Source organism: Hevea brasiliensis, chromosome 9 (assembly GCF_030052815.1).
Source record: "Hevea brasiliensis isolate MT/VB/25A 57/8 chromosome 9, ASM3005281v1, whole genome shotgun sequence".
NCBI classification, from domain to species: Eukaryota; Viridiplantae; Streptophyta; class Magnoliopsida; order Malpighiales; family Euphorbiaceae; genus Hevea; species Hevea brasiliensis.
In genome coordinates this window covers 73930397-74074575 of record NC_079501.1, presented here as the reverse complement: position 1 = coordinate 74074575, position 144179 = coordinate 73930397, and the positions used below count along the sequence as shown (strand labels likewise).

Here is a 144179-nt window from a genome sequence, read left to right as displayed (position 1 = left end):
GGCTCACTCTTTCAAAGTGTTTGATCACTCAATTTTAGGCTTTTACCCTCTTAGAGTCTCACACACTCTAGCCTTTTACCACTCAATGTTCTTGTACAACAAGTTCCACTTTTGAACCCAAATTATGCAACACAACTAGGTCACAAAATATGGTCCTAAGTTATACTCAAGTGATGATTATGGAACAATACGTATAGCAAAGAATATGCATGTGATACTAGAGCTAAAAATAAGGTTAGACACCAAATTGGAATTCAATGCAACAAAGATATAATAATATGTTTTGAGGTGCTATCCAAATTAAGTCTTATGATCCCAATCAAATTCCAATTGCATATTAGGTCTATGGTAATCCTAAGATGCTATGTCCAATAATTTAATTGTTCAAGTCCTTCAAAGGGCACAATTTGGATTGACCAATTCCTTTGTCTTTCTTTTCTTTTTTGTTTACACTACTTTTGCAATTAGGGAATTAAGTTTTTGTCCCTAACTCAAGTGTTTATTTCTTTCTATTTTTCTCAAGTCAAGGCCGAGTATGAATGTCCAAGGTCTTAACTTTTGTCCTTTGTTTAGGTGTCCCACAAATTTTACAATAATATTCAAGTCACAATTTCATCCACAGCATCAAGAACATAGGTGGTCACACAAGAAAGATGCAGATAAGTTAAAGAAAGGCACTAGGAAGAGTGAAACACAAATGAACAACAAGGAAAATGTGACAAGAGTATATTTTGACTCTTAAAAACACTAAGAACCAAGAATAAGTTACTGGCCCAAAAAAAAAATGACCAGGTTATGGTTTTTGGTTCTTTGAGTTTTTAAAGAAGTTTTGTAGGAAAAGAAAAAGAATAGCTAAATACAAAATGGTAGGTTTCTAACAACACACAAAAAAAATTCATAACACAAAAATGATATTCTAGCCAAAGCTTGAACACCAAGAACTCACAGCAAGCTGGTTAGATTTGGTTCCAAAAGAAAACCACACTTCTTTTGGGTTCCAACTTCAACAAAACACAAAGAAAGGAAGAAGAATACTTATAGATGAACACTTATTTGGTTGAGGAAGCCAAAAGCTCCAATACCACTTGATAAAAGCCTAGCTGAATCACTAAGGATGGATATGTTAGGTTCAACCAAGCATGAATGATCTATTCCAGCAATCAAGATTAACTCCAGTAACTTGTACTCACTTAAACATTAACAAACAAACTACAACACTAATTTGGAGAAGAGAAACCTTGAATATATTAACTAACAAAAATAGATTACAAAGAGTCAAAGTACTTAAAACAAAATGGAAACTTGTGCCAAGTTATCTCAAGTATATGCTTAAGACAATATAAGTGACAAACTTGTATTGAATCTAAGTTCTAGGTGGAACTTAGCAAAGAACATAACCTCACTTAAGAGTATTTAAGCTTAAGCTCTTACAAACTCTTTCAAATGGAGTTCTAAAAATATAAAACCTTATCTGAAATGACAAAATGAAGAAGAAGAAGTTTATATGGCTATTTAGCCAAGCATGGCAATGCCTAATGGTCCATGTTTGGCTGGTTATTACACAACACTTTTACTTAAATATTTGAATGACTTAACCATAAAAGGAAGGCCTCCAAAGTCAGATATCCTTCCCCAAAGTCTGCCATTGTCTTGTAACAAGATTTGGAAAATTAGCTTTTACTAAAAATGCAAAAAGGTTGGATAATGACTATTCCCACTCATCACTTGTATAATGGATAATGACTTGATCCAAAGTGGCAGGTGAGCATACCAACACATCATCCACATGTGCTGCCACCTAATCCAAGCTGCCACATCACTATACACATAGCATGTAATGTGGCATGCCAAGTCAACAAACCTCCAAATAGCTTCCTCCCAATTTGGCCAAGCTAGGATCACCTTAAATATGTAGTTGTACTATTGTAAAGCACTCTAATTGACTCTCCATAGTGTTAGCCGAATGTGTTAGGGCTTCTTGCTCTATGATTAGTGCTTGCATAACTTTGGCTCTTGACCTTGTTATGGCTTTCTTGAATTGTGGTGCTTTAAGGTCCACCATGATATCCTCATCATTTAAATTATTTGTTAAATTTACAAAATTTCATTTTTGTTTCCACAAGAAGCTTGCATATGCACAATTTTGATAGTAAGCTTGAATGTGTCTAATTTAGCACAATGTTTATATTGAAATACAAAGAAAGAAGAGAGATTGTAATAATGAGAGTTATTACAAATATTGAACTAAAAATATTCATATTATATTAAATAAAACCAACTACAATTGTCAATTATAAATCAACAACACATTACACCAGCACTCACAACAGTAATATCAATTCCCAACATAACCATAATAGCAACACATTTTTGTGTACAAGTTCCTAAACCAAATTATAACAACACATATTAGTTGCTTTACTATAACAATATAGCTAAGATCTAAAAAGTACATCTATTATAGCAAAAGTACTAGACTAAATTATAACATCCTAATGTCCTCCAAGCTGCGTATATTTATCTACAGAAGTTGCAAACCTTTGGCTACGTTCATTTGAAAGTTGATGTCTCCTTTGCATCTCTCCGATATCCCTCTGTTGTTGCAATTATCTTCTTGTAATTGCAAGTTTGTTTTGCCATTTCAGTGATGAAGGTTTAAAACCAAGGTTAATGTTGACTGCACTTGAGCTTCTTGGTTGCTTTGCTAGTTGAACAAGTCTTGGTACTCCATTTGGGTCTTACAATATATAACTTACACAGTTTAGTTAAAATGTTAAGCCTAAGTGCATTCAAAAGGAAAATGCCATATTTAATTTAAAGTTACATCAAATGTTTTTGAGCCATTTGTGTTGTTTGTGTTGAAACTCCAACCTTTATATTTTCTTTACTTCTTAGAAGGTGGAATGCTAAAACTAGTTCCCTCTGCAACACTCTTCCCTATTCTATTACAAACTCTCCCACTTTGTTTGGCAGATCCACATGGCTAAGATTGAGATACATGAACAACACTTTCCACTTAAGATTGACTCATAGTAGATGTAATTGGCTGAGATTGACTCATATCAGGAACACTCCTCACTTGAGATTGACTCACAGCAGTTGCAGATGTAGTTGGCTGAGACATACCAGCCATGGATGACTGAGTTGGATTAACATCAGCATGTTTTTTATTGGTTTTTCTACTTCCTTGTAAACTTACATTGCTCTCCTATAACATTTGGCACACATATTGAATTTCAATAAACACAATGAAATAACATATTTAAATGTAATTAAAATTATACTTATAATTTTAACCTAAATGCTAGTTCCAGCAGATTGTTGATAGCTTTTTTTGTTTTGCTTACACTTTCACAATTATTGCAGTTGATTTGTAAACTTGTTCTTACAATCTTCCCAAATTTTCTTTTCTTTGCTTCATCCTTATCCTTCCTCCTAACATATTTTGTCATGCTTAACTTCTTCTTAGGAACCTCTGATGCTTCAAGAATTCATAAATGTATTTTCATAGAATTATGATGATATTCCTAGTTTAGATCCTTAAATTATGACAAGATCCTTCTAATACTAAGAGTAGTGTTGTAAAGAAAAAGTTGAGAAGGATGGATACTAACACATTATTGAAAGTTAGGGATGAAATCAAGAAGCAGTATGATGTTATGTTCCTAGAAATAGTGAAATACCCAGAATGGACAGCTAATATAGTTCCAGTAATAAATAAAGATGGCAAGGTAAGAGTATGGGTAGATTATATGGATCTTTGTAATGCCAGTCTAAAGGACAAATTTCCACTCCCGTATATTAATGTGTTAGTTGATAATGTAGTAGGCGTCGGTAGATGTTCATGTATTAATGAAGCTTCAAGGTACAATCAAATTCAGGTAGATAAGTCGGATAAGGAGAAAACTGTTAGTAGTATGCCCTAGAGCATATCATTTAGTATGTATCTTGTACATAATTTTATTAATAAAAGGCATTTCCACTTTTCCGTTTACATAATATATTTATGTGTAATAGAAAAGGTCCATTGATATTTTGTTAGAAATATTATTCTTAAGTTGTTAAGAATATGAGTGACAATATTTCTAGCACAAAGTATCATAAATAGGTTCACAATCGAGGATACTTCATAATAAGGACATGACTTATCCAGAAAGATTGTATTCATGTTTGTTCCCAAGTTATTTATATGAGATATAAATAAGATGGAATGGTGAGTCTCATGCCATATAACAAACATGATAGGCACTTATAAATGATAAGTAGGCCGAACCAGTGACACTTATGACAAGCACATGGAGTTTACTCTTGTCAATGTTTTGTCATAAATCATATCAGTGCATATAATCTTTAGACCTGAGATAGCACAGTTATCTTGTATATAGGTAGTTTGAGTTTGATACTACTTTCATACTTGTACTATGTATGGGTATATGGGCATGTGTTGGCTCCTGCTAGTTATATATGGAGGTAGGTGTTGATCAAGATGGAATCTGTTCCTCTTAGTAAATAGAGATAAAATCCTATGTTCATTTAATTGTTCTTGATGTTTCAAGTTTCTGGCCAGGACAGATAGATTTATTCAGAAAAGAGTTTCTGATGAGAAAAATCTTTTAATCAAGAACTGGAATTAAAAGAGAACATAATATTCATAGCAAATGGAGTTTGACATAAACCATGACTCCAGCTTGAGTTGGGATTTTGTAACAGAGAGATTCTAGTGCATGGTAACATATGATTATAGGTTCATTTAAGGTAAATCTTATTACTAATTGGGTGGCCATGGCATGCTATGCTAGGTATTAACCATGGTCTATGAGGTTCATAAAATGATTTAGAGAAATCATTTATGGTAAGAAAGAGTTCTGATGATATTAAGAAGTTGATATCATGTCTCATTGCCAATTAGTGATGAGCCTAGTAAGTCACAAACATACACAAGTTATCACCTATTTAAATATGATTTAATTAATTAATTAAAGAGTTTAATTGCTTAATTAAATAGGTTTGGTTTGCAATTAAATTGCAAAGTCCCTAGCATAACTTGAAACCAAATCTAGATTATTGGATGTGTAGTATAAATTAAATTTATATTTAAAGTGTTTAAATATGAATTTAATTGATGAGAAATTAATTAATAGAGATTAATTAATTAATTTATATTTGATATAAATTAATTAGAAGAAGAAAATAATTATTTTGGGTTAAAGAACTCAAAATTAAGACACAGGGGCATTTTGGTCATTTCACAGTGTGACACGTGGCACCATGAGATGGTGACACATGGGATTACACATAAGCTTGCCAAATGTTTTTTAATCATGTAAGATGATTAAAATCAAGATTAAATATAGGTTTGACACTTGGCACAATGTGATTGGGTCACTTAAACCTGGAGCTAATCAAAAGGTGACATGTGGCTAGGGTTTAATGTGTTAACCTAGCTATTTAAGTGTGGTTATGAAAAGAAAACATAACCAGCAGCCTCTCCTCTCAATTTTCACACCACTTTGAGCCTCTCCAGCTATTTCTCTTCATCTCTCATCAATTCAAAGAGATTAGCCATCAATCTCTTGAATTAAGAACACTAGAAATTGTTTCTAGTGTCCTGTTTACATCTCTAATCTCTTAAAAGGCAGAACTTGAATTTCTAATTAATAGAAAAGGCTTTAGAAGCTGTTCAAGGGCTGCCATAGGTGTTCTTGGTGTGGACAAGCTAGAGGGACAACATCTGGTGTCCTGAAGACGAATCTCAAAGGCGCATATGCAAAGACATCAAGAGGTTAGTGTAATCGTTCTTGATTTAATCTAGGGCTCTAAAATTAATCTGATTAATTTTAAAATCTTAAATGGCAAATACAGATCCAAAAACATATTAAAAGAGTTTTAATATGTTGTTTATCATTGAAATCAAATAGATAAAAATAAATCTTGCATGGTGCATGTGACCCTAGGTGAAAATTTTTGAATTCAATGGTATAAACTTATGTTTTTCACGCTTCCGTTCCTTCAATTGGTATCAGAGCCACTATATTTGCCATTTAGATTGTTGATTATATAATTTAATTGTGTGTTTGATCATGAGATCAAGAGATTCATTGCTGGTTGGATCATGAGATGGGGCGGCACACATGGTGAAGCCACCATTGGTGGCGGCAACAATGGTTCCATGGGTGGTTTAAGGTTTGGCTTTTAATTCTGCAATTGTTGTATGATATAAGGCCTATTCTTTGACTAATTAAAGTGTTTAATTAGTTGTTTTAATCACACAATTAAATTATGATTCAAATCAGAATTTTAAAAATTGTTTGAATGTGATTCAAATCTGAATTTTAAAAGTTGTTTGAATGTGATTCAAATCTGAATTTTTAAAGTTGTTTGAATCATATTTAAATCTGATTTTTTAAAATTGATTCAATAAAATTCAGATCTGATTTTTTAAAAAATATTTGAATGTGATTCAAATCTGATTTTTTTAAAAATGTTTGAATGTGATTCAAATCTGAATTTTTGAAGTTGTTTGATTGTGATTCAAATCTGAATTTTTAAATTTGTTTGAATGAGATTCAAATATGAATTTTTAAATTTATTTGAATCATATTCAAATCTGGATTTTTAAGTTGAATATGAGATATTCAATTTAATTTAAGTATGTATGTTTTATTTAATTGTTAAATAGTGATATGCATGATGGATGATCATGGACTATAAAAGACCAATGTGATTGGATTTATTTCTTTTATGTTTCTTTGGGATTGTAAATTAATTAATTTATTTTAATTTATTTTGGGCATGTATTATTAAGTTTGTAATATTTTTGGGTTGTAATTTCATTTTTTTAAGTTCTTGTAAATTCGCCTTGGTATGCCAAGGATTACTATGTAATATTGGATTGCAAGAAGTTCAAGGAGGTCAAGAGCATTGGTGGGACCAGTGGGAGGAATTCAATATCAAGTGTTGATTATGTACTCCTTCAGCAACTCTTGTAAAATGAATGAATGAAATGCACCTAGGAATGCCTTGATTCAATTCTTGGTGGCTCGAATTGAATCCCTTAGAAAGTCCATGATCATACCATATTTCGCTTATCCATGAATGCATGAGATGTATGGGAATGTATGCAATTATATGATATATGCATGCTAAATGGATAATGTGCAAAGTGAGACCTTAATAGTAATTAGGATGGCTATAAAATCTTCCAAACAAATGATTAATTTGGAAATGCTATAATTAAAGTAATTATAACATAAGCCCTCCATTGGGGCAATTATTTTAAGAAATTTTAAATAGTTGCATGAGATGCAATTAATTTAAGAGATTTTCTTAAGAATAATTGTTAAGCATGAGATGTTGTAAATATGTAAATGGTTTGGTGGCCAATATTGGATGTACCTGAGGACATTAAAATTATTTGCATAATTACTGGCTCAATGGGATCAACTTAACTAATGCAAGATAAGTCAATAATGGATGTACCTGAGATTTTGAGCATTAGGGGATAGGTAAAGGATTGAACCTCACATGAGATGTGATGGGCAAGGAGTTGCTCACTTATAGTTTATTGTAATTCCAATAATGGATGTACCTGAGGATGATCAATAGAATTATAAGAATTCAATCACCCACTAGAAATCCATCCAACTAGGATTTCCGTTTTCTACTTTGGAAGTGTAGGATTCGCTAAGTTAGTGGGAGGACCAATTTGATTAAAAGACCATAATCCTGCTTCTACGCATTTTCCTGAAATTCAGCAGCATTAGCCCACAAAATTCAAAACTGTGCATTACACAGCTCTATAGACTCATATTTATACATAATATATGGAGCAAAAACTAGAAGCAAAGATGACAATGCAAGACGAATGTGAACCCTATTTTCCGCATGTGACTCCTAGTAGACTCTTCCCAACATTTTAGATGAACATTCCCTAAGAATCTGGAGCCTAAGCTCTGATACCACATCTGTTACGACCCAACCTCAGGGCCGGACCGGCACTAGGACCTGGGCCAGCCTAAAGCCCCCGAGGCCCGTAGTAAGCCTAACTGTTCATTAACCCAATTCTAAGGCCCATTTGGACCCAATTTCAAGAAAACAAACGGACAGAGTCCGGCCATAAAATGGACTTTCCAACGGGGAGTTTTCGACTCACCCGACCTGTAAACACAATATATAGTCAATTGGGGAGCTCAGCTCACCCTCCACATACTCATCAACATAATAATAAATGGGAGCTCAGCTCCCTCATCCAATCCATCAAACATGCATAGCATATTAAGTTTACAGGTCCCAAAATAATAATTTAGTTTACAGACCCAAATCAAATAAACATTTCTAACACATGCGGAAATTCTAAGATTTAACAAGGTTATACAAACAGTAATAATTGACCTGCGAGGGAGAAAGCAGGTTAACCTTAAAAATATCCTCCTGTGGCCTGTAAAAATTTTTGAACAGGAGTGAACGTTCGACTCAGAGAGTAAAATATCAATTTTAACCATAATCCCTATAACTATCTAAAACTAATGCACCCTGTAGAGTGAAATGCAACATCAACAACATTTTCACATCATAACATCAAAAAGGTAATTTGGAGCACTCACACACCCTGTAGTATCAATCATAACATATGGGAGCTGATCCCCTATACAGCTCTCTTAAATCCAACCTGGTGCCAGCGAAGAACTCAGCTCGGACTTCCACTTAATAACCAAATCGAGGGTCCCAAATAATTACTCAAGCCGTGACTACCCCTCGAAGGATCGGGTCCCAGCGAATTACTCAAGCCGTGACTACCCCGTCCTATCCATAGTCCACACCACATCACACGCACGCCAACGCACGCACACTGCTCCAAATTACCACAACAACATCCATGGCACCTCAACAGTTATGAATGCAACATAAATCGTGCCTAGAGTTTAACTACATAAATATATGCATATAAGTGATGCATGGGCATGCTTGAACATATAATAATATCGAAATTACAATTAAAATTAATATTCTACTCACAGACTTGACAACGGTCACTGTGGCGGCTGGGCGGAGGAAGAAGGCTGTCCCGGCTCACCTGACAATTACATTACAATTATTTAATACAATTGACTCAATACAAATCAAGAAAAGACCAAATACGTCCTAAGTCGTGCCGAAAATCCGACAGAGTCTCCCCTATACCTAGGACCTACCCAACCTGCAAAAGGGCTCATAAAATAATAAAATTTAAAATTTTGGGGTGTTACATTCTTCCCCCGTTACAGAAAATTCGTCCTCGAATTTTTCACAAGGCAGAATAAAGCACATGATTATACATTGAACAGATAAGGATACTTGCTACGCATGTCCCGTTCTGACTCCCAGGTGCACTCTTCCACTGACTGACTCCTTCACAAAACCTTAACCATAGGGGGTCTGTTTTGATCTCAGCTGTCTCACTTGGTAGTCCACTATGGCGACAGGTTGCTCCTCAAATGTCAAGTTCTCTTTTAGCTCTATTACATCCGGTTGTAGTACATGAGAAGGATCGGGAATGTATTTCCTGAGCATGGAGATGTGAAACACGGGATGAAAGTGAGAAAGGTTGGGTGGTAGCTCCAACAGGTAGGCAACTGTTCCAACTCTATCCGTAACCTCAAAAGGTCCAATATACCGAGGTGCCAACTTGCCCTTCTTTCCAAATCTCATGACTCCCTTCATTGGAGAAACCTTCAGGAATACATAGTCGCCCACTGCAAACTCCACATCCCTCCGTCTGGGGTCTGCATAACTCTTACTCTCATCGAAAAGTCCTCGATCGTTCCACGATTAAAGGAACTACCTGCAAGTGTCCTGCACCAGGTCTACATCATGCACCTTCGCTTCCCCCATTTCTGTCCAACACAGAGGAGACCTACACTTTCTTCCATATAATGCCTCATAGGGTGCCATCCCTATCTTTGGAGTGATAACTGTTGTTGTAGGCAAACTCCACCAAAGCTAGCTGCTCATCCCATTGACCTCCAAAATCCAAGACACTCATGCGAAGCATGTCTTCCAGTGTTTGGATTGTCCTTTCGGACTGTCCGTCTGTCTGAGGGTGGAAAGCCGTACTGAAGTTCAACTGTGTGCCAAGTGCCTCCTGTAACTTTCTCCAAAACCGAAGTGAATCGGCCCTCTGTCAGATATTATGGAAGCCGGAACTCCATGCAATCTGACTATTTCTCGAATGTAGAGCCGGGCATACTGTGCCACAGAGTAGGTAGTCTTTACAGGCAAGAAGTGAGCTGATTTGGTCAGACGGTCTACAATTACCCATATCGAGTCATATCCTCGCGTGGTACGAGCAACCCAGTCACAAAATCCATAGTGATCATTTCCCACTTCCATTCTGGGATAGGGAGCTCTTGCAGCTTCCCTGACGGTCTCTGGTGTTCAAACTTCACCTTCTGACAAGTCAAGCACTTGGACACAAAGTCTGCTATGTCTCTCTTCATGCCATTCCACCAATAGCTATCTTTCACATCATGGTACATCTTGGTGGAACCTGGGTGGACACTGTACAGTGTGTAGTGTGCCTCTCGCATGATTTCATTCCTGAGGTTGTCTACATCGGGCACACATATCCTAGAACCTTGTACTAGGGCACCATCATTGGCAAATCCAAACTCACCACCTTCACCTTGCTGTACTCTTTCTATAATCTTCATCAATTGTTGGTCTCTGTGCTGGAAAACTCTAACTCTGTCCCTCAAGTCTGGCCTCACTGAAAAATGAGCCAACAATACCCCCTCATCTGAAAGATCTAGGATTAAACCTTGATCCATCAACTCATGTACTTCCTGAAGCTCCATCCATCTCCTCTGTCTCAAGTTTAAATCCCTCTGTTGGAAGATATACTTCAAACTCTTGTGGTCGGTGTATATCTCGCACACTTCACCATACAGGTAGTGTCTCCAGATTTTTAGTGCAAAGACTACAGCCGCCATTTCCAAATCATGGGTGGGGTAGTTCTGCTCATGCCTCTTTAGCTGCCTTGAAGCATAAGCCACTACCTTTCCATTCTGCATCAAAACACACCCTAGGCCAACTCTGGAGGTGTCACAATACACGGTGTATCCTTCACCACTCACAGGTAGTGTCAACACAGGGGCAGTGGTTAGACACTCCTTAAGCTTCTGGAAACTCACCTCACAGTCATCTGTCCAAATGAATGGAACATTCTTCCTGGTCAACTTAGTTAGGGGAGCCGCTATCCTGAAGAAATCTTGTACAAAACGCCTATAGTAGCCAGCTAAACCCAGAAAACTTCGCACCTCAGTGACTGTTGTAGGCCTAAGACAATCGGTTACAGCTTCAATTTTCTTGGGATCCACTTGAATACCGTCACTAGAAACCACATGTCCCAAGAATGAGATGCTTTCTAGCCAAAATTCACATTTTGAAAATTTGGCATATAGCTGGTGCTCCCTTAAGGTCTGCAACACCATCCTCAAGTGCCACACATGCTCTTCCTCGGTCCGAGAGTATACCAAAATGTCATCTATGAATACGATGACAAAACGGTCCAAAAATTGCTTGAACACCCTGTTCATCAAGTCCATGAAGACTGCTGGTGCATTAGTGAGTCCAAAAGACATCACCAAGAACTCATAATGACCATATCTTGTCCTGAAAGCCGTTTTGGACACGTCCTCATTCCTGATTCTCAACTGATGGTAGCCTGATCGCAGGTCTATCTTGGAAAAGAATCTAGCCCCTTGGAGCTGATCAAATAGGTCATCGATCCGAGGAAGTGGATACTTGTTCTTCACGGTCACCTTGTTCAGCTGTCTGTAGTCAATACACAACCTCAATGACCCATCTTTCTTTCTTACAAATAGCACAGGAGCACCCCAGGGGGAAGTGCTCGGACGTATAAAACCCTTGTCCAAAAGCTCTTGTAGTTGCTCCTTCAGCTCTTTCAATTCTGCTGGTGCCATCCTGTAAGGTGGCATTGATATGGGGTTTGTACCCGGAACAACATCAATGCAGAACTCTATTCCCCTTTCTGGTGGCAGCCCTAGAAGCTCTTCAGGGAAGACATCCATGAATTCTCTGACAACAGGAACATTTTCCATGCTGACACCTTCTACAGATGTATCTCTCACCAATGCCAAATACCCTTGGCATCCACGCCTCAACATTTTTCTGGCACTAATTGCTGACACCAAATTATATGGAGCCACGCTCCTGTCACCATCAAAGCTAAACTCTTCCACACCAGGTATGTGGAAATACACCTTTTTGTTCCTGCAGTCTAAAGTGGCATAGTGAGTTGCCAACCAATCCATCCCCAAAATTACATCAAAGTCCATTACTGGTAGAGGAACCAAGTCTGCTGGGAGGATCTTTCCATCCACTACTACTGGGCTACCCGGAAAAACCATATCTACATCTATGTTGTCACTAAGTGGGGTAGCTACCGACAAAGGGCATTCTAAAGTTGTAGGGTTTCTACCCAATCTCATGGCAAACACAGGGGAGACAAATGAGTGCGTAGCACCCGGATCTATCAAAACATGAGCTTCATAGGAACAGACCAGAAGAATATCTGCCACAACTGCATTTGAAGCTTGAGCATCCTGGTGGGTCAGGGTGAAAACCCGAGCTTGACCCCTACCCTGAGTGGCGTAACTCGACATCGACTTCTACCTCTGACCGCCTCCAAATCCACGCCCCTTGTCCTCGCCCACCGAATCGATCGCCGCCATGCCGAAGCACCGGATACAATCGCCGAGGAACATTTGCAATGTAACCTTGTGACCCCATCCGTAGCTCACCAACACGGGCATTCCTAGCAAAGTGACTGTTGGCCACACCAAGCATACTCTGAACCCATCAAACAAGGTCCTGAATGTCCTCTTCCACACTGTGCACAAGGTGACAAGGAGGATCTGAACTGCACTAATCGCCAGATTTCGAATCGTGACCACCGCTGGATCCGCACTGGTCCGAATCTCGTGGTCCGTGTCTAAAACCACTTCTCTTGCTCCTACCCTTTCCTCTCAGAATTACTCTGGCTACCACTATCCGAAGTACCCATTTGGGGAACACCTGAAGAACCCTCTGCTCTGTTTTTCTTTGCTCTTCCGCTGTCATCCACAGCATAGCTAATCTCAATCTGTCTAGCTCGATCAACCACCACATCAAAAGACCGACTGCACATCATGGCCAGTTTGCATACCTCCGCCAAGCCCCTTTAGGAACCTCTTCACCTTCATAGTTTCGTAGCTACCGCAGAGGGGCATATCTGCTCAATTCCGTAAATTCTCAGAGCATATTCATCTACTGCACTGCCATTCGCCTTAGGGCCTCAAAGGCCCACTGTTTCTGATCTCTGAAACTTTCTGGCACAAACCGATTGATGAACAGTTCCACAAACTGAGCCCATGACAAACCCTCCATCCGAGGTAACACGTAGTCATTCATCCATTGTCTAGGCATAGGCCCCATGACATGCTGCATACACTCTATCAGTCTCCTATCACCAATCGTAATTGCTCTCGCCGCTTGCGAGAATCCAAAACCGATATGCATCGTCTGACACATCATAAGTTCCAAGCACCTAACTTCTTGAAATTAATTATCTGTTTATAAGGTTCCCCTCTTGGTGCGGTGGACTGCTGCTGCTGTGGAGGGTGTACCATATATTGCGCCATCATATCGATGGTTCTCTCGCATCACCAGAGCAATGCCATGGGGTCCATGGGACCTGTGCCATAAAAATCGATCTCAGATCGTGGTAGCCGCTTCTACTTGAGCAGCTCTAGGCCTCCTACCCCGCCTCCTCGGGGCAAGCGCCTCATCCTGTGCCGACACCTCGTCAGGCACATCTGCAGTTCGTGCGATGGCGGCTCTCACCTTCTATGCATTTTCCTGAAATTCAGCAGCATTAGCCCACAAAATTCAAAACTGTGCATTACACAGCTCTATAGACTCATATTTATACATAATATATGGAGCAAAAACTAGAAGCAAAGATGACAATGCAAGACGAATGTGAACCCTATTTTCCGCATGTGACTCCTAGTAGACTCTTCCCAACATTTTAGATGAACATTCCCTAAGAATCTGGAGCTTAAGCTCTGATACCACATCTGTCACGACCCAACCTCAGGGCCGGACCGGCACTAGGACCTGGGCCAGCCTAAAGCCCCCGAGGCCCGTAGTAAGCCTAACTGTTCATTAACCCAATTCTAAGGCCCATTTGGGCCCAATTTCAAGAAAACAAACGGACAGAGTCCGGCCATAAGATGGACTTTCCAACGGAGAGTTTTCGACTCACTCGACCTGTAAACACAATATATAGTCAATTGGGGAGCTCAGCTCACCCTCCACATACTCATCAACATAATAATAAATGGGAGCTCAGCTCCCTCATCCAATCCATCAAACATGCATAGCATATTAAGTTTACAGGTCCCAAAAAAATAATTTAGTTTACAGACCCAAATCAAATAAACATTTCTAACACATGCGAAAATTCTAAGATTTAACAAGGTTATACAAACAGTAATAATTGACCTGCGAGGGAGAAAGCAGGTTAACCTCAAAAATATCCTCCTGTGGCCTGTAAAAATTTTTGAACAGGAGTGAGCATTCGACTCAGAGAGTAAAATATCAATTTTAACCATAATCCCTATAACTATCTAAAACTAATGCACCCTGTAGAGTGAAATGCAACATCAACAACATTTTCACATCATAACATCAAAAAGGTAATTTGGAGCACTCACACACCCTGTAGTATCAATCATAACATATGGGAGCTGATCCCCTATACAGCTCTATTAAATCCAACCTGGTGCCAGCGAATTACTCAGCTCGGACTTCCACTTAATAACCAAATCGAGGGTCCCAGCGAATTACTCAAGCCGTGACTACCCCTCGAAGGATCGGGTCCCAGCGAATTACTCAAGCCGTGACTACCCCGTCCTATCCATAGTCCACACCACATCACACGCACGCCAACGCATGCACATTGCTCCAAATTACCACAACAACATCCATGTCACCTCAACAGTTATGAATGCAACATAAATCGTGCCTAGAGTTTAACTACATAAATATATGCATATAAGTGATGCATGGGCATGCTTGAACATATAATAATATCGAAGTTACAATTAAAATTAATATTCTACTCACAGACTTGACAACGGTCACTGTGGCGGCTGGGCGGAGGAAGAAGGCTGTCCCGGCTCACCTGACAATTACATTACAATTATTTAATACAATTGACTCAATACAAATCAAGAAAAGACCAAATACGTCCTAAGTCGTGCCGAAAATTCGACAGAGTCTCCCCTATACCTAGGACCTACCCAACCTGCAAAAGGGCTCATAAAATAATAAAATTTAAAATTTTGGGGTGTTACACATATAGTTTTGGTCATAAAACATATTTCTCAATTGCTAACAAGCCTAATTTGCCAAGAGGAAACAAAAACCCCTAAATTTAGAAGTTAGGGTTTCATGAAGAATTCTTACTCAATTAGGTGCAGAATCAAATTCCAACCACCTAATCTGGGGAGTGAAACCACCAAGTGTTGGCCTTTTAGCTTGTCCACATAAGCCCCTTGATCCAAGCAAAACCTCTTGATATTCCTTCCAAGTGGGGTGGCCAAGAATAAAAGAAAATGTTCTTAGGTTTTCTTTGGTTACAAGGGCATGGAAGTGGTGAGAAACCTTTTCTCTTCCTTTTGATTCAAGAGTTTAATACTTAAACTTCTTAAATTTAGCTAGGAAGAAGAGAGAAACTCCTTTCCATGGAAGATGAGGTTCGGCCAAAAGGAAGAAGGCAGATGACAACTTTTCTTTATTTCTTCCTTTTATATTTAAGTTAATTTCTTTTAATTAAAATTAAAATGACAAGTGTTCCATTCTCATTCAACCTTTGAATGAGGTTTCTAAATGTGATTGGTCCATTTGTCAAGTCTTAATCCTAATTAAGAAAATTAACCTTGATTAATTAGTATTCTAAATACTAATTAAACTAATTAATTAACTATTAATTAATTAGATTTTTCCTTTCATTTTTGACCAAGTAAAATGGTCAAAATTGTCAAAGTTTGAAAAGTCAAACTCTTTAAATTTTGACTAAGTCAAAATTCATTTCTTTCTTAAGCATAATCTTCCATATGCTTAATAACTCAAGTTTATATTTAACACTTTAAATATTACCTTGACCACTTCTATTGGTAAATTTAATTTTAAGTCATGCTAGGGACTTTGTAATCTAATTACAAACTAAATTTATTAATTTAATTAATTAATTAAACCATTTAAGTAATTAATCAAATTAATTTTGCTTTGATCAAGTTGCTCTTATGTGTGTGACTTACTATATTCATTATTAATTGGCAATGAGAATAATATTAATTCCTTAATATTATTGGAACCATTCCAAACTTAAATGAAATTTTCTTTTCATTCAAGTTCTCATAAGTCATAGTTGACATTTAGCGTAATGTGCTATGACTACCCAATTAGTTCTGAATTAATTCCCCAATTCATGAACCTTGATCATACATACTATGCACTAAAATCCTCTATTACAAAATTCCAATTTCAGCTAGAGTCATGATGCATGTCAAACTCTTTTTCTTAGAATTATATGTTCTCCTTTAATTCTAATTTTTTATTAATAAGAATTTCCTGTCAAAAACTCTTTTCTGACTAAATCTATCTGTCCTGGCCAGGAACTTTGATTTACCAAGAGCAATTAAATGAATATAGGATTTTATCCCTATTTGCGTAGGGTAACGGATCCCATCTTGACTAACACCCATCTCCATATATAACTAGTTAGAGCTAATACATGCCCATATACCCATACATAGTATAAGTATGAAAGCAACATCAAACTCAAACCATCAATATACAAAATAACTGTGCTATCTCAAGTCAAAGGATTATATGTACTAATATGATCTAGATGACTTTTGAAGGAGTGGAAGCGTGAATAAAGGGCATTAGAACCTTGAATTTCAAAAATTATTTCTAAGGTTACATGCACTATACTAAGTGTCTTATGATCGTAATTAATTTCCAATGCCCCATTGCATACAAAAACACATTTTAGCACGCATTAAAATTTCATTTGCCATTAAAGATTGTGAATTAACATTTAATTCAATTAAACCCTAACTAAAAGAGGGATTTTTAGGTACTAACCTCTTGATGCAGAATTAAAGCCTCTTAGGATGTTCTTAGGACCTCAAATGTTATCCCTCCAGTTTGTCCACTACAAGCACACACTAAAGATGCAATGGCAGCCCCTAGATTGGCTTCTCAAGCCTTGTCAACCAATTTTGAGATGGGGTTTATGCTTTGTGAAGGTTGTATGAATGTATTGGGTGTTAAAAACACTTTCTAATAATTTTAATTGAAGAGAAAATCATAGTTTTTCCCTTGAATCAATTGAGAAATTGAAGAGGAGAGGGAAAGACAAAGTTGCCATCCAACTTGAGAAAAGAGAGAGGAGTGTGATTTTTCTTTATAACTTTTCTTTATATACTTAGGTCAAACCCTAACTTACTCCCTTGCCACATGTCATCACAAGATCCCATCTTGTTATTATTTGATTTAATCCTATGAAGCTAAGTGTCAAGCTCCATTTAAATAATGACATGTGGTCTTCCATCATAGGAAGACAAGTGGCAAGATCATATGGTGCCATGTGTCACCATCTCATGGTGCCACATGTTACCATCTCATGGTGCCACACGTCACCATGTGAAAAGACCAATTTGCCCTTACTTTTTAATTTGAGTTCTCAACCAAAAATTATAATTTCTCCTCTTTAAATCAATTTATATCAAATATAAATTAATTAATCTCTATTAATTAATTTCTATTAATTAATTTCTCATAATTAAATTCATATTTAATCAAATTAAATATAAATCTAATTTATACTATACATCCAATAACCTAGATTTGGTTTCAAGTCATGCTAGGGACTTTGCAATCTTATTACAAACCAAACCTCTTTAATTAATTAATTAAACTCTTTAATTAATCAATTAAATCACATTTTAAATGGTGATTAGCTTGTGTAGATGTGTGACTTACTAGGCCCATTACTTATGGGCAATGAGAATGATATTAACTCTTAATATCATTAGAACTCTTTCTTACCGTAAATAATTTCTCTAAATCATTTCAGACATCTCATAGACCATGATTGACACCTAGCATAGTATGCCATGGCCACCCAATCAGTAATAAGGAATACCTTAAATGAACCTTTAATCATATGTTACCATGCACTAGAATCTCTCCATTACAAAATCCCAATTCGAGCTGGAGTCATAGTTAATGTCAAACCCCATTTGCTATGAACATTATGTTCTCTTTTAATTCCAGTTCTTGATTAATTAGATTTTCTTGTCAAAAACTCTTTTTCGACTAAATCTGTCTGTCTTGGCTAGGAACTTTGAAACATCAAGAATAATTAAATGAACATAGGATTTTATCCCTATTTACTTAGGGTAATGGATTCCATCTTGATCAACACCTATCTCCATATATAACTAGTAGGAGCAACACATGCCCATATACCCATACACAGTACAAGTATGAAAGCAGTATCAAACTCAAACCACCAATATACAAGATAACTGTATTATCTCAAGTTTAAAGATTATATGCATTGATATGATATATGACAATGCATTGACAAGAGTAAACTCCATGTGCTTGTCATAAGCGTCACTGGTTCGGCCTACTTATCATGTATAAGTGCCTATCATGTTTGTTATGTGACATGAGACTCATCACTCCATCTTATTTATATCTCATATAAATACCTTGTGAACAAACATGATTACAATCTTTCTGGATAAGTCATGTCCTTTGTGAAGTATCCTCGATTGTGAACCAATTTATGATACTTTGTGCTAGAAATACTGTCACTCATATTCTTAACAACTTAAGAATAAAATTTCTAACAAAATATCAATGGACTTTTTCTATTACACATAAATATATTATGTAAATGAAAAAGTGAAATTGCCTTTTATTAATAAGATATGTACAAGATACATACAAAATGATATGCTCTAGGGCATACTACTAACAATCTCCCACTAGCACTAGAGCCATTCATTACAATATCTTAGACCCATCTTCTCAAGATGTTGGTCTAACTGAGTTTGTGACATAGGCTTTGTGAATGGATCAGCTGGATTTTCGGCTGATACTATTTTCTGCATGGCTATATCGCCTTGCCCAACTATCTCTCTGATAATGTGGTAGCGCCTTTCTATGTATTTGGATTTCTAGTGAGACCAGGGTTCCTTAGCCTGTATGACCACTCCATTGTTGTCACAGTAGAGAGGAACTACTGACTCAATGGAAGGAACTACTGCAAGTTCTGTCATGAACTTCTTTATCCAAACAGCCTCTTTTGCAGCATCTGATGCAGCAATGTACTCGGCCTCTATAGTGGAATCAGCATTCGTATTCTATTTAGAACTCTTCCAAACTGACTACACCTCTATTACAAATATACACAAACCTAGAGGTAGACTTTCTATCATCGATATCTGATTGAAAATTAAAATCCGTATAACCATTCAATTGCAAGTCACCACCTCCATAAATCAAAAATAAATCCTTAGTTCTTCTCAAGTACTTAAGGATATTCTTAACAGCTATCCAGTGTTTCAAACCTGGATTGGAATGAAACCTGTTAGTAAAACTAACAGCATATGCGATATCCGGCCTAGTACACAATATTGCATACATTAAACTTCCAATAGCCGAAGCATATGGAATCCTAGCCATTTTATCTCTTTTTTCTGGTGGCTTTTGGAGACATCTCTTTAGAAAGGTGAATACCATGTCTTACTGGTAACAATCCTCTCTTAGAATCAAGAATGTTAAACCTCTTTAACACCTTTTCCAAGTATAGACATTGGGATAAATCAATTATTCTTTCCGCTCTATCTCTATAGATGCGAATTTTAAGAATATAGGTTGCCTCCCCTAAGTCTTTCATAGAGAATGTATTTGACAACCATACCTTGATAGTTGTCAACATACTTATGTCATTACCTATCAACAAAATGTCATCCACATATAAGACAAGGAAAGTGACAACACTATCACTAACCTTCTTATATATACATGGTTCATCCACATTTTTTATAAAACCAAATGACTTAATGGCTTCATCAAAATGAATGTTCCAACTCCTCGAAGTTTGTTTTAACCCATAAATGGATCGCTTTAGCTTGCACACCTTGGAACTATCTTGGGATTCAAAAACCCTAGGTTGTTCTATGAAAATGTTTTCATCAATGTATCCATTAAGAAAAGTTGTTTTGACATCCATCTCTTAAATATCATAATCATAGTATGCAGCTATTGCTAATAGAATCCTAATTGATTTAAGCATGGCAATAGGCGAGAAAGTCTCCTCATAGTCGATTCCTTGCCTTTATTCCCTATAGGTACAATACCTTTAGATGGGTCAACAAGGTCTCAAACTTGGTTCTTATACATGGAATCAATTTCGAATTTTATAGTTTCAATCCATTTTAAAGAGTCTATATCTGATATAGCTTCTTCATATGTAAGAGGATCATCTCCATGATCTATTTCTTCATGAGTAAACAACTCTTGTTCATCTTCATGAAGAAATCCATATCTCACTGGTGGGTGAGATATCCTAGTCGATCTGGGGGGAATTACTGTAGATGTTTCATCAATAGGTGTAGGTTGACTAGATGGATCTATATTCATTTGATCTGTTGGTTGATCAGAATTCTCCAATTCCAACTCTATTTGCCTTCCTTTGCCACTTTCTTGAATAAACTGTTGTTCAAGAAATATAGCATCTCTGCTTACCACAACCTTTTGTGATGTAGGCAAATAAAAATAATATCCAAAATTTTCTTTTGGATATCCAACAAATCGACCTTTTTCTGATCTGGTTTCTAATTTATCAATGTTCAGCTTTTTAATGTAAGCTAGACAACCCCAAATCTTAACATGCTTAAGACTTGGTTTTCTTCCATGCCATATCTCATAAGGTGTGGAAGAAAGTGATTTTGATGAAATCCTATTCATAATATGCAAAGCTGATTCTAATGCAAATCTCTAAAAGGAGATTGGCATATCAGTATAGCTCATCATACTGCGTACCATATCTAATAGGGTATGATTTCTCCTTTCAAATACACCATTCAGTTGTGGCATTCCTAGAGGAGTCAATTGGGAGACAATGCCATGCTCTTTCAAGTATTCATCAAATTCAGTACTTAAGTATTCACCTCCACGATTTGATCGAAGAATTTTGATACTTTTTCCTGTTTGATTTTCTACTTCACATTTAAATTCTTTGAAGTTTTCAAAGGATTCATGTTTGTATTTCATCAAATACAAATGCCCAAACCTTGATTTATCATCAGTAAAGGTAATAAAGAAATGAAAACCGCCTCTAGCCATTTCCTTAAATGGACCACATACATCACTATGTATCAATTCCAAAATATTTTTAGCTCTTAACCCTTGTCTAACAAAAGGTGATGTAGTCATTTTGCCTTGAAGGCAGGATTCACAAGTTGGAGTAGGTTCAGAACCCAATGAGGATAAAATCCCCATTTTCTCTAGCTTTGCAATCCTATCTTCTGCAACATAACCTAATCTTAAGTGCCAAATATATTTTGAACTTGAGTTGATTTTCATCATGGCATTACATTCATTTATATTGCTTGCATTAGATTTTTATTTAACATTATTATCTAAATAATAAAGTCTATCATGCATATAACCCGAGCCAATATATTTATTTTCAAAATAAATATTACAAACATCATTTGTGAACTGAAATTCATAGCCATTTCTGGTCAAACCAGATATAGAAATGATGTTCTTAAAAGCATCAGGTACATGCAAAACATTATTTAAATGCAAAACATGTCCATACATGTATAAAGATTTAGATCTTATAGCTAAAGCTTTAACAGTTGAGCCATTGCCAATCCAGAGTCTAATATCTCATGACCGCAAGCTGCTACTATTTGCTAGTTCCTGCATATCATAAGTAATGTGAGAACTAGCAACAGTATCTAAAACCCAAGCTATATATGAACTATGAGTATTATCAGAATCTAAATAACAAGACACAAACATACCTTCTGAAGGTCTATCCTTCTTGTCCTTTAGAGAAGTAAGATACTCTGGCAGTTTCTTTTCCAGTGCCCATCCTTCTGGCAGTGGAAACACTTTCCCTTGCCTTTGTCAGCTTTAGTCTTGCCCTTCTATTTGGCTATCTTCTTAGAAGGTCCAAGAATTTGAGGTTTCTTATTCTTATTGCCTTTCTTCTTTTTGGACTTTCCAGCAGAAGAAGAAGATGCAATCAAAGCCACCCGTGTACCTTTATTGCCTGGCATATTCTTTTAGGCAATAACCAGTATGTTAAACAACCCAGCCAAAGTACACTCTTGCTTTGTCATATGGAAATTTATCACAAAATTCCCAAATGACTCAGGCAGGGACTGAAGGCTCAAATCCGTCTGCAGTTGGAAATCCATGTGAAAATCAAGATGTTCCAGCTGCTCAATAAGCCAAATCATCTTGTGGACATGATCTCCTACATTATGTCCCTCAAACATCCTCATGCGGAATAGTTGTTTAGATATCTCATACCTAGCATTCCTACTGTGCTCACCATACAACTCTTGCAGTTGAAGGAGGATCTCACTTGCATTTTGCATATTTTCATGCTACTTCTGTAACTCGTTACTCATAGAAGCAAGCATGTAATATTTGGCTGTCATATCATGCTCCTTCCACTTGTCCAAAGTATCTAGTTCCTCTTGAGTGGCCTGTGGAGGTAAGGGACCAGGAACCTTTCAGTCTAAAACATATCCAATAAGTTCTAGGTTCAGGACATGTTTTAAATTTCTGAGCCAATCAGAAAGATTAGGTCCCGTCAACCTATTATGATCAAGTATGCTCGCAAGGATATTGGATGGTGGTGGTTATTGTGTGCTCATTATTATCAGAAAATTAACTGTAGAAAATAACTAGATTAATTAGTAAATGTATCAAGTAATTAACCAAAATGATTATGGTCTTTTAATCAAATTGGTCCTCCCATTAACTTGGCGAATCTTACACTTCCAAAGTAGGAAAATGGAAATCCTAGTTGGATGGATTTCTAGTGGGTGATTAAATTCTTATAGTCTTATTGATCATCCTCAGGCACATCCATTATTGGAATTACAATAAACTATAAGTGAGCATGTAACACCCTCACTTTAGCCTGACCGTACGTTCTACTGTTCCGGTGATCAATGTCTGACCGGACAGCTAGAATGTCTGGAACTATATTTAGATTAGAGTAAGGAGTCATAAATAATTCAAATAATGGTAAGAAATATTGAGGAAAAATTTTAGCAATGAAATATAATGAAGTTAAATGAGCCGGTGCCCCGGTGATGGGTGACCTTAACGGGAAGTTGCTGTCTTCATAGCTAGTAGCCCTAAACTTAAGGAAAATTCCGCGAAATAATTTTTGAGACTCCAGAGAAGAGTCATTGAGCCTTCGATGGAATTAGAATGCCAAGAAAATGCTCCTAGAATTTTATTCATTGGTACAGACAATTTTAGTTCTTTAAGCAAAACGAAAGGCATTTTAGTCATTTTGCCTTCAGAGACGATTTTTGATCGACTTGTCCATTTACGTAAGTGAATTATATGAAATAAAATATGAATAAATAATGCTAAAAATTTAATTGAAAATGAGTAGAGGAGAAAAGAAAAGAAAATGAAGTAAATGGGACTTATGACATCACCATGATGCAATTAAAAACTCTCCACCCAATCATAACTTGACAAACAAATTAAAAGGGATAAAAATGACATAAAAATAAGATAAATACAAAAAAAATCCGCATCTTCTTCACTATGTGCAGTCGAACCAAAGAGAAAAAGAGAGAGAGAGAAGAAAGAGACCACCATTGAAGCTTTTGTCCAAGATTTAATTTCCACCTTCAATCACCATAAAACCCCATCTAGTCTTCACAAAAATTTATCCTTACAACTAGAAGAAGCTTGGGGCAGCAATTAGAAGGAGAAATTTAGAAGATTAACAAGTTCAAGTTCGGACTCAAGTGAGGTTAGTGCTTATTTTCACATCTCTCTCTTTCTTTTCCATGTTAGAGACTTAAATGAGTAAGAAATTGCAAGAAATTTAAATAAAATGTATGTGTATGAAGACTAAGAAAATTCGGCAGCCATGGGAGAGGGTTGAAATTTTGATTTAGTTGAATTAAAATTGGTTAGAAATGGTTTTTGATGAATATGTTTAAGTTAAATTTTGATTGGTGTGTGTTTGATGTAATGATGTATTATTATGGTTAGGGTTTGTGAGAAAAAACTTAGGGTTTTGCTCATGTGTTGGTGAATGGAAGTCCTAATAGTCAATTAGTGACCATTTGGCTATATTTGATGAGGAATTGAAGTGATTTATGCCAGTGGAATTGAGGTTATGTATGCTGCCTTAGGTGACCTGCAGGGCTGGATGTGAGTCTAGCAAGTTTGGGCAGCTGTAACTTGAGAGGTGTAGGTTCAATTGGTGCAAGGCCACTTGGATATGAAACTAGACACATAATGGCACAACTTTGATGAAGAAATCTTGCCTAGAAAACAAACTTAGAATACCCTAAAAATTGACCAAATCCGGATAATCAATTCTGGACCTGGTAAAAGTGACCAAATGAACAGTGGCCATAACTCAGTGGAGAAATATCCAATTAACAGTGTAGAAATATCCAATTGATATGAATTTTATATCAATGGAAAGTTTAGACAATTTATGACAACTTTCATGAGACCATAACTCTAAATTATGACCAGAATTAAATGAAATTGTCCATCAAAGTTAGGACACCAAAACTACCAGAATTGATTCTGCCTAGAAATTCTGGAAAAATTGCAATCCGGCTAGTTATAGTAATTTGGCCATAACTTTAGCTACAAAACTTTAAATGGAGTGATTCAAAAAGGGAATTAAAGAAGATACATAAAGGAACAACTTTGATGAAGAAAAGTTTGTCAAATTCTTACTGTAGCTTAGACCAATGGAACAGTAAATATAAGACACAAAAACTGAGTTTTTGAAAATACTTATAGGAGACTTTGAATTGCAATTAGCAATCAATGCCAACAAACTTAGAACCCAAAATGTGGTATATTTATGTATCAAACATTTATATATATATTATGTATAAAAAAGTCAACAATTTGAGTGAATTGTAATATATGAATAGTAACCCCAAAAACATAAGGAATAATAAAAGAAATTAAAGAAGCTATTATGATTGATAATATATATAATGTGATTAGTGAATTGTGATTTTTGAATTTGAGTGGGCCTAAAACTCAGAAGAATGTTTTAAGTACAATGGTACATGAGAACCATTGATGAGAATTGTGATCATATGCATGATCAAATGAATGTATGAATTATGAAGAATGCATAATTTATATAGAATAGTATTTTAGAAATTTATACTTCTGCTAGTAATAAAAATTAAAACGTTATAAATTATAATTGGAATATATAATAAAATAATGATACTTATGAATCCTTAATGGTACTAATGCGCCCATGTATTGCCAAGATACGTGTGTCAGATTGGATAGATTGCCATGCTAATAGGGTATTATTTAGCAGTACTGCGTAAGGCTTTATGCCTATATTCATGGCTTTTATGCCTGCACTAATGGCTTTTATATCCGATTATTTATTATCATGGCTTTTAGCCATACTAATATGTTATTATGGCTTTTTAGCCATACTGACTGCATACGTGGTTGACGTACTGAGCTTACACGTGCCATAGTATGACGGCCCGAGACACTGCAGTGTCCAGTGCCAACGACCCGTTATCCAGTTTAGTCAGCTTGTCATAGGTTGTTTGGGCAGTGAAATTTATTGAAATAAGTTAAGAATATTAGCAATTAAAAATATTAAAAATTAAATGAATGAGTAAAAAGGCCTAAAGTAAATTAGATTAGTTATTTAGCTGAAAGAATTGAAATAAACTGGACTGATGCTAAAAATTTATCTATTATGAAATAACTCTAAGAGCCTTAGTTATTATGAAATAATCAAAGATAATTTAAAAAGTATTGAATTAAACGATACAAAAAGATTAGTAATAGAATTATAATTTAAATAAATGTTACAATGAACTATGTTTTATTTCCATCTATATTTTGTATATTATTTTCTTTTGTTATATTATCGCACCACTAAGCAGCAATGCTTAGCGTGATGGATTTGTTTCCTCGCGCAAGTACTGAAGATAAAGCCTAGTGGATATTAGACTGGGATTTTAGAGTTCTGATCTGCAGAGTGTTCAAGGTTGTCACCTCCTTAGCAATGCATATAGATAGGGCTCATATTAGTTTGGCTATTTCATATGTAATCAATTTATACATCATGTAAATTATGAGATTATGTAACTATTTTGTAAATTATGTAAATTAATGAAATTTGAAAATTTTGCTTATGTGATTTGAGCATGAATGAGATTGTATGGGTTTGAAGACAGAATTAAAATATATAGATGATGCATAAAATGATGAGATTATTATTGTAAATATATTATCGAAAACTTCAAGCAGGTAAGTAGCGAGATATGCCAAATGGTAATAGAAACAGGGGAAACTCCGCTAGTTTCTCCTTAGAAAAATAATTGATATTAAAATATAACGAGAACAAATTATTAAAAGAATAAAGTAAAATAAGATAGAGTGCTCCGGCACCGAGTGTGACATATCTTGCTCGGCTACACTGTAGACGGGTAAGGGGTGTCACAGAGCAACTCCTTGCCCATCACATCTCATGTGAGGTTCAATCATTTACTTAGCCCCTAATGCTCAAAATCTCAGGCACATCCATTATTGATTTATCTTGCAATAGTTAAGTTGATCCCATTGAGCCAGTAAATATGCAAATAATTTTAATGTCCTCAGACACATCCATTATTGGCCACCAACTATTTAGATATTTACAACATCTCATACTTAACAATTATTCTTAAGAAAATCTCTTAAATACTAATAAATGCATCACATGCAAGTATTTAAAATTTTTAAAATAATTGCCTCAATGGAGGGCCATGATATAATTATTTTAATTATACCATTTCCAACTTAATCATTTGTTTGAAAGATTTAGTGGTCGACTTAATTACTATTATGGTCTCACTTTGCACATTATCCAATTGACATGCATATATCATATACTTGCATATATTCACATACATCTCATGCATACATGGATAAACAAATAATATGGTATGATCATGGACTTTTTAAGGGATTTAATTCTGAGCCACCAAGAATTGAATCAGGGCATTCCTAGGTATATTTTATTCATTCATTTTACAAGAGTTGCTGAAAGAGTACATAATCAATACTTGATCTTGATTTCCTCCCACTGGTCCCACCAATGCTCTTGACCTCCTTAATCTTCTTGCAATCCAATTACATTGTAATCCTTGGCATACCATGGCGAATTTACAAGAATATGGACTTTAAAGTCCTCAAATAAATAAAATTACAACCCAAATTATTACAACATTTATAATACATGCCTCTAAAATAAAATTAATTATTTTACAACCCAAAGAAAAATAAAAGAAATAAATCCAATCACATTGGTCTTTTATTTTTCATGATCATCCATCATGCATATTAAAATTTAACAATTAAATAAAATATACATACTAACAATTAAATTGAATATCACATATTCAACCAAAAAATTTAGATTTGAATCTCATTCAAATAAATTTAAATTTAGAAACCCTTTCTAAATTTAATACCTTGAAAATATTTTTCAAAAATTAATTGTGTGCTTAAAATTTCTAATTAAACAATTTAATTAGGTATGGGCCTTAAGATATACAACAATTGCATAAAAAAGCCCAAAACCCAAGCCCAAAACCAAAATGCACCCTTGGGGTATGCATCTCAACCATGCCGCCACCTTTGATTACCCAAACGGCTTTGAATCAATCCAAATTTGATCCAATCAGACAATTAAACCTCATATACAATCTTAATGGCAAATATAGTGGCTCTGATACCAATTGAAGGAGTGGAGCGTGAATAAAGGGCATTAGAACCTTAAATTTCAAAAATTATTTCTAAGGTTACATGCACCATACCAAGTGTCGTATGATCCTAATCAATTTTCAATGCCCAATTGCATACCAAAACACATTTTAGCATGCATTAAAATTTCATTTGCCATTAAAGATTGTAACATTTAATTCAATTAAACCCTAACTAAAAGAGGAATTTTTAGGTACTAACCTCTTGATGCACAATTGAAGCCTCCTAGGATGTTCTTAGGACCCCAAATGTTGTCCCTCTTGTTTGTCCACCATAAGCACACACCAAAGATGCAATGGCAGCCCCTAGATTGGCTTCTCAAGCCTTGTTCTTTGATTAATTATGAAACTCTACAAAGGATTTTAGCCTATCTCTTGGTTAAATTTCCTAGGTTCAAAATCCATATTTTTAATACTAATCTTTACCTTTCAATTCTTCAATTAGTATCTTATATAATAACTAAGTGGGTACCAACACATAGCATGCATTAAGAATACAAGATATTGAATTAAAGAACAAAACTCAAATTCATTAAATAAATTTAGTGTAAATTCATAACAGAATTTGAAAAGTGCTATTCTCCTAAACCTATAATTAAACAAACTACTCACTCATGGCGAGTTTGACAAACATAATGAAATTAAAACAAAAGAACATAAAATAATATGAAAAAATGAAACCAAAGAACCCAGAACAAAGATCTGCAGCCTTGGACTTTTGGAACTTTAGCTAAGGATATTTCTCTTTGAGCTTTGATGCAAATTCTCTTCAAATTGCTCAGAAAACTAAGGTTTGAAAGTAATGGGGACTCCTTTATATATTTTGATCTTCTAGTATTTCTTATATCAAGTGCTTAAAGGTCATGTTTCAGAGTCCCAAAAGCCTTAGAAGTCTATTCAAAATGAGTGCAACAAAATCCAGGTCAAAGTAGAAGTCTTATCTAGTACAAGGTATACGGCACATGTGGCACTACATGGCCTACCCCATGTAAAATTTTGAATAACTTTATGTTTCATGTTTTAGGGAGGACAGCAAGTTACACGAGGTCTTGGATGTTATATGAGGCAAATTACATGCCCCGTGTACTTGTGTCCTTCTAGGCTTCTTTAGGTTTTGATGGCCAGAAGGTCACATGGGTCATGCTTTTGGTTTACACGAACCGTGTAAGTTGTACAACATGCTTTCTTGACTTTTCTGACTTCTCATCCTGTTCAATCAACTTCTATGTCTTGGATCTTCATTAAATCACCTGAAAAGATACAGAAAATATGAAATTAAGCGAAGATTATTAAAACTAACAAAAATTAATGAAACTAAGTAAAATTCATGAAATTAACAACCTAAATGCTATGAAATGTAATGCAAAGGTGCCTTAAAATACCTATATGACTCAAGTGCATCAAATACCTCTAAACTTGAACTTTTGCTTAGCTACTATTTGGTCTCACTTTGTACATTATCCATTTTTCATGCACATCTCATATACATTCATAAACATACATATCTCTTACATATATTCATCAACAATAATGTAAAACGCATGATCATAAACTATTCTATGGAAATCCAATCTTAGCCACAAAGATTAGATTTAAGGGCATCCTAGATTATCATCAATCTATTTGAATCTTTATTACAAATTTTCAACTCTTGAAGTCTTATACTCTTACTGATCTCCATCAATGTCTTAAACTCCTTTTCTTCTTTTAAATTCCATCAACGTCATACATTTAATTTTCTTAGCATACCAAGGCGAAATTACAAAAGAAATGAGTTCAAAAGGCCTAAATAAATAAATTACAACCTTTATGCATGAAAATAAAATTTAATTATTACATTTCCATAAAAATATATAAGAAAATAATCACATTGGTTTCCTAAGTCCATGATCATCCTTCATGCAATTTACACATCCAACTCTTGAATATGAAATTTAACTTTAAATATCTAATATTTAAAATTAATTAATTAAATTAATTTTTTCATGAATCTCATTCATAATCATGCTATATTTATTTTGGGACTTAGATTAAAAACTTTGGCTATCAATACAAATAAGAAAAGCCATAAAAAAATTTTTGATTAAACACCTTCCCAACATAGACCGAATTGTGCTCAATCAAAATTGATATTTTTTCTTAGATTTTCCTTGCTCTAATTTTCATCAAATGCAACTTTCTTGATTCTCAAACATCATATAACATGAATTAAAGTTTCCTAATGGCAATTATGGTGGCTCTGATACCAATTGAAAGATAAATACACCAAGGGGTGCAAAATTAACAATTTTAAAATTTTCAATCCTAGGGTTTCATGCAACATAAAAACTTTTTATTCTATTGCAAATACACATATTTTAGTTACAATAAATTGTAACTCAATTGTTAACATGCCTAATTGCCATTAGGAAGCTAAAGCCCTAAAATTAACAAGATCAAGTTTAAGGAATTTACCTCCAAGGTGCAGAATCACATTCAAACACCTAATCTAGGTAGTGTAGATCACCAAGTGTTGATCCTCTAGTTTGTCCACACAAACAACTTGATCAAAGCTTCCTTACTAAAGCATCCTTCTATGCTCCCTCTAGATTCAGCCAACCTTGCACAAAGTGGAGTTTAGATTTTTCTAGGTTTTAACCTTATGGAATTGTAGAGAAACACTTTCTCTATCTTTAATTCAAGAGTTATAACAACTAATCTCTCTTGAATTAAGCACACAAGGAAGGAAGAAAATGAAATTTTTGGATTTTAGGAGAGAGAGAGTGGACGGCCAAAAGGAGAGGAAGAAGAAGACTTTTTTTTTTCTTTTCTTCTACTTTTAAATATTTTAATTTCCCTAATTATAATTAATTTGACAAGTGTCCACATCTAATTCCATAGTCAAATGTGTTTTATAATTCTTATTAGGCCATTTGTCAAGTTAAGATAATTAAGAAATTAAAATTTTAATTAATTAGTAGTTTAAAAAATACTAATTAACTACCACTTTCTCTCTTCTTTAACTCAAAGTCAAATTGACCAAATTAATTTCTTACCTTATGAATAATTAATCAAGTTTATATTTAAACAATTAAATTTTAACTTGAACACTTATATTGATGAATTTAGTTTCAAGTCATGCTAGGGACTTTGCAATCTAATTGCAAACTAAAATTATTAATTTGATTAATTAAGTAAATCATTTAATCAATTAATCAAATTAATTATGCTTTGATCATGTTATTCTTTATGTGTGTAATTTCCTAAGTTCATTACTAATTGGCAATGAGAATAATATTAACTCTTTAATATTATTGGAACTATTCCATACTAAAATAAAATGCCCTTTTCATTTATAGTTCTCATAAATCATGGTTGACACCTAGCATAGTGTACCATGACTACCCAATTAGTTATGAATTAATTCTATAATTCATAACTAATGAACCTTGATCACACATACCATGCACTAAAATCTCTTCATTACAAAATCTCGATTCTAGCTAGAGTCATGGATTATATTAAACTTTTAATGCTTAGAATCACACGTCCCAGTTTTAATTTTAATTCTTGATTAATAAGACTTTCCAGTCAGAAACACTTTTCTAACTAAGTCTATCTGTCCTGGTCAGAAACTTGACTTATTAAAAATAATTTAAATGGACATAGGATTTTATTCCTGTTTACTTAGGGTAATGGATCCCATCTTGACTAAACACTTATCTCCATATATAACTAATCGGAGCTAACACATGCCCATATACTCATACCTAGTACAAGCATGAAAGCAATATCAAACTCAAACCACCTATATATAAGATAACTGTGTTATCTCAGGTCAAGGAATTATATGCACTATTATGATTTAGATTATTACGTATTAACAAGAGTAAAGTCCATGTACATATCATCTTATGTCACTGGTTTGGCCTACTTATCTTATAAATACTCATTTTGTTTGTTATATGGCATGAAACTCACCATTCCATATCATTAGTATCTCATACTAATTGATGGGAATAAATAAAATGACAGTTTATATGGATAAATCTTATCCTCTGAAGTATCCAAAACTGTAAATCATAATGTATTATACTTGTACCAGAATGTTCTGTCACTTATATTCTTAACACTTTAAGAATGAAACATCTAACAAGTTACTAAAGGATATTTTCTATTAAATTTAAACCATTTAAAGTTAAAAGAAAAAGATATATACCATTAAAAGGGAATAAATATTTATAAGATATAATTTCAAGATATGCTCTAGTGCATACTACTGACATAATGTACATCCAGGAACCACCAAAATGTATTAAGATTTGAAGAAGTAGTGGACAGGTTAACCAGTAGCCTCCAACAGACATAACTCCATATGGGTAGTACTGACTAGGACTGCTTATTCCATCCCTGTGTAGGCTAACTATTATGTGGATAAGTTAGCTCATATATATGGTGCAGAAGTGGTAAGGTTGTATGGAGCTCTAGTAACAATAGTATTAGACAAGGGATCATAGTTCACCTCAAGGTTTTATCATAGTCTTCAAAACAAGATGGGTAGTAGATTGGACTTCTACGCCTCTTTTCATCCATAAACTGATAGACAATCAGAAAGGACCATATAGACTGTTAGTAGTATGCCCTAGAGCATATCATTTAGTATGTATCTTGTATATATTTTATTAATAAAAGGCATTTCCACTTTTCCGTTTACATAATATATTTATGTGTAATAGAAAAGGTCCATTGATATTTTGTTAGAAATATTATTCTTAAGTTGTTAAGAATATGAGTGACAATATTTCTAGCACAAAGTATCATAAATAGGTTCACAATCGAGGATACTTCATAATAAGGACATGACTTATCCAGAAAGATTGTATTCATGTTTGTTCCCAAGTTATTTATATGAGATATAAATAAGATGGAATGGTGAGTCTCATGCCATATAACAAACTTGATAGGCACTTATAAATGATAAGTAGGTCAACGGTGACACTTATGACAAGCACATGGAGTTTACTCTTGTCAATGTTTTGTCATAAATCATATCGATGCATATAATCTTTAGACTGAGATAGCACAGTTATCTTGTATATAGGTAGTTTGAGTTTGATCTGCTTTCATACTTGTACTGTGTATGGGTATATGGGCATCTGTTGGCTCCTACTAGTTATATATGGAGGTAGGTGTTGATCAAGATGGAATCTGTTCCTCTAAGTAAATAGAGATAAAATCCTATGTTCATTTAATTGTTCTTGATGTTTCAAGTTCCTGGCCAGGACAGATAGATTTATTCAGAAAAGAGTTTCTGATGAGAAAAATCTTTTAATCAAGAACTGGAATTAAAAGAGAACATAATATTCATAGCAAATGGAGTTTGACATAAACCATGACTCGGCTTGAGTTGGGATTTTGTATGAGAGAGATTCTAGTGCATGGTAACATATGATTATAGGTTCATTTAAGGTAAACCTTATTACTAATTGGGTGGCCATGGCATGCTATGCTAGGTGTTAACCATGGTCTATGAGGTTCATAAAATGATTTAGAGAAATCATTTATGGTAAGAAAGAGTTCTGATGATATTAAGAGTTGATATCATTTCTCATTGCCAATTAGTGATGAGCCTAGTAAGTCACACACATACACAAGTTATCACCTATTTAAATATGATTTAATTAATTAATTAAAGAGTTTAATTGATTAATTAAATAGATTTGGTTTGCAATAAAATTGCAAAGTCCCTAGCATGACTTGAAACCAAATCTAGATTATTGGATGTGTAGTATAAATTAAATTTATATTTAAAGTGTTTAAATATGAATTTAATTGATGAGAAATTAATTAATAGAGTTTAATTAATTAATTTATATTTGATATAAATTAATTAGAAGAAGAAAATAATTATTTTGGGTTAAGAACTCAAAATTAAGACACAGGGGCATTTTGGTCATTTCACAGTGTGACACGTGGCACCATGAGATGGTGACACATGGCATAACACATAAGCTTGCCAAATGTTTTTTTTAATCATGTAAGATGATTAAAATCAAGATTAAATATAGGTTTGACACTTGGCACAATGTGATTGGGTCACTTAAACCTAGAGCTAATCAAAAGGTGACATGTAGCTAGGGTTTAATGTGTTAACCTAGCTATTTAAGTGTGGTTATGAATGGAAAACATAACCAGCAGCCTCTCCTCTCATATGTCACGCCACTTTGAGCCTCTCCAGCCATTCTTCTTCATCTCTCATCAATTCAAAGAGATTAGCCATCAATCTCTTGAATTAAGAACACTAGAAATTGTTTCTAGTGTCCTGTTTACATCTCTAATCTCTTAAAAGGCAGAACTTGAATTTCTAATTAATAGAAAAGGCTTTAGAAGCTGTTCAAGGGCTGCCATAGGTGTTCTTGGTGTGGACAAGCTAGAGGGACAACATCTGGTGTCCTGAAGACGAATCTCAAAGGCGCAGACACGCAGCACATCAAGAGGTTAGTGTAATCGTTCTTGATTTAATCTAGGGTTCTAAAATTAATCTAATTAATTTTAAAATCTTAAATGGCAAATACAGATCCAAAAACATATTAAAAGAGTTTTAATATGTTGTTTATCATTGAAATCAAATAGATAAAAATAAATCTTACATGGTGCATGTGACCCTAGGTGAAAATTTTTGAATTCAATGGTATAATCTTGTGTTTTTCACGCTTCCGTTCCTTCAATTGGTATCAGAGCCACTATATTTGCCATTTAGATTGTTGATTATATGATTTAATTGTGTGATTTGATCATGAGATGATAGATTCATTGCTGGTTGGATCATGAGGTGTGGCGGCACACATGGTGAAGCCACCATTGGTGGCGGCAACAATGGTTCCTTGGGTGGTTCAAGGTTTGGCTTTTAATTCTGCAATTGTTGTATGATCTAAGGCCTATTCTTTGACTAATTAAAGTGTTTAATTAGTTGTTTTAATCACACAATTAAATTATGATTCAAATCAGAATTTTAAAAATTGTTTGAATGTGATTCAAATCTGAATTTTAAAAGTTGTTTGAATGTGATTCAAATCTGAATTTTTAAAGTTGTTTGAATCATATTTAAATCTGATTTTTTAAAATTGATTCAATAAAATTCAGATCTGATTTTTTAAAAAATATTTGAATGTGATTCAAATCTGATTTTTTAAAAATGTTTGAATGTGATTCAAATCTGAATTTTTGAAGTTGTTTGAATGTGATTCAAATCTGAATTTTTAAATTTGTTTGAATGAGATTCAAATCTGAATTTTTAAATTTATTTGAATCATATTCAAATCTGGATTTTTAAGTTGAATATGAGATATTCAATTTAATTTAAGTATGTATGTTTTATTTAATTGTTAAATAGTGATATGCATGATGGATGATCATGGACTATAAAAGACCAATGTGATTGGATTTATTTCTTTTATGTTTCTTTGGGATTGTAAATTAATTAATTTATTTTAATTTATTTTGGGCATGTATTATTAAGTTTGTAATATTTTTGGGTTGTAATTTCATTTATTTAAGTTCTTGTAAATTCACCTTGGTATGCCAAGGATTACTATGTAATATTGGATTGCAAGAAGTTCAAGGAGGTCAAGAGCATTGGTGGGACCAGTGGGAGGAATTCAATATCAAGTGTTGATTATGTACTCCTTCAGCAACTCTTGTAAAATGAATAAATGAAATGCACCTAGGAATGCCCTGATTCAATTCTTGGTGGCTCAGAATTGAATCCCTTAGAAAGTCCATGATCATACCATATTTTCTGCTTATCCATGAATGCATGAGATGTATGGGAATGTATGCAATTATATGATATATGCATGCTAAATGGATAATGTGCAAAGTGAGACCTTAATAGTAATTAGGATGGCTATAAAATCTTCCAAACAAATGATTAAGTTGGAAATGCTATAATTAAAGTAATTATAACATAAGCCCTCCATTGGGGCAATTATTTTAAGAAATTTTAAATAGTTGCATGAGATGCAATTAATTTAAGAGATTTTCTTAAGAATAATTGTTAAGCATGAGATGTTGTAAATATGTAAATGGTTTGGTGGCCAATATTGGATGTACCTGAGGACATTAAAATTATTTGCATAATTACTGGCTCAATGGGATCAACTTAACTAATGCAAGATAAGTCAATATTGGATGTACCTGAGATTTTGAGCATTAGGGGCTAGCAAAAGGATTGAACCTCACATGAGATGTGATGGGCAAGGAGTTGCTCACTTATAGTTTATTGTAATTCCAATAATGGATGTACGAGGATGATCAATAGAATTATAAGAATTCAATCACCCACTAGAAATCCATCCAACTAGGATTTCCGTTTTCTACTTTGGAAGTGTAGGATTCGCTAAGTTAGTGGGAGGACCAATTTGATTAAAAGACCATAATCATATTTGGTTAATTACATGATACATTTACTAATTAATCTAGTTATTTCTGCAATTAATTTTCTGATAATAATGAGCACAGAACAACCACCACCATCCAATATCCTTGCAAGCATACTTGATCGCAATAGGTTGACAGGACCTAATCATGCGATTGGCTAAGAAATTTGAAACTTGTCTGAACCTTGAACATATAGGATATGTTCTAGATTCAAATGTTCCTGGTCCCTTACCTCCGAGGCCACACAAGAGGAACATGAAACTTTGGACAAGTGGAAGGAGCATAATATGAGAGCTAAGTGTTACATGCTTGCTTCCATGAGTAATGAGTTCTGAAGCGACATGGAAACATACAGAGTGCAAGAGAGATCCTCCTTCACCTACAAGAGTTGTATGGTGAGCACAGCAGAAATGCTAGGTATGAGATATCTAGGCAGCTATTCCGCATGAGGATGTCTGAGGGACAGAATGTTGGAGATCATGTCTACAAGATGATTCGACTGATTGAGCAGTTGGAACATCTTGACTTCCACATGGATTTCCAACTACTAACGGATTTGATCCTTCAGTCCCTTCCTGAGACTTTTAGGAATTTTGTGACAAATTTCCATATGACTAAACAGGAATGCACCTTAGCTGAATTACTCAACATGCTTGTTATTGCCCAAAAGAATATGCCAGGCAATAAAGGAAAAGAGGTAGCTTTGGTTGCATCTTCTTCTGCTGGAAAGTCCAACAAGAAGAAGGGCAATAAGAAAAAGAAACCTCAGATTCCTGGTCCTTCCAAGAAAATAGCTAAACAGAAAAGGAAGACTAAAGCTGATGAAGGCAAAGAAAGTGTTTCCATTGCCAATAAGAAAGTGTTTCCATTACCAGTAAGAAAGTGTTTCCACTGGCCAGAGTATAGCAATCTAAAAGAATACAATGCCATGGTGAAAACCAACTCAAGTTCAAAATATATTTGGCACTTAAGGTTATGTCATGTTGCAGAAGATAGGATTGCAAAATTGGAGAAAATGGGGATTCTATCCTCATTGGGCTCTGAGCCTACTCCAACTTGTGAATCTTGCCTTCAAGGCAAAATGACTAGATCACCCTTTGTTGGACAAGGGCTAAGAGCTGAAAATATTTTGGAACTAATACATAGTGATGTATGTGGTCCGTTTAAAGAAATGGCTAGAGGGGGCTTTCATTATTTTATTACCTTTACTGATGATAAATCAAGGTTTGGGTATTTGTATTTGATGAAATACAAACATGAATCCTTTGAAAAGTTCAAAGAATTTAAATCTGAAGTAGAAAATCAAACAGGAAAAAATATTAAAGCTCTTCGATCAGATCGTGGAGGTGAATATTTGAGTACTGAATTTGATGAATACTTGAGAGAGCATGGCATTGTTTCTCGGTGACTCCTCGAACGCCATACGGTGAATGGTGTATCTGAAAGGAGAAATCGTACCCTATTGGATATGCGTAGTATGATGAGCTATCTTGATATGCCAATCTCCTTTTGAGGATTTGCATTAGAATCGACTTTATATATTCGAATAGGATTCCATCAAAATCGGTTTCTTCCACACCTTATGAGATATGGCATGGAAGAAAAACAAGTCTTAAGCATTTTAAGTTTTGGGGTTGTCCATCTTATATCAAATATTTGATCACTGATAAATTGGAGACCAGATCAGAAAAAGGTCAATTTGTTGGATATCCAAAAGATTGTTTTGGATATTATTTTTATTTGCCTACTTCACAAAAGGTTGTGATAAGTAGAGATGCCACATTTCTTGAACAACAGTTTGTTCAAGAAGGAGGCAAAGGAAGGCAAATAGAGTTAGAATTGGGGAATTCTGACCAACCAACAGATCAGATGGATATAGATCCATCTAGTCAACCTATACCCATTGATGAAACATCTACAGCTGTTCCTCGTAGAACAACCAGGGTATCTCACCCACCAGTGAGATATGGTTTTCTTCATGAAGAAGAACAAGACTTGTCTACTCATGAAGAAGTAGATCATGGAGATGATCCACTTACCTATGAAGAAGCTATATCAGATATAGATTCTTCAAAATGGATTGATGCTATGAAATCCGAGATTGATTCCATGTATAAGAATTAAGTTTGGGATCTTGTTGACTCACCTGAAGGTATTGTACCTATAGGGAACAAATGGGTTTTCAAGAAGAAAATTGGTTCTGATGGAAAGGTAGAGACCTATAAGGCAAGGCTATTAGCGAAAGAGTTTCGCCAAAGGCAAGGAATAGACTATGAGGAGACTTTCTACTTTGTTGCCATGCTTAAATCAATTAGGATTTTATTAGCAATAGTGCATACTATGATTATGAGATTTGGCGGATGGATGTCAAAGCGACTTTTCTCAATGGATACATTGAAGAAAACATTTTCATGGAACAACCTAGGGGATTTGAATCCCAAGATGGTTCCAAAGTATGCAAGCTAAAGCGATCCATTTATGGGTTGAAACAAGCTTCGAGGAGTTGGAACATCCGTTTTGATGAAGCCATTAAATCTTTTGGTTTTATCAAAAATGAGGATGAGCCATGTGTATATAAGAAGGTTAGTGACGGTGATATCACTTTCCTTGTCTTATATGTGGATGACATCTCGTTGATGGGTAATGATACGGTATGTTGGCGACTATAAAGGTATGGTTGTCAAATACATTCTCCATGAAAGACTTAGGGAGGCAACCTATATTCTTGGGATTCGCATCTATAGAGATAGAGCGAAAGAATAATTGGTTTATCCCAAAGTCTATACTTGGAAAAGGTGTTAAAAGGTTTAACATGCTTGATTCCAAGAGAGGATTGTTACCAGTGAGACATGGTATCCACCTTTCTAAAGAGATGTCTCCAAAGACACTGAAGAAAGAGATAAGATGGCCAGATTCCATATGCTTGGCTATTGGAAGTTTAATGTATGCAATGTTGTGTACTAGGCCGGATATCGCATATCTTTGTTAGTTTGACTAGCGGTATCAATCCAATCCAGTTTGGAACATGGATAGGTATCAAGAATATCCTTAAGTACTTGAGAAGAACTAAGGATTTATTCTTGATTTATGGAGGTGGAGACTTGCAATTGGATGGTTATCTTGATTCGATTTCCAATCGGATATCGATGATAGAAAGTCTACCTCTGGATATGTGTTCATTTGTAATGGAGGTGCGATCGGTTGGAAGAGTTCCAAGCGAGCACATTGCAGATTCCACTACTGAGGTGAGTATATTCTTTGCATCGAGATCTTTGCAAAGGAAGTCGTTTGGATAAAGAAGTTCGTGTGAGAACTTACAGTAGTTCCTTCCATTGAGTCGCCGGTTCCACTACCTGTGACAACAATGGAGCGATCCATCTGAGCTAAGGAACTAAGGTCTCACCCAAAATCCAAACACATAGAAAGGCACTACCACATTATCGGACATATAGTTGGGCAAAGGCGATATAGCCATGCGGAAAAATAACATCATTTGAAAAATTCAGGTGATCCATTCACTAAGCCTTTGTCACAAGCTCGATTAGTGACATCTTGAGAAGATGGGTCTAAGGTATTGTAATGAATGGCTCTAGTGCTAGTGGGAGATTGTTAGTAGTATGCCCTAGAGCATATCATTTAGTATGTATCTTGTATATATTTTATTAATAAAAGGCATTTCCACTTTTCCGTTTACATAATATATTTATGTGTAATAGAAAAGGTCCATTGATATTTTGTTAGAAATATTATTCTTAAGTTGTTAAGAATATGAGTGACAATATTTCTAGCACAAAGTATCATAAATAGGTTCACAATCGAGGATACTTCATAATAAGGACATGACTTATCAATAAAGATTGTATTAATGTTTTTTAAAAAGTTATTTATATGAGATATAAATAAGATGTAATGGTTAGTATCATGCCATATAACAAACTTGATAGTCACTGAAAAATTATAAGTAGTACGAACCAGAGACTCTTATGACAAGCACATGGAGTTTACTCTTGTCAATGTTTTGTCATAAATCATATCGATGCATATAATCTTTAGACTGAGATAGCACAGTTATCTTGTATATAGGTAGTTTGAGTTTGATCGCTTTAATTCTTGTACTGTGTATGGGTATATGGGCATCTGTTGGCTCCTACTAGTTATATATGGAGGTAGGTGTTGATCAAGATGGAAACTGTTCCTCTAAGTAAATAGAGGTAAAATCCTATGTTCATTTAATTGTTCTTGATGTTTCAAGTTCTGGCGGAGACAGATAGATTTATTCGAGAAAGAGTTTCGATGAGAAAAATCTTTTAATCAAGAACTGGAATTAAAAGAGAACATAATATTCATAGCAAATGGAGTTTGACATAAACCATGACTCGGCTTGAGTTGGGATTTTTGTAAGAGAGATTCTAGTGCATGGTAGCATATGATTATAGGTTCATTTAAGGTAAACCTTATTACTAATTGGGTGGCCATGGCATGCTATGCTAGGTGTTAACCATGGTCTATGAGGTTCATAAAATGATTTAGAGAAATCATTTATGGTAAGAAAGAGTTACGATGATATTAAGAGTTGATATCATGTCTCATTGCCAATTAGTGATGAGCCTAGTAATTCACACACATACACAAGTTATCACCTATTTAAATATGATTTAATTAATTAATTAAAGAGTTTAAGTGATTAATTAAATAGATTTGGTTTGCAATAAAATTGCAAAGTCCTAGCATGACTTGAAACCAAATCTAGATTATTGGATGTGTAGTATAAATTAAATTTATATTTAAAGTGTTTAAATATGAATTTAATTGATGAAAATTAATTAATAGAGTTTAATTAATTAATTTATATTTGATATAAATTAATTAGAAGAAGAAAATAATTATTTTGGGTTAAGAACTCAAAATTAAGACACGAGGGCATTTTGGTCATTTCACGATTGTGACACGTGGCACCATGAGATGGTGACACATGGCATAACACATAAGCTTTCCAAATGTTTTTTAATCATGTAAGATGATTAAAATCCAGATTAAATATAGGTTTGACACTTGGCACAATGTGATTGGGTCACTTAAACCTAGAGCTAATCAAAAGGTGACATGTAGCTAGGGTTTAATGTGTTAACCTAGCTATTTAAGTGTGGTTATGAATGGAAAACATAACCAGCAGCCTCTCCTCTCATATGTCACGCCACTTTGAGCCTCTCCAGCCATTCTTCTTCATCTCTCATCAATTCAAAGAGATTAGCCATCAATCTCTTGAATTAAGAACACTAGAAATTGTTTCTAGTGTCCTGTTTACATCTCTAATCTCTTAAAAGGCAGAACTTGAATTTCTAATTAATAGAAAAGGCTTTAGAAGCTGTTCAAGGGCTTCCATAGGTGTTCTTGGTGTGGACAAGCTAGAGGGACAACATCTGGTGTCCTGAAGACGAATCTCAAAGGCGCAGACATGCTGCAGCACATCAAGAGGTTAGTGTAATCGTTCTTGATTTAATCTAGGGTTCTAAAATTAATCTAATTAATTTTAAAATCTTAAATGGCAAATACAGATCCAAAAAATATATTAAAAGAGTTTTAATATGTTGTTTATCATTGAAATCAAATAGATAAAAATAAATCTTGCATGGTGCATGTGACCCTAGGTGAAAATTTTTGAATTCAATGGTATAATCTTGTGTTTTTCACGCTTCCGTTCCTTCATAGACTCTAGAGGATATGTTAAGGATGTGTGTACTCAGCTTTGGAGGATCATGGAAGAAGTATCTTCCTTTAGTTGAGTTCACATACAATAACAGTTATCACTCTAGCATTGGAATCGCTCCATATAAAGCTTTGTATGGGAGGAAATGCAAGTCTCCAGTATGTTGGGAAGAGATTGGTGTGTGAGCACTAGTAGGCACTAAATTGGTGGAGCTCACCAATCAAGCGATGCCTTTAGTCAAGGTAAGGTTAAAGACAACAATGAGCAGATAGAAGAGTTATATGGATCTTCATAGAAAGGTAGTGGTGTTCTAGGAAGGTGACATGGTACTTTTGAAGGTATCTCCTATGAAAGGTGTAATCCGGTCTGTAAAGAAGGGTAAGCTAACTCTAAGGTACATAAGGCTGTATGAAGTGTTACAGAAGGTTAAAAATGTATCCTACAAGCTAGTCTTTCTACCAAGGATGGAAAGAATACATCTGGTTTTCCATGTTTTGATGTTATGGAAGTTTGTGTCAGATCCGAACAAGGTTATAAGAGAGCTGACATGGAAATTTTAAAAGATTTTCTTATGTTAAGCAACCTATTCAGATTGTAGATACACAGATCAGAAGGTTAAGGAACAAAGAGATATCGATGGTTAAAGTCCTCTAGAGTCATCACAACATGAAAGAATGCACGTGGGAGACTCGTGACTCTATGTTGCAACAATATCCCCACTTGTTTTAGGTATGTCTATGAATTGTTCAACATTTAGGGATGAATCTCCCTAATAGGGAGGAGGGAGGAGAGGGGAAGGATGTAACATCCACCAAGTTTCTATTGTCAAAATTCCTATTGTGCATGGGAACTTTGGCAATAACCTAGGGTTTTGGGCGTGAATGGTGTTTCTGATAAGAGTCTTAGTAGTGTTATAATATTGGTGTTGGAAGGCTTGGAGTAGTGGAGTTGAAAGTTTAAGGATAAAATCCCTATTTTGGATAGAATAACTTTCAACAGTTGAAAGTCCTTTATTTTAGGTGACGGTATAAAAGCTTTAACAGATGAAATTTTGAGAAGCTTCAAAATTTCATCTGCATAGGTGCTCGTCTCCCTCTCCTTTCTTTCTTCTCCCTTCCTTACCTTTCAAATAAGATATTAACTTAGAATAATTCCTTGTGATGGGTTTGCATGTTAGAGAGTAGAGGCTAGTTAAGGTTGGGGAAGAGATAGGAAGAATCCAAGAAACCCTTCAAGTCTTCCCTTGAAAGGGAATAGGATTTTTGAGTTTCAATAGGTAGGTTTCTTCTCCCTGCTTAAATCTCCCTCTTAGTTGCACTTAATTACAAGAATTTGATTCTTTAAGTTGCATGCACGTGGAGGAAAAGTCATGAATCTTAGGCATGAAAATTGTTTGAAAATGATTTTGAGGGATTATGGATGCATGTTCAAGTTTATTTATGAGAAGTTCAATTTGAGTTTTGGGTAAGTTAAATGACCCTTCTTTAATTGCTTGTTTTGTTTTCTAGTAGAGTAATGAGATTAAGGGTTTATGAATCAAATGAAAAGTTAAATTTTCCTTTTTGAAGTCAAGTTCTAAAAGAGATCAATTAATGAATTTTGAATGCATGTGACTTATATTTGTTGAGTGAGTCTATATGTATGATAAGTAGGTGTTTGATGGGTTGGAGTATATCTTGGGACTGTTAAGACTGAGTTTGGGTGTGTATTGATGCTTTTGAGTTATTGCAGAATTTGTGTTTGGGAATATGGAAATTCCCGAGTTCAGTAGCAGAAAGTGGGTACTTCGGCTGCTGAAGTAGCTACTGTCTCATAGAGACATTTTTAGATATGGACTTCGGCATCGAAGTCCATATCTAAAGCATCAACGTCGCTTCTGCTAGTAGCTTTTCTCTTTTTATTTCAAGGCTCCAAAACTTGTTTTCAGGTATCATAAGGACCTAGAATTGACAGTTTGAGGTACATACATAGAGTGATAGAGTTCTGGTAAACTCATAGAATCTGTCTTTTGCAGGATTGGACTTGAGAAACTGTAAAACTATAATTGAAAGAAATAGTTGTGGGATGTGTTTTGGTGTTGATATGCTATAAGAGGTGAGTAGCACTAAACCAAATAAAATGATAATGAATTTATTTAATTGTAATTGAATTTATAAGCATCCATATGCATTACTTCATGTTATTGTTAGGATATATGTATCTAGAATATGAATATAATGCATTATTGCATAAATACTTGTTAATGCTCGATAGATGTTGCATGACCTACCGATTTTCCCTATAATATGGATATGATATGATCATGCATGATATGATGTAGTAAGATTAAATGATGCCTAACTAGCCCCTGGCGCACCGTTTATGATAAAGGAAGTCCCGATGAGCTTCTTTATGAGTCGGGCATATTGGTATATATTATGTGATAAGAGGAAGTCTTGAGGAGCATATTTAAGAGTTGGGTACTTGGTTTTGAAAATCACTGGTGATAAGTCTATTTTATATGAATTGTTTGTGATCTGTAAAATCATATGCCTTGTGCATTCCATATGTATGAAATGAATGAAATTAATAATGATAAACTATTAATTTACTCACTTAGCTTTCCAAAGCTCACCCCTTCCCTTAACCCCAGGTGAAGTGTTATAGGATTAGAAATATCAACAGAAAGACGAGCAAGTTGTAGTGGTCTAGTAAATTCTTAATGTATGACTTGAGAATTTTGTAGTGGACATGCAATTGTAAACTGTTAGTTACTGTGGTTGGTTTTACTTTATCAAGAGTATGTAATATGTAAGAACAAAATAGCTTTTAAGTTTGCCTTATACTCTCAGCACTTTTTTATGATTCATGTATGAATGGATGAACTACACTCTAGCATTCATGAAGGTTATGAGAAGACTCAAAATTTAGAGTCATTTTTAAATGAAATGTTTAATGCTATAGTTGGAATGCTAAATTATAGTTGATAATGAGTTGCTTTGGGTTTTGATTTGAATGATATAAAATAATGTTTTAATAAGTTTTACGCCTGCTACGGGTTCTAGATGCCTTAAGCTTACCTGTAATTGCCTCAAGCTGAGTTGTTATATCTTGGACATTCGAAATTGAAATTGCTACATCTTCACTAGAATCTTTGCTATAAACCACCACCAGCAGTTGTGGGGTTGTGCCAGACCCTCTATCCACATTACTTTCGCTCATTATGCACAAGAAAGGAAGAGAAGTAGAAGAAGAAGTGGTCAATTACCTAGAAATGGAAGCTTGAAAACCCACCGGAGATGCAAAAGTAGCAATCGAAGAAGAAGATCATGAAAATGAGGGTGGCAGGGGCAAGGATGTATATATGGAGAAGTGAATTTAAGCATTTAATGCCCAAATTTTGAAAAGCAGTCACCAAAATCATACCACCCAAAAGGATGCACCCGATTGAGGTGAAATCAAGCATGTCATAAATCGAGGTGACCCTTGATTTGACAATGCCAAATAGTTGTGTTCTCCCGTCCATACATTATAACTCACTCAAAAACAAGTCAAAGAGTTAACGTTCGGTTAAAGAGTTAAAACTTGGTCAAATAGTCGGTGCTCAATCAAATGATCAAAGCTTAGTCAAAAAGTTAGCATAATGGTTAAAAAGTAAAATGCTCGGTCACAAGATCAACATACTCAAGAAGTCAAGAGATGACTAGCGTAAACATTTGATGGTTCGGCTTTGTTCCAACTGAGCATATCCATATGTAAGTAATCTGCGTGATGGTTGGATCCAATGCTTGTACAACAACCAAACGAGTGTCGGTAAAATGAGTCAACTTGAGAAGCGGAATTATAAGCGAAAATTATGGAAAGGAGTGACTGACTAATAGACCGCTACTTCACTTATTTCCATTGTGTTACAAGCTGGTAAAAGGAGAGCCTGGACAGTGTGAGGGAGAGTTTATTTCTTAATTAATGTTTTCATTCCTTCTCCGGAATTCCATATGAATAATTGATTGCCTGCTGTCTTTTCGGTGATAAAAATGAAATCATCCCATTATATTTAAATAATAGCCAAAGGTCATCGTTCTTTCCTTTCTCGTAAACATCGCCCGTCTTTCCTTCTCTCCTACTCTCTACTCATAAAAGCATCACTGGTTATGCTCCAGTTTCTAGTATGGGAGTTGGAGGATTGCTCAATCCGTTAACTACATTTTCTACAACTTCTGCTTCTCCAAATAGTAAGGCAATGGCTTCTGTGACAACGGCTAACCTTATCTACTCTATCTCATTTGATCGTAGACGCGCTCACGCTCCTCAATTCCTGTATAATTTCAAGAATTACAACAGAATCTTGATTAGAAGATGCAGTAGGCTCTCCTCGATTGGTCGATTTGGAGTTTCTTGCGAATCCAAGGTGATTCTCAGAATTTTTAATGCTTTCTCTTGTTGGGAATTGAAATAATTGTGTTTGATTTGGTAGATAGAGGAAAGGATGGTGAGAAGGTATTCGCCTTGCCTAGAGAAGGCATTGCTTACAAGCAAAAGCAATGGTGCCTTGGCTTCTGATGAGTGGAGAGCAGTGCCTGACATTTGGAGGACTTCAGCTGAGAAATATGGTGATCGGGTTGCGCTGGTGGATCCTTGTCATGACCCACCTACAAAAATGACTTATAAAGAGGTTAGTTCTGTTTTACATATTTGTTTACTTGCTTTTTGGTTAGATTTATTTTGATTGAGGAACATTTGTAGGAAGTAGGAACTCCTTCAGCCTGAAATACTTCATGTGTATTTGGAGATGTTATTGCTACATGGCTTTGTAATGGCTTAATATCTGTGGACATCAGTACATGACCCCACCAAAAGAAAGAAAAGAAAAAGGGATTGTGCAGACACAAACTTTGATGCGATCTTTGATGTGGATACAGCATCTTTTACCTGGCAATAACTAGGATGGCCAATTGTCTGTTTTTCTTTACTTGTCTCATATGATATATTTGAGCATGTGAAAATTTTGATTTTGTTTGGAAGATAGTGAACACAATTGGCTCTGTAAGAAACAATATAACCCTCTGGGAATCATTAACACTATTTACCATTGAATGATATGATAGTAATATGTTTTTTCCCAATCCTTTTGTAGAATCCGCTGAAGGAAAGAAAAAGAAACAAAAATTTACCAACATTTGAAACATGAGTTACTTGTAACTAACTTGTTAGATATAATACAAATGAACAATATGGAAAGAAACAAAATAAAAGCATTTGGCTATCACTTTGATGTAAGACAGACAGCTTGCAATGCAGAGTTGATTGCTAAATCGTAGTCTTGGGTTTATTTGAAGGTAGAAAGAGCAGAAACCTAGATAACCAGAATTTGTAACCAATGATAACTAGGCAGCAAAATAGCATAAGGTAAACACATAATAGGTGCATTTTGCAAAGCATTTATAAGGCACTGTGAACAGTATCAGTTAGCAGTAAACTAAAGTTTATGCTTCGCACCTTTGATTGGATTGCATCACCCAATCCAAGAGGCAACGATTGTGGGAGTTTTTTTTTTTTTTTAATTGGAGACAGAATAATTGAATATAATGAGCTTAAGTATTTAAAGACTCAAAGTTTGAGACATTGGAATTCGAAAGCTAGTCCTAAACTCCTATTCCTCCTCCAGGGATTTGAGCCCCAAAGAGAACTAGAAACGAATAATATTATCCTAAACTAGTTGATAGAGTTAGGAATGAAGCAAAACAAATGTGATAGAAATGGGAGAAGAAATTAATATTGTATTACTGAAATTATCTCAAGATTACAATAAATCTCTCAATGCAACAATATTCTCATCTCCTCTCTTTTGGACACAGAAGAAACAAATAGAAAGAAATAACCTGGAGACCTCTCCCGAACTAGCTCAAGCTAGCCCCAGCAATGCTGGAATCAAATGAGATAAAAACCAAAATGCCCATATCAGCTCAGAAGCTCTTATTTATATCTGTACCGCTGCTTTAGGGAGCGTGAGGAGTGCCATCCGAGATTCCCTCTAACTGAATAACCTTCAAATTAATCCCTTCCAACTGTCCTATTCCAGAATCTTCCTTTTTCTTAAAATTCTTCCTATAGTAGACTCTCAGTGGTTTTGGACCTCGGCTCACATTCTTTGGATTAGCATTAAGACCCATATCATTGCTCACCCCTTAAAGAACAGCCTTGCCCTCAAGGCTGAAGGAAGGAAACTGGTTGACAACATCAAAGTAGGCCATCCACGTTGCTTCTTCAATTGGTTTACCCTTCCATTTGATTAACAATTGAGAACTTGAATTGCCATTGATAGTAGAAATTCTATGCTGCAAAACATCTTCAGGTTCAATTAACTCTTCATCCACTTCCAATTCCTTAGGCAATGCTGGAACCACTTGATGCTGGCCAATGACCCTTTTAAGTTGAGAAACATGAAATACTGGGTGGATTCTTGCATGTTCAGGTAATTGCAGTTTGTAAGCAACACTTCCCACTTTCTTGTTAATAGTAAAGGGCCCAAAGTAACGAGTAGCCAGTTTAGAGTGAACAACCTGTTTGAGAGTGCTTTGACGTGAGGCCTAAGTTTCAGAAAAACTGAATCTCCGACATTAAAATGGACCTCCCGTTGGTGTTTGTTTGCAGCTTTAACCATCCTCTGTTGTGCTCTAGACAAATTATAAGCAAGCTGTCTCAAAAGTTCATCTCTTGTAGCCAATTCTTGTGCCATAGCCTCAGCTTTAGTTTCACCTAGTAAGAACTGGTGAAGAGTAGGTGATTCTCTTCCATAAACAGCCTGGAAAGGAGTAATTCCTGCGGCTGTGTGAAAGCTTGTGTTATACCAATATTCGGCCCATGCAATCCACTTACTCCAATGTTTAGGTTGCTCAGAAGTAAAGCAACGAAGATAGTCTCAAGTCCCCTATTTAAAACCTCAGTCTGACCATCGGTTTTCGGATGATAAGCAGTGCTCATCCACAATTGTGTGCCTTGCAACGGAACACTTCAGACCAGAAATGACCTAGAAAAATTGGATCACGATTACTAACAATAGACCGTGGCATCCCATGGAGTCGGACTATTTCCTTGGCAAATAGATCAGCAACACTTTTAGCAGTACAAGGATGGCGAAGGCACCAAAAATGTGCATATTAGACAAACGATCAACAACCACCAGAATAGCATCAAATCCATTTGAGCAAAGGGAGCCCCGTAATAAAATCTAAGGAAATATCCTCCCATACTCTAGTTGGAATTGGGAGTGGTTGAAGAAGTCTCGCAGGAGATGAAGCTTCGTACTTATGTTTTTGGCATGTCAAACATTCTGCTACAAAATTCTTGACAGATTTCAACATTCCAGGCCAGTAGAGATTTGAAGCCAACCTCTTATATGTACGAAATGCTCCTGAATGTCCCCCTAATGGAGAGGAATGAAATTTAGTTAATAATTTAGAAATCCAAGGAGAATTTTGAGGAATAACCAATCTGCCTTTGTAAAATAGCCTATTTTGGACCAACGAATAATGAGGAGTGAGGACAAATTGGCTTGCAAGTCATGAACAATTTTTTGAAGATGAGAGTCATTGTTAATCTCCCTCTCAATTTGATCCCAGTCCATCCATTGAGGCAAACTAATAACCTGCAATTCAAGCTCTTCTTCCCTCCTGGATAAAGCATTCGCAGCTGCATTTGAAGATCTAGGCTTGTAAATAATCTTAAAATCATACCCCAGTAGCTTGGCTCCCCATTTTTGCTTGGCAGGGGTTGTGATATGCTGCTCTAAGAGATGTCGTAAACTACTTTGGTCAGTGTAAACAAAAAATTTCCTTCCCAATAAATAAGGCCTCCAATGTTGTACTGCTAATACAAGAGCCATCATTTCTCGCTCATGAGTGGACTTAGACAAAGTTCTAGATGATAGGGCCTTGTTGAAATAAACAATCGGACAACGCTTTTACATAAGAACAGCCCCCAAACCAGCACCCGACGCGTCACATTCCACAATAAATTCCTTAGAAAAATCTGGAGTTGCCAAGACTGGAGAAGTTGCTAAAGCCTGCTTTAAATTAAGAAAAGTTTGTTGTGCCTCTGGATTCCAATCCAACTGACCATGATGCTCCTTTTTAAGTAACTGGGTCATGGGTTTAGCAATAGTACCATACCCTTGAATGAAGCGTCGGTAATATCCAATTAATCCAAGGAAGCCCCGAACAGCTTTCAAGGACTTAGGTTGAGGCCAATTAAGGACACTTGCAACCTTGGAGGGATTCATGGCTACTCCTTGAGCAGATACAATATGTCCAAGATACTCCACCATCGTCTTTCCAAAGGAGCTCTTCTTTTGATTAACTTGGAAGTGATTTTGCAGCAACAATTGCAACACCACCCGTAGATGATTCATATGATCTTCCCAAGAGCAGGTATAAACCAGTATATCATCGAAAAATACCAATACAAATCGCCGAAGATACGGCCTAAATAGATCATTCATGGTAGATTGGAATGTCGCCGGTGCATTCGTCAAACCAAAAGGCATGACAACAAACTCGTAATGGCCTGAATGAGTTCGAAATGCTGTTTTTGGTATATCTTTGTCAGCTACTCTAATTTGATGATACCCAGATTTAAGATCAAGTTTTGAAAAATATGTTGCCTCATTCAATTCATCTAACATCTCATTGATGATTGAGATCGGGTATTTATTTGGAATTGTTGCTTTATTAAGAGCTTTGTAGTCGACGCAAAACCTCCAGCTATCATCTTTCTTTTTAACTAGCAGAATTGGACTTGAAAACGGACTTGTGCTTGGCCGTATAATTCCAGCGGTTAACATTTCGGCCATCAATTTCTCTATTTCATCTTTTTGATAATGTCCGTAGCGATAGGGTTTAACATTAATTGCTGAAGTACCCTGTACCAAAGGAATAACATGATTGGTGATTCGTCGGGGAGGCAGAGCAGTTAAATCACCAAAGATAGATTGAAATTCCTGCAGCAAGGTAGATAACTCATGTTGCTGTGATAGAGTTATCTCAGCATCAAAGTTATAAGAATGCTCAAGACTTGATAATTCCCATAGCAACATAGAGAATTCCACATCTATTAATTTCGACAATTGAAAGATAGAGATTTTCGTCCTGGTATACGAAGGATTACTCGACAGAAGAATTTGTTGTCCATTTTGAAAAATCTTCATCTGTATAGTTGCCTAGTTAATCCGAACCTCACCTAACGTTGCTAACCAAGCAACTCCCAATATTAAATTAACACCACCGAGAGGAAACACATAGCAATCAACAAATATTTCCAAGTTTCCCAAGTTAATTTTAACATCATGGTAGACACCCATCGACTGGACCCTGTGACCATCACCCAAACGAACACCAAAAATAGGAGTATAAGCAATAGTTAAATTCAATTGAGAAGCAATCGTACCAGAGATAAAATTGTGACTGGCAGCACTATCTATCATCACAGTCAGTGCCATTCCTTGAATCCAGCCTTGTAATTTCAAGGTTTTAGGAGAAGAGATGCCTCCTACTGAATAAAAGGGTAATTCCATGCGATTGAAGTGGGCTTCATTAGTTATCATCACATTTGGAGTCTCAGATTCAACTAATCCCAATTCTTGTTCCAGCCCTATAGGAATTGGCTCATCATCTCCAACAATTGGAGCTCTTAGGGTTTTGTTAGGGCACTCATGCATGGGTTGAAAAGGCTGTTTACATTTATAATAGAGACCTTTAGCTCTCAAATCAAGGAACTCCTGTTGTGTATATTGCCGGGTGCCTCTGTTTCTATGAAACGATGGTTGATGAGGGCGAGCTGCTGGTGGGGAAGATGTATTTGTAGGAGTTTAGGTGGTCCCAGAAAAGCTTTATCTGGTGGCTTAGTATTTGGATATTCCAGAAGTTTTGTTGAAGGAGAAGGAAGGATGGGTTTGGACCAAGTGGAAGTGCCCTTTACATACCGACCCATATCATTCTTTGGTCCAGGCCCAATAACTAAACCCCATCTCTAGCTAGAGTCTGCATCGTGTTTTAGCGGTAGCTTTGAAGTAAGGAATTGAATCTCTAATTCAATTTCGCGAGCTAAATTCATTGTGCAAAAAATATCAACAGAGTCTTGAGAACGAATACACATGAATTCCCCCCCGCAAACCACTTAAAAAGAAACCCAAATACTGTTGGTCCGTCAATCCTTCCACCTGAGATGCAAGAGCAACAAAAACATCAATGTATTCATCAACAGACTTTTCTTGATAAACAGTGGCTAACCGTTCATAAGGATTGGCTCTCATGTCCCCCCTATATCTCTGTAATAATTCCAAGGCTAGTTGAGTCCATCAAATAGTGGGAGTGCGCTGGCATAACCAACGCATACAATGAAGGGCAGGTCCTTCCATACAGTTCAAAACTAGTTCAACTTTCATCTCATCAGTAGTTTTGTTAATTGAAAAATACTGTTATGCTCTTGCTAGCCCGTCACAATTTGGCAACTCAATTTTTTTAATAGCCATAGGGAATTCATCAACAACAAGTGCATTAGCAGCTGGTGGAATGGTTTGAAACGTGCTCCCTAGAGTTGCTTGAGAGGAAGAGTGCCCCTCCAAGAATGTTGGTTTTCCTCGAGCCAAGGAGGCAATCATACTTTCTAATTTGTTAAAACGTTGCTCTTGCTCTTGCTCTTGCTGAAAGAGGTCATGCGCTGCTCCTGTTCTAGTCGCATTGCTACCATAAACTGTTCTAGATTGGACATTACGTTCCTCTCTACCTGTTCGACACACTCTTCCATTTGTGTTTTAGTCATGGGATTCACAGATCCGGCGGGTCAGACCAAATTGATAGAGTTAGGAACGAAGCAAAACCAATGTGATAGAAATGGGAGAAGAAATTAATATTGTATTATTGAAATTATCTCAAGATTACAATAAATCTCTCAATGCAGCAATACTCTCATCTCCTCTCTTTTGGACACAGAAGAAACAAATAGAAAGAAATAACCAGGAGACCTCTCCTGAACTAGCTCAAGCTAGCCCCAACAATGCTGAATCAAATGAGATAAAAACCAGAATGCCCATATCAGCTTAGAAGCTCTTATTTATATCTGTATTGCTGCTTTAGGGAGCGTGAGGAGTGCCATCCGAGATTCCCTCTAACTGAATAACCTTCAAATTAATCCCTTCCAGCTGTCCTATTCCAGAATCTTCCTTTTTCTTAAAATTCTTCCTGTAGTAGACTCTCAATGGTTTTGGACCTCGGCTCACATTCTTTGGATTAGCATTAAGACCCATATCACTAGTAAGGACTCAAAATAAAAATAATGATTTCTAAAGGCATCCAGACAATGGTTCTAGCAAAGGTGGAAATTACAAAATTATCAATGCATCCAAAGAAAAAAATTTGCAATTTTCCTGCTTGAAGGAAGACTACTAAGGTCTTGTCATGTTTCCAGCTTAAGTTATCATTATCGGACATGCTGCCAAAAAAGTGCTTGGGTATAAGAGCCACCTCTGACATGCCTGTTGTCAACATTTTGCCATTGTGCTCCATCTTAGTTGCATGCTGGCAATGCATAAGTACTAGTGGATTCCCAAAACTGGTTGTGATCAGTCCTACATAGGGAGAGAAAGGGAGAACTAGTTGATAATTAGAACTTGAGAACACAATGGAAGATTCCTTGTATGGGGTACATGTAGAACTGGCATGAAAATTCTGTACCTAAATATATTCACTGGAAATCTCCAAGTTCATTGACGGTTTTGGCCTAAATCAAACAGAAGTACTTCAAATATCAATAGAATCTTCTAGTTTTAAATGATTTACTGTATGTTGTACACACTAGTATGCTATGCTCTTTACACTTTGATAATATGGCTATTGAAGTTACTTTTTGTTCACCCTTCTCCATTAAGCACTATAAATATTAAAAAAGAATGAAGTAAATGGGTTTTTTTTTTTTTTAATTTAATGATTGGTGGCAAGAAGTAAATGACCTTATATGATCTTACCAGTGGTCATTAGTCATGTTGTTATGAGAATAAGTTACTAAGAGTACGTTTGGTAACATATTAGTTCTTCATTTATTTTTTATAAAAAAAATGAAAAACAAACTATTTACTCTTTTCTCAAAAGCATTTTAAAAATAAAAACAAGAAAAGAAGAAACCATGAAACATGGTTTCCTTGTATGTCTTTCTTATTATCTTAATTTATTTTCTTCCTAAATACCATTCTCCTTCCCTCCCAGACACCTACTATTGCATCTGTTGCTTTCTCTGTCTCCCATGGTTGGCATCTTCCAACTGCTATCTTTCACTTGCAGTTGTTAGCCTCTCTCTCTTTCTTTCTCTCTCTCTAACACACACACAAACAACACCACCCCCCCCCCCTCAGAAAAGTGTCATTTGCATTCATCATCTTTTTCACATAATCTATATTACCATCAAACTCCATAAGCTCTTCCTTTCTTTGTTGTAGAATAAATTAGGGCAAGTATCATTTGAGGGTTATTTTCTCTAGGTTTGGGTGAATATTAAATTTTGAAGATTTAATGATGTGCCTATTGTATTTTATGGAGATTATCCACTGCAATTAATAATTGATTTTGATATATTGATGGGTTGATGGTGCGATGAATTTGAAAGCCATGGGTGCATGAAGATGAAGAGAAAAGATTGCCATCATTAGTGGTGATTTGGTGGTGAAAATAAGAATAAAAGACGGTATTTAATTAGAAAGGGGAAAAACCAAGGGAGAATAAAAAAAATAGAAAAACATTTAGCTAAAACCAAAAAATAATACTAAAAACTGTTTTATGTTTTAAAGAAAACAAAAATAGAGAAACAACCTCAATGCTGAATGCACCCTAAAATCTTTGTCATTCAAATTTTGCCAAGGGTGTAAAGAATAATCATTTTTAAATGTTGCCATTCAATTCTGTTTGGTTGACCTGTAAACAAGTTGATTTTTTTTGTAAAGTATATTGTTTAATCTATGTTCCCATTGCATAACTAGCAAACTAATTTTGAACTCATGTTAATGAGGATGGCCATTCATTTGGTTCATTTTTTTAACTATTGATTTTTACCCTTATGGATGCTGATGCATCTTTCAAAGCTTTTGTGGTTCTTTCAACATTTGAACAGAGCAAGTTACTGTGTGTTTTTCAGTACATTTCTCATCAGATCTTTCTTCTCCCATGAAAATTGCAGTTGGAGCAGGAAATTTTACATTTTTCTGAAGGTTTAAGAGTTATTGGACTGAAGCCCAATGAGAAACTTGCTCTTTTTGCTGATAATTCTTGTCGGTGGCTTGTAGCAGATCAAGGTACATGGCAATTTCAATTATCTTTGATTGTTAAGTTGTTAAGCCTTTTTCTCGTCTTGCAATATTCTGCCTCTCCCTTATGTATGTGTGTATATGTGCGAGTTCGTGAGCACAGTTACTTGAGTCTATTGGAATTGATGAGATTTTTCCTTGATGCATGGGATATGTCTCATTGAAGAATCTCATGATTATGAGAAAATTCATGATATTGATTAGCAAAATCTTAGGAGTGATTTATGACTGGTAGCATTCCATGTATATCATGTATCTTCCATTATAAATATGAAGTTCTATGTATTATAGAGGACACACAATACAAGTGAGTAAAATATTTCCCTTTTGAGCTTTTGTGCCTGTGGATATAGGCTCTTCATAACCGAACCATGTAAATGCTTCTCTTGCTACTTTTCTTTTATCTTTTTTATCCTTCTAAATTTCAACATGGTATCAGAGCCTGGGTTGAAATCTCTACTTGTTTCTTCTCCTTCATTAGAGCCAAAGGTTGAAGTTCTTACTTTGTTTTTCTTCTTTAGAGCCAAGGTTTTGATTCCTTTACTATATTTCTTCAATTTTTCTCCTTTATTTCTTAAGAAAAGAAACATACCAAAAAAAAAAAAAAGAGATAGATTTAAAGAGATAAAAGAGAGTTAAAAAAGGAGTAGCAGATTTCCAAAAAAAAAAAGGGAAAGCAAGGAAAGATTAAAAAAAAAAATGTAAAATAAAAGAGCTTGATGATGAATCCACGACTTCAGCAAAAATCTCATCAAGGGGGTATTGTTGGAATTGACACGATTTTTTCTTAATGCATGGGATATGTCATTAAAAAATCTCATGATTATGGGAAAATCATGAGATTGATTAGCAAAATCTTTGGAGTAATTTATGATTGATAGCATTCCATATATATCATGCATCTTCAATTATAAATATGGAGTTCTATGTATTATGTAATAAACACCACGCAAGTGAATAAAACGTAGCCCTATTGAGGTTTTGACGCTTTGCTACTTTTCTCCTATTTATTCTTCTAAATTTTAACGTGGTTTCAGAGCCTAGGTTGAAGTCCCGACTTTGTTCTTCTCCTTCATCAAAGCCAAAGGTTGAAGTCCCTACTGTATTTTTGTTCGTCAAAGCCAAGGTTTTGAAGTCTCTACTCTATTTCTTTATTTCTTTCTCCTTTATTTCTCTAGAAAAGAAACATACCCAAAAAAGAGACAGATTTAGAGAGAGAGAGAATTAAAAAAGAAAATCAGATTTACAAAAAAGGAACAAGAGGATAGAGTAAAAGAAAAAAAAAAAAAAAAGAGGTTGATGATTTTAGTGGAGTCTATGTTAGTTCCTTACTTATCCATAGATTGTTGTGGTCTCTACAAGATTTTTTTTTTTTGGGATAGCAGTCTCCTGTGTTGATAATATTGGAGCAAAGAATAGGCCTATGCAATATTTAGTTTAAATAAAAAAAAAAACCAAACCAATCAATTCGGTTCACTCGGTTCGGTTTTTAGGTATATATGGTTTGGTTCAGTTTATGATTTCCGAACCGACCGAAATCACAAAGCTACACTGTTTTTATTACCTGTATGTATATATATACACACTAAACATTTATCTATTTCCCTATTTGCTTTCATTCCTCTTTCTTAGCCACTTCCTTTTCATCTCTTTGCAATGGGTCTCACCCAACCCACGTTGAGAGCTGCGTCTTCCTTTCTAGTTTTCTCCCTCAATCGAGTTAGTCCCTCAGTCGAAGACCTTAAGCCGATGTTCTTGTTCATCAAATGAAAACACTAACTTCATCTCATGCCGATGAAGTTGGATCTCCTTTTGCCGTGAAGCTGATCTTCTCGCCTGGCTCCTGTATGTTCCCCTTTGAAGTTGGTTCTTCTTTGGTTTCCATTTCATATCTCATAATCAATTCTTCTTCTTATTCGTATATATTTCTATTTTTGGTTTTGTTGGATTTTGCATATGTGTGTTTTTGAGGTTTTTTGTTGGATTTTGCTTATGGAATTTTGTGGGTATGTCATTTTAGTATATTTGTATTTTTCTGTTGAGAATGTTGATGGAGAATGTTGTACACATTGTTGAGATATGGGTTTGGCCATTAGTTGATTTTTCTGTTGGAGAATACAATATTGAAAATTGATCATTTTATTTCTTCATGTTTATCTGTGAATTGTCATTTTCTTCATCTCAGATTTCTTCATCACCAATGCTTGCATAAACCCATCTTAAGTGATATGCCGTGGTGATTTTTTTATGTATGTATGATGTTGATTTTTAAAGAATTTTGGTTCTCTTTAAATAGAACCGAGCCAAACCGATATTTATCGGTTCGGTTTGATTCGATTATTACTACATTATCGGCTTTGTTCGGTTCAATTTTTTATGTAATTCAGTTTATGGCTCTATCTGTTCAGTTTTGTTTGAAACCGAACTGAACCAACCGTTTGCAGACCCTTGGCAAAGAACATAGACTAGTCATGGCCACTTCTTTTTTTTTATCTTTTCTACACATTTGGATCTCTTTACAAAGGAACATGAATTTCCAATCCCTAAATGCATTATTGCATCTAACAATCCTAAGCCCATTTTTGAGGCTATTTTGAAGGCAGGGTAATATTTTTTGTTTCAAATTTCAAAATTTCATTGTGCTTCTAGAAGGTCAAATAAGAAGGCTAAAAAAAATTTGTAATTTCTATTCTTTTATATAAATTTTATGTTTATGAAAAGTTCACAATGAAAAGGCTTTTTTTTTTATTTTTTTTTTATTGACTCTTAAGAAGTGAAAGTTTAGCCATACTTTTTGCCTATATAGCATTTGAGTCACTTCTAGTTTCTTGAACCCAATGAAACTAGGAAATGTTTTCTTTTGTGTATGTATCTTTTAGAACTTACAAATCATCAATCACACAATCAACAACAACCATGGGGCTAGCTTTCTATCTTCGATGTGGCAATCAAAGATTTTCAATTTATAAAATGTAAAGAAAATGGACTAGGCCTAACTAAAATCTAAAAGTTACCTCAAAGGAAGGAGGTTTGCCCTAGTTTTATATTCAGTACAAATTTTTTATCCTAAGCTAATGAGGGACAACACACCTGCTCATGCCTAGGCATGAATATCTAGAGCATGAAGTTTGTAAGTATGAACATTTGCGAGTGGCCAAACATTAAAGCAGGATAAGCTTTGATACCATGTAAAAATGCCTGATGAATGGACGAGGAGTATTTTAGTATCTGTTTTTAAAAATAAGAGAGACATACAAAGTTGTTCAAACTATAGGAGAATTAAACTCATGAGCCATACTATGAAGTTGTGGGAGAGAGTTGTGGAGCATCGACTACGTCATGATACTTTTATCTCTCTCAATTAATTTGGCTTCATGCCCGGTCGTTCAACTATGGAAGCGATCTTTCTCATTAGAAGCTTGATGGAGAAATATAGAGATGTGAAGAAAGATCTACACATGGTTTTTATTGATTTGGAGAAAACTTATGATAGTGTTCCAAGAGATGTCTTATGGAGTGTGTTAGAACAAAAGATGGTATCTATTAGGTACATACAAGTGTTGAAAGATATGTATGAAGGAGCAACTACTATTGTGTGCATAGTGGGAGGGGACACGAGATTTTTTGATCTCAATTGGATTACACCAAGGATCAGCTATAAGCCATTACCTTTTTACATTAGTTTTAGATGAATTGACGAAACATATACAAGAGAGTATTCATTGGTGCATGATGTTTGCAGATGATATTGTTCTGATAGATGAGACGCGAGAAGGAGTCAATAGAAAGCTAGAGCTTTGGAGAAGTACTCTAGAGTCAAAGTGATGTGAACCTTCAAGTAATTGGTAACTTGAAAACCCACATTCAAGAATTAAAGGAACAATATGGGAAGCACCAAATCAAGATGTATGAATTTGATTCTTTGAACCAGCACAATCAGATTGTTGTGTAATTCAAAGAAAATATCAGAAATGAGATTCTTGACCTAATTCATATAGAGAATGAATAAACCAAGAATATCATGCACATTAAACCTTGCAAGATAGAAATCTCAGCAAGTTAATGAGCTTCACAAGAACAAAGGCAACAGCTAATTTACTCACTAAAGGAGCAGAAACAATCTTTCATTAATATTCAAAGTGTGTCCTCCACACTCTCATTACACTTGTATTTATAGTCTCTTGGCTCCAAAGCTAAAGACAAAAATATCCCTACTTTAATAACAGCTGCAAGGAGCTTTAAGTCCAAACAAAAATTAATCTATCAAAAGACTAAAAACTCCTAACAAAAAGTAAATTTAATACAGCAGCAAATAAGGGCATTTAAGTCCAAAAGAGAGGTGGTTATAACAGCAAGGAATATTCTTTCAAAATGGTGCCAGCAGATGCATGTACATGGGTTGGATCTGGTGCATGCATGTCCACAGGTTATTCCATGTAACCTAATGCTCCACATGACACCTGGTCACTTCCAAGCTTAATTTTCACCAAATTTAATCCCTTATAATTTTCTTCATGCCATTCGAGCTTATAATCCTTGCTCCTTAAGATTTCACAAATTAAATTCTGAAGTGATTTAGCTCTAGCTCTAGTAATTGGACCTTGGATGAAATCCTTTGGCGTGGATGTAGCTTGATTCTCATCACAAAGGGCTTTAAGTTAAGTAGAAGGAAGACAGAATACATGCATTACAAGTTTAGTGAAGGCCAAACTGGTGATAGCAAAGGAGTTAGTTTGGACGGAGTGGTATTGTCCCAAAGTAATCACTTTAAAGACCTCGGCTCAGTCCTTCAAGTAGATGGGGGATGTGAGGAGGATGTTAGTCATAGGATTAAAGCCGGATGGTTGAAGTGGAGACGTGCCACGGGAATTTTTTGTGATCGCAAGATTCCCAATAAGTTGAAAGGAAAATTTTACGTCTGACCATACGGCCAGGCTATGTTATATGGTAGTGAGTGTTGGGCACTGAAGGAGTCGTATACGTCTAAGATAAGAGTTGCAGAGATGAGAATGTTAAGGTGGATGAGTGACCATACTAGACTAGATAAAGTCTGTAATGAGAGAATTAGAGAAAAGGTAGGAGTGGTGCCAATTGAGGATAAGTTGAGAGAAGGGAGATTGAGGTGGTTTGGTCATGTGAAGCGTAGACATACGGAGGCTCCAGTTAGACAAGTGGAGCACATTAGGTTAGAGGATAGAAAGAAAAAAAGGGGTAGACCTAAATTGACTTGGAGGAGAGTAGTACAACATGACCTAGAAGCATTACACATTTCTGAGGATTTAACCAAAAATCGTTTAGAGTGGAGAAAGCGAATCCATATAGCCGACTCCAAATTTTTGGGATAAAGGCTTAGTTGAGTTGAGTTGAGTTAAGTTAAGCTTTGATATCATGTGGAGAAAATGGAGCGGGTCTAACTCAATCTCAAAAGCTAGCTTAAGAGGAGGAAATCTGCTCAAGTCTTATATTTAGCACAAATTCTTTATCCCAAATCAATGTGGGACAACACTTGTACTCCCGTGTTTATCCAAGTCTTATATTTAACGCAAATTTCTTTGATACAATAGAGCAGACATGGCTTATGCATTTAGTCTGGTGAACCAATATATGCATGAGTCTCAAGAACTCCACCTGGAGGATGTGTTTCGCATTGTAAGATACCTGAAATTGGTTCTAAGGAAAGGGCTACTTTTCTCAAAGCATGGCAACTATAGATAGAAGCTTATACATATGCAAATGGGGATGGATCTCTTCATGATAGGAGGTCAACATTGGGCTTTTGTACATTTGTTGGAGGTAACCTTAGCTTGAATGAGAACGGCCGAGAAAAGGTGGTCGGAAGACGTCACACGTGCCAACACATGAAGAATGGCAAGAACCAGAGTGATGTGTGAGGCCATGTGCATATGTGGACGGCGAGGATTCTTTCGGGAAAGTGTCGATTTGCTGCAGGACTATGTTTAGAGGTTGGCGGTGATTAGTAACTCCCACTATAGGCCGATGCTTTGAAGCTTGACCCAAGAACCCTAAAAACCCTAGTCTAATTTGCAAAAGCAGTCATGCAAAAAAAAGGTTGGCAAGTTCTGATACCATGTTGAAACAGGTAATTTGGGAAAGATTTTCTGTATTTCACCGTGCAAAATATTTTGTACAATATCCTATTTATACATAAGAATCCCAACTGTACAAGGAAACCTAAATTAATGGGAAACTAATATGAATAGAAAGAAACTTATACAAAAAAAAGGAAGAAATAAGAATTCCTATAATGCAGGGATTAATGTCGGGTTCCCAATAAGTACTATTTTAGTATTTTTCTTTTCCTCTTGATTAAAGATGGCTGATGGAAAGAAGGTTGCTTCTAAAACAAAAATGGTTTGTTAATGACAACCCCACTGTACAAATAAGTCCTGTAAAGCTTGATGGAACAAATTACTTAACCTAGAAGCATTACACATTTCCGAGGATTTAACCCAAAATCGTTTAAAGTGGAGAAAGAGAATCCATATAGCTGATCCCAAATTTTTTGAGATAAAGGCTTAGTTGAGTTGAGTTGGTTTAGATCCTATCGCTTTTTTATTCAAGCTAAAGGACTACAGGGGTATCTTACTGTGGCTAAACCAAAACTGAAGAGTACCAGTTCTGCCTATAGTCAATGGGAATTCGATAACTCACTTGTGATGTCATGGCTCATCAACTTTGTGCAACCTCATATAACCTGTGGGTATTTATTGTTGAACAATGCAACTACCATCTAGAATGCTATTTCTTAAGCCTATTATCTGATGGGCAACGATGCACAGGTGTATGAGTTGAGGAATAAGGTTCATGGTACAAAAAAGGGTGAGATGACTATTGCTCAATACTTTACTGAACTGAGTGGCTTATGGCAAGAATTGGATTACTATTAGGACTTTCAAGCCACTCGTCAGTGATGCAGTTAAGTTTCAGAAGTTAGTTGAGAAAGAGGGAATCTATGACTTTCTTACTAGGCTGAATACAGAATATGACCAGATTTGGGTCGAAGCACTAGGCAAGTATCCTTCACCATCCTTAAGGCAAACTTATTCTTATGTTCAATAGGAGGAGAGCAGAAGTGTCATGATCCATGCTATGCCTATTGACAAATCAGGACTTGTTGCGGCCTTTAAGGAACACTCACATAGCTTTGGTCCATTAAACAAAGATCAATTGTACTGTGACTACTGTGGGAAATCTTGACACACCAAGGAACACTATTGGAAACTGCATGGCCACCCAACTAAGGGGCGTGGAGGAAAAAAGGATGGGCTTTTGTTGTACTTCTGTTGGCGATAACCTTGTCACTTGGTGAAGCAAAAAGCAAAATGCGATAGTTAGATCAAGTGCAAAAGCTGAATACAGAGCTATGGCTCAAGGTGTTTGTGAATTGCGTAAATTGATGGAAGAAATGAAACTGGAAGAAACAAACAATTTATATTTGTTCTATGATAATAAAATTGCTATTAGTATAGTTTATAATCTAGTTTAGCATGATCGGATCAAGCATATAGAGATTAATTGACTCTTTATAAAAGAGAAAATCTGGGATGAATCACTGAGTGTCTCTCATGTGGCTTAAAAAGATCAATTGGCATCAATTGGTTGGCATGTTCATGAAAGGTTTAAATAGCAAAATATTTCATACTCTAGTTTGCAAGTTAGGCATGTGTAATATCCTTGAGCCAACTTGAGGAGAGTGTTGGAATCATGTTAATTTAGGGCTGTACTTTTTAGTAATTATATTTAGGAGCTAATTTAAGAATAAATTATATTTATTAGCTTCCTATTCTAGAATTTTTTCTTGTATATAATCATATGTATTCTATCAATTTCATTGAGAGAAATACAAAAAACATTCTCCAAATTTGTTGAAACTAATATATTTGAGAGAAATCTCTATGTTTTTCATATATAAAATTCTTTATACATGTTAAAACTAATGTATTTGAGAGAATTTTCTGTTTTTCTTATATAAAATTCATTGTAAATGCTTCTATTTATATACAAGTTATTTATCATGACATGAAAACTAAGATAAATAGGAATAATAGTACAATAGGAAAGAATAATCAAATAAGATCCTAATAATCTATTACTACAACAAATCAGGGATTCCAACACTCCCCCTCAAGTTGGTTCATTTATATCACACATGCCCAACTTGCAAACTAGAGTATGAAAGAAATTGTTGCTTAAGCCCTTAGTAAACACATCGGCAAACTGTTCTTTTGAAGACACATGAGATACTCAAAATTTCATCCACTAGTTTCTCTTTTATGAAGTGTCGATCGATGTCTATATGTTTGGTCCGATCATATTGGATTGGATTGTGTACTATGTTGATGGCAGCCTTATTATCACACAATAAGGATAAACTATTGATCTCTGATAGTTTCATTTCTTTCATCAATTTCTGTAACCATAATAGCTGACAAATGCCCTATACCATGGCCTTGTATTCTGCTTTAGCACTGGATCTAGCTGTCACATTTTGCTTTTTACTTCTTTAAGTGACTAGGTTACCGCCAACAAAGGTACAATAACCCTGTTGTAGACCTCCTTTATCAAGAGATCTAGCCCAATCTGCATTTGTAATGGCTTTTATCTAGAGATAGCCATGCCTTGAAAAAAGAAGTCTTTTTCCAAGTGCAGATTTCAGATATCTCAAAATACGAAAAATAGCTTCTAAGTGAGGTTTTCTAGGATCATGTATATATTGGCTTACTAGACTCATCGTATAAGCTACGTTAATCTAGTATATGAGAGATAAATCAATCTCCTAACCAACTTCTGATATCTCCCTAAGTCAACTGATTCCCCAACTCTTGCTTGTAATCTGTGATTAGTTTCAATAGGTGATTTTATATAGGTTTATAGCTCAACATTCCTATTTCTTCTAGGAGGTCTAAAATATGCTTCCTTTGAGAAATGAAGATTGATCTAGCAACCTCTATCCCAAGGAAGTATCTTAATTTACCCAAATCTTTAATCTAAAACTCTTGAGCCAAGAATTTCTTCAAATGAGTAATTTCCTCTTTATTATTTCCTGTTACAACTATGTCATCCATAGAAACAATAAGCAATTATTTCATAAATAGAGTGTGATTTGCATTGCTTTGATAGTATCCAAAAGATATCATGGCCTTACTGAATCTATTAAACCATACCCTTGGTGACTACTTCGGACCATACAATGCCTTTTTCAACCTGCAATCTGTCCCTTTGGTTTTATCATCATCAAATCCTAGAGGAATCTCCATATACACTTCCTCTTCTAACTCTCCATGCAAAAAAGGATTTTTTACGTCACATTATTATAGGTTCTACTCAAGATTTCCTGCACATGATAACAAAATTCTAATGGTATTCATTTTTGCAATAGGGGTAGAAGTCTCTTAATAATCCACTCCATATGTCTGAGTGAAACCTTTAGCTACTAACCTGGCCTTGTACCTTTTAATGGAGCCATCTGCATTATGTTTGTGAACACCCACTTGCATTCCACTGGTTTTTTCCCGATGGAAGAAAAACAAGATCCTATGTCTCATTTTTTGCTAAAACTCTCATCTCCTCTAGCATAGCTATCTTCTATTTTGGATCAAGACATGTTTCCTTCCAATCCGGCGGTATAGAAAAAGAAGAAATAGATAAGACAAGGACTCAATAGGAAGGAGATAATGAATCATAGGAAATAAAATTAGAAATAGTATGCTTAGTACAAGCTGACTCCTTTTCTAAGAGCAATAGGAACATTAAAATCATCAATAATAGCATTCAACTCAGAAATAGAATTAGGATCATCAGAAAGTAAAGGAGACTCACCACATTCTTCAGGAAATGATTCCAGGGATGCTGGTTGATTAGGTATATCAAGCTCAATAGCTGTATCTATCTTATTCCGATGCATGTAGATTTTCAAATCCAATCTATTCAATTTCTCTAGGGTTTAGGAAGATGGTTGGTCCTGATTAGAGGGCTTATTACTAAGATGTTACCCAAGCCTAATAGTCTCCTTCTGAGGTGGTTGGTCATGATTAGATGTCTTATTACCAAGATGTGACCTAAGCCTAATAGCCTTATTAGGAAAAAAACACATCTTTCTTTTCCTTTTTATGCTCTCCCTGAAGAGGTGACTTGATGGGAAAATAAGGCTCAGATTCTTTAAAGATAACTACTAGAATTGATAAGATTTTACTTTAATTTATGGAATAGGCTTATGAGAATATCATGTGATTGATTAGCTTAATTAGTACTTGTATTAAGGAGTGATTTAAGGAATGCCATATATCTTGTATCTTCCATTATAAATATGGACTCTTATGTATCATGACAATTACAAGTAAATAAAAATGTAATCCTTTGATGTTGATTCCAATTCTCTCTCTTTTTCTCCCTTTTCTTCTTTCTTTTTAAAAACTCAACATGGTATCAGAGCATGCAAAAAATTCTATGGTTTCTTCTTTCTTGTTGCCCTCCTACTTCACAAAGCTGTGGGTTTTAGTCCCAAAAGCTATTTTCTTTCTTTAGGGTTTGAGTTTTTGAAGCTATGGGTTTTAGTCCCAAGCTATTCATCTTCCTCCTCTTCTCTTTCTTCATGTTTTGGGAGTCTAGGGTTGAAGTCTCTACTCTCTTCTTCTCCTTCATCAGAGTCTAGGATTTGAGTCTCAAGTTAATTTTTTCCCATATTCTCATTAGTCCCAAAGCTATTTTTCTCCCAAATTCACATTTTGTATGATGGATTCGTAACTTCAGCAAAAATCTCATCAAGGGGGAGTATTGGAATTGATGAGATTTTACTTTAATTTATGGGATATGCCTATGAGAAAATTATGTGATTGATTAGCTTAATTAGTACTTTTATCAAGGAGTGATTTAAGGAATGCCATATATCTTGTATCTTCCATTATAAATATGGACTTTTATGTATTATGCCAATTACAAGTAAATAAAAATGTAATCCTTTAATGTTCATTCTAATTCTCTCCCTTTCTCTCCCTTTTCTTCTTTCTTTCTAAAAACTCAACATTAACATCCATACTAACAAAATATCTCCTGGCAGGAGGATGATAATATATATAGCCATTTTGAGTACCAAAATAACCTATAAATACATATTTAAGAGCTCTAGGTTCTAACTTTTTAACATTTATTTTGTGGATAAAACAGACACATCCAAAAATTTTTGAAGGGACAATGTAAGAATTATGGCATTGTAAAACCTCTAAAGGACTCTTAAAATTCAGTGTTCTCAGAGGCATTCTATTGATAAGATATGTTGCAATAAGAACTGCATCCTCTTATAAGGTGTAGGAAGATTCATAATAAACGTAAGAGATTGAGCTGCCTCTAATAAATGTCTGTTTTTTTGTTTTACACACCTGATTTTGTTCACTGGCATTGACACAAATAGTTTGATGCATTATACCATTTGAATCCAAATAAACACGAAAAACACCATTAACATATTTTGTGTCATTATCAGTTCTTAAGATTTTAACCTCAGCATTAAACTGTGTGCAAATCATTTTGTGAAACTGTTGAAAGCAAGAAAACACTTCACTTTTTGTTCTAATCAAATAAACCTATGTCAACCTAGTGCAACAATCAATAAAAGTGACAAACCATCTACACCCAGACTGAAGCAATTTGGGTAGGTCCCCATGTATTAGAATCAATAATCATAAAGGGACCAAACTTCTATTATCTATTGAAGGATAAGACTGTCTTGTATGTTTAGCAAATTCACAAGCATCACAAACTAGTAAATTTGAGTTGCAACTTCTAAACAAAATAGGATATAACCTTTTTAAAGTAGGAAAAGATGGATATCCTAACCTCCTATGCCACTGGATAATCTCCTTATTAGCACTCATAGACTGTCCTAATATAGAACATCTCACAATCTACCACTACTAATCATTTTTCCTGTTTTCAAATCTTGAGTTATGTAATGAGTAGGAAAAAAATTCAATTTTACAATTAAGGGCTTGGACAATAGAACTGTTAGATAAAAGATTAATAGGAAAGCTGGAAATATGAAGAACTGAAGTGAGATTTATATTGAGAGTGCATGTAACAGAACTTGTACCAGAAATTGTTTTAGGAAACCGTTTGCTATATGGACTTTTTATTTTCTTGAGCGCGGAGAATAGGTATAGAATTTATTTGAAGAGCCTGTCATATGTTCGTTTGTACTAGAATTTATAACCCAACAAGATTTGTCAAGATTGACAAGGAAAGTATTAATTGATTTGACAAAATTTGAAGAGCTAATTATGGAAGATTTAGATTCAAGCCGAGACAGCAAACACCTTAGGGAATGAACTTTTTATTGGAAAAAATTCCAATATCATTTGTTCTTTTAGAGTAATCCATTGTTTCAGACATAACTTGTAGTCAGGTCAAGGACAAGGGCTGGGTAGAAGCGCAACACATGAGAAATAGTTGAAAAAGCTAGAAAAAATGTTCGCGTCCTGTGAGCAGGAACATGAACAGTGCCAATAAGCAATGCGCTTGAACAATGCACATAAACATTGCTAAAGCCTGCCCTAATGAATCGAAAGTTTTGATACCATGTTGAAACTAATGTATTTGAGAGAAATCTTTGTGTTTTTCATAAATAAAATTCTTTGTACGTACTTCTATTTATATACAAGTGATTTATCCTAACGAGGAAACTAAGATAAATAGGAAATAATAGTACAATAGGAAAGAATAATAAAATAGGATTCTAATAATCTGCTACTACAACAAATCAGGGATTCCAACAATGTCTCTTTCCAACAATTAGCTTGTAATTAATTTCCTATTCTAGGTTTGACTCTGTGCATAAATAGGAGCTTTGTATATATTTTAATTATCAAGAAATACAACAGATTTTCTCCCAAAATATTAGTTTTAACATATCAAAACCAAAATATCTAGTATTTTAAGAATGCAAGTGCTACGTATGCTGAATTTTTATGTATCCATGAACTACCTTCTAAATTAATATTTTTTAGTTCTCATCACATTCTTTCATTTGAAGGTAAAAATAGTGTCCCTATATGATACTCTGTTAGACTTCTCATCTATTGTATATCTTATTTGTATTTAAGCTACTAAAGTTTTGAATATGTTTAATGCCTATTTTGTCCTAGTATGATGGCTATGGGAGCAATTAATACTGTGAGGGGATCAAGATCTTCTGTTGAAGAGCTATTACAAATATATAATCACTCTGAAAGGTTCGGAATAAGGGTTCCCTTTTCAGTTTATTCCTTTTTCCTATTTACTTGTGTTTGTGTTATTCAAAACTAGATTATCAATGAGCTTGGTTTACAGTTTTTAGATAAATTATTTGTTGTTGCTATTGTTTTCTATATTAAAATGTCTTAACACAAATTTGTGTGGGGCAGATTTGAGTAATTTGCCTACTAGTCTTTTGGTGATTGCTATAACTTATGATTAGGCACTTAAGGGCTTTGATATTGTTAGAATTGATGATATTTTCTATAATTCAAGGAATAAGATTCCTCAATTTTTGGGATGAGAATTTTTCTTAATTCTTAGAAAATCTAATAATTCAAAGTAGTTTGAATTCTTTCTTAATTTATAAAATGTCTTGTGCTTTCTATTATAAATATGGATTATGTATTATGCAAACGTGTAAGAGTGAAGTTAATGAAAATGTAGTCTTGGTAGTTCTTTCCTTCACCTTTCGTCTTCCTTATTCTCTTTGTAAAAGCTTAACATGGTGTCAGAGCCCTAGAAATTTTAGGCATCTTCTTCTTATTCTTCCCATAAAAATTCTAGGATTCTTCTTCCTCTTTTTCTTTTCTTCTTCTTTAAAACCTGGGTTTGAAGTCCCTGCTCTTTCTTCCTTCCAAAATTGTGGGTTTGAGTCCCAAAGCTATCTTCCTCCCTCTGCGTTTGAGTCTCAAAGCTGTGGGTTTTAGTCCCAACTTATTTTTCTTCTACGTTATTCTTCTTCAATTTAGAGCCTAAGGTTTAAGTCCCAAAGCTCCTATTTCTCTTTGCGTTTCTCTGAGTCCATTTGTTTCACAAAAAAATTAAACCACTCAAAGCTAGCCCAAGTTTTTGTGAAGCTCTCCAGCTTCACCTCTCACTTAGGAAGTAGGGCCAAGTGTCTGCAACCATAGCCCTAGAAGATTTGTGCCAGAAAAATATGCATGAACCTCATGCACCAGTTTTCTCTTTCAGCTCCTTCATGACATAGCGCGTGAGGACACCTTCGGCCACTGTTTCTTGCTGGCGTTATCTCCAACGAGGCCAACTGAGTTCAGCGACCCTCTCTAGATGCCCAATCTTGCCTGAGTCCCTTAGTAGAAACATCTTCCTTCCAATCGTAGCAATAGTGGCTATTTGTTTAGTTTAAAAAAAATATTGATCTCATAACTTCAGCAAAAATCTCATTATGCGGGAATGGTAGAATTTGAAGAAGCTTAGAGAAAGAAAGGGAAGATTTGGGGAATGAATTGCTTGATTATTCCCTCAAGCAATGGGTGTAGTATATAGTTTTGAAAATACATCAATCTAGGTAATACAATCAATATCCCTATGATCAATCCTATAATCAATATCATGATTTACACAATTAATCTATTCACACACAATCAACATTCTTAGACTCCCCCTCATGCTAGAGCATATTGATCATATGCTCCAAGCTTGTTACAAATGTAATTGATTCGACGATCTCTAAGGGATTTAGCAAGGATTTCCGGCCAATTGGTCATTTGAATTGATGAAATTAGTGGCAGTACATCCTTAATTTTTTTTTTTTTTTGGGATGAAATGACAATCCACCCAGTGCTATAAAGGCGAAAGGCGTCAAGAAACCCTATGGTCTTAGGCGAGAAACGAGACAAGGGCCTTTTTGAATTAATGCGCCATAGTGTGTGTGTGTGTGTGTGTGCGCCATAGTGTGTGTGTGTGTGTGTGTGTGTGTGTGTGTGTATATATATATTGTAAAAGAAGAAAATGCAACATATAGAAAAAAATTACAAATTCATTAAGTAAAGCAACAACTATCACTGCTACCCCAAACTCCCAATTCAAGAAAATAAGAAATTAAAGTATTGAACAATTTTTTTTTTCAATAAATTGCTCAATTGCAATTTACACATCATAGTAAGAGCATCAAATCAGCATATCACAACAATATCCATGTAATAACAAAAGCATATCACAATCACAAATTCACAATATCCCTTTAATAAAAACATATCGCAATCATAGTAAGAGCATCAATATCCATTTAATAAAAGCATATCACAATCATAATAACCATTTAGTAAAAAGCATATCACAACAATACCCATTTAATAACAAAAGCATATCACAATCACATTCACAATACCCATTTAATAAGCATATCACAATAATACCCATTTAATAACAAAAGTATATCACACTAAATATTTAACAAATTTAACAATAAATTAAAAAAAAAAAGTGCTGGACTAGTAGTGGTAGGTTGCGCAGCATAATGATGCCTTGAAGAGATTCAATAGCATAAGAGAAAGAGGAGACAAAAGAAGAAAAAAAGTTAAAAAGAAAAAAAAATGCTGGATCTGGATTGTAGTGGCGCAGTGTGAGAGTGAGAAGAGAAGAAGGTAGAATAATTGTAGAGGAGAGAGAGGGGAAAGAATTTGAAGATGAGAGAGATAGAGGAAGGAAAAAATATGTGGTTGTTGCTCTGTTTCTTTGCAATCTGCTTTGTTGGTGGCGTGAAGGTGAGATAGTTTAGGGCTTCTTTTTATTTTATGTTGTTAAGAAAAGATTAAAAAAAAAAAAAAGAAAGTTGCCGTTAGTTTGAAGAGGCGGAGCCTCAACGCCCCAGCACCTTTCGTCTCGCTATTATGGGGCAGCCGACTTATCTCAAATGCCTCACCTCGGCCGGGCGAGTCGGTAGGGGCTCGACTCGACTCGCTTGATGCCTTTCTTTGACTTTAACAACACTTAATCTACCTCTGTATGTGCCTCACCTCTATCGGGCGAGTAGCCAGGGGCTTGTCTCGCCTCGCTCGATGCTTTTCTTTAACTTTAGCAACACTGAATCCACCTCTATATGTTTTTTCCTTTCATGAAAAATAGGATTAGAGGCGATATACAATGCTTCTTGATTATCATAAACCAATTTCATCTGTTGAAAGTTCCCACACTTGAATTATTGACAAGCTTTTTAACCAAATAAGCTCACAAGTGGCAAAAGCCATGGCTCGGTACTCTACTTTTGCCCTTGACCTAGCCACAACATCCATCTTTTTACTTTTTCAAGATATTAGATTTCCTCTAATTAGGACACAATACGTTGAAGTAGATCATCTATCTGAGGGAGAATTTGTCCAATCTGCATTAGAATATCTTCATACAATAGTCCCTGTCCTGGGGCTCCTTTGATGTATCTAAGGATGCCAATTGTTGCGTTCCAATGACTATCACAAGGAGCTTGAAGAAATTGACTAACCATACTTATAGCAAAAGAAATATCTGGTCTTGTGATTGTGAGATAGTTAAGCTTACCAACCAGTCTCCAATATTTACTCCTTGCAGAGGTTTCACAACTGTCATCATTATAGCTCAATGTCTAGGATCATGATAGTGGATACGTAAGAGAAAGGTGTTAGACACTTCTTACGCCTGGTTTAACCTCGTTAATTCGAGTGCCAGTCCTCTACTAATGTTTCTAAAAGTCTTGTTTATTTTTCATTTTTCAAACTTCTTATCTAAAAATGCAATTTCTAAACCTACACACACAAGTAATTTAAACAGGGGGTTATTGTTTACAAAAAAATTTCATGCACAAGTACTCCCTATCTATGGAATTACTAAATTAAATTAAGAGAAATTTACTGAATGACTATAATTAATCTATTAATGTCAATTTAATTTGCCAACAAATTCAATTTACAAACAATCCTAAGTTTCTAATTAATCTATTTTATTTTTTTATCAATTTACTCTAAAGATAATTAAACTAAATAAATTATGTACATGTTTAACTTATCCTAATAAACACATAAAGGCTCAAGTAATTATATCCTTGAAATATTTGTTTCTAACATGTTAATTTATTTTATTTTTTTACCAAATATTTAATTACATTTAATTTACATGCCAAAGTTGATTTTTTTATAAAAACAATATTTAATTTATTTTATCTAATATTTATTTAATTAAATTTCATACACAAGTGGGTTAAAGATATAAATAAATTTGATTTTATTATTTACCGAGTAAATTCTATTATTACTATGTATTACATACAAAATTATTATTTTAAGAAAGTTTAATGGGTACTTACCTTTTAATTATTACATGTTAGAATCCCTTAATTAGTGTATTAGCTATAAATTAGAATGTAAATTAGCGATATTAGGGATATTTGTATTTATTAGATTTTATTTTTTTCCTATCAAGGTTATAGCTTTTGTGTATAAATTTGAATCAATTATACAATGAAAAAATAGATAGAAATTCTTCTATTCTCTCTGATTTCATCATGGTATCAGAGCCAAGTTACCTCATCTGGCTTTTTTTTTTTTTAATTGCAGAGAGAACAGTGAGAAATAGTTAGGGTGTGTGAGTAAGCCTTGAAAGCGGGTCTGTCGAGGGAGGTAGTTGTCACCTCCCCTCTAGGAAGGAAGAGCATCTTGTCATCAGTCCTCGCTTAGAGTCTCGCCGCCATCCGGTGAGGTGGGTGACCCCATGCGCTATCAGAAGGTTTCTGGCCCATCTACACGCGTCGGCGAGTGAGCATGTTTTTGGTCTATTTTTCTGGCCGCGTCTTTTTTTGCCGACATTCCTAGTGCACTGCGCCTTTGCTCAGCCCATTCCTATCTCTTGGTTTGCAATTATATTTTTTTGAGTATTTGTTTCGCTTACTGTTTCTTTTAATCAATTCTCTAAATCATGTGTGATGGAAAAAATTCAATAGCTGAAGGGAAAATGACTGCTGTAACTGAAAATTCATCTTTAATTATTAGCCCCGTAAAGCTTGATGGGATAAATTACCTTGCATGGTCTAGATCATGTTGCCTTTTCATTGAAGCTAGAGGGTTGTAGGGTTATCTTACTGGAGATAAGCAAAAACCAGAAAAATCTATTTCTATCTACAGTCAGTGGGAGTTAGAAAATTCCCTTATCATGTTATGACTCATCAATTCCATGCAACCACATATAGCTCATGAGTATTTGCTATTGAATAGTGTAGCTACCATTTAGAGTGCAGTTTCTCAGACCTATTCTCAAGCTGGGAATGTTGCACAAGTGTATGAGTTTCGAAATAAGATTCATGGTATGAAACAGGGTAAGCTAACTATTCCTCAGTATTATGCAGAGTTGAGTGGTCTATGGGAAGAACTGGATTTTTACAAGGACTTGCAGACCTCATGTACTGATGATGCAGTTAAATTTCAGAAGTTGGTTGAGAAAGAGTGGATCTATGATTTTCTTGCTGGGTTGAATGTGGAAAATGATCAGATTCAGGTCCAAGTACTTGGGAAGAATCCTTTACTTACCTTAAGACAGACATACTCTTATGTTCAGCAGGCAGAGGCAAGAGGAGTGTCATGATTCATTCTATGTCTGTTGATAAGGCAAGGCTAGATGCTAATTCCTCGTGAGAATAGTCACGTGGTCCATCTAATAAGGATCAGTTATACTGTGACTACTGTGGAAAAACTTGGCATACTAAGGAAAACTGTTGGAAACTGCATGGTCGCCCTACTAAAGGCCGTGGAGGAAAAAAGTATGGGCTCTACTAGACCACAAGCTAATGTATCCGAGGTTGCGAATCTTTCTGAAGATACTGCTACTAATGGGATGTTTTCCAATGAAGTGTTACAGACTCTAAGGCGTTTGCTATCACAACTTGGATTACAATCCACTACAATTGCCTCTTCTAATTTCGTCAACTCAGGTAATGCTTGTCTTGTCAATCTTAATAATTCTTTTTGGATTATAAATTCTGGAGCAAAAAAGCATATAACAGGCTCTTCAATAAATTCATATTCTATTCTCCATGCTTAGGAAAGAAAAAAGTCCACATTGCGGATGGATCCTTATCTAATGTTTCTGGAACAGGTTCTGTTAAATGCACTCTTAATATAAGTCTTAGTTATGTTTTATATATGCCTAGCTTTCCTATTAACCTTTTGTTTGTCAGTTCTATCACAAAAGCTCTTAATTACAAAATTGAATTTTTTCCAAATCACTGTATATTTCACGAATTGACGACAGGAAGAACGATTGGCAGTGGTAGACTATAAGATGGGCTATATCTCTTGAATGATTATGTTGGCCAGGCCATGTTGGGGCAATCTATGGGTGCTGAAAAAAAAAATTATCCATTGGCATAGGAGACTAGGACATCCTTCATTTACTGTTTTAGAGAAACTTTATCCTTTTTTGTTTAAGCAATACAAAACTAAATTGTTAGTATGTGATGCTTGTGAGTTTGTTAAATATAGTAGACAATCTTATCCTGCAATAAATAATAAGGCCTCAGTCCCTTTTATGACTATCCATTATGATGTATGGGAGTTTACTCAAACTGTCTTTATCAGGTTATAGATGGTTTGTAACCTTTATTGATTGTTGCAGTGGATTAACCTAAGTATATTTGATGAAAGGGAAAAATGAAGTTTTTTCTTGTTTTCAGCAGTTCCATAAAATGATTAGTACACAGTTTGATGCTCATATTAAAATATTGAGAACTGATAATGGTACATAATATATGAATGGAGTCTTTCAGGAGTATTTGAAGTCACATGGGATTTTACATCAGACTAGCTATGTTAATACTAGTTCACAAAATGGGGTGTCTGAGAGAAAAAATAGACACTTACTTGAGGTTGCTAGGTCTCTTATGTTTACCATGAATGTTCCTAAACCTTACTGGGGGGATGCTATTCTTTTTGCTGCATATCTTATTAACAGGATGACTCTTCGGACATTGGAGTTTAAAAGTCCTTTAGAGGTTTTGTAGGGTAAAAATTCATATATTGTTCTTCCAGAGGTATTTGGTTGTGTTTGCTTTGTTCATAAGCTTAATAGTGGGAAATTAGAACCTTGAGCCCTCAAATGTGTTTTTGTTGGTTATTCCAGTACTCAGAAGGGATCCTTAATGGAAATATTTTGTGAGTATGGATGTTACCTTCAGAGAATCTGAATCTTATTTTCGTTTACCTCTCAGGGGGAGCATAGGAAGGAAGAGGTGGTGTCTTTCCCTTCAGTCTCATCCTCTTCCAACCTTTAACTTCAGGGAGAGAATTTGGGTTTAGAGCCTACATCTAACAATGATACTCAGGAGGAGTCACCTAAACCTCGAGGGAGACTGAATAGGCCAGATTTGATAATATATACTTAGCGAAGCAAGACAGATATAGCCATCAAGCAGGAGATTGATGATCAACCAGAATCCCTGGATTCAAATCCTAGACATATTGAGGTACGTGATGAGTTTTCTTTAGCTCTTGATGAGTCTAATTTTGATTCTCAGTCTGTTTTTCCTTCTTCTGATAATAATCTTGATATTTCTATTGCTCTCCGAAAAGGTATTAGAACCTGTACTAAACATTCCATTTCTAATTTTATTTTCTATAATTCTCTGTCTCCATCTTACAGAGCCTTTCTATTGTCTGTTTTCTCTGTCTCTATCCCACAGAATTGGAAGAAAGCATGTCTTGATCCAAAATGAAAGGCAGCTATAGTGGAGGAGATGATAGCTTTAGCAAAGAATGAGATGTGGGAATTGGTTACTCTCCCACTGGGAAAGAAGCTAGTTGGATGTAAGTGGGTGTTCACTATGAAGCATAGAGCAGATGGTTCAATTGAGAGGTATAAGGCCAAATTGATAGCAAAAGGCTTTACACAGACGTATGGGGTAGATTACCAAGAGACCTTTGCTCTTGTTGCTAAAATGAACACCATCAGAATTCTGATGTCATGTGCAACAAATCCTGAGTGGGACTTGCAGCAATTTGATGTTAAAAATGCTTTTCTACATGGTGACTTGGAAGAAGAAGTGTATATGGAAATTCCTCTAGGGTTTGAGGATGAGAAGACAAGAAGGAAAGTTTGCGGATTGAAGAAAACTTTGTGTGATTTAAAATAGTCACCTACGGCATGGTTTGACAAGTTCAGTAAAGTGATGATCTCCTTTGGATACTGTCAAAGCAATGCTGATCACACCTTGTTTATGAGACATCGTAGGGGCAAAATCACACTACTTATTGTCTATGTGGATGATATTGTGGTAACTGTTGACAAGAAGGAAGAAATGGCTCTTTTAAAAGAGCACCTAGCACAGGGGTTTGAAATCAAAGATTTGAAAAAGTTTAAGTACTTTCTTGGAATAGAGGTTGCCAGATCCAATAAGGGAATCTTTATTTCTCAAAGAAAGTATATCTTGGATCTGTTGGAAGAAACAGGAATGATGGGCTGTAAACCGACAGAGTCTCCCATTGAGGCCAATCATAAATTGTAAGCTGGAGTTAGAAAATTAGTGAATTTAGGGAGATATCAGAGGTTGGTTGGCAGATTGATTTATCTTTCCCACACTAGACCAGACATAGCATATGCAGTGGGTTTAGTTAGCCAGTATATGCATGGTCCTCGTGAATCTCATTTGGAGGCTGTTTTCCTTATCTTGCGATACTTAAAATCTGCACTTGGGAAATAACTTCTTTTCTCAAAGCATAGTCACCTTCAGATTAAAGCCTTTACAGATGCAGATTGGGCTGAGTTTCTTGATGATAGGAGATCGATATCAGGATACTGTACTTTTGTTGGTGGTAATCTAGTCACTTGGAGCAGTAAGAAGCAAAATGTGACAGCTAGATCGAGTGCAGAGGCCGAATTCAAGGCAATGGCTCAAGGTATCTGCGAGTTATTGTGGTTACGGAAGTTGATGGGGGAATTAAAACTATTGGAAGCTAATGGTTTGTTTTTGTTCTGTAATAACAAAGTTGCAATCAATATAGTTCACAATCCAGTTCAGCATCATCGGACCAAGCATACAGAGATTAACAGACATTTCATAAAAGAAAAACTTATGGATGGTTCCTTAAGTTCTCTTATGTAGGTTCGAAAGACTAGTTAGCTGACGTGCTCACTAAGGGGTTAAGTTGTAAGGTGTTTCATACCCTAGTTTGTAAGTTGGGCATGTGCAACATACATGAACCAATTTGAGGGAGAGTGTTAGAATCCCTTAATTAGTGCATTAGCTGTAAATTAGAAGGTAAATTAGCGATATTAGGGATATTTGTATTTATTAGCTTTTATTTTTTTCCTATTAAGGTTTTAGCTTTTGTGTATAAATTTGAATCAATTATACAATGAAAAAATAGAAAGAAATTCTTCAATTCTTTCTGATTTCATCATTACAGTTGCCATTGGAGCAAGTTACTCTTAAAGAAGGGTCTTCTTTTCTAGTATGACAAGTTAATTCCTGTCTTACTCCCGTTAAGCTTAACTAAGCTTCATGCAATTATTACCCTTTTTGATACTTACCTTAGGGCTACTTACCCATTTATTTTTTAAAATAAAATAAACATTATAATTAAAAATTTAATCACTTACAGTATTAGCTTTTAATGGGCCAAAATTTTACAATGGCCATAGGTCCATCTAGCCTAATTCTAACATATCATAACACCATATCATATCATGTACAACATTAAAATTAGATCAAAATAAAATTTAAAACTTGAACCCTAAAAAAATAAGCAAAATGGAATTTTTAGATCTGACAGATTTACTGTGTCTTTGTATTTAAATTTCTAAAAATATACAGAAAAATTACAGGAGCAAGATTAAACATCATATTAAATTAAAAAATTAATAACCAGATCAAAATCATTACTAAATAATTTACAAAAGTAAGAGCTTTTAACAATGATAGATTTGCACTACCTTTTTAAAACTGTGATTTCTCTTAAACTATAAAAGATTTTTTCGCGAAATCAATGGAAAAAGTTAGATAAGATTTTGAATTTAATTTTAGATGCAAGAATCGCAGAAAAAGATGGAGAATTGAGGGAGACATGAGCCTTGAAAGTTGGCTGCAATGCAAATTGCGATTTGCTGACACCCTAACCTTGGATAGCCATAACTCACTCAATTTAACGACTTTTTTCATGATTCTTGAGGCTAAAATTATCATAATTTTATGAAAATTATAAATATAATTTTTATAGAAATATGAATACACAAATTAATTAAAATGAAATGACAACAATAAGAACATGTGCAAAGTTGTTATCACCTTCAAATTTTTCACATATATATGAGACCTTCTAAAGGCACACAGACATGAAAGAACATATATATGGCATATTCCTTGAATATTCATAATTTAAAATACATACTTTAAAGAAATCTTGAAAGTTTGTTGAAGAAAAAGGAAGAAAGTAAGAAGAAGAAATGAAGAGTGAGATGGGAAAAGCTTATCGAATTAGAGAGATAGAGTGAGAGTCTTTTCTTGTGTTGTGTTGTTCTCTCCTCCCCTCTTTCTCTCTAACTTTTTTTTTTGAGAGGTATTTTTAGGGTTTAGGTCAAAAAATTATATAGGAAGTTTATGTAATTATTAAATAAAAAGATTTAAGAAGTCTTAAAGAGAAAACTTTCTATTTAATTTTTATTGTCGTTTAAAAAATAATAAAGGATTGTGGAGTCAGGGGGAGGAGGATGATCTCTTAATATATACTGTCCAACCAATGTCTAGTCCTCTCCCACAGCCTGTTCCTTCTGTCTCTAGACCTACTCGACCTCCCGTTGTCCATGTTTATTCCAGGAGATTGGAAATTCCTGACTTAGATCCTCCACCAGCTACTTCGTTGGGAGATCCTGTACCTCATACTGATCATGATTCTGATCTAGACTTACCCATTGCTCTTCGTAAAGATAAACGTTCATGTACTTACCCTATCTCTTCTTTTGTTTTTTATAATCAATTGTCTTCTTGTTCTCGGTTACTTCTTTAGACTCTGTTCCTATCCCTAATACTGTTGGTGAGGCACTGTCTCATCCTGGCTGGTGTGATGCTATGAAAGAGGAAATGGAGGCTTTAGATGCTAATGGTACATGAGAACTATTGCCTTTGCCCACTGGTAAGAAAGCTATTGGTTGCAAATGGGTATTTACAGTAAAGGTAAATCCTGATGATTCTGTGGCTAGGTTAAAAGCACGCCTTGTAGCAAAAGGATATGCTCAGACATATGGGATTGATTACTCTGACACTTTTTCTCCTGTAGCTAAATTTACTTCTATTCGCTTGTTTATCTCTTTAGCAGCTACATATGATTGGCCCCTGCATTAATTGGATATCAAGAATGCTTTCCTTCATGGTGATCCTCAGGAGGAGGTGTATATGGAGCAACCACCTGGGTTTGTTGCTCAGGGGGAGTTGGGTAAAGTTTATAGGCTTCGGAAGTCTCTTTATGGCTTGAAACAAAGTCCTAGGGCATGGTTTGGAAGATTCAGTGAAGCGATGAGAATTTGGTATGCAAAAGAGTAAGTGTGATCACTCAGTATTTTATAGGCAATCTGATGCTGGTCTAATTCTCCTGGTAGTCTATGTGGATGACATTGTCATCACTGGTAGTGACTCTGCAGGTATTTCATCTCTTAAAACCTTCCTCCAAACCCAGTTTCAGACCAAAGACTTCGGATTATTAAAGTATTTCTTGGGTATCGAAGTTATGAGAAGTAAGAAGGGTATTTTCTTGTCTCAAAGAAAATATGTCCTTGATCTATTGACAGAGACAGGAAAATTAGGTGCTAAGCCTTGTAGTGCACCAATGACTCCAACTTTACAACTGTTAGCAGGGGATAGTGAGTTGTTTGAAGATCCAGAGAGATACAGGAGATTGGTAGGAAAATTGAACTACCTTACAGTCACTCGTCCTGACATTGCTTATGCCGTTAGTGTGGTAAGTCAGTTTATGTCTTCCCCAACTGTTGCTCATTGGGAAGCCTTGGAACAAATCTTGTGTTATCTGAAGGGCGCTCCAGGAAGAGGTTTGCTATATGGTAATCATGGGCATTTGAATGTTGAATGTTTTTCAGATGCCGACTGGGCTGGATCTAAGGTTGACAGGAGGTCAACTACTGGATATTGCGTTTTTGTTGGAGGAAATTTGGTGTCTTGGAGAAGCAAGAAGCAGAGTGTAGTTTCTCGATCTAGTGCTGAATCCGAATACAGAGCCATGGCACAATCAGTATGTGAGGTAATGTGGATACTTCAATTACTAGATGAGACAGGTTTTAAGACCTCCCTGCTTGCGAAATTGTGGTGTGATAATCAAGCTGCTCTCCATATTGCTTCTAATCCGGTGTTTCATGAGCGGACCAAATATATTGAGATTGATTGTCACTTTATTCGTGAAAAGATTCAACAACAGATCATCTCAACAGGACACATCAAAACTGGAGAGCAGTTAGGAGATATTTTCACAAAAGCTCTGAATGGAGCTAGGATTGACTACATTTGTAACAAGTTGGGCATGATTAACATCTATGCTCCAACTTGAGGGGGAGTGTTATGGAAAGTCAATCACTATATTATTTCTCTGTATATTCTGTATTCTGTATTCCTATTTAGGATTTCTTATTTAGGATTTCTTCCTAATTAGTAGAACACAATTATAGGAATCAATTGTATATATATACCCATGTACAGATTAATTGAAATCAAGGAGAATCATCTCTTTCTACAACATCCATACTAAAGGGAAGTAGGACATTCAGTAAGAGATCTATCCTGTTTCGTTGACCAATAAAACTCATGACTTTTTTGAATTTCTTTCGCCTTCAATGTGTAATGGCATTAGTGATATTGCTGATTTTTTTCCATTCTCATTCCTACAGTGTTGCAATTGCAGTGGACAGTCCTGAATTGTTCAATCGGATTGCAGAAACATTTTCTTCCAAGGCAGTTATCAGATTTATCATTCTGCTTTGGGGAGATAAATCATGCCTAGCTATCAACGGAATGGATGGCATTGCTGTTTTCAATTACAAAGAAATTATAGACTTGGGACGAGAGAGCCATAGATCTTTGTTCGACTCTGATTATGCTAGTAAGTCAGTCACGTGTCAATATATTATTCATTATATGTATTTTTAATCTCTCTCTGGGACATTTTTCCCTATTTGTTTTGTCAAATCTGGTGTTTATACCCCATTTAATATTCTATAAAGAGTTAGTCTTAATTTGTGGGTAGGTAAATCAAACCTTAAGTTACTGATATGAAGCTTTGTAAAATCAGTTTTTTAACAATGCTATTAGTTGCATGTTTTTTGAAATAATTAGTATATTTGAGAAAACTCAATGAGTAAAACAGAACTAGCAGAACTATTGATATTTATGTAAGAATGTTATTTGTCATAGTTCTAAGAATTGTTGCTTTTGGGTCACTGGTTAGAATTGGAAAAGAAATACCTAATAAGGTTTGTTCACTGGCTGCATCACTTGAGTTTACTGGTTTGCTTCCTCATAGAATTTTTCAAACTTTTTATATTTATGGTTTTTGTTTTTTCAATTTAGGTAAGTGTTCTGCAAGTCTTGAATGGCCCTCACACACAGATATATATTTATTTATTTGTAGATTATTTTATTGAGTCAATTAGAGTCCTTAGTTTGGAACAATTGCTAGGATATGTATAGACATATCAATAAACTTTCATTTCTAGGTGTGAATATTTTTGGAATAGAAAATTAGATAGAGCATGTTGCTCTTCTTTCAGTGTGATTATGGCTTTCAAATATGCTCTCATGGCATGATTTTAAATTGTGATTGAAGGATTGCAATGTTGGCATGTTGTGTGTAAAGTGCAATGTTCTTGAGTGGTTATATCATGAAATTCTTTAAAGGCTTAATACATAAATTTTCTCTTGAACTAATTGTGAAAAGTCTATTGGACCTTCAACCTTGTATTCCAACTTATTGCATCCATAAATTTTTTATTTTTGACTTATTGCAATCTTAAACTTTTAAAGTTTTATAACCATTACATGATATGCTTAACTCATCAATGAATAATAACAATACATTATTATATATTGTTTGAAGTAAAGAGATATAAAGTCATGTATTTATCCATTATTTATTGACAAGCAACTAAAATCATGCCTATTGGTTGATAAAAACTGTAAAGTGCAATAGACCAGAATAAAAATATAAGAGTGTGATAGCTCGAAATAGAAGGTCAGAGATGCAATAGAATTTTCTTAACTAGTTCAAGGAAAGATTTATATATTTGGCTTTTTAAAAAAAAAAAAAAGAAATTAGCAAAATAACTCAAATTGATAGTATATTAGGATTTGACTTGGAAATGCAAGATATCAATAGTTATGGCAATTAAAAGTAATATTTGTTGACTTCTGATACTTTGCTTATGTGAGATGGTTGGTGATTCCTTATGAAGTAGTGTCATGGAGGATTTTGGTAGTTGTATCTATCATGTTTATTATCTTGATTCTAGAATTCTCCTTGCTTGTTAAGATATGTCAAAAGTAGCTTACACCTACACAAATATGCATTACCTTGAGGTCTCTGATGACATTGATAAGTAACAATTTGCATACTGATTGCATCCTTAACAAATTAGGCTTGGCCTCAGGAATCTTGTTGCATTGCATAATATGTTGTCCATTCAAATGGGTAATAACTAATAAGAACGATAAGTTGCTGATCTTGGCCACTTGAGATTTACATTTGATAATCCATATTGCATAATTATATCTATTGGTGGAACTGTATCTATGTCCACTGTGTCCAGAGCTGTAATTAAGTTCATACACGCCATCATATCTTTTTGATCTTTGATGTAGTTTTCTTCTGTCTTGGCCCTTTGCATGTTTGAATTGTCAGACATTTGGTAGTTAAGATGGTGAATTTTTTTTTCTATTCCATTTCTTTTGATCTCTTTCTAATCCCAAAATCTTGTTATCAAAGTATTAAGCGTGCATACATTTTGATTGTCCGCTTGTCTCCTGTGTATTTTGAACTTCTCGTAAATCATGGATGTTATCTACCACACCAAATATGGAACTCTTGAGTGATAAATATGAGAAGCTCTACTTTGAGATGCAGCAGTCTAGATAAGGTAATAATCATAAGGAATTAGTGGTTGGTGCAAATTTTGACTACTAGAGGAAGTAAATAACCAGAAATTGGGGTTCTTTGTACTTTGGAAAGAAGAATCATATGTGGTCTAGCTGAACTGATTGTTTTCGAACGTAAATATCACATGAACAGATTGAAAATGCTTAGTTTCATTCCGTGAAAAAAAAAAAAAATCTATCTGAAAAAGCAAAGAAAAGACTACAAAGTGCAATCTTTTGCTTCTTTTTGATTGATTACCTTAAAATAGGTTCTATGCAACTTTTCAGCTACTGATGTGTTTGCAGGGCAACACTATATGTATGAAACAATCAGCTCAGATGACATTGCTACACTTGTTTATACTAGTGGAACCACTGGAAATCCTAAAGGTGTAATGCTTACGCATAACAATTTGTTGCACCAGGTTTGTTTAGTGTTGCTCTCTTTCCTTTTAGCTGCTTTAGTCAAGGAAACTATACTATTAGTGTCTCCTTTTATGTGGTTCACTTAATCTATTAAATTATTGAATAATGCAAAATACTTTGTAAAAAACAGAAATTTAGCTATTGAGGACCTGTTTTTACAGGGCTAGCAATTGGGATTAGTTAAAGCCTAAGAATTACTTGTATCATGATTAATGGTTTGGGTTCCAGATCGTCTTTGTTTCTAATCTAGAGATTCTGAATAGCCTTATGTACTGTAGAACTAGCCTTGTTAAGTTATGCAACTTACTCTATCTACTCGTTATTAATCTGTTTGAAGCACAGGAATCTAGAAATTCCACAAAGCCGCTTGCTTCTTTCTTTGTCGTCTATCTAAATACTCTCAAAATAGTACAATAGCTATCTATTTTGCAACTAGTTTGCTTTGTCTCGAAGAGAAACTGTTGTTAAATCATTGTAACACTGTGAAATACATTAAGAAATTCTTCAATTCTCTCTAATCTCAACAATTAACTTATTACTAAAGCTATTCTTAGTGGCATTTGTTTTCCAGATAAATAATCTCTGGGAAATTGTTCCTGCAATACCTGGGGATAGATTTCTAAGCATGTTACCGCCTTGGCATGCGTATGAGCGCGCTTGTGAGTATTTCATAATGACGTGTGGAGTTGAGCAAGTATACACAACTGTGAGAAACTTAAGGGTATGATTGAATTGTCAATTGAAATTATCCCTTGTAAATTGATAACCACCTTACCTACTGGTTGCCATCTTTAACTAGTTAAGCTATTCATTGCCTTATTATTATATATTATGGCTTAGTTGCATTATTTTTGTTGATAGGAAGATCTCCAGCATTATCAACCACATTACATGATCTCTGTTCCTTTGGTATATGAGACGCTCTACAGGTTTGTCCTTGTCAAGAGAATTATATCAATTCCTAGTGCATTGTCACATATGAAATTTATGCTTCAATTCTGATGATATTTTTATATATATTAGCTTCAAGAAAGACTTAAAAGCAAAAACTGTTACTTAATGCAAAAGTATCATCAATATTGAAAGGTTGGCCTAAATGGGAATGAAATTTTAAATGGCAATGGTCTAAATTCCTAGAGGTAATCTGAATTCCTATTGTACATATTTGTTCCGTAGAATTTCTAGGTATTCAAGTTTAAGATGATTTGATGGGTTACAAAGTTTCATATTTATGTGAATCTTTATTTTAATATGTGTATATGTAAACATATATTATGTATGTATATTCTTTGCGGGTGCATGAGCATATGTATTCATCTTCAATGAAATCATTAAATAAAATGACATTGTTTAGACCTGGTAAACTCTTGCCCAATGCCCATAGCTAAAGGCATGCCAAAATCGTTTCTATTTCATTCCTTGATGCTTTTTCAATAGTGTATATTAGGTTTTTGCTTTGGCCTACTAGACATAAAATGCCAAACATTTTCGCTAATTGACAATTACATCTAAACATTTTAATTTTGGCTAGAAAGAGCCAAACCTTTAAGGTTGGGAGCAATTGTATTTGAACCCTAAAATCAATTAGGGGGAATTTGAATTTTGTTGAAAAAAAAAAAGAAGAAGCTGATAAAAAAAAAAATCTTTAGTTAAAATATTTTGTTTTGGATAACAAAGTAAACTTAAAATGTAGTTTTAACACCCTGAAATTTGCATTTTTCTGTTACAAATTTTGATTGCTCACAATTTTAAAGGTTTACCCCTTTCTAGCCAAAATTAAAATGTTTGGATATAATTGCCAATAAGCGTAAACTTTTGGCCTTTTATGTTCAATTGGTCTTCTGCATTTATGACTAATAGCAAATTGTGTAATCATTAATTAGAATTATTTTATTGTTTTAAAAATAATTAAACCAAAATGGTATTCGCTAGCTATCTTAGTTCAGAAAAAGTTTTAGAAGACGAGTAGGTGGGTGGATAGGGCCCAGGGGAATACAGCACTTTTTTTTCCCTTAAGAAGTTTGTGCTGGTAAGCTTGTAAGTAGTATTTATAATAGGTGAGTCACTTAGGTTAGGTCTTTCTTTCTTTTAACTTTCAATAATATATTTACCCAGTCTTATTTCCTGAGGAGTTTGTGCTGAACAGCATGTTCTGATGAACTATAACTTTTTTGTTTCTTTTGTCCCCTTTTACAACCACCAGCTTTGTAGTTTGTTGTCCTATCTGCTTCATTTTGTTGTCTTGATTATACCCATATTAAGCAGGATCCTTTTATTGTCTATTTAGTGGGGTACACAAGCAGATATCTACAAGCTCCATAATTCGTAGGCTTGTTGCACTTACGTTCATAAAGGTCAGCTTGGCATACATGGAGTTGAAGAGAATTTATGAGGTTTGAAATTTAATATTTGCCCTTTTAACTTTGCAAAATATTCTCTATCTTTATAAGCATGGAATTAGAACTTGTTAGGCTCTATTTTTATGAGGTTTTTAGCATTCTTTAAAGCACAATTGTGTCACTGTTTGCAATTGGCTTCTAATGTTATCGATGTTATGATTCTTATAGCATGTAATTGCTTCTCTCTTTATCATAGCTTCTTAATTGCACCATGCACTTGGTGCTCTATAATTTTTCCTTGAAATTATCTTATAAGTCTATCGAGCCTGTGAGTTTGTTGGGTTCTAATGTTCACATTTCATGTTTATTTTGAATATAGCCGTACAAATTCAAATTTGGAGAGGTTGTGCTTTGTTTTGCATCCGTTATTAATCAAACAGAAATCTGCCTTTCTTATGAACAATAAATAAATAATTTTGTGGCGCCCATCAATTTAGTGGTGTAATGCTGTGAACGTTCTACTGGATATGTTTAAATCTTCTGGATAAAATCTTTGTTTCTTCTGCATGAACACAGCCTCATGCTGAAAAGATTCCTCAAATTAAATTTTAACAATGTAATGGAGACCTACATTCCAACACACAGCTACTTAACTAATATCACTGTCATTGTAGGGAACTTATTTGACAAGGATTCAGAAGGAACCATCATATCTTGTTTTGGTGTTGGACTATCTATGGGCAAGAATCATAGCTGCAATCTTGTTGCCAGTGCATAAGTTGGCTGATAAGCTTGTTTACAGCAAAATTCGCTCTGCTATTGGAATGAGCAAGGTTTTGTTTGCCATTTAGTTGCTATTTTAATGAACCTTTTGATATCTATGCCCCCTTTCCTCAAGCTTGATTATTCATTCAAATTTAAGTTGGCAATCCTTTTTGAAAAGCTTTGAATGAAATTGCATGAATTTCCTCCTTCCTCCATTCAAAGTTTTTTTGTTGTGATCGGCCGTTAAATAAGCCTCCCCACCCTCCGCTAGGATTAAGAAAAGCCATGAAGCCAAAATGAAAATGTAGGGAGAAAAGGGGAAAAATCTGGCATTTCTAAAAATGTTCTCTTCTTTTACTTCTCTCTGACTTTTCTTTTGAATTTTGGCATGTAGAAAGAGACGATTCTCCTTAATTTCAGTTAATCTGTACATGGGTATATATATACAATTGATTCCTATAATTGTGTTGTACTAATTAGGAAGAAATCCTAAATAGGAATACAGAATACAGAATATACAAAGAAATAATATAGTGATTCACTTTTCATAACACTTCCCCTCAAGTTGGAGCATAGATGTTAATCGTGCCCAACTTGTTACCAATGTAGTCAATCCTAGCTCCATTCAGAGCTTTTGTGAAAATATCTCCTAACTGCTCTCCAGTTTTGATGTGTCCTGTTGAGATGATCTGTTGTTGAATCTTTTCACGAACAAAGTGACAATCAATCTCAATATGTTTGGTCCGCTCATGAAACACCGTATTAGAAGCAATATGGAGAGCAGCTTGATTATCACACCACAATTTCGCAGGTAGGGAGGTCTTAAAACCTGTCTCATCTAGTAATTGAAGTATCCACATTACCTCACATACTGATTGTGCCATAGCTCTGTATTCCGATTCAGCACTAGATCGAGAAACTGCACTCTGCTTCTTGCTTCTCCAAGACACCAAATTTCCTCCAACAAAAACGCAATATCCAGTGGTTGACCTCCTGTCAACCTTAGATCCAGCTCAATCAGCATCTGAAAAACATTCAACATTCAAATACCCTTGATTACCATATAACAAACCTCTTCCTGGAGCGCCCTTTAGATAACACAAGATTTGTCCCAAGGCTTCCCAATGAGCAACAGTTGGGGAAGAGATAAACTGACTTACCACACTAACGGCATAAGCAATGTCAGGACGAGTGACTGTAAGGTAGTTCAATTTTCCTCCCAATCTCCTGTATCTCTCTGGATCTTCAAACAACTCACTATCCCCTGCTAACAGTTGTAAATTTGGAGTCATTGGTGTACTACAAGGCTTAGCACCTAATTTTCCTGTCTCTGTCAATAAATCGAGGACATATGTTCTTCGAGATAAGAAAATACCCTTCTTACTTCTCATAACTTCAATACCCAAGAAATACTTTAACAATCCCAAGTATTTGGTCCGAAACTGGGTTTGGAGGAAGGTTTTAAGAGATGAAATACCTGCAGAGTCAATCCCAGTGATGACAATGTCATCCACATAGACTACCAGGAGAATTAGATCAGCCTCAGATTGCCTATAAAATACTGAGAGATCACACTTACTCTTTTGCATACTAAATTCCTATATTGCTTCACTGAATCTCCCAAACCAGGCCCTATGACTTTGTTTCAAGTCATAAAGAGACTTTCGAAGCCTACAAACTTTACCCAACTCCCCCTGAGCAACAAACCCAGGTGGTTGCTCCATATACACCTCCTCCTGAAGTTCACCATGAAGAAAAACATTCTTGATATCCAATTGGTACAGGGGCCAATCATATGTAGCTGCTAAAGAGATAAACAAGCGAACAGAAGTAAGTTTAGCTACAGGAGAAAAAGTGTTAGAGTAATCAACCCCATATGTCTGAGCATATCCTTTTGCTACAAGGCGTGCTTTTAACCTAGCCACAGAACCATCAGGATTTACGTTTACTGTAAATACCCATTTGCAACTAATAGCTTTCTTACCAGTGGGCAAAGGCAACAGTTCCCATGTACCATTAGCATCTAAAGCCTCAATTTCCTCTTTCATAGCAGCACACCAGCCAAGATGAGACAGTGTCTCACCAACAGTATTAGGGATAGGAACAGAGTCTAAAGAAGTAACAAAACACCGAGAACAATAAGACAATTGATTATAAGAAACAAAAGAAGAGATAAGGTAAGTACATAAACGTTTACCTTTACGAAAAGCAATGGGTAAGTCTAGATCAGAATCATGATCAGTATGAGGTACAGGATCTCCCAACTAAGTAGCTGGTGGAAGATCTGAGTCAGGAATCTCCAATCTCCTGGAATAAACATGAACAACGGGAGGTCGAGTAGGTCTAGAAACAGAAAGAACAAGCTGTGGGAGAGAACTAGACATTGATTGGACAGTATATATTAAGAGATCATCCTCCTCTCCCTGACTCTCATACACAGATGATTGAGGAAAAAATGGAGTGGACTCAAAAAATGTGACATCTGCAAAAACAAGATAACGATTAAGAGTATGAGAGAAACAACGGTACCCTTTTTGCAGCCGGGAGTACCCAAGGAAGACACATTTGAGAGACTTTGGATCCAATTTTGTAACCTGTGGACGAACATCGCGCACAAAACAGGTACAACAAAAAATACGAGGTTCAATAGGGAATAAAGATTTTGTAGGAAACAAAGTAGTATAAGGAATATCCCCATTAAGGACAGAAGACGGCATACGATTGATCAAAAAATATGCCGTAGAAACTGCATCCGCCCAAAAGTGTTTAAGAACTTTCATCTGAAAAAGAAGAGCACGAGTTACCTCAAGAAGATGCTATTTTTTTTTTCGGCCACGCCATTTTGGGATGGGGTATCCACACAGGAAGACTGATGAAGAATATCATTTTGTATCATATAAGACTGAAATTGTACTGAAAAGTATTCTTTGGCATTGTCACTTCTTAATATGCGCACAGAAATATTAAATTGAGTTTTGATTTTATTACAAAAGGCACAAAAGATAGAAAACAACTCAGAACGATTCTTCATTAAATATAACCATGTAACACGAGAGTAATCATCAACAAAAGTAACAAAATAACGAAATCCAGTTTTAGAAGTAACAGAACAAGGACTTCAAACATCAGAATGAACTAATTCAAAAGTGGATGAAGCCCATTTATTAACTCTAGAAACAGAAAGCAAACGATAATGTTTTGCAAACTGACACGACTCACATTCTAGTACTCATAAAGACTGAAACTGAGGACATAGCTTTTTCATGGTAAACAAAGAAGGATGGCCCAATCTACAATGAGCTTTAAGAGGTGTTAAGGTACTGGAGCAAACAAGCGACCGCGGTACATGATTTTCCAGAATGTAGAGACCACTTGACTCACATCCTTTACCAATAATATGCTTCGTCGTAAGATCCTGAAACAAAAACTGGTTAGGAAAAAAGGAAACAGAACAATTTAAGGTACGAGTAAGTTTACTAACAGAAAGTAGATTAAAAAAGAATTTTGGTAGACACAAAACAGATGACAAAGAAATTGACGAAGTCGGGTTCGCAGTTCCAGAACCCATGACACAAGAAGTAGAACCATCAGCTAAAGTAACAGTAGAGGAAGTGAGATTAGACTTAAAAGCAGATAGAAGACTAGAATTACCTGTCATGTGATCTGTCGCACCAGAATCAATAACCCATTTGGATGAGAAAGACACAAGGCATGTAGTGGATTTACCTGACTAAGCGATCGCAGTGACAGGGGAACTGGTAGGCTTTAGAGATACCTGATACTGGGAAAACTGTGCAAAATTCTCTGCAGATACCAAAATAGTTTTCTCAGAGGAAGATACTGTAGAATCCTATGCTGCCATATTTGCCATCTGCGATCGTTGATTTTTCCTCTGAAGTTGCAGACAATTATATTTTGTATGGCCAGGCTCATGGCAATAATAACAAATGACTACTCTTGAGTCCTTATTAGAACTAGCCTCTCCATTATGCTGATTACTTCTGTTGCCTGTAATTCCTCCTCTACTTCCTCTTCTATTATCCTGTTGTCCATTTGGATTACGGCGAATAAGAGCACTACTGGCAGGCTGTGAAGATTGGGTACTCTCTGTACGAAGGACCCGTGTGAACGTTTCATGCAAAGAGGAAATCTCAGAATTGGAGAGAATCTGAGATTTAGCAGTCTCATACTCTGAAGGAAGGCCTGCAAGAAAACTCATAACAGCCAGTTGCTCCCGTTGGGCCTGTTGAACTTTCACATTAGGATTAAAAGGCAACAATACATTAAGTTCCTCATATACCCGTTTAAAATCCATAAAATAAGCCGTGAGAGACTTATCCTCTTTCTCAGCACGGTAGAATGCCTTACAAACATCATAAATACGGGAGATATTCCCTTTACCAGAATACAGAAAATCTAAGTAATCCATCAATTCCTTAACAAATTCACAGTGATTAATTAAACTAACTACCTCACTGTGAATTGAGTTCCGAAGCTGCAAAAACAACCGAGCATCCTCCCTTAGCCAAGTTTGTCATGTATCATCCGTAGATGGATCTTTAGTAAGGTGATAATCCTTATCAATGCTACGCAAATAGACTCTAACAATCTTACTCCACTCCAGGTAATTCGAACCACTAAGTTTGTGTTCCGTGATCTTAGTCATCACCGGAATCACATCAGAAATAACATTCTTATTGTCTGCCATTTGTTGAGACAAAGAAAACTAACCTAAACGCTAATCCAAAATGCTTACAGCAGCAAAATAACCCAAAATCACAAATCAAGCAAATACCGAAATAGGATCTAAGAGCCAAACCTCAGAAGTCCTTTAATGGTATACTGGATCAGGCAACAGCACACAGTGGTGGAATGAGGGGGTTGAGGCGACGCTAGTGATGTTGATCAGAGTCGAAACTGCCGGTCGGCGGCCAAGGTCTCTCCTGAGCTGGGTGGTGAGAACAAATAGTCACCCTATATAGATGACCTGCTCTGATACCATGAAGAAAGAGATGATTCTCCTTAATTTCAATTAATCTATACATGGGTATATATATACAATTGATTCCTATAATTGTGTTCTACTAATTAGGAAGAAATCCTAAATAGGAATACAGAATACAGAATATACAAAGAAATAATATAGTGATTGACTTTCCATAACAGCATAAATGTATCTTAGTCCTCTGATAATTTATCATTGATGCCTATGGTACAATGCAGGCTGGCATAAGTGGAGGTGGTAGTCTACCATCGTATGTTGATGAATTTTTTGAGGTAAGAGGTTCATCATTCTTTGCTGGGTCAATGATAGATTTTTTATTATGATATCTTATAGTAATATCTATAATACATGTAGGCAATTGGCATGAAAGTGCAAAATGGGTATGGTATGACAGAGTCATCTCCAGTTACTGCTGCTCGACGACCCACTTGTAATGTAAGACATGCATCCATTATTTTTGTAATGTTGAACTTCTTCTTAAGTTGAAACTTGACTATATTTAAGCAATATCTGAAACTTTTTGTAATTTGGAATTGATTTTACTTGAGCATATTTAAGCAATATCTGAAACTTTTTGAAATTTGGAATTGATTTTATCATTTAAAAGCTAAGTTTGTGTGCATGAAAGTTGTTATTGCAATTGAAAATCTTGAACGAGTACATGAGATACCCCCATATAAAATTTGAAATTTCATAATTTGTAGTTTATATACAACTTATATGGGACACTCATGCATGAATAATGGAATCACAGTGATGAAATCAGAGGTTTTGAAGAGAATTTTCTAGTATATTTATAAATATAAAAGTACTTTGTACATTTTGTTATATACACAAGAATCCTAACTATACAAGAAAACCTAAATCAACGGGAAACTAACAGAAATAGGAAACAAGGTATACAAAAGAAGAAAAAATAATAAGGAAAAAATAATAATCCCTATAATACAGGGATTTAATTTCGGATTTTGAACACCCCCGCTCAAGTTGGTTCATGTAAATCACAATGCCCAACTTGCAAAGTAGAGGATGATACATTTTGCTGCTTGATCCTTTAGTGAACACATTGGCCAACTAATCTTTAGAAGCCACATGAGATACATTCAACTATCCATCCACAGTTTTCTCCTTTATGAAGTATCAGTCAATCTCTATGTGCTTGGTCTGATCATGCTGTCAGTATCATCAAGGCGAAAGGTGACACTAAGGTTATATGGTACCCTATGGCCTTAGATGAGAGGTGAAGCGAGGGCTTTTTATATGTGTGATCCATCCATAATTTTCTCCTTTATGGAGTGTCAGTCAATCTCTATGTGCTTGGTCTGATTATGCTGTCAGTGTTATCAAGGCGAAAGGCGACAGTAAGGCGACATGGTATCCTATGGCCTTAGGTATAGGCAAAAGGCAAGGTGAGGGCTTTTTATATATATCTGCGTGTGTATGTGCATGTGTGTGTGTGTGTGTGTGTGTGTGTAACACCTCAATTTTAATTTCTACTTACTAGTAAAACTGCATACAGAAATTAAGCAATACCCATATAACTAAAACTTAAACAACAAATTAACAAGAAACATATCTAACAAAACAATTAAAATAAAAATTAAACAATACCCATATAACAAAAAACAACAATACCCATATAACAATAATCAAATTAAAAGCAGTACTCGTATAATAACAAACTAATAAGAAACATCTCATATCTTACAAAACAATTAAAATAAAAAAATAAAATAAATAAAACAATATGACCAACAGAGTAAAAAGAAGAGCGAAAAGAAAAAAAAGGAAAACAGAGGTTCTGTTTTGTTTAGTTTTGTTTTGAACTACAACGAAGTATAAGAAGAGAAGACGATTAGACTCTGTTGTGTTGAAACTTGAAAGAAGAAAAACATAGAAGAAGAGGAGAAGTGGAGAAGAGGAGAGAGAGAGAGAGAGAGAGAGAGGGAGATGAGACATACTTATTGTGAGTGAGATTCGAGAGAGTTGGCTACTGTGAGTGTGAGAGAGCTTCTGTTCTTGGTGGCGTGACAAAATAACTATGTTTGTTAGTGTTTACTTAATTTATGTGTTAAAAAATAATTAAAAAAGAAAAAAAAAAGTTATGTTAGCTGCTCTAAGGCAGCGCCACGTCAACTGGGTCGGTCACCTCCCTAAAGTGAAGGCCAAGCGAAGTCTTCGTCATCAAACCTTGGAGGTATTTCATATATACTTCTTCCTTTTAGTCTTCATGTAAAAAAAGGATTCTTGACATCAAATTGTTGTAAATTCCAGTTAAGATTTGCTGCGTATAATAATAAAACCCTGATAATGTTTATTGTTACAATGTAAGCAAAGGTCTTCTAATAATCCACCACAAACATGAAACCTTTTGTTACCAATTTGGCTTTGTATCTCTCAATTGAGCCATCTACTTTATGCTTTACAGTGAACACCCATTTGCTTTCAACTGGTTTCTTTCCAGCAAGGAGAGTAACAAGATCTCATGTCTCATTCTTTACCAAAGCTTTCATCTCCTCAACCATAGCAGCCTTCCATTTTGAATGAAGATATGCTTCCTTCCAATCCTGTGGGATAAAAATAGAAGAAATAGACAAGACGAAGGCTCTATAGGATAGGGATAATGAGTCATAAGACACATTATAGATGGGGTGTTTGGTATAAGCTCTAACCCTTTTTTTAGGGCGATAGGGACATTAAGATTAGAATCAAGATTAGTACTAGCACGGATACAAGGGGACCTTAGCATGGATAAAAGGGGACTCATTACATACCTCAGGTTGTTCAGGCTCTAAATACTGGAATCTGATTGATCAGGAGTGTCATGTCATGCTCAATGGCCTTATCTATTTTGTTCCGACGAGTTTAGATTCTAAAATCCAACTTATTCAATCTCCCTATAGGCTGGGGTGATCTGTCTTGAACATGTTGAGGTAAGTCATCTTGAACATTATTAAACTCTCTTTGAGAGATTGGGAGGAAAGAGGATGAGAAAGAAAAAATTAGCTCTTCCCTCTTATTTGCCTCTTGAAAAGGTGTCTAAAAATATGATTCTGATTCCCTAAAAGTGATATCCATACTTGAAAGATGGGTGATAACATTTGTACCCTTTTTGAGTCCCAGAATATCATACAAAAACACATTTAAGAGCTCGAGGTTATAATTTCCTAGCATTTGTCCTATGAATAGAGGACACAACTAAAGACTTTGGGTGGAACACTATAAGAGTTTTTTACTTGCAAAACTTCCAAAGGACTTTTAAAATCTAGAGTTCTAAGAGGCATCCTATTAATCATATAGGTTGCAAATAAAGCAACATATCCCTAGTAAGATTTAGGAAGGTTCATAGTAAACATGAGAGTCTGAGCTAACCTCAAGAGAATGTATATTCTTCCTCTCAAACAATCCATTTTGTGCACGCACAGCTTGTTTGATGCAAGATGCCATGTGAGTCCAAATAAGCCTAAAACACTCCATTCATATATTTTGTACCATTATTAGTTCTTAAAACTTTAACCTAAGCATCAAACTATGTACAAATCATTGAAAACACTTCATTTTTTGCTCTCATCAAATAAAAACAAATCAATTTAGTGCAACGATCAATAAAAGTGACAAACCATCCATAACCTGATAAATAAATTGTTTGGGTAGGCCCCATATATCAAAATGAATAGTCATGAAAGGAATCAAATTTTTATTATTTATTGAAGGATGAGAATATCTTGTATGTTTAGCAAGTTCACAAGGATCACAAACTAGCAAATCTTATTTGCATTTCTAGGCAGAGTAGTATATAACCTCTCTAAAGCTGAAAAAGATGGATGTCTTATACGCCTATGCCACTAGATGATCTTTTCATTAGCATTCATAGATTGTTCTAGCAAAGCTTGGTTTGTACTAGGATTTGAGAAACCACAATCTATCATCCAAGAGATACAAAAGACAAAAGATTAATAGGAAGCTAGGAACATTAAGAACCAAAGTTAAATTTATAGTGGGATTGCAAGCAATAGAACTTGTTCGAGAAATAGTGGCTATAGATCCGTCCGCTATGCATACTTCTTCTTTTCCTGAATATGGAGAGTAAGTAGAAAATTTATTCGAAGAGCCTGTCATATATTTGTTTGCTCTAGAATCTATAACCCAAAAGGATTTGTCAAAATTAGCAAGAAAAGTATTACCTGATTTGACAAAATTAGAAGAGGTAATTATGGAAGATTGAGATTCAAGCAGAGACGGCAAACACCTTAGAGATTGAACTTCTTCATTAGAAAAAAAATCCAAATATTATTTGTTCTTTCAAAGTAACCCATTGTTTTGACAAATTCGCTTGTGATCAGGTCAAGGACAAGGGCTAGGTAAAGGCGCAACACACGAGGAACAATTGAAAAATGCCAAAAAAAAAAAAAAAGGTCCGCGTGCTATGAACAGTACCCATGGGCCGTGCTTATGAACAATGTCGGTAAACAACACCAATGAACAGTGCACGTGAACAGTATCGATGAACAGTACTAAAGCTCGCCCTAATGAATCGAAAGATCTGATACCATGATGAAATAAGGGGTTTTGGAGAGAATTTTCTCGTATATTTCTCAATGTAAAAAAGACTTTGTACATTATGCTATTTATGCACAAGAATCCTAACCATACAAGGAAACCTAAATCAATAGGAAACTAATAAAAATGAGGAACAAGATATACAAAAGAAGACAAAATAATAAGGGAAAAAATAATAATCCTTATAATGTAGGTGAGAATTAGAGAAATAGAGAAGAAGAAAAGAGATTTTGTGAAAAAATTAGCTTGCTTATTTTCTCAAGCTATGATTGTACATATATATACACAATTACAGTCTCCTATTAGGGAAGAATACACAATTTTCGTAATAAAGAGATTCCTTTATTATAGGGATTATTCTCTTTATTATAGGGATTACATCAATCTAATCTCTAAATTTTTATTCTAACATATTAATCCCTTGATTATAAGGATTTACATCAATCTAATCTATGCATTCCTATTCTAACACTTCCTCTCAAGCTGGAGCATACGTATTGTATGCTCCTAGCTTGTTATAGATATACTCAATTCTAGTCCCTCAAAGAGATTTAGTGAGAATATCAGCTAATGATCATTTGAACTGACAAAACTTGTAGCAATACATGCAGACTTGATCTTTTGTCTAATAAAGTGACAATCTATCTCTATATGCTTTGTCCTTTCATGAAACACTGGATTAGAAGCTACATATAATGCGGCTTGATCGTCACAAATTTGCTTCATTTGTTCACCTCCACACTTTAACTCATGAAGAAATTGTTTTAACCACATAAGTTCGTATGTAGCCAAAGCCATACCTCTATACTCTGCTTTTGCACTTGACTTGGCCACTATATCTTGCTTCTTACTTTTCTTGGATATTAGATTCCCTCCAATTAGAATGCAATACCTTGAAGTTGATCTTCTATATGAAGGAGATCCTGCTCAATTTGCATTAGAATACCCTACAATCTGTGTATGTCCCCTATCTTTATATAATAGACCATGTCCTGGGGTTCCTTTAATATATCTGAGAATCCGAACTAGTGCGCTTCAATACCTATCACAAGCTGTTTGTAGGAACTAGCTAACCACACTTACTGCAAAAGAGATATCTGGTCGTGTGATTGTGAGGTAATTTAACTTACCAACAAGTCTTCGAGACTAGCCAGGATCTTCAGAGGTTCCCTCTATCCAGGAACAAGTTTAATGTTTGGGTCCATGGGAGTATCAATAGGTTTACAATCAAACGTGCCGGTTTCTTTTAATATATCCAATGCATATTTCCTTTGTAAAATAGCAATACCTTATGAATGAGGGAAACGCCTTACCGAAACTACCTTCATGGAAACGCCTTCTCACTAGAATCCAATCCTATTCTAAAGTGAAGCTTTATAGTAATTAGCTTCCATCTTGTTCCTTTTACACAACTTCATCCTTTTACACCCCTCCTACCCATTTTTGTTTCTTTTACTCCTTGTTCATGTCTTCCACTGTTTTTGTTTTCAACAACTCTCTTTTACTTTTATCCCACTTTCACCTTGCCTCACACTTATAGCTTCCCATCATGGAAGTCCATGTTAATGACCTAGTCACCAAAACACAAAAACATCAATGCAGTGATAAGACTGTTGAGATTAGAGATAATTGAAGAATTTTTTGATGTATTTCACAGTGTTACAATGATTCAAATTTATACACAAAGGCTATAGCCTTAATAGGAAATAAAATAAAAGCTAATAAATACAAATATCCCTAATATCACTAATTTACATTCTAAGTTACAGCTAATGCACTAATTAAGGGATTCCAACACTCCCCCTCAAGTTCGTTCATGTATGTTGCGCATGCCCAACTTGCAAACTAGGGTATTAAACACCTTACAACTTAACCTTTTAGTGAACACATCAGCTAACTGATCTTTCGAACCTACGTAAGAGACACTTAAGGAACCATCCACAATTTTTTCTTGTATTAATTGTCTATCAATCTCTATATGCTTGGTCCGATCATGCTAAACTGGATTATGACCTATACTGATTACAACTTTGTTATCACAAAACAAAAACAAACCATTAGCTTCAAACAATTTTAATTCTTCTATCAGCTTCCGTAATCACAATAACTCACAGATAGCTTAAGCCATTGCCCTAAATTCTGCTTCTTCACTGGATCTAGCTGTCACATTTTGCTTTTTACTTCTCCAGGTGACTAGATTACCACCAACAAAGGTACAATATCCTCATATTGATCTCCTATCATCAAGAGCCCAATCTGCATCTGTAAAGGCTTTAATCTGAAGGCGACCATGCTTTGAGAAAAGAAGTCCTTTCCCAGGTGTAGATTTTAGGTATCGCAAGATGCGGAAAACAACCTCCAAATGAGATTCACGAGGATCATGCATATACAGGCTCACTAAACCAACTGCATATGCTATGTCCTGTTTAGTGTGCGAAAGATAAATTAGTTTGCCAACCAACCTCTGATATCTCCCCAAATCCATTGATTTTCCAACTCCAGCTTGCAATTTATGATTGGCCTCAATAGGAAACTCTGTTGGTTTACAGCCCAGCATTCCTGTTTCTTCCAACAGATCCAAGATATACTTTCTTTGAGAAATAAAGATTCCCTTATTTGATCTGGCAACCTCTATTCCAAGAAAGTACTTGAGCCTTCTCAAATCTTTGATTTCAAACTCCTGTGCTAGGCGCTCCTTTAAAAGAGCCATTTCTTCCTTATCGTCACCAGTTACCACAATATCATCCACATAGACAATAAGTAGTGTGATTTTGCCTCTACGATGCCTCATAAACAAGGTATGATCAGCATTGCTTTGGCAGTATCCAAAGGAGATCATCACTTTACTGAACCTATCAAACCATGCTTCAGATGACTGTTTTAGACCATAAAAAGCCTTTTTCAATATGCAAACTTTCCCTCTAGTCTTCTTATCATCAAACCCTGGAGGAATTTCCATATACACTTCTTCTTCCAAGTCACCATGTAAAAGGCATTTTTAACATCAAACTGCTGCAAATCCCACTCAAGATTCGCTGCACATGACAATAAAATTTTGATGGTATTCATTTTAACAACAGGAGCAAAGGTCTCTTGGTAATCTACTCCGTATGTCTGTGTGAAGCCTTTTGCTACCAGTCTAGCCTTATACCTCTCAATTGAACCATCTGCTCTATACTTCACAGTGAACACCCACTTGCATCCAACTGGCTTCTTTTCCAGTGGGAGAATAACCAGTTCCCATGTCTCATTCTTTGCCAAAGCTTTCACCTCCTCCACCATAGCTACCCTCCATTTTGGATCAAGGCAAGCTTTCTTCCAATCCTGTGGAATAGAGACAGAGGAAACAGACAGTAAAAAGGCTCTGTAGGATGGAGACAGAGAATTTCAGGAGATAAAATTAGAAATGGTATGTTTAGTACAGGTCCTAACACCTTTCCGGAGAGCAATAGGAATATCAAGTTCATTATCAGAAGAAAGAAGAATAGACTGAGAATCAAAATTAGACTCAGCAGGAGTCAAAGGAGACTCATCACATACCTCAAGATGTCCAAGAATTGAATCCAGGGATTCCGATTGATTAGCAGTCTCCTGCTCGATGGCTATATCTGTCTTGTTTCGTCGAGTATATGTTCTCAAATCTGGCCTTTTCAGTCTTTCTCGAGATTTAGGTGACTCTCCCTGAGTTTCATTGTTAGGTATAGGCTCTAAACCCAGATTCTCCCCCTGAAATTGAAGGTTGGGAGAGGATGAGGATGAAGGAAAATACACCTCTTCCTTCCTATGCTCCCCCTGAAGAGGTGGATGGAAATAAGATTCAGATTCCCTGAAGGTAACGTCCATACTCACAAAATATTTTCATGAAGGAGGATGATAACACCTATATCCCTTCTGAGTGCTAGAATAACCAACAAAAACACATTTCAGGGCTCGAGGTTCTAATTTCCTACTATTAAGCTTATGAACAAAGCAAACACAACCAAATACCTTTGGAAAAACGGTATATGAATTTTTACCTTGCAAAACCTCTAAAGGACTCTTAAACTCCAATGTTCGAAGAGGCATCCTGTTAATAAGATATGCAGCAGAAAGAATAGCATCCCCCCAGTAAGGTTTAGAAATATTCATGATAAATATAAGAGACCTAGCAACCTCAAGTAAGTGTTTATTTTTTCTCTCAGATACCCCATTTTGTGAATTAGTATTAACACAATAAGTCTGATGTAAAATCTCATGTGCCTTCAAATACTCCTGAAAGACTTCATTCATATATTCTGTACCATTATCAGTTCTCAATATTTTAACATGAGCATCAAACTGTGTACTAATCATTTTATGGAACTACTGGAAACAAGAGAAAACTTCATTTTTCCCTTTTATCAAATATACCCAAGTTAACCTACTGCAACAATCAATAAAAGTCACAAACCATCTGTAATCCGATAAAGATACAGTTTGAGTAGGCTCCCATACATCAGAATGGATAGTCTGTCATATGCTTGTTAGCTCCAGAATCTATAACCTAAAAAGAATTATTAAGATTAGCAAGAAAAGCATTACCTGAGTTGACGAAGTTAGAAGAGGCAACTGTGGTGATTGCGATTCAAGTTGTGATAGCAAACGCCTTAGAGTCTGTATCTCTTCATTGGAAAACATCTCAGTGGTGGTAGTATCTTCAGACAGATTCACAGCCTCGGATACATTAGCTTGTGGTCTAGTAAGGCCCGTTCTTTTTCCTCCACGCCCTTTAGTGGGGCGTCCATGCAATTTTCAACAGTGTTCCTTAGTATGCCGGTTTTTTCCACAATAGTCATATTGTAGTTGATCCTTATCTGATGAACCATGTGACTGTTCACGTGAGGAATTAGCAACTAGCTCTGCCTTATCAACAGACATAGAATGAATCATAGCACTCCTCCTACTCTCTTCCTGCTGAACATAAGAGTATGTCTGTCTTAAGGTAGGTAAAGGATCCTTCCCAAGCACTTGGACCCTAATTTGATCATATTCCGTATTCAACCCAGCAAGAAAATCATAGATACGCTCTTTCTCAACCAACTTTTGAAATTTAACAGTATCTTCAGGACATGAGGCCTAAAAGTCCTGGTAAAAGTTCAGTTCCTGCCATAGATCACTCAGTTCTGCATAATATTGAGCAATAGTTAGCTCACCTTGTTTTCATACCATGAACCTTGTTTCGAAGCTCATACACTTGTGCATCATTCTCAACTTGAGAATAGGTTTGAGAAACTGCACTCCAAATGGCAGCTGCACTATTCAACAGTAAATACCCACGAGTTATATGTGGTTGCATGGAATTGATAAGCCATGACATGATAAGAGAATTTTCTGACTCCCATTGACTGTAGGTAGAAGCAGACTTTTCTGGTTTTTGCTTATCTCCAGTAAGATAACCCTGCAACCCTCTAGCTTGAATAAAAAGGAGACACGGTCTAGACCATGCAAGGTAATTTGTCCCATCAAGCTTTATAGGGCTAATAATTAATGAGGGATTTTCAATTGTAGTAGTTATTTTCCCTTCAACTACTGAATTGTTTGCATCAGACATGATTCAGAGAACTGATTAAAAAAAACAGTAGGCAAAAGACAAATACCCAAAAAAAAAAATTGCAAATCAAGAGATAGGGATGGGCTGAGCAGAGGCGCGATACACTAGGGATGTCATCGAAAAAAAAAGTGCGACCGGAAAAACCGACCAGAAACAGGCTCACTCCCCGGCGCGTGTACACGAGGCGGAAACCTTCTGTCGGCACGTGGGATCATGCACCTCACCAGATCGTGGCAACAATCTAGGCGAGGACCGGCGACGAGGTTCTCTTCCTTTCTAAATGGGCGGTGACAACCACCTCCCTCAACAGACCCGCTTTCAAGGCTTACCCACACAAACCCTAACTATTTCTCGTTGTTTTCTCTCTGAAAAAAAAAAAAAAATTGCCAGATAAAATGGCTAAGGCTCTGATACCATGTTGAGATTAGAGAGAATTGAAGAATTTCTTGATGTATTTCTCAGTGTTACAATGATTCAAATTTATACACAAAGGCTATAGCCTTAATAGGAAAGAAAATAAAAGCTAATAAATACAAATATCCCTAATATCACTAATTTACATTCTAATTTACTGCTAATGCACTAATTAAGGAATTTTAACATATTCTAATTTACAGCTAATGCACTAATTAAGGGATTCCAACAAAGACTCAGACTCTCCAACTAACCATTGATGAAGTAACAAACTACAGCAATCAGTGTCATACTTTGGTGGGGAAAAACATTTCTCATAAGAATATTACGGCTAGTACCATCAAAGCTGTATTGACCAAATCTGGGCACCTACGACAATGCTTTTGTGTCACTACCAAAAGCTCAAATCTGCTTGCTTTTGGGTTTGAACATGAAGTAGATGCCCACTACATTTTGCTCAATAGACCATGGTCTATGCATAACCAGCTTATCTCGATTCATGAATGGCCACCTGATAAGCCATTTGAAGAAATATCCTTTGACAGCTCTCCCTTTTGGGTTCAAGTACATGGTCTGCCTCCTAACCAAATGAACTCAACAAATGCAAGGATGATTGGGGCACTGTTAGGAGAAGTTGTAGTTGTGGACTTGTCACAGGATGGGATCATTGGAGTGCCGCTGTTTCTATGAATTCGAGTTAACATTCAGGTAAACAATCCTTTTCTTACTGGAACAAAAGGCCAGATGGAACAGTACGCTGGGTAAGATTTAAGTTTGAAAAACTGCTAGATATATGCTTCACTTGTGGTACAATTGGTCATATTAGCCGCATATGCCCTTCCAATGAATTAACAGATGATGCAGATAATTCCCCGGATATGGATAAATTTTGACAACTGCCCCTTAACTTATCAAGTTATAACATTACAGTCCCTCAATTTAAAAATGTAATATAAAACCCTATCAACTTTCAAATTTTGCACAGTAAAATCTTTCTAACCTCCAATTACCAGTTTTTCAGTTAGACGCTGACCTGAACAGTTTCAGCATAGAGCTTAGTATTTTTCTTTTTTTCTCTCAAGTCATGTGTAAATTTAATCATTCTTCTTTCTATAGACAGAACAATTTTTCATGCGTAAATAGAATAATTTTACACTTTGCATAGGAGAGGAGAGAAAAATATTGACTAAGCACCATACGAGAGCTATCCACATCAGTTTATAACTGAAAAATCAGTAATTAAAAGTTAGAGGGATTTTACTGTGTAAAATTTGAAAGTTTATGGGGTTTTATGTTACATTTTAAAGTTAAAGGATTGTAGTGTTATAACTATATAAGTTCATGGACAATTGTTGAAATTTATCCCCCGGATATCAAAAAACAATTTGGTCACTCGTTAAGAGCTAATTTAGCCCTCCCAGAAAGCCTCCTTCCCTGCAATCACTCACAATTAAACCCTCAAAACCATCTTTCACACATGCAAAAGAGACTCTTAACACTTGTTTCACCTTTTGCTATCCCAGCCCATACCATTCATAATATTTCCCAAGCACCCCCCTTTTACACGATAGTTACTGCCTCAACATATCCAACCTCTAGTTTTCCCACCCAAAACTGTTCTCAACAATCTTCCTATCCCATAAACAGATTCTCCCTCCCTGTATGTACCCAGTAACATCATATCCACAGGCAGAGAACCAGTTATCCCACATTCCCAGATCCAAGTCCAAGCAATTCCGTTGTCTCCTTCATCTTTCAAAATTTCAAAACTGTTACCTATGGAAGCCTTGACTGCCGAAATTCTAGGTCCAACCAAAGACTCTCCTCCAGCGACCAAAAAATCCATAGTGGACAATTTGTCACCAGATAACTCTCTGCCATTGCCTTTCCAAACCATTTCTCCAAATTTCCATTTCAATGTATCTCCACCTGACACCACCTTGAGACATGTGCGAAGAGCAACCTAATCTGTTGACCCTATTGCCTTAGACCAAATCCCAGTCCTTTTTGCAGATTACCTTGCCCCACGTGGAATCAAAGATGTTAATGCAAAACAGATTCTTGAAGATTTCCCATTCCTCTCTCAACATTTTCAGCTTGTTGCCTACAATCTCATGATAAGTCAGACTCATATCCCTTCTGAATCACCCCTCCATACCTACCAAACAAGGAAAGCCACCCTTTTTGAGCCTAACACCAAATCTCCTAACTCTTCTATACCCTTAAAAGACAAACCTAACACCAAGGCCTCAGCTGAATTTTTTCAAAGCCCATTATCTTCTCAACCTAAGCCCAGTTATGATTCTGCTTTCGCTGGGCCATCCTTTTCTTTTGGATCAATTGAACCCAACTCTTTTGACCAAGGAACCAAAAAATCCTTTACTCCCGATCGAGTCTCTTTGAACAAACCCACTTCCAAATGGCATCATCGAAAACAAGACATCATGACACATTGTGGGCATATTCAAGTCTCACCGCAAACTCTTGGACCTGAACGAAGTGATTAAAATCAACTTTGACACTGCAATAGACAAGGCAAAGAAGATGGGTTCTGTTGCTATAATTGCTCGAGACTCCAACAAAATCATTCTTGGATGGCACTGTCGTTGCTTCTCAAGAATTGTGGATCTGCTAATTTTGGAAGCCGTTGCATGTAGGGAAGCCATTCTCTTTGCTAAAGCTAAAAGTTTTTCCAATGTTTTCCTAGAAGGAGATTCCTCTGTAGTTATCCAAGCCATTTGAAATCCAACTAACAGCCTTATTTCTATTGGCGGTTTGGTAAATGATGTAATTCAGATTGCCTCTCATGTTATTAGTCCTTCTTTCTTCCATGTCAATAGGATAAGGAACATGGCAGCTCATACTTTAGCGAAAAAATGCCCACTAGATGATTCCTTTTACTATAATCCTTTGACACAATTCATGTTTGTATTCTCTTCCCTTCCCTTATAGGGTTGGCTTTGAATGAATCTTATCTTTGGAAAAAAAAAAAAAAAAAAGAAATTGTTATACCATTGCTAGGTTGGGCAACCTCAATGCTTAGGAAATATTTCAACTTTCCTAAATCTTTGGTTTGGAAATGACTGGTCAGATGCTGTTTGAGTTGGGTAATGCCTTCATGATCATCATCTGTTATGATAATATCATCAACATAAACTATTAAATAAATACATTTGCCATGAGAAGAATGTCGGTAGAAAACTGAATGGTTTGCTTCACTTCTATGCATCCCAAATTGTTGAATAATGGTAATGAACCAACAAACCATGCTTTTGGAGATTGTTTCAGACCATAAAAAGACTAGTGAAGTCGACACACCAATGCAGACTCCCCCTGAGCAACAAATCCTAGTGGTTGCTCCATATATACTTCTTCAGCAATTTCGCCATGTAAGAAGGTGTAGAAAGAGATGATTCTCCTTAATTTCAATTAATCTGTACATGGGTATATATATACAATTGATTCCTATAATTGTGTTCTACTAATTAGGAAGAAATCCTAAATAAGAAATCCTAAATAAGAAATCCTAAATAGGAATACAGAATACAGAATATACAGAGAAATAATATAGTGATCGACTTTCCATAACACTCCCTCTCAAGTTGGAGCATAGATGTTAATCATGCCCAACTTGTTACAAATATAGTCAATTCTAGCTCCATTCAGAGCTTTTGTGAAAATATCTCCTAACTGCTCTCCAGTTTTGATGTGTCCTATTGAGATGATATTTTGTTGAATCTTTTCACGAATAAAGTGACAATCAATTTCAATATGTTTGGTCCGCTCATTAAACACCGGATTAGAAGCAATATGGAGAGCAGCTTGATTATCACACCACAATTTCGCAGGCAGGGAGGTCTTAAAACCTGTCTCATCTAGTAATTGAAGTATCCACATTACCTTACATACTGATTGTGCCATGGTTCTGTATTCGGATTCAGCACTAGATCGAGAAACTACACTCTGCTTCTTGCTTCTCCAAGACACCAAATTTCCTCCAACAAAAACGCAATATCCAGTAGTTGACCTCCTGTCAACCTTAGATCCAGCCCAATCGGCATCTGAAAAATATTCAACATTCAAATGCCCATGATTACCATATAGCAAACCTCTTCCTGGAGCGCCCTTCAGATAACACAAGATTTGTTCCAAGGCTTCCCAATGAGCAACAATTAGGAAGACATAAACCGACTTACCACACTAACGGCATAAGCAATGTCGGGGAGTGGTAGTAAGGTAGTTCAATTTTCCTACTAATCTCTGTCTCTCTGGATCTTCAAACAACTCACTATCCCTGCTACTTGATTGTAAAGTTGGAGTCATTGGTGCCTTTGTAAGGCTTAGCACCTACTTTTCTGTCTGTCAATAGATCGTTGATATATTTTTTTTAAGACAAGAAAATACCCTTCTTACTTCTCATAACTTCGATACCCAAGAAATACTTTAACAATCCCAAGTCTTTGGTCTGAAACTGGGTTTGGAGGAATGTTTTAAGAGATGAAATACCTGCAGAGTCACTCCCAGTGATGACAATGTCATCCACATAGACTACCAGGAGAATTAGACCAGCCTCAGATTGCCTATAAAATACTGAGTGATCACACTTACTCTTTTGCATACCAAATTCCTGTACTGCTTCACTGAATCTCCCAAACGATGCCCTAGGACTTTGTTTCAAGCCATAAAGAAACTTCCGAAGCCTACAAACTTTACCCAACTCCCCCTGAGCAACAAACCCAAGTGGTTGCTCCATATACACCTCCTCCTGAAGATCACCATGAAGGAAAGCATTCTTAATATCCAATTGATGCAGGAGCCAATCATATGTAGCTGCTAAAGAGATAAACAAACCAATAGAAGTAGGTTTAGCTACTGGAGAAAAAGTGTCAGAGTAATCAACCCCATATGTCTGAGCATATCCTTTTGCTATAAGGTGTACTTTTAACCTAGCCACAGAACCATCAGGATTTACCTTTACTGTAAATACCCATTTGCAACCAATAGCTTTCTTACCAGTGGGCAAAGGCAATAGTTCCCATGTACCATTAGCATCTAAAGCCTCTATTTCCTCTTTCATAGCATCACACCAGCCAGGATGAGACAGTGCCTCACCAACAGTATTAGGGATAGGAACAGAGTCTAAAGAAGTAACAAAACACCGAGAACAAAAAGACAATTGATTATAAGAAACAAAAGAAGAGATAGAGTAAGTACATGAACATTTACCTTTACGAAGAGCAATGGGTAAGTCTAGATCAGAATCATGATCAGTATGAGGTACAGGATCTCCCAACGAAGTAGCTGGTGGAGGATCTGAGTCAGGAATTTCCAATCTCCTGGAATAAACATGAACAACGGGAGGTCGAGTAGGTCTAGAGACAGAAGGAACAGGCTGTGGGAGAGGACTATAAATTGGTTGGACAGTATATATTAAGAGATCATCCTCCTCCCCCTGACTTTCATACATAGATGATTGAGGAAAAAATGGAGTGGACTCAAAAAATGTGACATCTGCAGAAATAAGATAACGATTAAGAGTAGGAGAAAAACAACGGTACCCTTTTTGGAGCCGGGAGTACCCAAGGAAGACATATTTGAGAGATTTTCGATCTAATTTAGTAACCTGTGGACGAATATCACGCACAAAACAGGTACAACAAAAAATACGGGGTTCAATAGGGAATAAAGATTTTGTAGGAAACAAATCAGTATAAGGAATATCCCCATTAAGGACAGAAGACGGCATACGATTTATCAAAAAACATGCCGTAGAAACTGCATCCGCCCAAAAGTATTTAGGAACTTTCATCTGAAAAAGAAGAGCACGAGTTACCTCAAGAAGATGCCGATTTTTTCTTTTTGCCACGTCATTTTGGGATGGGGTATCTACACAGGAAGACTGATGAAGAATGCCATTTTGTGTTATATAAGACTGAAATTGTGCTAAAAAGTATTCTTTGGCATTGTCACTTCTTAATATGCTCACAGAAATATTAAATTGAGTTTTTATTTCATTACAAAAGGCACAAAAGATATAAAATAACTCACAATGATTCTTCATTAAATATAACCAGGTAACACGAGAGTAATCATCAACAAAAGTAACAAAATAACGAAATCCAGTTTTAGAAGTAACAGAACAAGGACCCCAAACATCAGAATGAACTAACTCAAAAGGGGATGAAGCCCGTTTATTGACTCTAGACAGAGAAGGTAAACGATGATGTTTTGCAAACTGACACGACTCACATTCTAGTACTGATAAAGACTGAAATTGGGGACACAACTTCTTCATGGTAGACAAAGAAGGATGACCCAATCTACAATGAGCTTCAAGAGGTGTTAAGGTACTGGAGCAAACAAGCGACCGCGGTACATGATTTTCCAGAATGTAGAGACCACCTGACTCGCGTCCTCTACCAATAATCTGCTTCGTAGTAAGATCCTGAAACAAACACTGGTCAGGAAAAAAGGAAACAGAACAATTTAAGGTGCGAGTAAGTTTACTAACAAAAAGTAGATTAAAAGAGAATTTTGGTAGACACAAAACAGAGACGAAGAAATTGACGAAGTCGGGTTCGCAGTTCCAGAACCCATGACACAAGAAGTAGAACCATCAGCTAAAGTAATGATGAGGAAGTGAGATTAGGTAGCGGATAGAAGACTAGAATTACTGTCATGTAATGCATGCACTGCAATCAATAACCCATTTGGATGAGGAAGACACAAGGCATGTAGTGAATTTACCTGACTCAGCGATTGCAGTGACAGAGGAACTGGTAGGCTTTAGAGATGCCTGATACTGGGAAAATTATGCAAAATCCTCTGCAGATACCAAAATAGTTTTCTCAGAGGAAGATACTGTAGAATTCTCTGCTGCCATATTTGCCATCTGTGATCGCTGATTTTTCCCCTGAAGTTGCGGGCAATTATATTTTGTATGGCCAGGCTCATGGCAATAATAACAAATGACTCCTATTGAGTCCTGATTAGAACTAGCCTCTCCATTCTGTGATTACTTACATTGCTGTAATTCCTCCTCTACTTCCTCTTCTATTACCCTGTTGTCTAGTTGGATTACGGCTAATAAGAGCACTACTGGCAGGCTGTGAAGATTGGGTACTCTCTATATGAAGGACCCGTGTGAATGTTTCATGCAAAGAGGAAATCTCAGAACTGGATAGAATCTGAAATTTAGCAGTCTCATACTCTGAAGGAAGGCCTGCAAGAAAACTCATAACAGCCAGTTGCTCCTGTTAGGCCTGCTGAACTTTCACATCAGGACTAAAAGGCAACAATACATTAAGTTCCTCATATACCCGTTTAAATCCATAAAATAAACCGTGAGAAACTTATTCTCTTTCTCAGCACGGTAGAATGCCTTACAAACATCATAAATACGGGAGATATTCCTTTTACCAGAATACAAAAAATCTAAGTAATCCATCGATTCCTTAACAAATTCACAGTGATTAATTAATGTTATGGAATGTCAATCACTATGTTATGGAAAGTCAATCACTGTATTATTTCTCTGTATATTTTGTATTCTGTATTCCTATTTAGGATTTCTTATTTAGGATTTTTTCCTAATTAGTAGAACACAATTATAGGAATCAATTGTATATATATACCCATGTACAGATTAATTGAAATCAATGAGAATCATCTCTTTCTACATGGTATCAGAGCAGGTCATCAATCTAGGGTGACTATTTGTTCTCACTACCCAGCTCAGGAGAGACCTTGGCTGCCGACCGGCCGTTTCAACCCCGATCAACATAGCCGGCGTCGCCTGAACCCCCTCATTCCACTACTGTGTGCTATTGCCTAATCCAGTATACCATTAAAGGACTTCTGAGGTTTAGCTCTCAGATCCTATTTCGGTATTTGCTTGATTTGTGATTTTGGGTTATTTTGCTGCTATAAGCAATTTGGATTAGCGTTTCGGTTAGTTTTCTTTGTCTCTGTTATGGAAAGTCAATCACTATGTTATGGAAAGTCAATCACTATATTATTTCTCTGTATATTTTGTATTCTGTATTCTTATTTAGGATTTCTTATTTAGGATTTCTTCCTAATTAGTAGAACACAATTATAGGAAACAATTGTATATATATACCCATGTACAGATTAATTGATATCAATGAGAATCATCTCTTTCTACATGGTATCAGAGCAGGTCATCAATCTAGGGTGACTATTTGTTCTCACTACCCAGCTCAGGAGAGACCTTGGCCGCCGACGGGCCGTTTCAACCCCGATCAACATCGTCGGCGTCATCTCAACCCCCTCATTCCACCAGCGTGTCTTTGTTGCACGATCCAGTATAACCATTAAAGGACTTCTGAGGTTTGGCTCTCAGATCCTATTTCGGTATTTACTTGATTTGTGATTTTGGGTTATTTTGCTGCTATAAGCACTTTGGATTAGCGTTTCGGTTAGTTTTCTTTGTCTCAACAAATGGCAGACAATAAGAATCTTATTTCTGATGTGATTCCGGTGATGACTAAGATCACGGAACACAAACTTAATGGTTCGAATTACCTGGAGTGGAGTAAAACTGTTAGGGTCTATTTGCGTAGCATTGATAAGGATGATCACCTTACTAAAGATCCACCCACTGATGATACACGACAAACTTGGCTAAGGGAGGATGCTCGGTTGTTTTTGCTGCTTCGGAACTCGATTCATAGTGAGGTAATTAGTTTAATTAATCACTGTGAATTTGTTAAGGAATTGATGGATTACTTAGATTTTCTGTATTCTGGTAAAGGGAATATCTCCCGTATTTATGATGTTTGTAAGGCATTCTACCGTGCTGAGAAAGAGGATAAGTCTCTCACGGCTTATTTTATGGATTTTAAACGGGTATATGAGGAACTTAATGTATTGTTGCCTTTTAGTCCTGATGTGAAAGTTCAGCAGGCCCAACGGGAGCAACTGGCTGTTATAAGTTTTCTTGCAGGCCTTCCTTCAAAGTATGAGACTGCTAAATCTCAGATTCTCTCCTGTTCTGAGATTTCCTCTTTGCATGAAACGTTCACACGGGTCCTTCGTACAGAGAGTACTCAACTTCACAGCCTGCCAGTAGTGCTCTTATTAGTCGTAATCCAAATGGACAACAGGGTAATAGAAGAGGAAGTAGAGGAGGAATTACAGGTAACAGAAGTAATCAGCGTAATGGAGAGGCTAATTCTAATCAGGACTCAAGAGGAGTCATTTGTTATTATTGCCATGAGCCTGGCCATACAAAATATAATTGTCCGCAACTTCAGAAAAAAAATCAGCGATCACAGATGGCAAATATGGCAGCAGAGAATTCTATAGTATCTTCCTCTGAGAAAACTATTTTGGTATCTGCAGAGGATTTTGCACAATTTTCCCAGTATCAGGCATCTCTAAAGCCTACCAGTTTCCCTGTCACTGCGATCGCTGAGTCAGGTAAATCCACTACATGCCTTGTGTCTTCTTCATCCAAATGGGTTATTGATTCTGGTGCGACAGATCACATGACAGGTAATTCTAGTCTTCTATCTGCTTTTCAGTCTAATCTCACTTCCTCTACTGTTACTTTAGCTGATGGTTCTACTTCTTGTGTCATGGGTTCTGGAACTGCGAACCCGACTTCGTCAATTTCTTTGTCTTCTGTTTTGTGTCTACCAAAATTCTCTTTTAATCTACTTTATGTTAGTAAACTTACTCGTACCTTAAATTGTTCTGTTTCCTTTTTTACTGACGGTGTTTGTTTGTGATCTTACGACGGCAGATTATTGGTAGAGGACGCGAGTCAGGTGGTCTCTACATTCTGGAAAATCATGTACCACGGTCGCTTGTTTGCTCCAGTACCTTAACACCTCTTGAAGCTCATTGTAGATTGGGTCATCCTTCTTTGTCTACCATGAAGAAGCTGTGTCCTCAATTTCAGTCTTTATCAGTACTAGAATGTGAGTCGTGTCAGTTTGCAAAACATCATCGTTTGCCTTCTGTGTCTAGAGTCAATAAACGGGCTTCATCTCCTTTTGAGTTAGTTCATTATGATGTTTGGGGTCCTTGTTCTGTTACATCTAAAACTGGATTTCGTTATTTTGTTACTTTTGTTGATGATTACTCTCGTGTTACCTGGTTATATTTAATGAAAAATCATTCTGAGTTATTTTCTATCTTTTGTGCCTTTTGTAATGAAATCAAAACTCAATTTAATATTTTTGTGCGCATATTAAGAAGTGACAATGCCAAAGAATACTTTTCAGCACAATTTCAGCCTTATATGACACAAAATGGCATTCTTCATCAGTCTTCCTGTGTGGATACCCCATCCCAAAATGGCGTGGCCGAAAAAAAAAATCGTCATCTTCTTGAGGTAACTCGTGCTCTTCTTTTTCAGATGAAAGTACCTAAACATTTTTGGGCGGATGCAGTTTCTACGGCATGTTTTTTGATCAATCGTATGCCGTCTTCTGTCCTTAATGGAGATATTCCTTATACTACTTTGTTTCCTACAAAATCTTTGTTCCCTATTGAACCCCGTATTTTTGGTTGTACCTGTTTTGTGCGTGATGTTCATCCACAGGTTACTAAATTGGATCCAAAATCTCTCAAATGTGTCTTCCTTGGGTACTCCCGGCTTCAAAAAGGGTACCGTTGTTTCTCTTCTACTCTTAATCGTTATCTTATTTCTGCAGATGTCACATTTTTTGAGTCCACTCCATTTTTTCCTCCATCATCTGTGTATGAGAATCAGGGGGAGGAGGATGATCTCTTAATATATCTTGTCAACCAATGTCTAGTCCTCTCCCACACTGTTCATACGTCTCTAGACCTACTCGACCTCCCGTTGTTCATGTTTATTCCAGGAGATTGGAGATTCCTGACTCAGATCCTCCACCAGCTACTTCGTTGGGAGATCCTATACCTCATACTATCATGATTCTAATCTAGACTTACCCATTGCTCTTCGTAAAGGTAAACGTTCATGTACTTACCCTATCTCTTCTTTTGTTTCTTATAATCAATTGTCTTCTTGTTCTCGGTGTTTTGTTACTTCTTTAGACTCTGTTCCTATCCCTAATACTGTTGATGAGGCACTGTCTCATCCTGGCTGGTGTGATGCTATGAAAGAGGAAATGGAGGCTTTAGATGCTAATGGTACATGGGAACTATTGCCTTTGCCCACTGGTAAGAAAGCTATTGGTTGCAAATGGGTATATCTACAGATGAGGTAAATCCTGATGGTTCTGTGGCTAGGTTAAAAGCACGCCTTGTAGCAAAAGGATATGCTCAGACATATGGGGTTGATTACTCTGATACTTTTTCTCCTGTAGCTAAACTTACTTCTATTCGCTTGTTTATCTCTTTAGCAGCTGCATATGATTGGCCCCTGCATCAATTGGATATCAAGAATGCTTTCCTTCATGGTGATCTTCAGGAGGAGGTGTATATGGAGCAACCACCCGGGTTTGTTGCTCAGGGGGAGTTGGGTAAAGTTTGTAGGCTTCGGAAGTCTCTTTATGGCTTAAAACAAAGTCCTAGGGCATGGTTTGGGAGATTCAGTGAAGCAGTACAGGAATTTGGTATGCAAAAGAGTAAGTGTGATCACTCAGTATTTTATAGGCAATCTGAGGCTGGTCTAATTCTCTTGGTAGTCTATGTGGATGACATTGTCATCACTGGGAGTGACTCTGCAGGTATTTCATCTCTTAAAACCTTCCTCCAAACTCAGTTTCAGACCAAAGACTTGGGATTGTTAAAGTATTTCTTGGGTATTGAAGTTATGAGAAGTAAGAAGGGTATTTTCTTGTCTCAAAGAAAATATGTCCTCGATCTATTGACAGAGACAGGAAAATTAGCGCACCAATGACTCAAACTTTACAACTGATAGCAGGGGATAGTGAGTTGTTTGAAGATCCAGAGAGATACAGGAGATTGGTGGGAAAATTGAACTACCTTACAGTCACTCGTCCTGACATTGCTTATGCCGTTAGTGTGGTAAGTCAGTTTATGTCTTCCCCAACTGTTGCTCATTGGGAAGCCTTGGAACAAATCTTGTGTTATCAAGCTGACTTCATATTGCTTCTAATCTTGTGGTAAGACCTCTCTGCCTGTGAAATTGTGGTGTGATAATCAAGCTGCTCTTCATTTTGCTTCTAATCCGGTGTTTCATGAGCGGACCAAACATATTGAGATTGATTGTCACTTTATTCGTGAAAAGATTCAACAACAGATCATCTCAATAGGACATCAAAACTGGAGAGCAGTTAGGAGATATTTTCACAAAAGCTCTGAATGGAGCTAGGATTGACTACATTTGTAACAAGTTGGGCATGATTAACATCTATGCTCCAACTTGAGGGGGAGTGTTATGGAAAGTCAATCACTATGTTATGGAAAGTCAATCACTATATTATTTCTCTGTATATTTTGTATTCTGTATTCCTATTTAGGATTTCTTATTTAGGATTTCTTCCTAATTAGTAGAACACAATTATAGGAATCAATTGTATATATATACCCATGTACAGATTAATTGAAATCAATGAGAATCATCTCTTTCTACATGGTATCAGAGCAGGTCATCTATCTAGGGTGACTATTTGTTCTCACCACCCAGCTCAGGAGATGATTCTCCTTAATTAGTTGTAGAAAGAGATGATTCTCCTTAATTTCAATTAATCTGTACGTGGGTATATATATACAATTGATTCCTATAATTGTGTTCTACTAATTAGGAAGAAATCCTAAATAGGAATACAGAATACAGAATATAGAGAGAAATAATATAGTGATTGACTTTCCATAACAGAAGGCATTTTAAATGTCCAACTGATGAAGAGGCCAATGAAAGGTGACTGCAATATAGATAAAAAGACAAACAGAAGCAATCTTCGCTACAAGAGAAAAAGTATCACCATAATCAAGGCCAAAATATCTAAATATAGCCTTTAGCAATCAGTCGAGCTTTGAGACGATCAATTTTCCCATCTAGTCCTACCTTAACTATAAACACACAACGACATCGAGCTATAATTTTGCCATTTGGTAAGGGAACTATCTCCCAAGTACCATTATCATGAAGAGCAGTCATTTCCTCAATCATAGCCTGCAGCCAACCATCATTAGACATTGCTTCTGCCATAGTCTTAGGTATTGGGACACTAGATAAATTGGTACCAAAAGCATTATATGAAGGTGATAAGCAATGATAACTCAAAAAATTATAAATGGGATGAGGATTACCAGAGGATCGAGTACCTTTTCGACGGGCAATAGGAAGGGTAGCATCATCTATTAAGGGCTTGACCGTTGCAGGAGATGATGTTGGAATAGGCAATGAGTCATTGGAAGCAGTCTATGGACCTGTATCATAAGAAGAAACATCAATTAGGTTAGTTGGTAGAAAATTTGATTGAGGTCATCTTGAGTAAACCTGAAGTGGAGGAGAAAACTTTTGGTCAAGAAGAATAGGAATAGGAAGAGCTATAGAAATGGAAGTTTGGTTAACTGTATTTGGTGAAAAATATGTAGAAGTCTCGAAAAAGGTTACATTTGCTAAAACAAAATATTTATTGGTAGTTAGATCATAGCATTTGTAGCCTTTTTGCCTTTTTGAAGATGAGAATACCCTAGGAAAACACATTTGATAGATTTTGGTTTAAGTTTGTCTTTTCTTGGGGTAAGATTGTGAATAAAACTAGTACAACCGAATACACACAACGAAAGAGGAAATGGAATTTGATCTAATAGAGTACTGAATGAGGACTCTTGATGCTACAAAATTGAAAAAGGCATATGATTAATCAAATAGCAAGTAGTAAGGACAGCATCCCCCAAAAAATGAAGAGGTAAATGATAATGGAGCAAAGTATGAGTTGTTTCAATTAGATGTCTAATCTTCTGCTCGGCTACTCCATTTTGTTGAGGAATATGAGCATAAGAAGACTAATGTATCATACCCTAAGAAGACAAAGGTTTGAAAAGGAAGAGAAAAATATTCTCGTGCATTACACTATGCAACACTTTAATAGAAATACCAAATTGAGTACGTATCTTAGCACAAAATTTTTGAAATATAGAAAATAACTTCGAACGAGTCTTCATTAAAAATAACCAAGTACAATGAGAATAGTCATCAATAAATGTGATAAAATAATGAAAACCCAAAGTTGAACTGACTTGACTTGGACCCCATTTATTTGAATGAACAATGTCAAATATGGATGCAACCCGATTATTAGTTCCTTTTAGAAAAGAAGAACGAGTTTGTTTGCCAAGTTGACAATACTCACAATTTAAAGAGGATAAGTGGGAAAGAGAAGGAATCAGTTTCTAGAGTTTGGAGATATGTGGGTGACCCAAACGATTATGATGAAGATCAGGAGTGGCATCAGAAGTAAAGGCGACTGGAGACTTTGAGCTAGAGAGATGATACAGTCCTTGTGACTTACGGCCTATGCCAATCACTTTTCCCATACCTCGGTCCTGCAAGAACAGAATCAACAGAAAAGGTAATAGAACGGTTTAGTTAACTTGCTAATGGATATCAAATTATATGGACATTAAAACTGAATTTAAAGGTAAGGAAGGAAGAGGGTGAGCCTTACCTTTTTCTTTAACTACAGTTTTTGATCCATTAGCTAGGGTAAAATCAACGAAGTTTGAAGAAAAATTAAGAATAGAGAAAAGAGTTTGGTTACCAAAAATGTGATCTGAGGCACCAAAATTAAAAATCCATGACTCATTAGATGAAGACTTTGTCAAATGAGCAAAAATGTATTACCATATTGGACTACAGAGACAGTAGATGAGGACGATGTCTGCTATTTTATTGCTTGGTACTATAGATACTCATCATAAGTAGCCCCAGTCAAAATAACAGAATACAAGGAAGTAGTACCTTTTTCATGCATTTTTTTAATATATTAACGGGGACAGAAAAGAAAAAAAGCACAACAGAAGAAAAATTAGGCCTTTTTAGTTCTGATACCATGAGAATGTAAGTTTCCAACATACATAAATGATGTATAACATACATAAATGATATATATTAGGCAAACTCAACTCAACTCAACTCAACTAAGCCTTAATCCCAAAAATTTGGGGTCGGCTATATGGATTCTCTTTCTCCACTCTAAATGATTTTCGATTAAATCCTCAGAAATGTGTAATGCTTATAGGTCATGTTGTACTACTTTTCTCCATGTTAGTTTAGGTCTACCCCTTCTTTTCTTTCTATCCTCTAACCCAATGTGCTCTACTTGTCTAACTGGAGCCTCTATATGTCTACGATTCACATGGCCAAACCACCTCAATCTCCCTTCTCTCAACTTATCCTTAATTGGCACCACTCCTACCTTTCTCTAATACTCTCATTACGGACTTTATCTAGTCTAGTATGGCCACTCATCCACCTTAACATTCTCATCTCCGCAACTCTTATATTAGACACATACGACTCCTTCAGTTCTCAACACTCACTACCATATAACATGGCCGGTCGTATAGCTGTATGGTAAAATTTTCCTTTCAACTTATTGGGAATCTTGCGATCACATAAAACTCTTGTGGCACGTCTCCACTTCAACCATCCGGCTTTAATCCTATGACTGACATCCTCCTCACATCCCCCATCTACTTGAAGAATTGAGCCGAGATATTTAAAGTTATTACTTTGGGGCAGTACCACTTCATCCAAACTAACTCCTTCCCTATCACCAGTTTGGCCTTCACTGAACTTGCAATGCATGTATTCTGTCTTTGTTCTACTTTACTTAAAGTCCTTAACTTTATGCAAGAATGAGTTGCCAATAGTAGAATATGACGGAAAAACGGCATGCTTTATGTGCTTTATTTTTCTTTATGATTGATGCAAACCTTCAATGCTGATGTGATCTTGGATGTGATGACTAAAAATTTAGAATGTCATGCTTATCATTTTATTCCTTTAGTTCTAGTATTAATTTTTATTTTTGTGTTTCTTTTTCCTTTTTTGGGCCATAAATTCCAAATATTGAAACCCTGATCAACCATTTCTAGTTGTCTTACATCTATGTTAAAGCTGCCCTTTCATGCTTCAAATGTGATTGAGATTTTTTTCCTTTTCCATGTAGGATAAAGTGGGTAAAAATCAATAAAATTGCATAGGCCAACCAAGATATGACATTAGAAGGTTATTCTAAAATAACACGGAAATCATGATCTTGAAACTACATTAGAGCAAAGATCAATCCATGATTTTATTAATTTCCTTGATTCTTTCATGTAGGCTGTTGGAATTGATGAGATTTTACTTTAATTTATGGGATATGCTTATGAGAAAATTTTGTGATTGATTAGCTTAATTAGTGCTTGTATTAAAGAGTGATTTAAGGAATATCATATATCTTGTATCTTCCATTATAAAATGGACTCTTATGTATGATACCAAGTACAAGTAAATGAAAATGTAATCCTTTGAGATTCATTTTAATTCTCTACCTTTCTCTCCCGTTTCTTCTTTCTTTCTAAAAGCTCAACATGGTGTCAGAGTCTGCAGAAAGTTCTAAGGTTTCTACTTTCTTATTGTCCCCCTTCTTCACAAAGCAATGGGTTTCAGTTCTAAAAGCTATTTTCCTTCTTTAAGGTTTGAGCCCCAAAGCAATTTTTCTCCCAAATTCTCTTTCTTGATGATGGATCTGTAACTTTAGCAAAAATCTCATCAAGTAAGAGTGTTGGAAGAAATTTTACTTTAATTTATAAGATACGCTTATGAGAAAATCATGTGATTGATTAGCTTAATTAGTGCTTGTATTAAGGAGTGATTTAAGGAATGCCATATATCTTATATCTTTTTGAGATTCATTCCAATTCTCTCCCTTTCTCTCCCTTTTCTTCTTTCTTTCTAAAAACTCAACATAGGCTTTGATCCTTGCTGATCATAAAATGAATCAGAATAAACTTTCCTTGTATTGAAATTTGTCCAACTGGCTTTTGTTGATTTAAAAAGTTTTTTTTTTTCTTGGCAATGCAAGCAACAGGAGGCCTAAAGTAGAATTGGTATAAATATAAACCTGTCTTACAATTATTCTGTGAAAGTAACATAAGGCTGCAAACATCCCATCATAATCGAATGGAATTAATTTTGTCTTTTTTTTTTTGGTCAAAAGCATTTGTTTTTACAATTTTAATTAGGATTTGTCTAAATTTATTATGTTAAACATATTTTGGTAAATTATTTACTTCATTAATATGTTGTGAACTTCCATTAGTGGTCATAGGTCTGGCATCTGTCAATCATTCATGTTATTATTATATTCCCCAATTAGTTTAGAAGTTGAACTTTGCAGTTCTTGAAGTTAAGAGTTCAGGCTCTTATAGAAGAAGGATTGTTGAAGTGTATGGACTTGAGAACATTCCATTAGTGGTCATAGGTCTGGCATCTGTCAATCATTCATGTTATTATTATATTCCCCAATTAGTTTAGAAGTTGAACTTTGCAGTTCTTGAAGTTAAGAGTTCAGGCTCTTATAGAAGTAGGATTATTGAAGTGTATGGACTTGAGAACATGCACATGCATTTAAGCCATTGTTATCATAAAAGATAATTTTTTGATATCGAAAGCTATATTTGAGGTTATCTGATGCAATTTTAATTAGAGTTGTGCTCTTAATGAGATCTTAGCTATGATGTCTGAAAATGAAAATCTCAAAACATATTGCATTAAAAGTTCGCTTTTTTATTTTTGAGGCATCTGGCTTGCAATTCAAATCTGAATTGTTATGGATAAGATGAAAGAATGGAAATTTCACTTATCAAACCTGAAACCATACCATGTAAAATAGTCAGATGAATACAAGTGAAAACATCAGATAAATGTTCATGGTACTGTTCACATACCCTGGAAGTGAAAGAATAGCCTCAGTTCATTGGCCTCAGTAGTTATCCTTATCCAAATTCAACCTTTTACAACCTCAACCACAGCCACAGCCACATTTCTAATCCACTGAGGAAATTCAACCTTTTTTTAAAACGCTAGGAGGACATTCTTTGCTCTGTATGCTGTGTGTCAGTTTGAGGTGTTCATTTAGCCAACTGTCCTGCATCACTATGGAAAATTATCTACTCTTTCAAGTGTTAGAGATGTTATATAATAAGTTGAAGAAGCTTATTATTCTATTGTGAATTAATTTTTCCTTAGTTTTAAATTTTCCAATCACGATTGGAACATTTTCATGCATCTTCTTTTCTAGGCTTCCATTGGTCTAGTTCCAACTGTTTATATTATTTTTTCTATTGTCTGCCTTTAGATAAAGTGCTATACCGTGTAACAATGTTACAGAATTAAATTTTGAAGGTTCTTGGCTCAATTGGGCATCCGATTCAGCATACAGAATTTAAAATTACAGATGCTGAAAGTGGTGAAACTCTTCCGGATGGATCAAAAGGGATTGTAAAAGTTAGGGGGCCACAAGTGATGAAAGGGTACTACAAGGTGATATCTTCCTTAAAGATGCTCATATTTTTCAGCTAATGGAAGAAATGATATTGTGTCCATGGAAATAGTTTGAATGATGATTTTTCCTTTTCTCATGAACATTAAAACTAAAGCTGACTCATGGTAGTAGCATGTTTGCTGGGATGTCTGCTGACATTCTTGGTTTTTGAAGGAAAAGAAAAGAGGGAGTGCCTAGGGGAAGGGATTGAAATGTAGTTCTGAATGCAGTAATAGTTTCTGACAAACATGAATACAAGTTCTAAGTGGGAATTACCAGTAATTGGGTGTATATTTGCATTTATTCGTAATGATAACAGAAATAATAATTTTTAAATATAAATAGCCTGTCCCCATTAAGGTGGGAATTTAGCACCAATTTGACCTTTTTTGGCCTTTGCTTTTTGAGGGGAAAAAATAGAAACTTTTTTTTTTTAGCTTGTTGCATTCTCCGTAATCCAAATTGTTTTAGTTATTTGCTCTGTTTTAAAATAAGGATCAAGAAGAAGGAGGGGAAAAAAAAAAAGGCTGTTTTTCAAATAATCTTCAATGTCTTTCAATTGATTCATTCCCATTGTGATACCTCCACTATCATCATACAATCAAAATTACCCAAAATTACCCTCATTTAGTTCAACCTTGTAGAAAGAGATGATTCTCCTTGATATCAATTAATCTGTACATGGGTATATATATACAATTGATTCCTATAATTGTGTTCTACTAATTAGGAAAAAATCATAAATAAAAAATCCTAAATAGGAATACAGAATACAGAATATACAGAGAAATAATATAGTGATTGACTTTCCATAACATAGTGATTGACTTTCCATAACACTCCCCCTCAAGTTGGAGCATAGATGTTAATCATGCCCAACTTGTTACAAATGTAGTCAATCCTAGCTCCATTCAGAGCTTTTGTGAAAATATCTCCTAAGCGCTCTCCGTTTTGATGTGTTCTGTTGAGATGATCTGTTGTTGAATCTTTTCACGAATAAAGTGACAATCAATCTCAATATGTTTGGTCCGCTCATGAAACACCGGATTAGAAGCAATATGAAGAGCAGCTTGATTATCACACCACAATTTCACAGGCAGGGAGGTCTTAAAACCTGTCTCATCTAGTAATTGAAGTATCCACATTACCTCACATACTGATTGTGCCATGGCTCTGTATTCGGATTCAGCACTAGATCGAGAAACTACACTCTGCTTCTTGCTTCTCCAAGACACCAAATTTCCTCCAATAAAAACGCAATATCCAGTAGTTGACCTCCTGTCAATCTTAGATCCAGCCCAGTCGGCATCTGAAAAACATTCAACATTCAAATGCCCATGATTACCATATAGCAAACCTCTTCTGGGCGCCCTTGGATAACACAAGATTTGTTCCAAGGCTTCCCAATGAGCAACAGTTGGGGAAGACATAAACTGACTTACCACACTAACGGCATAAGCAATGTCAGGACGAGTGACTGTAAGGTAGTTCAATTTTCCTACCAATCTCCTGTATCTCTCTGGATCTTCAAACAACTTACTATCCTGCTACTTGATTTGTAAAGTTGTAGTCATTGGTGAGATACAAGTATTAGCACATAATTTTCTTGTCTCTGTCAATAGATCGAGGACATATTTTCTTTGAGACAAGAAAATACCCTTCTTACTTCTTATAACTTCGATACCCAAGAAATACTTTAACAATCCCAAGTCTTTGGTCTGAAACTGAGTTTGGAGGAAGGTTTTAAGAGATGAAATACCTGCAGAATCACTCCCAGTGATGACAATGTCATCCACATAGACTACCAAGAGAATTATGCCAGCCTCAGATTGCCTATAAAATACTGAGTGATCACACTTACTCTTTTGCATACCAAATTCCTGTACTGCTTCACTGAATCTCCCAAACCATGCCCTAGGACTTTGTTTCAAGCCATAAAGAGACTTCCGAAGCCTACAAACTTTACCCAACTCCCCCTGAGCAACAAACCCAGGTGGTTGCTCCATATACACCTCCTCCTGAAGATCACCATGAAGGAAAGCATTCTTGATATCCAATTGATGCAGGGGCCAATCATATGTAGCTGCTAAAGAGATAAACAAGCGAATAGAAGTAAGTTTAGCTACAGGAGAAAAAGTATCAGAGTAATCAACCCCATATGTCTGAGCATATCCTTTTGCTACAAGGCGTGCTTTTAACCTAGCCACAGAACCATCAGGATTTACCTTTACTGTAAATACCCATTTGCATCCAATAGCTTTCTTACCAGTGGGCAAAGGCAATAGTTCCCATGTACCATTAGCATCTAAAGCCTCCATTTCCTCTTTCATAGCATCACACCAGCCAGGATGAGACAGTGCCTCATTAACAGTATTAGGGATAGGAACAGAGTCTAAAGAAGTAATAAAACACCGAGAACAAGAAGACAATTGATTATAAGAAACAAAAGAAGAGATAGGGTAAGTACATGAACGTTTACCTTTACGAAGAGCAATGGGTAAGTCTAGATCAGAATTATGATCAGTATGAGGTACAGGATCGCCCAACGAAGTAGCTGGTGGAGGATCTGAGTCAGGAATCTCCAATCTCCTGGAATAAACATGAACAACGGGAGGTCGAGTAGGTCTAGAGACAGAAGGAACAGGCTGTGGGAGAGGACTAGACATTGGTTGGACAGTATATATTAAGAGATCATCCTCCTCCCCCTGACTCTCATACACAGATGATGGAGGAAAAAATGGAGTGGACTCAAAAAATGTGACATCTGCAGAAACAAGATAACGATTAAGAGTAGGAGAGAAACAACGATACCCTTTTTGGAGCCGGGAGTACCCAAGGAAGACACATTTGAGAGATTTTGGATCCAATTTAGTAACCTGTGGACGAACATCACGCACAAAACAGGTACAACCAAAAATACGGGGTTCAATAGGGAATAAAGATTTTGTAGGAAACAAAGTAGTATAAGGAATATCCCCATTAAGGACAGAAGACGGCATACGATTGATCAAAAAACATGCCGTAGAAACTGCATCAGCCCAAAAGTGTTTAGGTACTTTCATCTGAAAAAGAAGAGCAAGAGTTACCTCAAGAAGATGACGATTTTTTCTTTCGGCCACACCATTTTGGGATGGGGTATCCGCACAGGAAGACTGATGAAGAATGCCATTTTGTGTCATATAAGACTGAAATTGTGCTGAAAAATATTCTTTGGCATTATCACTTCTTAATATGCGCACAGAAATATTAAATTGAGTTTTGATTTCATTACAAAAGGCACAAAAGATAGAAAACAACTCAGAATGATTCTTCATTAAATATAACCAGGTAACACGAGAGTAATCATCAACAAAAGTAACAAAATAACGAAATCCAGTTTTAGATGTAAAAGAACAAGGACCCCAAACATCAGAATGAACTAACTCAAAAAGGGATGTGTAGAAAGAGATGATTCTCATATATTTCAATTAATCTGTACATGGGTATTTATATACAATTGATTCCTATAATTGTGTTATACTAATTAGGAAGAAATCCTAAATAAGAAATCCTAAATAGGAATACAGAATACAGAATATACACAGAAATAATATAATGATTGACTTTCCATAACACTCCCCCTCAAGTTGGAGCATAGATGTTAATCATGCCCAACTTGTTACAAATGTAGTCAATCCTAGCTCCATTCAGAGCTTTTGTGAAAATATCTCCTAAGCGCTCTCCGGTTTTGATATGTCTGTTGAGATGATCTGTTGTTGAATCTTTTCACGAACAAAGTGACAATCAATCTCAATATGTTTGGTCCGCTCATGAAATACCGGATTAGAAGCAATATGGAGAGCAGCTTGATTATCACACCACAATTTCGCGAGTGGGGTCTTAAAACTGTCTCATCTAGTAATTGAAATATCCACATTACCTCACATGCGATTGTGCCATGGCTCTGTATTCGGATTCAGCACTAGATCGAGAAACTACACTCGCTTCTTGCTCTTCCAAGACACCAAATTTCCTCCAACAAAAGCGCAATATCCGATGGTTGACCTCCTATCAACCTTAGATCCAGCCAGATCGGCATCGAAAAACATTCAACATTCAAATGCCCATGATTACCATATAACAAACCTCTTCCTGAGCTCCTTCAGATAGCACAAGATTTGTCCCAAGGCTTCCCAATGAGCAACGGTTGGGAAAGACATAAACCGACTTACCACACTAACGGCATAAGCAATGTCGGGGCAGTGACGATGGGTAGTTCAATTTTCCTACCAATCTCCTGTATCTCTGGATCTTCAAACAACTCACTATCCCACTATGATTTGTAAATTTGGAGTCATTGGTGCACTACAAGGCTTAGCACCTAATTTTCCTGTCTCTGTCAATAGATCAAGGACATATTTTCTTTGAGACAAGAAAATACCCTTCTTACTTCTCATAACTTCAATACCCAAAAAATACTTTAATAATCCCAAGTCTTTGGTCTGAAACTGGGTTTGGAGGAAGGTTTTAAGAGATGAAATACCTGCAGAGTCACTCCCAGTGATGATAATGTCATCCACATAGACTACCAGGAGAATTAGACCAGCCTCAGATTGCTTATAAAATACTGAGTGATCACACTTACTCTTTTGCATACCAAATTCCTGTACTGCTTCACTGAATCTCCCAAACCAGGCCCTAGGACTTTGTTTCAAGCCATAAAGAGACTTCCGAAGCCTACAAACTTTACCCAACTCCCCCTGAGCAACAAACCCAGGTGGTTGCTCCATATACACCTCCTCCTGAAGATCACCATGAAGGAAGGCATTCTTGATATCCAATTGGTGCAGGGGCCAATCATATGTAGCTGCTAAAGAGATAAACAAGCGAACAGAAGTAAGTTTAGCTACAGGAGAAAAAGTGTCAGAGTAATCAACCCCATATGCGAGCATATCCTTTTGCTACAAGGCGTGCTTTTAATCTAGCCACGTAACCATCGAGATTTACCTTTCAGTAAATACCCATTTGCAACCAATAGCTTTCTTACCCGGTGGGCAAGGCAACAATTCCCATGTACCATTAGCATCTAAAGCCTCCATTTCCTCTTTCATAGCAGCACACCAGCCAGGATGAGACAGTGCCTCACCAACAGTATTAGGGATGGGAATAGAGTCTAAAGAAGTAACAAAACACCGAGAACAAGAAGACAATTGATTATAAGAAACAAAAGAAGAGATAGGGTAAGTACATGAACGTTTACCTTTACGAAGAGCAATGGGTAAGTCTAGATCAGAATCATGATCAGTATGAGGTACAGGATCTCCCAACGAAGTAGCTGGTGGAGGATCTGAGTCAGGAATCTCCAATCTCCTGGAATAAACATGAACAACGGGAGGCCGAGTAGGTCTAGAGACGGAAGAAATAGGCTGTGAGAGAGGACTAGACATTGGTTGGACAGTATATATTAAGATATCATCTTCCTCCCCCTGACTCTCATACACAGATGATTGAGAAAAAAATGGAGTGGACTCAAAAAATGTGACATCTGCAGAAACAAGATAACGATTAAGAGTAGGAGAGAAACAACGGTACCCTTTTTGGATCCGGGAGTACCCAAGGAAGACACATTTGAGAGACTTTGGATCCAATTTAGTAACCTGCGGACGAACATCACGTACAAAACAAGTACAACCAAAAATACGGGGTTCAACGGGAAACAAAGATTTTGTAGGGAACAAAGCAGTATAAGGAATATCCCCATTAAGGACAGAAGAAGGCATACGATTGATCAAAAAACATGCCGTAGAAACTGCATCAGCCCAAAAGTGTTTAGGAACTTTCATCTGAAAAAGAAGAGCACGAGTTACCTCAAGAAGATGCCGATTTTTTCTTTCGGCCACGCCATTTTGGGATGGGGTATCCACACAGGAAGACTGATGAAGAATGCCATTTTGTGTCATATAAGACTGAAATTGTGCTGAAAAATATTCTTTAGCATTGTCACTTCTTAATATGCGCACAGAAATATTAAATTGAGTTTTGATTTCATTACAAAAGGCACAAAAGATAGAAAACAACTCAGAACGATTCTTCATTAAATATAACCAGGTAACACGAGAATAATCATCAACAAAAGTAACAAAATAACGAAATCCAGTTTTAGAAGTAACAGAACAAGGACCCCAAACATCAGAATGAACTAACTCAAAAGGGGATGAAGCCCGTTTATTGACTCTAGACACAGAAGGCAAACGATGATGTTTTGCAAACTGACACGACTCACATTCTAGTACTGATAAAGACTTAAACTGAGGACACAACTTCTTCATTGTAGACAAAGAAGGATGACCCAATCTACAATGAGCTTCAAGAGGTGTTAAGGTACTGGAGCAAACAAGCGATCGCGGTACATGATTTTCCAGAATGTAAAGACCACCTGACTCACGTCCTCTACCAATAATCTGCTTCGTCGTAAGATCCTGAAACAAACACTGATCAGAAAAAAAGGAAATAGAACAATTTAAGGTACGAGTAAGTTTACTAACAGAAAGTAGATTAAAAGAGAAATTTGGTAGACACAAAACAGATGACAAAGAAATTGACGAAGTAGGATTCGCAGTTCCAGAACCCATGACACAAGAAGTAGAACCATCAGCTAAAAATGTGATGAGGAAGTGGGATTAGACTGAAAAGTAGATAGAAGACTAGAATTACTGTCATGTGATCTGTTGCACAGAATCAATAACCCATTTGGATGAAGAAGACACAAGGCATGTAGTGGATTTACGACTCGTGATCGCGATGATAGGGAATTGGTAGGCTTTAGAGATGCACGATCTTTGGGAAAAGCGTGCAAAATCCTCTGCGGATACCAAAAGCAGTTTTCTCGGAGGAAGATCTTGTAGAATCCTCTCGCCATATTTGCCATCTGTGATCGCTGATTTTCCTCTGAAGTTGCGGACAATTATATTTTGTATGGCCGGCTCATGACAATAATAACAAATGACTCCTCTTGAGTCTGATTAGAACTAGCCTCTCCATTACGCTGATTACTTACATTTGCTGTAATTCCTCCTCTACTTCCTCTTCTATTACCCTGTTGTCCATTTGGATTACGGCTAATAAGAGCACTCTTGGCGGTGTGAAGATTGGGTACTCTGCATGCGAAGGACCCGTGTGAATGTTTCATGCAAAGAGGAAATCTCGAAGCTGGAAAGAATCGAGATTTAGCGATCTCATACTCTGAAGGAAGGCACAAGAAAACTCATAACAGTTGCTCCGTTGGGCTCTTTGAACTTTTACATCGTAACTAAAAGGCAACAATACATTAAGTTCCTCATATACCCGTTTAAAATCCATAAAATAAGCCGTGAGAGACTTATTCTCTTTCTCAAAGGTAGAATGCCTTACAAACATCATAAATACGGAGATATTCCCTTTACGAATCTGAGAAAATCTAAGTAATCCATCAATTCCTTAACAAATTCCACGGTGATTAATTAAACTAATTACCTCACGTGAATCGAGTTCATTTGTAAAAACAACCGAGCATCCTCCCTTAGCCAAGTTTGTTGTGTATCATCGAGGTGGATCTTTAGTAAGGTGATCATCCTTATCAATGCTACGCAAATAGACCCTATGATCTTACTCCACTCGGATAATTCGAACCATTAAGTTTGTGTTCCGTGATCTTAGTCATCATCGGAATCACATCGAAATAACATTCTTATTATGCGCCATTTGTTGAGACAAAGAAAACTAACAAACGCTAATCCAAAGTCTTGTGACAACAAAATAATCCAAAATCACAAGCAAATACCGAAATAGGATCGAGAGCCAAACCTCAAAAGTCCTTTAATGGTGTCTTTGGATCGAACAACGACACGGTGGTGGAATGAGGGGATTGAGGCGACGCTGGCAATGTTGATTGGAGTCGAAACGGCCAGTCGGCGGCCAAGGTCTCTCCTGAGCTGGATGGTGAGAACAAATAATCACCCTAGATAGATGACCTGCTCTGATACCATGTAGAAAGAGATGATTCTCATATATTTCAATTAATCTGTACATGGGTATTTATATACAATTGATTCCTATAATTGTGTTATACTAATTAGGAAGAAATCCTAAATAAGAAATCCTAAATAGGAATACAGAATACAGAATATACACAGAAATAATATAATGATTGACTTTCCATAACAGGATGAAGCCCGTTTATTGACTCTAGACACAGAAGGCAAACGATGATGTTTTGCAAACTGACATGACTCACATTCTAGTACTGATAAAGACTGAAATTGAGGACACAGCTTCTTCATGGTAGACAAAGAAGGATGACCCAATCTACAATGAGCTTCAAGAGGTGTTAAGGTACTGGAGCAAACAAGCGACCGCGGTACATGATTTTCCAGAATGTAGAGACCACCTGACTCGCGTCCTCTACCAATAATCTGCTTCGTCGTAAGATCCTGAAACAAACACTGGTCAGAAAAAAAGGAAACAGAACAATTTAAGGTACGAGTAAGTTTACTAACAGAAAGTAGATTAAAAGAGAATTTTGGTAGACACAAAACAGAAGACAAAGAAATTGATGAAGTCGGGTTCGCAGTTCCAGAACCCATGACACAAGAAGTAGAACCATCAGCTAAAGTAACAGTAGAGGAAGTGAGATTAGACTGAAAAGCAGATAGAAGACTAGAATTACCTGTCATGTGATCTGTCGCACCAGAATCAATAACCCATTTGGATGAAGAAGACACAAGGCATGTAGTGGATTTACCTGACTCAGCGATCGCAGTGACAGGGGAACTGGTAGGCTTTAGAGATGCCTGATACTGGGAAAATTGTGCAAAATCCTCTGCAGATACTAAAATAGTTTTCTCAGAGGAAGATACTGTAGAATTCTCTGCTGCCATATTTGCCATCTGTGATCGCTGATTTTTCCTCTGAAGTTGCGGACAATTATATTTTGTATGGCCAGGCTCATGGCAATAATAACAAATGACTCCTCTTGAGTCCTGATTAGAACTAGCCTCTCCATTACGCTGATTACTTCTGTTGCCTGTAATTCCTCCTCTACTTCCTCTTCTATTACCCTGTTGTCCATTTGGATTACGACTAATAAGAGCACTACTGGCAAGCTGTGAAGATTGAGTACTCTCTGTACGAAGGACCCGTGTGAACGTTTCATGCAAAGAGGAAATCTCAGAACTGGAGAGAATCTGAGATTTAGCAGTCTCATACTCTGAAGGAAGGCCTGCAAGAAAACTCATAACAGCTAGTTGCTCCCGTTGGGCCTGCTGAACTTTTACATCAGGACTAAAAGGCAACAATACATTAAGTTCCTCATATACCCGTTTAAAATCCATAAAATAAGCCGTGAGAGACTTATCCTCTTTCTCAGCACGGTAGAATGCCTTACAAACATCATAAATACGGGAGATATTCCTTTACCGAATCTGAGAAAATCTAAGTAATCCATCAATTCCTTAACAAATTCACAGTGATTAATTAAACTAATTACCTCACTATGAATCGAGTTCCGAAGCTGCAAAAACAACCGAGCATCCTCCCTTAGCCAAGTTTGTCGTGTATCATCAGTGGGTGGATCTTTAGTAAGGTGATCATCCTTATCAATGCTACGCAAATAGACCCTAACAGTCTTACTCCACTCCAGGTAATTCGAACCATTAAGTTTGTGTTCCGTGATCTTAGTCATCACCGGAATCACATCAGAAATAACATTCTTATTGTCTGCCATTTGTTGAGACAAAGAAAACTAACCGAAACGCTAATCCAAAGTGCTTATAGCAGCAAAATAACCCAAAATAACAAATCAAGCAAATACCGAAATAGGATCTGAGAGCCAAACCTCAGAAGTCCTTTAATGGTATACTGGATCAGGTAACAGCACACAGTGGTAGAATGATGGGGTTGAAACGGCCGGTCGGCGGCTAAGGTCTCTCCTGAGCTGGGTAGTGAGAACAAATAGTCACCCTAGATTGATGACCTGCTCTGATACCATGTAGAAAGAGATGATTCTCCTTGATATCAATTAATCTGTACATGGGTATATATATACAATTGATTCCTATAATTGTGTTCTACTAATTAGGAAAAAATCATAAATAAGAAATCCTAAATAGGAATACAGAATACAGAATATACAGAGAAATAATATAGTGATTGACTTTCCATAACATAGTGATTGACTTTCCATAACAAACCTTTTGTTTCCTCTAGGATTGCTGCTATGGTTTTGTTCATAGTTTTGAAAAATTATAATTGTTCAATAGATCCTAAACTTTGTCTTCTTTTTCAATTATATCCTTTGCTTTTAATTTTTTCTTGTATATCCTATGCTTTTTCAATTGTATCCAATGAGCCTAGGATTTATAAATGTAGAAAGAGATGATTCTCATATATTTCAATTAATCTGTACATGGGTATTTATATACAATTGATTCCTATAATTGTGTTATACTAATTAGGAAGAAATCCTAAATAAGAAATCCTAAATAGGAATACAGAATACAGAATATACACAGAAATAATATAATGATTGACTTTCCATAACACTCCCCCTCAAGTTGGAGCATAGATGTTAATCATGCCCAACTTGTTACAAATGTAGTCAATCCTAGCTCCATTCAGAGCTTTTGTGAAAATATCTCCTAACTGCTCTCCAGTTTTGATATGTCCTGTTGAGATGATCTGTTGTTGAATCTTTTCACGAACAAAGTGACAATCAATCTCAATATGTTTAGTCCGCTCATGAAATACCGGATTAGAAGCAATATGGAGAGCAGCTTGATTATCACACCACAATTTCGCAGGCAGGGGGGTCTTAAAACCTGTCTCATCTAGTAATTGAAATATCCACATTACCTCACATACTGATTGTGCCATGGCTCTGTATTCGGATTCAGCACTAGATCGAGAAACTACACTCTGCTTCTTGCTTTTCCAAGACACCAAATTTCCTCCAACAAAAACGCAATATCCAGTAGTTGACCTCCTATCAACCTTAGATCCAGCCCAGTCGGCATCTGAAAAACATTCAACATTCAAATGCCCATGATTACCATATAACAAACCTCTTCCTGAGCTCCCTTGAGATAGCACAAGATTTGTCCCAAGGCTTCCCTATTATCAACTGTTGGGGAAGACATAAAGCGACTTACCACACTAACGGCATAAGCAATGTCGGGGCGAGTGACGATAAGGTTGTTCAATTTTCCTACCAATCTCATGTATCTCTCTGTATCTTCAAACAAATCACTATCCGCTGCTAAAAGTTGTAAATTTGGAGTCATTGGTGCACTACAAGGCTTAGCACCTAATTTTCCTGTCTCTGTCAATAGATCAAGGACATATTTTCTTTGAGACAAGAAAATACCCTTCTTACTTCTCATAACTTCAATACCCAAAAAATACTTTAATAATCCCAAGTCTTTGGTCAGGCTGGTTTGGAGGAAGGTTTTAAGAGATGAAATACTGCGAGTCACTCCCGGTGATGATAATGTCATCCACATAGACTACCGGAGAATTAGACCGACCTCAGTTGCTTATAAAATCTTGAGTGATCACACTTACTCTTTTGCATACCAAATTCTGTCTTGCTTCCTTTGAATCTCCCAAACCAGGCCCTAGGACTTTGTTTCAAGCCATAAAGAGACTTCCGAAGCCTACAAACTTTACCCAACTCCTCCTGAGCAACAAACCCAGGTGGTTGCTCCATATACACCTCCTCCTGAAGATCACCATGAAGGAAGGCATTCTTGATATCCAATTGGTGCAGGGGCCAATCATATGTAGCTGCTAAAGAGATAAACAAGCGAACAGAAGTAAGTTTAGCTACAGGAGAAAAAGTGTCAGAGTAATCAACCCCATATGTCTGAGCATATCCTTTTGCTACAAGGCGTGCTTTTAATCTAGCCACAGAACCATCAGGATTTACCTTTACTGTAAATACCCATTTGCAACCAATAGCTTTCTTACCAGTGGGCAAAGGCAATAGTTCCCATGTACCATTAGCATCTAAAGCCTCCATTTCCTCTTTCATAGCAGCACACCAGACAGGATGAGACAGTGCCTCACCAACAGTATTAGGGATGGGAATAGAGTCTAAAGAGGTAACAAAACACCGAGAACAAGAAGACAATTGATTATAAGAAACAAAAGAAGAGATAGGGTAAGTACATGAACGTTTACCTTTACGAAGAGCAATGGGTAAGTCTAGATCAGAATCATGATCAGTATGAGTCTGAGGATCTCCCAACGAAGTAGGCTGGTGGAGGATCGAGTCGGGAATCTCAATCTCTGGAATAAACATGAACAACGGGAGGCCGAGTAGGTCTAGAGACGGAAGAAATAGGGTGTGAAGAGGACTAGACATTGGTTGGGCGGTATATATTAAGATATCATCTTCCTCCCCACGACTCTCATACGGATGATTGAGAAAAAATGGAGTGGACTCAAAAGATGTGACATCTGCAGAAACAAGATAACGATTAAGAGTATGAGAGAAACAACGATACCCTTTTTGGATCCGGGAGTATCCAAGGAAGACACATTTGAGAGACTTTGGATCCAATTTAGTAACCTGCGGACGAACATCATGTACAAAACAAGTACAACCAAAAATACGGGGTTCAACGGGAAACAAAGATTTTGTAGGGAACAAAGCAGTATAAGGAATATCCCCATTAAGGACAGAAGAAGGCATACGATTGATCAAAAAACATGCCGTGAAAGCGCATCTGCCCAAAAGTGTTTAGGAACTTTCATCCGAAAAGAAGAGCACGAGTTACCTCAAGAAGATGCCGATTTTTCTTTCGCCACGCCATTTTGGGATGGGGTATCCACGGGAAGACCGATGAAGAATGCCATTTTGTGTCATATAAGACTGAAATTGTGCTGAAAAATATTCTTTAGCATTGTCACTTCTTAATATGCGCACAGAAATATTAAATTGAGTTTTGATTTCATTACAAAAGGCACAAAAGATAGAAAACAACTCGAGCGATTCTTCATTAAATATAACCGGGTAACACGAGAGTAATCATCAACAAAAGTAACAAAATAACGAAATCCGGTTTAGAAGTAAGAACAAGGACCCCAAACATCGAATGAACTAACTCAAAAGGGGATGAAGCCCGTTTATTGACTCTAGACACGTAAGGCAAGCGATGATGTTTTGCAAAGCCCACGACTCACATTCTAGTCTTGATAAAGACTTAAGCGAGGACACAACTTCTTCATGGTAGACAAAGAAGGATGACCCAATCTACAATGAGCTTCAAGAGGTGTTAAGATGCTGGAGCAAACAAGCGATCGCGGTACATGATTTTCGAATGTAGAGACCACGACTCACGTCCTCTACCAATAATGCGCCGTCGTAAGATCTGAAACAAACAACGATCGGAAAAAAGGAAATAGAACAATTTAAGGTGCGAGTAAGTTTACTAACAGAAGTAGATTAAAAGAGAAATTTGGTAGACACAAAGCAGATGACAAAGAAATTGTGAAGTCGGTTCGCGATTCAGAACCCATGACACAAGAAGTAGAACCATCACTAAAGTAATGATGAGGAAGTGGGATTAGACGAAAAGTAGATAGAAGACTAGAATTACTGTCATGTGATCTGTTGCACGAATTAATAACCCATTTGGATGAGGAAGACACAAGGCATGTAGTGGATTTACGACTCGTGATCGCGATGATAGGGGAACCGTAGGCTTTAGAGATGCACGATCTTTGGGAAAAGCGTGCAAAATCCTCTGCGGATACCAAAAGCAGTTTTCTCTGAGGAATATCTTTGTAGAATCCTCTGCTGCCATATTTGCCATCTGTGATCGCTGATTTTCCTCTGAAGTTGCGGACAATTATATTTTGTATGGCGGGCTCATGACAATAATAACAAATGACTCCTCTTGAGTCTGATTAGAACTAGCCTCTCCATTACGCTGATTACTTACATTTGCTGTAATTCCTCCTCTACTTCCTCTTCTATTACCTGTTGTCCATTTGGATTACGGCTAATAAGAGCACTCTTGTAGTGTGAAGATTGGGTACTCTGCATGCGAAGGACCCGTGTGAATGTTTCATGCAAAGAGGAAATCTCAGAACTGGAAAGAATCTGAGATTTAGCAATCTCATACTCTGAAGGAAGGCCTGCAAGAAAACTCATAACAGCCAGTTGCTCCCGTTGGGCCTGCTGAACTTTCACATCATAACTAAAAGGCAACAATACATTAAGTTCCTCATATACCCGTTTAAAATCCATAAAATAAGCCGTGAGAGACTTATTCTCTTTCTCGACGGTAGAATGCCTTACAAACATCATAAATACGGAGATATTCCCTTTACGAATCTGAGAAAATCTAAGTAATCCATCAATTCCTTAACAAATTCACGTGATTAATTAAACTAATTACCTCACCGTGAATCGAGTTCAAGCCGCAAAAACAACCGAGCATCCTCCCTTAGCCAAGTTTGTTGTGTATCATCGTAGGTGGATCTTTAGTAAGGTGATCATCCTTATCAATGCTACGCAAATAGACCCTATGATCTTACTCCACTCCAGATAATTCGAACCATTAAGTTTGTGTTCCGTGATCTTAGTCATCATCGGAATCACATCAGAAATAACATTCTTATTGTCTGCCATTTGTTGAGACAAAGAAAACTAACCGAAACGCTAATCCAAAGTGCTGACAGCAACAAAATAATCCAAAATCACAAATCAAGCAAATACCGAAATAGGATCTGAGAGCCAAACCTCAGAAGTCCTTTAATGGTGTACTGGATCGAACAACGACACGCAGTGGTGGAATGAGGGGATTGAGACGACGCTGGCAATGTTGATCGGAGTCGAAACGGCCGGTCGGCGGCCAAGGTCTCTCCTGAGCTGGGTGGTGAGAGCAAATAATCACCCTAGATAGATGACCTGCTCTGATACCATGTAGAAAGAGATGATTCTCATATATTTCAATTAATCTGTACATGGGTATTTATATACAATTGATTCCTATAATTGTGTTATACTAATTAGGAAGAAATCCTAAATAAGAAATCCTAAATAGGAATACAGAATACAGAATATACACAGAAATAATATAATGATTGACTTTCCATAACAATAAACAAGTTAAAGTTTTGTCAAAAATGAATTCAAACATGGAGCTTGTCAATTAGGAAGAAATAGGCCCAGCCTCTGCGCTAGGAATTATCAAAATTGTCTCTTAAAATGCATTTGGGATCCATATTTTGCAAAATACTATCATTTGATCACTCTCCTGATCGGGAGGTCCTTAGCACTCTGCAAAACCTTAGCATGTGCACATGCCCTAATCTCACTGGACTGTTGAGACAAATCAATAACTTATGAATCAAATTAATAAATTTAATAGTGTAGGGTATAATTAAGAGGGTATACAAAATTCAAAATATATTAGATCGTTAACCTTTCAAAAAAAAAAAGCATTAGTTTCTCAAAATCCAAAATAGAAATAGTTTGTGATTACAAATGTACTAGGTTGAGATAACAACAATGTTATTACAAAGATATGGAATAAAAAGTTGGGAAACCAAGATTAAAGATAGTTACTGGGTTTTGATCACATTTCATTGTAATTGTTCTTGCAATTTAAAGTGTTTTATAAATATGCAATACAAAGTTAGAATTGCGGTCCATGGTATTTTATTCTATTATTAAAGATAGGTAACATCTTTCGAGTGATATATGTGAATTAAGTACAAATTACAGTTTATAGTAAGATTAAGTTTGTTACTTATGGCAACATGTTTGTGCTAATGTTCCATTAGAATCCAATGGCCACAAAAAAAGTGTTAGATGAGGATGGTTGGCTAAATACTGGTGATATAGGTTGGATTGTTCCTCACCATTCAGTAGGGCGAAGCCGTCGTTGTGGAGGTGTTATTGTCCTTGAAGGGCGAGCTAAGGATACCATAGTTCTTTCTACAGGTATACTGGAAGTATATTTGCTTTCTTATTACAGCATTGCAAATCTTCTCTCTTCATGGATGCTTGCTCCATTACAAGTAATATGCACTCAGAGTCGGTGTGGAAATATTTTTTGAACTCTAGGTTAATGCATGTTTATCAGCTCCTTTGTCTATTTATTTACTAATACTTGATGCATACTGTGCAGCCATATCACAACACAGACTTTTTCTAGAAAGAGATCTGAAATTAGCACTTTCCAGAAATTATCAATTTCTCAATGAATATTTCTTCAATTTTCTCATTTTATATCTTTGGCTCTGTGGCACCTTTGTTTAATGTAAAAAGGATCACAAAGTTATAATCACAGCATCCACAATTAATCTACATTTATAAATGTGATACTTGGTGGTATTTTCTTTTAAATGCAGATGCAATGGAAATTTCTTTCAAATTTTTTGGCTGCTTTTATATTTTCTTTATTTATTTTTTCGGAACTTATGTTTTCATCTAATGCTTAAGTAGAAGTACTATAGGATTCTATAGTTCAACTCTATTTTGCAGCTAAACTTTATGTTCATTAGGGTTTTTTTCCTGATATAGCACTGCATATCAAAGCATGTTGCATTTAATTAGCCAACTTTCTTTTGGAGGAAATAGGTGAAAATGTTGAGCCCTCAGACCTTGAGGAAGCCGCTATGAGGAGTGCCCTTATTCAACAGATTGTTGTTGTTGGCCAGGTATATTCCAATGATCTGTTTGCCAACTAGATAGCTGCCTTTGCACTTATTTGAGCACTTTTCCTTATATGGATACTTTTTTTCTTAATTTTTTATTCATGAGCATATATAATATTCAGGATCAACGTCGCCTTGGAGCTATAGTAGTTCCAAATAAAGAAGAGGTTCTACTAGCTGCTAAAAAGTTGTCCATTGTAGATGCCAATGCCTCTGAGATGAGTAAGGAAAGGATGACAAGCCTGGTAGAAGAAGAACTCAGGAAATGGTAATACTCTTGAACTTGAATTATTTCTAAATGCAATATTTAACAATTGTATAAGGTGTTATTTTCTAATTCTAATAAATAGAAACTTTTCTATATTAAATAAATAGGAACCCTTAAGATGTCTTCTTTTATTTTCTTCTTGCAACTTAGAATAAATTAAAAAAAGTTTGGCGGGTGCAAGGAAAGATATGGTAGTTCTTTTTGAGATAGGTGATATCAAGTATAGGAATAAAACTTTCACCTTTTTGAATATTTACTTCTAGTTATTACTATGCATTAGGTGATGTATTTTTTTATCTGGTAAGGCTAAAATAGGAGTTTCAAAAGTGGGTAAATTACTAAGTTGGGAGTTCCGCTCATTAAAATTTACTTGAGCTTACTTCTAAAGTTTGTCTGATGAATGAATCATGCCTGAGGTGCTTGTTTAATAAATGAGTTCTTCTAGGCATATTTATGAGTTGATTCACATAAATTTATTAGCAATTTGATTTTGAATTTACAAGTCATGTATTCTTATTTGTGATATGCATAGAAATAATTCATTTATGAACAGATTTCAATTTTGTATTGTATACTAGTAATATAACTGAAAGATTATGCATTTTAATCATACAAGTTGTTAAAAAGGACAAATATTACCAAGTATTTTAAGATTTTTAAAATTTTTTTTTTTTTTTTGAAATAGTTGTTAAGTGATTTCTTTTAATAAATTTTATTGAAAACTTGCCTAGTTTGACAATTTGTTCAACTCGTTTGATGAGTCAAGCCTGTGAACCTAAATCTAAAGCTTATTTCATCATGGAGCCAAGCTTGGTCTGATTCAACTCATTTGCAGTATAGCAATCTCCTCTAAAAATAAAAAATTAGGAAGCTGTGACTTGCATGTGATGTAATATAAGAGATTTCAATGATCAACATTTAGTTATTTATCATTGAACACTTCAGTAGCATAATTTACATTTATTAACTGGAAAACAAAAACTACAAGTTGGTTGTACAAGTAATACATCTCGGCACATATGGCAACACAAAATCTTGGTTTTACAATACTGAAATCATTATAAAAATATTTATTTTGTAAAGAAATTAAAGAAAAACCTTTATTGTTATTTCTAGGATGAAAAACCTTATATGTTCAGAGTTTTTGGTTAGGCTTAATGGTTAAAAAAAAAAAAAAAATCCAAACCTTTCTATGCTTTTGCAAATTTGTATAGCTTGTTAATTTTAGTAAAGGTAGTTGTAATTTTGTCTAGCTGGTCAAATTGAAATAAAAAGGATTTTTTTATTGCCAATTAAAATAAACAAAAGTCAAAATTATTTACAATGCTATAATTGATTTTCTTTTTTCAAATTGATGATAAAATATTTTTTTTACCAATTAAACGTAATTACAACTAAGTTTTAAAATCAAGAAAATAATTGCTGAAGTTAAAAGGATTGGACAAAATTACAAAAACACCCAAAAGATTTTTTTTTCTTTCCAAAAGATTTTTATTCTTTTTTTTTTACCATTAAGCTACTGGTTAATACCTTGAAAAAAGTAAGGCTTTGGTCCGATTTTCGATTATGGTTAATTTTTTAATTTATGAGTTATTTAATAAACATTTGCAAGCCATAATTGATGCTAACAAAATAAATGTTAATTGACACTTAAAAGCATTGGCCTTAACTGAATATTGAACTAATATTGGATATTTCAAGTCATTAGCACTCTATTTCTTAAATTTATTATTGCATGATGCAGTGGCATTTGTTTTGCATGTGAAATAAACTTGAACTAGCCTATGATCACAGACACAGTATAATTCCAAGCTTTTTCCATCCCTGTTTGAAGACCTTTGGGATCCAATTTTTGTTAGATCACATAAACAACTAAGATTCTGCTGAAAATTTTTCATAATTACAAGCAGAAAATATTTTTATTTGAATTTCCTCCATTCTTGTTCTCTTTCAACGAGAGAAGAAACTTGACGGAATGCAGCCCTGTAAAAGGTCTCCCTTTTTTTTTGTCTCTCTCTTCAATTTTGCTTACCTTGGGGAGGGGGGATTGTTTCTTCTCTGTGCATAGATATCCATATCTGCATTTGCATGTTGTAGTTGTATGAAAGGAATTGATACAACACTGTATTTTTCAGGGAAAAATGATTGGAATCTTAAAAAAAAGATACGTTAGAAACAACAGTAGCAGATTTTTGTGTCTTCTGTGAGATTATTATTATTATTATTATTATTATTATTATTATTATTATTATTATCTAATTCAATACTCCAATGGGCAGGACATCAGGCTGTTCATTTCAAATTGGACCAATCCTTATTGTGGATGAGCCTTTTACAGTAAATTGTCTTTGCTTTCACTTCATTAGCATATATGTTTAAGCAATGTTTTTTTCTTGCAATTCAGCTCAATTATACTCTTTTATTGCAGATTGAAGGTGGCTTGATGACCCCAACCATGAAAATCCGAAGAGACAGAGTCACGGAACGCTACAGGGAGCAGATAGCCAATCTGTACAAATAGTTCGTACAAGCAAAATGTATGCAGGAAACTGTCATAATAATGGCCTGAAATGTAACCAGGATTAATAATCTTAAATATCCCAAGTTCCCATGGTAGTTATATCCCTGCACTTCAATTGGTGCAGTTTGTCTCCTCAAGTAACGTTTTGTTTTTAATGTCATACGAAACAAATTTATTTCTAGTACTTTCCTCTTCTTTTGGTGTTGTCATATGTAAGTGAATAATTCTGGCCGCTAGGCTGCTTGGTTTGGCCCTAATAAGAGGTGACTTTTGACATGTAGATTTGTGATGAAGGCTATTATAAGCTCTCCACACCATCGGTGGTTTTGCCACTGTTGTATATTTAATTTAAATTTTAATATTTCATTTTTTATTAAAATTATTTTTAATATTTTTTTATATAATTTAATTATTAAAATTTATATCATATAATTATAATGCTTTCCCTTCAATACATTATTTTTAATCTTTACATTTCTAATTTAAATTTTCAATAAAATTATATTTTAGTACTATTTTTTATGAAAAATAAATTAATTAATATATATAATTAAAATATATTATCACTTATAAGAATAGATGAAAGAAAAAGATTAAAAAAATAAAAGTGCGATCATATTATCAGAAATTAATAATATAATTAAAAAAATAAAGATAAAAAATTTGTACAAAATCAACCTTAAAAGCTTATTTTCGTATATATCATTTGTCTTGTCATTATGTTTTTTTTTATATATAGTTGGTGTTATTCGATCTTTTGCTTTTTTTTTATTCAATCGTCTCTTTTTAATATTATAAAAAATTAGAAATCAACAAAATATAAATAAATTTAGAGAAATTAGACAAATAAAACTTAAATAAAAATAATAAAAACATAGCAAATCAAAAAACAATTTGAAAGCATTATATGATGGAAGAAAGTATTATATGATGGAAGAAAGTTTGATAATTTTGAATTGGCATAAAATGCTTACTATTTATAGGTAAGATCACGAAGAAAAATTAAAAGTAAATTTAATTTAATCATTAAAATTTTTAATTAAAAAAAAATAAAGTTGCACCGTTAATTTTGGTATTCAAAATTTGCCATTCAATTATAAAACAATGGCTAGAAATTATAATGGCCTATAAATATAATTTGTTATTTTTTAAAGGCCCATTGGATAAAAAAAATCCAAAACTTTTGGGATTTTTATAATTATAGCTAAATTTTTTTTTGTGTGTTATAATCGAAACTTAATTGTTATAATTATAGTGAAATGATTAAATTAAATTTGAGAAATTAACGATAAATTATAATATAATCCCTGAAATTATATTGGATTAATAAAATAATTTATTGATTTAAATTTTATATTTAAATATTTTTTATTTATTATATAAAATATATTTATAATTTATAATATAAATATCTTTTTTTTTCTTTTCCCTACAATTGATACAACAGATAGGATAAATGAGGGGGAAAGGCGCTGTTAGTGATAATATCCTAGAGCAATATTATACTATTGTGTACATAGTAAATATAATTGCCAACAAATGGTTTTAATATGTTTTTTAATTTAAAATATTTAAAGTTAATAAAATATTTTTTTTAGTTTCTTATTAGAAGATCTATTTTCAAAGAGTTGAAACACATGAGTGACAAATGTCCCCCCAACATTTTAAAATCAATCAATATATATATATATATAGAGAGAGAGAGAGTATATAGGAAAAAAAAATTTTCATTTTATTTTAATTGTTGGCCCCTCTAAATATAATTTATATTTTTTATTATGTTAGAGATAATGTAAAATATTAAAATATACATTTCTCATCATACATATGATAAATTTTTATGGTACTGACTCTCTCAAAAAAAAAAAGTTATAGTTGAATGCACTCTATTGTAGCAATTTTTGAATATATAATATGGTGGACAATGAGTGTAAATTATTTTTGAATTAATTTTTATATATAATATTAGCCCCCTGCAATAAATTTTTTGGCTCCATCCTTGAGTGACAGAATTATTTAGTACAAGTGTTATAAATATTGATTCACAGTTGAGGCTACCATGTTGGACATTTTCTATCTAGTTAGATGTCACCTCTATTTGTTTCCACATATTAGTATGAGATACTAATAAAAGTAAAATGGTGAGTCTCATACCATCTAATATTAGAATGTCGGGACAAATACAGTAGACACTTATAAGATAAGTAGGTTGAATCAGTGGTGCATAGATGAAATATACATTGAGTTTACTCTTGTCAATATCATCTAGATCATAATAGTGCACATAATTCCTTGACCTGAGATAACACAATTATCTCGTATATAAATGGTTTGAGTTTGATACCATTTACATACTTGTACAATGTATAGGTACATAGGCATGTGTTTGCTCCGACTATTTGTGTATAGATATAAGTGTTTAGTCAAGATGAGATTTGTCATGTCACACCTTACCCCTCTGTAAGGCATAACATGATCCCGTAGAATACTTAATGAACTACCGAACTTCATCTACCGATAACTCATTAAGTACCCTACAAGAGATTTTAAAACAATTTTCTTACATTTTGGAAGTGGTGAGCATTTTGGTAGGAATTAAAAACCATTTATTCAAGTTTAAATACTAGTAAAAATTTTTGTCCATTTTAATTTTGCCGTAAATTTTATAAAAATTTTGACAGAGTTCCGTTTGTATTTGGAGAAAACAGTTCTTCAAATACCTGAGAAAAACACTTCCAAAAATTTTTCACAACTCCCAACCTCCAATAACCCTCAAATCAACTCAATTCAATTCACTTCAAAGTAATTCCACAATCCAAATCAAAATTCATCATCTCAAAATATTTAATACTTCATTCACAAGGCATAAAACATGAAATTCACAAGTATAATTATGAATTTACAGAAGGAAATCTAAAAAAAAATATTATTACAATTTATTTACAACTGCTCAACTTACATTGACATACAACATTTCTATATTTATATCAAAATTATCTACAAGGGCATAAAATAATACCCGTACAAAATGATCGATGTGGTCCACAATTCGATAGCAGCTCACTCTGCTGCTTTCTCCTTGCTCTTATCTGCGACAGCAAAATAAGCTATCGCTGAGTATAAACATACTAAGTGGTGCACAATAAAAATTTAAAATGCAATACATAAATTATTCATTGATGAAACACAATTTGAATACTTCTCAATCATATTTCACAAATATCAAAGCTCATAACAACTCCATTTAGTCAAACAATTTATTAAACACAGTGTTGCCAAAATCATACACAACTTAAGCCATGATACAAAATTTCCGATCAATGCCGTGTTGTACACCACGACAAAGCAATCTACAACCCCATTAATCGAAATCAATGAGGGAGGTGGCTAGCTAGCTAATGAGTACTCATCCGAT

General features: G+C 35.6%; 1 protein-coding gene across 2 annotated transcripts; it reads left to right on the top strand.

The window, feature by feature from the left end:
* Nucleotides 1–46199: 46199 nt before the first annotated feature.
* On the top strand, nucleotides 46200–141040 carry LOC110670713 (probable acyl-activating enzyme 16, chloroplastic). 2 transcript variants are annotated; one of them, XM_058153798.1, is made up of 18 exons: nucleotides 46201–46678; nucleotides 46745–46942; nucleotides 55489–55606; nucleotides 68775–68859; nucleotides 81509–81720; nucleotides 84054–84172; nucleotides 84745–84894; nucleotides 85035–85102; nucleotides 86461–86566; nucleotides 87187–87345; nucleotides 92501–92554; nucleotides 92637–92717; nucleotides 121154–121291; nucleotides 137100–137259; nucleotides 137899–137978; nucleotides 138098–138243; nucleotides 140523–140580; nucleotides 140672–141040. In XM_058153798.1, the coding sequence occupies exons 1-18, from the start codon at nucleotides 46439–46441 to the stop codon at nucleotides 140762–140764; spliced, it is 2265 nt and encodes a 754-aa protein (XP_058009781.1). In that variant the 5' UTR covers nucleotides 46201–46438; the 3' UTR covers nucleotides 140765–141040. The 2 variants fall into 2 exon arrangements, with proteins under 2 accessions (XP_058009782.1, XP_058009781.1); XM_058153799.1 differs by lacking the exon at nucleotides 84745–84894 and having other exon boundaries at nucleotides 46200–46678.
* Nucleotides 141041–144179: the final 3139 nt, after the last annotated feature.

Coding starts and splice junctions, on each gene's coding strand:
- LOC110670713 (XM_058153798.1), top strand. CDS start 46,439: ATGGGAGTTGGAGGATTGCTCAATCCGTTAACTACATTTTCTACAACT. Junction 46,679..46,744: donor GAGTTTCTTGCGAATCCAAG/GTGATTCTCAGA, acceptor TTGATTTGGTAG/ATAGAGGAAAGGATGGTGAG. Junction 81,721..84,053: donor GTTCGACTCTGATTATGCTA/GTAAGTCAGTCA, acceptor ATGTGTTTGCAG/GGCAACACTATATGTATGAA.